Raw genomic sequence first — 144,179 nt, 5'->3', positions numbered from 1 at the left:
TTAGAGCATACACAGGTTAATGTAAGTGGAATGTCATTTTGGAGTATGACTTGAATGATTTTTAAATGTACCAATTCCAAATGCGAGTGCTTTACCAAAATCACCATCCATACTGACAATAAATTATTATGCAAGTAAACACTAAGTGTGACATTTTGAAGTTACTTAAAGATGGCAGGTTGGCTGGCAAAGACATTAATTACATTCATTTTGACCTCAGTAATAATGTGACAAGCAATTCACTTTCTTCAGTGTATTTTTTGCCCATTTGATAAAACAGAAGATAACGTTTTTAGCAGATTGTGATTCAGTTTACAAGGTTATGCTGATTATAATGCACAACACTGATTTCAAAATCAGACCTAACTTCCTCTATTCCTGCTCACTAATCTATGGCTCTGAGTAAATAAGTGCTGTGTGATTGAAATGATTAAAATAGGATTTAGACGAATATTTGATTGTAGTTAGATACCTGTGTCTCCAGAGGAAGTCTTTCTCCTGCTCAGTGATTTCTGACAGAGGGTCTCTGTTGCTCAGCTGTCTCAGCTGCTCTTTGTCACTCTCTGTCAAGGCGTGATCTCTGGCCACACGATTACTCTGGAACACAATGCAAAGAATATACTTTCAAACACTGCATGTCATTATAAACCTGACCCTGCATTGTATTGTGCAGATTACTCTGCATGTCCCTGGTCCCTGCCCACACATTCACTCTGGATTACAACACTCTACAACACTCACTACAAAAAATAAATTATTAATTTCTCCAACCATCAAAGGTTGTTAAAAACCAACAGGCCCATTGCCATCATTTTTGTATTACTCTCTATTATGGAAGATTTTTTGGTTACATGTTTCTTCTGGAATAAAACAGAACATGCATTTAAATATAGCTGTTGACATCAGCTGGCACTAAAGATCAGTCAAAATCATGGCAACTTCAGTAGCATTCTGTCATCTATTAGATTTCAGGCTTTACACAGATTTGCCTTTAAGGTTAACTTAGTCTTTAACCTAACCATGTCATACTATATACAGTATAGGAAAAAGCAAATTTCTTCAACTTCCACTCCTTATGCTCTGTAGATCTGCAAAACATTTAGGTCCCTCCCTTATAGTTAAACAAAAAAACTCACAAAGTAACACATCACAGTACAGATATGCAACCTGCTGGAACTGCAGGGTTTTACAGACAAAAGCATGGCTGTGCCAGGAAGCCATCTATGTTAAGATAAAGAAACCATCTCTCACTTCTCAGACACCATTTATTTCCAGCCTACAATGTTGTCCTGTCATCCCCTCCCAGGAAATCGAACCATTCACTCTTGGCCTCTTGTGACCTGAACGACTGTTGTTCTCTCCTGGACTCAGGTGACTCCACTGATACTAATGACGTTGGTCACAAGAGGGACGAGCAGTAACAAGAATCCCAGCCTGATTGAATACCTGGGACTTCCCACCAGTCTGTCAGAACTGCAGAAGCTTCTTGGATGAGAAGTGAAACGTCTTTAAGAATCTACAAACAAGTCCAGTTGCCCTTGATTCAACTCTCCTTGGACATCACAGTGCATTTTACAGCCGCCATAAACCTCTGTCTGTCTCACCGATGCCATCCAGCCATGCAGTTACTTTGAACTACAAATAGAGCACTGAATATCAACATTAGTGATCCATTAAGACCAATTATTGTTAGGGAAGCCTCTCAAACCACTCAAGTTACAAATAAAGGAACAAACCTAATACGCCACATTAAGCTAAGATCATTAATAAATCAACACTACCCTGCCTGGTTGTCTTGCATCACACAGTGTCTGATAGGCCTGTGTCAACATGCCACATTAAAACAGTATACATGATTAGGGCTGCTCTCCGAGAGTCATGTAAGTGAACAGGTCCAATCATCCATCAAAACCCCCCAGTCGACCTTTTTTTTTTTTTTTTTTTTTTTGGAAGTTGATTGTTTCTGGGTATTGCAATATGACAAAGACACAACACACATTCTCTTAGAAATGTGCTGAGAATATACAGCATTAAGAAATTGAAATGCCGAGTCTGAGTCAACTCTGGAAACTGTGAGTTGGGTACAGCCCTATACATGATGATAACATTATCTTGGTCGTCCCCCTATTGTCCTGTTTTCAAGGCTTCCCTGCACCATGATGATGTAATAATAAATCACAATAACACCACCATGAATATTTTAACATATCAGCACAGTATGATACAGTATGGTCTCCATTATTATGTGTATGAACTCTTTTCTCCAATGTGGAGCTATGAGATGCAGCAGTGAGTGTCCAACACACTGTAATGACACAATTTTGTTTAGCCAACTGTGTCCGTGCCATTTCAAAAGTCATAGTTCACAAGCTCACAGGAAACTTTAATATCACTTTAGTTGCAATTACATCATTTTGATCACGTTCCCTTGTGGATAAACAGCTTAACTTATGCTGTGAACATTAGGTACATTTTCACATGAAGAAGAACTCAAAATAAACCCAGAAATTACATAAGAAGAGTTTGGTCCCAAATTGGATATATCCACCATTTGAAAAAAAGGGCAACCTCCTCCTTCAAAACAAATTCTAGACTTTCTTCCCCGATGGGTAGTGTTGTTTTTGTATTGCTTTTTGCAAAATGGCTATAAAGCATTTAAAAAATATATATACTTTAGTTTAAGGTCAGATCTCCAAAAACTCCAGTAAACGTTGTGCTTAACTCAAACAGGGTCTTGTAACCAATCTCTACAAAGACAGGTTTAGTATTTTCAACAACAGCGCACAGTTAAGGGCACATAGTAGTACACATACTAAAAATGATGCGCCTACAGTTCAAGAGTGCAGGGGCTGAATTCGCCCTGCAGGCTTCCATTTGCCGATTGATGACCTAAATAACGGTGACCCCATAGCCCATAAAGCTACAATGCTCTGAATAAGCCAATCACATGTCAGATGTGACATACACATCATGAATAAGTGAACATGTTGTGTCACGCTCTTCCCATCTTCCCAACCGCACGTCAGATCATCCCATCAGAATTCAGGGTCTCATGCCATACATAATGTAGAAATCTGATACGAAGCAGCATCACAAACACTATCATGAATAACTGAACACACTGTCTTACACTGGTCCTATTATGTTGCATGAACAGTGTTGCGTAAACCCAGTCATGAAACTGAGTTACCAGTGACTAAGAGAAAGTAATTAACCCTCATTTTATTCAGTGAATAGTAATATTGGTAAGTTTATATTATAAGTTACCAAGCACCAAACACTTAAGTTATGCTCAGAGCCACATTTCTAATATGATGTACACACCAGAATATAAACTGGGTTTATAACCCAACTGATATTCTGATATTCTGCTGCCTTAATAAGTCATTAAGTCAAAGGAAGATGCCAGCTGTAGTTGTAAAGACAATGTGGAGCCAGGCACAGGCATAATGAGGAAGTTACCATATATGTTCATTTGTAGGACACATCCCCAAATTATTAATATTTCTAAATCTCACTATATTTATGGTAAGGTATGGTATATATATATATATATATATATATATATATACACACACATATATATATATATGGAATGGAAAATGGAAGCAACTGTTTCCATTTTTATCTGCGCTTTGACAAAATGCAAATCTCTTAACACTCATCCTAATATTGTGTGTAAATTACTGCTTTTTTAAAGCGATATATTTCAAAACACTGCACATTTTATAGTCCACCTTCCACTCAAGATTAAATTAAATGTAACCATAATGGCTGTGCACATTACATAGACAATCTTGTAAGTTACTTACTTACTTACTTTTTTTTTTTTTTTTGGGTCATCTCCAGAGATACAACCACATCTCACATTAGGATATCATAAATCACTGTCAGATTATCTCAGGCCACAAAGGAGTCTCATGAAAGGTAAAATTCATACAGCATCATGAAGGCCTTATATCATCTCACATTAGTCACTTGGTGCTGCACCACATGGCAGATTTATTATAGATCCCACCGTTTGATGTCTCTCTCTTGCTGGTCATAATTTAGTTTTTCTGTAACAGATGCCTACAGGTTAATGCCTTGCTGGCTTCAGGTCTCACTCATACAAAAGAATGTTTATCTAACCATGGCAAAGCTGGTTAAATACAGTTTAAGTATATAAATATATAAATAAAACTTAAAAAATGATAAATTATGACCCCACTGTCTCACTGTTTGCAGGTATCCTATTACAAACGGCATCAGTCTGCAAACATCCCTGAATTTTTTTTCTCTCTAGCAGATCCTGTCTCATTTTACCAGCTGGATAACGTCCCTTTATTTAAAAACAGTTCCAGCAGATATACACTTGCATGGATTTATTCTGTAATGAACTGCATGATACAGCTGGGCTGCAAAATGTGCGACGCTCAGCTGCGAGCTAATGTTGCAGCAACCAGTTAGTTTCTGAACTAAAAAAAAAAACAGCCATAAACTCACAGAAAATCACTACAATTCACGTACACCTTGCATTACTACTATACCAACCATATTCCAAAGGTATACCACACTGTCTTAAATGATTGTTTCATTTAATTTCAGCACTAGTCAACCTGCAGAGACCTGAAACATCCTTGGGATATGTAATCCATCACAGTGGATATCACATCTAGATTTATATTATTCAAAGTTACCTTATTTCTGCATGGTAATTCAATTTAATGCCTGCACTGAACTGAAACATCTAACTGGTGTGTTAGGTCAGCTCTGACATTCAGGACTTCGAAATTGGCAGCCAAATAGCACTGCATAATGCACTACACTGGAAAATGCCCTCAGGTTGGAAAATCAAAACAAGACAACCACCGACAAACAAACATGGACGTTTTGAAAGGGTGATGTGGATTTAGTTGCCTCTTCCCTTTTTGCTGGATTTGGAATGTTGTCAGACACTTCTAATGACAATGTGAACCTGTCAGAGGCAAAACTAAGCACTTTTAGTGGACATGATTTGATTGGCGAACTTGCCCTGTGTGATTACATTGCAGCCTGTTTCGCAGCTGCCAGTTGAGGCATTCTTGCTCAATAATGGACCAATTTTAAAAATGTTTGTCCTTATCAGTCATTTGGACCCCAAAAGGTGGTAAAATAGGGCCCAGTTTGAAAAATACTGGAATTAAGGGTTACAATTTTTTTCTGTTTTACTGGATTTATTCGATCAGCATCGTTGATTTGAATATATCATTTCAATAATTATAAATAGTTTGTAGCTTGTAATTTTTTGTGTAAAATGTCAGCTATATAATAATGGATAAATGAGTTCAACATCACTCCTTAAATTTCTACAGGCCTGTCTAAAGCCCCAAAAGTGGAATTATTGAGGGTTGACCCAGTGTTGGGCAGCAGAGTAAGAGATAAGCCTAGTGGTTAGTGGTTGACTTGGCCTGTGCTGTATGTAGGTAGTTACCTGTCCAGAGAGGTTGTAATTGAATCCCAGTTCCCTCGAGATGGTCCAGTTTGCATGATCCTCTATAGCGGACATATCTGGGTATTTGACTGGACTACTAAAGTGGTCAAACTCCAACTCCAGACAAGGAGTTTCCTATCCAAGAGAATAAACAGAGGAAGGTTTCACTGTTTAAGTTGGTACTATTTTCAAAATAAAATAAAGAGAAATAAAATAAAATAAAACAAAAAAAAAAAAATAGATGTAATAAAACACTTATAGTTTCCTAGTGAATACCATGCACTTTGTGTTGGCTTGGTCTTTGCTTCCTAAGAATCATTTAATGTATATGGAACAGTAGGATAAGGAGTGTTAACAGGAGGCTGCATGTGATGACAGTTTACCTTATTAGGGTTGGATCCAGTGACTCCTATGGGGTTAAGCAGGTCTTCAAGGCCGTGGGGAACAGACCAGAGGTTCAGGGCCATCTTATTGGCCACCAGGGTGTGAGTGTAGTCAAACAGGTTGACATTGCCCCAGGCCAGGGGACAGTGTTCCTACAGGGAGAGAAGGAAAAGGGAGAGAAACACAGATCTCTACTATTAGCTGATTAGACAATCCTAGTGAAAAAAATACAATTAATCAATAAATGAATGAGTTCAGTTCAGATTAAAGTTGTTAATACGTGTTAACATATGTAGAAGACAAAACAAGGCAAATACACAGCTCCATTTATCAGACTTGGTTTATCCATTAACTTTTGTCCACCTGTTTTTGTAAAATGGGAAATTATGGTTCTCGGTTCCAATAAACACATATCTGTGGCCACAGCAACAAATTGAATGAGATTTATTAATGTGCTTTTCTGTTGTACCACTATGTGTCACTTAGCAACTGTGCTCCTGTTAGTAGGCCTATATTCCTTGGCAGAAGAATTAAATTAATTACTCAATCATTTTAGATTTATAATAAATAATTTACTGAACATCTGCTTTACATCAATATAATCGTGCGTTACTACAATTTCATAAAACCAATAAGCTATGCAAGGCACTGCTGAGCCTCTTCAGCTAGTCTAAAATCACTGTAAAGCACAGATTCTCCTGGGCTATTGCTTACATAAAAAAACACCAAATAACAGAGCCAAGACAGAGAAACTGATTAGAGGCAACTGTACACGCCAAAATCTGCCTTTAAAGCCACTGCTGAGCTTTGTTTTCAACTTCATTAAGGTCTCCTCATATTGAGGACAGAACCTGAGAAGCACCAGCTCACACAAAAGAGACACGGTACACTACCATCAATTATTCTGAAAGAAATTACACTTGAAAAGCCATGACAGAAGACACATGAAACACCGCAGTGGACAACACAATATAGAATATAACATCAGTCACAAGGTAAAAAATTCACAAAAAAATGGTGTGGTGAGTTTAGCAATGTACACAGGAGGCTGGTGTGTGTGTGTGTGTTTGCCTAGGAAAGCCTATGGGGCAAACCTAAATATTCCTGTCTGACTGATATTTGGCAAAAACTGTTGTTTTTGCCAAATTTGTACTTTGTTCACAATTCATCTCAGCAGAAGCAGACAGACGCAACAGTTAATGGTCTTGTGGACCCTGGATTTAAAGGTTCTCATTGAAAACTGGAACCAGATCTGCAGAAAACCACTCAGACTCAAACAACTCAAGTTTTTTTAAGCTTTTTTATTTAATTAAGTCATTTATATTTTAGACTACTTTTTGGCATGTTTGCCTTTATTAGTTTACTGAAGGCAGGGATGTTGCAGTTACATAACATGTGCCTAAGACCGCTGAGCCACCAGGACGCCCCCAGATTTAAAGCTTCAAGTCTCTTCCCTCCCTGGTGGATACAGAGTGCCTTGAAAATTGCAGATAGAGCTTAAGACTTTATTTTTTTCCCCTCAGTGGAGGTTTTTATTCTTAGGGCTAGTACCTCCATTGTTTTCAGTGTCCTTTCCTAAAGCTTGTGAATGAATTCCAGCTGGTTCACGATTGTTCATGAACGACTGTTGTACCATCTTTCAACTGCAACTCGACACTTTAAACCCACTCCAGCTGACACTGTTAACATGTTGTTGAAGGAAATCCTCAGGTATAAACCTTTTAACAATTTAACAATCTGAACGAATCCTAGTCGCGCATGTTTAAGATAACATCTTGATCTTTAGGGTGAGTCTTTACTAAAGGGCAGCAGTGGAACCAGGTGACAAAGGGCAGCATGGGGAGGCAAAGTTACATGCAGACAGCCAGTCAAAATGCACCTATTTATAGGAGGCGCTGGCACAAAAGGGCCGCTGTAGAGAAGTGTTTATCTTTAATTCAGGTGGGGCACGAAAAAGCATCCGCTAACCTGACCTCACCCTGGCAGGCCACTGCAGGGGAGAATATGTAACTGACCCCAGGTGTCAGTTACGGTATCCATGCCCGGTATTCAGATACCACACACACACACACACACACACACACACACACACACACACACACAGACAAATGAATGTACAAATCCACACACACACACTCATAAATATACACCTCTTTCAGCTACTGGAGGGCAGATCAATCAGCCTGGGTGTCTGCTAACAGTATCAGGCCCAACTCATTTTCACACACACACTTTTACACACCAAGGTTATTAGGCATGCAGTAAGACATCTAGACAAGCCTCATTTCCACTACAAATGTGATGCAGTTATACACAAGAAGAAAAAAGCCTTTACCTTCTTTTAGACAAAGCAATATGTGACCAAACTGAGAATAATTATGGAGGTTATTTAGTATGCTGGGATGTTTTTCTTTTTGGTTGTTTGTTTTGTTCTTTAATGGGTGAATTATGGCTTATTTAAGTGATGGGCGTATATTTCTCAGATAAGGGAGAAGAGTCTGAGGTCTTGAAACCAACAGGTGTAGTTTTGGTTAAATCACAAATATACAAACCTAACTCTTAAGTTAAGTTTGTATATGTGTCCATAGTCAAAAGTCTCTGTATAAAAAGGTCATAACTCTACTGCAATAATCATTTGAATCAGAGTACTAATTAATCAGTCATTCATTTAATCATGTATTTTTACACAATTTCTGCTGCTTAGACATTTTCAATGCTATTTACTTCAAAAATATTTTTGTTCACACTAATTACATGAAATCAATCAAGTAAGTCTGGTTAGCTCAAAAAAAAAAAAAAAAAAAGATTAATACATGACATTAACTTCTATATTACTACTATATTATTGTGCAGAATGTGATGCTCACTGGTGATCACTAGCTACACACAGAAGACACACTGATAACTCCCGCAGTTAATAGTTGACAGACACTATTTGTGTGATGGTCCAAAATTGACTTGAGTACTGAGCTGAAGCTGGGAACCACACAAAACTGTTTTGACCTGACACTTACGATCTCTAGAATGCCTACAGCCACAGAGAACAACACATGCCTTGTTCACGTTAGTGAATAACACTTTCAGTTTTTCCTTCCTATTTTATTCATGAAATGACCTTCCTCTGTTCACTCTAGTTATGGTTCAGAGATGATCATCCTCCTTTTGAGCATGCTTTTCTCATGCTATCTAATCAATTCTTTCTCTGTTTATTCCAAACAAACAGCTGCTGCTGCTGCTGGAAACCTAAAACACACCACTTCCAGTGCAGAAGAAGATTTCTCCCTGGGAAAGAGGGACAACCTCAAGTGTTTAGAAAAACAAATTAAAAAGGTTATTGCTACATGGCATGCTCACAATGTTTTTAAATATATTCCATTACTCCACTGTCAAAGTCTGAAGTTCAAATACTGCAATATGATTTTGGAAGAGAAAAAAAAAACATTCAAATCAATGTCACAGTATCACTATGGCTTGCACAAAGAAAATATATATTAACTCCTGCTGACTTTAACTTAAGTTTCCTCTGTTGATTGCGTTTCTATTCTGTTTGCCACCACAGTGCCCATGACTGATTAGTAATTAAACAGAGCCAAAGACGATACCTAAGCTCTCATTCAACCTGGGCACATATACGGCATGTGCTCCATACTCCCTTTCGCTCTCTCTCTCTCTCTCTCTGTGTGTCTCTCTCTCTCTCTCTCTCTCTCTCTCTCTCTCTCACACACACACACACACACACACACACACACACACACACACACACTGCCCGCTCCTGCAGTGGATGGGTTAGCATGTCAGTGCTGAATTAAAGATAGAGATGTGTGAAGGTGATCTGCTCCGAGCCAACCTGCTGCTATCTTTAGGCTGTTTTAACTGCATTAATTTAACCGTCTGTCTGTCTGTCGGTGACATAGTACACCTAAATACCTTCGCTGGCCAGTTATCATTTCCATCTCACTGGCATAGCTTCAACTGAAACAGCAACACCATGATTCATGCAACACCATGCAATTGCTTTCATTAGATAACTAGGCTCTTAATTAAGAGTTTACAAAGTACAGAAGAAACTGCACCACTGCTGTTTAAGCATACAAAGCAGTTTTGCTGCGAGGCCAGTGCAACCAGCCTTCTCATAGTTCCGCAAGACTAGACTCAGATCACGACACTAGATATTTTCATGGCAGACAGGAAATGATGTGAGCTTCATAATTTGTGGAGGCACAACAGCCCACCACCTTACCTTCCTTTCACTGAGAAGTGATGGCTAAGGTTATCACTGGGCTGATAACAAACAAGAAAAATCATACTATGTGTCATGGCAAAGCCCACACATTTTATGCAAAATACATGCAAATCGCTTTGCAAAGCTTTTGGTATTCTTGAGTCTCTAGTAAAAACATATGACTATTTTCTTTGTTGTTGTTCCTGAGGCTACTTTTTTTTATTTAAAAGTATGCAAAGCCATATTACTTATTCAACTAAAACTTGCATTTCCAATGGTAACCCTCTGTGAAGCTATACGTATTTTTTTCTTTTGTCATTTTATTGAACTGTAGATGAAACTGCAATGTGTGACCTCCAAGATGACATCCCATCAGTCCCACCATTTTTTTTTTTTATTTAAGTAAAGTTAACAGTTTGGATCTCAGTGAGAAATTTCCTATTTTTGCATAGTTGTGCAAGACCAATTGCTTTTAGGCTGTCTGTGGCCTGTTTGAAAATATAACCGTGAACTCAGTGCTTCCTATCGTACCTCTTTGGCCCCCTTCCTGCCTTTGACAGAGCAGATGGAGAGGCACAGTCTTGCTGCGCGGGGGATGTCTGGGATGTACATGTCATAAGTGAGCCACTCATTCCACCTGTAGAGAGAGACAGACAGGAGATACAGAGAGAAAACATACCTGAGACACGGGCTTACACAGACAGGGAGAGACAAGAAGAACTGACTACTTCCATCCAGAAAGTGGATCTAGTGTCAACACACATCACTGGGTTTCCGAAGCTTCCTGATAAAATATTTAATACTCACAACAAATACACACACAGCCATTAAACAGAGCTGGCATATATTTTTAGCATCAGGATGTAGTCTAAAAAAGTAGCATGCAGATCACTGGGGACATAAAAAAGAAAAAAAAACAACAACAACAACAGATCCTTCAAGGCTGCTTTAACATAAAAGGCTGTCGACAAGACAATGTCCTACAAAGTTTTCATTTTACCTCTTCAAAAGTATAATAAAGGACAGAGATTTGAGAATTCACAGTAATATGTGTGTTTAGAGAGTTTAGTGCTAATAGAAATCGCTCCGATGTTAACTCAGCACTTGTCCATCACTGCTAGCCCAGTGAAAGGAAAGGGCCATTGCAGTGATAGCAAATGTCCTAAAGAGCCATTACACTGAATTACATGTTGTTATATAACTGGGACATGGCACTGAATTAAAAGGTGTATTAAAGGGGCACTGCAGTAAAATTAAAGGTGTTGCATTACAGGGATAATGTTGTAAATTAAAAAAGGTATCGTATTAAAGAGCGGTCATTTACCTGGGATTAGAGCAGGGGACTCTCTGTGTGTTGACATTATCACACATCTGCTCCCCACCGTGGTAGATGCCGGTCCTCACATAGATCTGCATGTAAGAAAGGATACAAAACAAAGACAAACTTGAGATGAAGAGCATGGCAACTGTCAGAATACCATGATACCTGAAAAATAAATCAATATCTAAGAGGTCTATAAGAGCTTCAACGCAAAAGGTTTTACACTGAGTTTTTGGGAGACTGGCCTGGTGGACTGTCCACTCCAGTTATTCAGTGAACACAAATAAGTGTTGATAGACAAACAGCAATACCTTGGTTCTAAGAAAATGAGAATGCATGGCAACTCTGAAGCTAAAGTGTTGCAGCCAAGTCTGAGAGTTTTATTTAGATTAGTTACACAAAAAATTATAAAAACAATTTTAAACTTTCAAGACCTTTTCTTGTGGAAACGTGTTGGAAATCTGGATTAGCATGACACTTTGAAAAGGACCTGAAGGTGTGATCAGAGACTGTGTGGCTAAAAATTACTCACCTGAAAGAGTATTAAAATAAAAATAAATTATACCCCACAAAAAAACTACGCCTAGGCCACATAATGAAATCACTGATAACTTTTTATCACTAAAAGTCATCTTTTACTTTCAATAACAATCACCCAATATCACGCAACATAGAAAATAGCAAAATGTTGCATGAAGCACAGCAGCAATGATATACTATGGACACAATGATGATTTTAGTTGTCATCATTTAAAGTTCCAACTGGAGCTGTGGTCAAATCAATCTGTTCACAAAGACTAAAACTAGAGTAAGACACTAAGAAAAGCAGTTCCTTTTCATTTTTTGGAAAAAAAAAAAAAAAGGATCTGCACCAATATGCCATTACAACACATAGTATTACTGTCTTCCATTTAAAACAACACTTAAATATCAATTGAAATCTTTTTGTTTAATGGGTAAACGGAGAAATACACCAAACTTTGGGAGATTGTTTCGCTGGTCAAAGCAATGTGTGTTCCCACCTTGTCTATGTCCCGTATGTTGACGTTGACATACGTGGCGCAGAGGACTCGTATCCGGAGAGTTCCATTGATGGTCCACAGCGATTTGGCGGCCGCCTCGCCATTCATATAGGCCGTTGCCGTGGAGATGCGGCGCGAGTATGATGGCATGACGAAGGTATCTATGGGCAACTGTGTGTACAGGCTGTCCTTAGCCATTAGCATCAGGTTAGGCATCCTGCCCAGCATGATGCAACTTCGAATATACTGCAGGGAGAGAGGGAGGAGGGAGGGAATGACAGAGAGGAAGATTTTTAAAAAGAAATACAAAGTCTGCACAGAGCTGCCAGTGTAGCCAGCGCAACCACATGATGGACTCAGTCTGTCTGATCACTTTCCAATAGCTGCTGAGTGAGTGCAGAGGAAACATGGCGTCTATCTCTTACACTGGTCTGCCTCATAGAGAATTTCTCCAGATGTGGACATGACTGCATCTCTGCACTGCCATCTTACCTTATACTGGCTGATGGGGTACTTCTCCAGCAGGTACTCATCACAGCCACAGACTTTGAGAATGTATTTGCCCTGGTATTCCTGAACACACATCTTCAGCTGCTCTGGGGACAGCAGCATGCTTCGTGTCTTCTTACGAATAGCCTCAGCAATAACCTTTAGGATGCAGATATACACAGAGATATTTTAGAAGCTGGTTTTACCAGCATGAGGATGGGATTAAAAAAAAAAAAAATGTGGGTCTTTCCTCATATAACAAATTTTTTTTCAGTATGTCTGAGACAGAGAGTGACTCAATTTCTAATTTCTGTCCTCAGACTGACAAAGTTTAATAAGCACTGCATTAGCAAGTTTGGCCGAACCAATCCATATCTTTTAGGAGCTAAGATTAGAAGTACATGTCAGGCAAAAGTTACTGATAACTGACTGATGTACTTAAATGGACTCTTAGTGATGGCATGTAATTTCCTTGCCCTGCACACACAAATTAATATTGGCATGAAGCTCGCAAGGCAGACTTGCTCCCCATTTAAACACCAAATGATTTTGTTCCTATGTGAATTATTGCAGATTTTAATATTTTTGCTCCCCTGTGACATTTCAGTATTTGCACGTCCACCTTACCTGTTCAGGCACAAAGTCGTGGTTGATCTTCAGAGTGTACTTCTGCTTGTCATTGTTAGGGGAAACAATCACCCAAATCACTACAATTATCTGACCTAACAACAGAGAGAGAGAGAGAGAGAGAGAGAGAGAGAGAGAGAGAGAGAGAGAGAGAGAGAGAGAGAGAGAGAGAGAGAGAGAGAGAGAGAGAGCAAGACAATGATATTGAGGCTTAGGGGGAAAGAATAAAAACAATAAATTTTTTACTTATGCAACAAAACACAAACAACCCAGAAACAATAGCCTCCCCCTTTTTCCTCTGGGGACTGTGGCTATGACGACAATCTCACTAAGTATTGTTTCTGAGACAAGGGTTTCACACTAATAGCACATGGATCAATTAATTGATGAGCAGATTGATTACAGCGGTCCCTTGCCAGTTTAAAGGCTGGCAGGCTGTTTTGCTCCAGTATTGAAGAGGCTTTAAGGCTCATGGCTTGTATTCTGTTTTCTTTTCAACATTTTGTATTTTAGTGCTTCGTGTTTTATTTTCTCAGAAATAAAAGGATTAAAAGCCGTCAGCCGAACAATTGTAAGAGGAAGTAATAAAGTAATTCCATTTTAGGTATAAAAAAAAAAGAAAACATCCCAGGAAGTAACATCCCTTTATGTTGAATTTCTTGTTTTAAGTTCGTCTTATACAAATACTGGAATAGCTTACGTAGACTGAAGCTGCCACTGACCTTTGTCCAATTTGCTGTAGATGTGTTTGGGTAGTTCCTGTGAGGACTCCACGTTGGGTGGGTAGACGTACAGCGCCCTGCTGTGGGGCCCATTGGCGTCTCTGAGTTCCACAGAGTCTTTGCAAACGTTCAGGATGTTTCTCCTGAAGTCCTGAACCTCAGGGTCTTTCACGAGGTCAAACTCACACACTGGCATACCAATCGCAAAACCTGACACAACACAGACAAAGCAGAATGTTTTTTTCCTTAACGTATTTTAAGGCAATTTTGAGTGGACCATTCAAATTTCTGCTATAATTATATGTTCTCTCTTTAGACTTTTTTTTAAATATACATCATATGGATATAAAATAACATTTGTACATATTGGATATAGACCAGTGTTACTTATAGCCAAGAGTATGTAGGTTTTCCTTCCAACCAAAATATACAGGTGATTTCGCTGATTAGTTACTTCCTCTCTGTTTCACCCTGTGCTAGTCAGTGAAATTTAGTGTTGGCAAGAAAACACCTTTTCCCCCTGTCTTTACTTGCAGCTATGGCCACTAAAGCTGATGTGCTGCTTCTCAGTCAATTTTGAGGTGTTTCTGATCCCTTTTCTCATTTCTATCTGACGGGGTATTTCACATGACACAACAGAAACAGATTAGATTATTACTTGAAGGAAGGGATTCTCAGTGTTGAAGAGAAGAGAAGAGAAGAGAAGAGAAGAAAAGAGAAGAGAAGTCCAGATGCTATTAGTAGAGAAAGTGGCCCAAGCCCTCACCGATCTCTCTGTTGAGAATCTTCTCCTCTCTGTTGCCAACTGGTTCAATGACCTTGAGGAAGGGCTGGAAGAGTCGGAGGTCACACAGTCTCCTGGTCTCATCATAGAACTCTTCCCGCTCTGCTTCCTGCACACAATGAAAGGGAGGCTGCATTCACACTATTTCACTTTCTTTTTAATTGGAAGGTGGGAAGGGAACAATCTCTAAAGGTGCTGCACCTGGCGTCTTTTCAGACAAAGGGGAATGTTTTTTCAAGTTGAGAAGTGCTGAACTTTTAATAAAAGCAAATAACATGCAGCACTTTTTTGCTTTTTTGTGAGCTGACCAATCACCACAAAGAGGGCTCGGGATATGCCTCAGCAGGAAGCAAACAGTTTACAATGACAACACCCAGAGAGAAAGTGGCAGCAAGTCAATATGGTAACACAGAGGGTGGCCTGGTTTTAAAATCAGTACAAAATGCACATGAGGCAACCTTTTTCTTTAAAAATAAAAATAAATAAATGAGCATCCCTACCTGTGTAACACTGACAAAGATGTAGGAAGTCTCCTCCTGTAGCAGATGGTGGAGTGGGTATTTCCTGGCCTCCTTGAACAGCTCATGCTTGATGGTGATGAGCGTGGCCTCACGGAGACACTCCAGGGTCAGGATCATCCCATTAGGCAGCAGACAGTCCACCAAGATCCTACAGCGATTATACCATTATTATATACTGTTGTTCACAACCTAATTACTTGCTGTATGTTCATTTGTGTTTTTAGTGTTACCCTCTATTTGTGTTTTCAGTGTTACATTCATATTCAATAAAGTTTAGCTAAATATAAACAGAAAATATGGTTCCATTTAGTCTGAGTTACTATACACTACACATACCACAGAGGTACATGTTGAATGAATTTTTTTGTAATATGACAATAAAATACATGATATTAAAATTTAAATATAATTTACTTGACACATCTAAGATGATAAAGATGTTTATTTCACTGAAAAAATCTATTTAAGACAGGAATTCTGCATAAAACTGAATTTTAAATAAAACTGCAATTTTACAGTGCCTGTGGAGCCTCATTCAGTGGTCATGTAAGCGTATTTACTGCACACAATTACAGGCTTACAGAGATAGACCTTTATTTTCCACGTCATGAAAACCTCCAAGGCAAGTTTAACATTAATACATTTAAGAAATAGGCTACTAACTTAGACCAAGCAGAAAATTACAAAAAAACACCCTTGTATAATTTTTGCTGATGAGAAGTAATAGAATAATTTAACAAACACTTTATGTATTTTTCACTACCTAATACAGGACCCCACAATGAGGATTTTTTTCCAAAATTAGATTTCCAAACAGGAAATTCCACATAAAAAAAAGACTAATTAGTAACACAGCAATTTAGCTGACTATGATTTCTGTGAGTGAGAAACCTATAGCAGGTGTACCTGCTTGCATAACAGTTTCTGGTTGGTTGCTCTGCCAAGAACTACAATCTGCCCTCAAGCGGCTTCATGAAAAACATGCGAATGACTGCACTGTCAAGAACTGATTCAACAAACAGAAAACGTATTCATCTCTGCTGTACTTTAATTTGGGTGGCAACTAATGGTCATTTTGGTCACAGTATATTTATATTTATATATCTATTTGTATCTTTTTTGATGACTCAATTAAATATTTTGTCTATAAAATCTTACACTCTTGTTATGACCTTCTTGTCACATGCCAATCACAATTTCCTAGAGCCCGAGATGAATCCTTAACACTGTTAAGTAAATTTGATTCTAAAAAAAAAAAAAGTCATTTATAGCAATACAAAAAGAGGTATGTGACATTTGTAAAGCTGTAACCAGCAAATATTTGGTAATTTCACTGGATAGATGACTGACAATTCATCAGCTATTGATAATTCAATAATTAGTAATTAATCATTTCAGAACTAAGCTCATGAATGGTCTACATCAGGCAAATGGTTTCTGTATGTAAGCCTTCAGAACATTTATGATTTATCTACTCTAGGCTTTTAACTGTCCTAATCATGTACATATACACATGGGAATATAAAAAAGCTATTAGAGTGCATTAGCATCCCAAAGAGAGTTCAGTGTGACGTACCTGGGAGGCATCAGGTGGATGCCCCACAGCTCCCCTGACGAAGGCCTGGGAGGCATCTTCCTCTCTGCAACCCAGCTCACTCACCGATCAGCTGCAGAGCACAACCTGAAACACAACACACTTACTTGTACTATCTGATGATAAACACTGAGGAAATCTAAAGCTGATATTTTGTGAGTCTGAAGGAAAATGTCACACTGCAGTGTATGTGTTGGAGATTTTGACTACAATACATGCTTTGTAATAATTTGCTTCAAAATGGAATAAAAAAAAAAACAACTAAGAAGTTCAAAATGTTCCAGAAGAAAATTACACAGAAAGCTTATTATTCTACTTAGAATCTGCATAACAGCATTTCCCTGAGAAGTTAGAAACATCAGCGGTTAAAACCATGACCTGATGTTTTTTTTTCTTTTTCTCTGTAAGATACATTTTGCAAACCTGGACTGTAGTGCCTTAATTTATTTTTTTTACATAATCAGCAAACGGTAGTTCAAATATAGAAAAAGTAGAGGAACACAGAAAGGCACCGTACACATCCTCAAAAATGTTAGGTGCTGCATGCACATAAATAAATTAAAATATTCTGATTGGTCATCTGTGCATGTGCAAGTTAAATTCCATCCCCAAAACAAGAAACAGATAGTGACATGAGGGTAAAACTACTTTATGCCAAATTAGGAGAGGACCTCTGGGGTCTTATAAGAAACACGGAGCACAGGTTGTTAAGTGTCTAGGAGGCAGTTTTACATCTTGACTTATGACAAATTGTCAGAGTTTCCCAACAGTCTACTGACAGATAATAAAAATAACTACACTCCATGATACAGATTGAGTCAGCCGGTTGTCACAGTGTATTCTGTAGTGCTGGATTTTGGATTATATATTCTATTTTCCAGGTTGGGGTCAGGCCATCTTGCTGGTTCCTTCTCAGAGATCAATCTCCTCAATCCCTTCAACAGTGCCACCACACAATCTTATACAAATTCCTGTACTTTAAATTTGCAATTCAGATTTTGGTAGGTATAATTCAGTAAAATTTGCAGTCACTAGTGATAACCTGGCATCACCTTTTGACAAGATTCTGGGGGGTAAGTCTGCCTTTGTGGGATAAACTGACAGACAGATGGACAAATGCTTTAAGTCCTTCCCTATGAGAGCTGTGTATGAGCCACCCATCCAGCTGATGGTGTCCATCTTTCTCTTCAGGTCCTACAGAACTGGGAAGGTCTGCCTATCCACTTGAGGCTTTGATACACTATATTTCCATTGCTGTGCATACAGTTTTGACTTGACTTGGCTTGGCTTGCTGAAATTTAACGCTAAATTTAAAGACAGAGTAGTTTGTGTCTTTTTGGGAGTTCAGACAGTTGAACTGCCTCACTGGTACATCACGTCATCCCATCTCCTCACCCCATCTCTCCAATCACTCTGCACTGTGCAACAGATAAAAAAAAAAAAGAAAAAAAATGCTGCGATATAGTTTACAGCAGTTTTCAAAGCACCAAAAGATATATGTTTCTGAGATGAAATGGCTTTTTTGGAAAACAAGGTTTTCTTTTCACTATGCAGTAACATTGATCTATAAGATCAAGTAGCATGTCATTTTCCTAAAACTGAGCAAATTCAGAACATTTGAATCCCAAGACACCCCTCTGTTTTATTGATTTATTTATTTATTGTTATTTATTGTTATTACATATTTTAAGCCTTTACACTAAATAAGGTGTGTCCACATGAAATGTAATTCATAACACTATAACACAATTTTTGTCTATATTGAGCAGCCTTGTCCTTACTTATATAGCCTACTATGTAAAAAATGCCTTAAAATGAAGCAGGAACCGAACCTAAACCTGAGCCCAAATGCATCTCACAGTGATCAGGGAAGGCCTTTTTGAACAAAGCAGGGAAAATTAAGATATGAATACAGACCTTCGCAACATGTGGTAGGACCTGCATTAACAGTTAGACTTGCATCTCCCAACACCCACAACCTCAAGAGGGACAAACAAATTCCTCTGTGCTGACCCACCGCAGAGCCTTCCAAGAGTTGCAACAGGGTCAGGATCAAGGTCAGGAATATTATTTAAGTTCTTGTAATCCAGTCATTTTCTCCAGAACTGAAACTTCTCCTGAAAGAACACTATTTACTGCTTGAATCTGTATTCACTGCTGGTCAACATTAGCTCACTGGACTTTCGGCCATGAAGCACTAGGAAATAAATGGGTCAAAGGTGACTCCAGTGGCACAACTCTTTTTAGATGGATGGTTCAGGCCCACCACTTAAACACAAAAACACCACAGTGACTCAATGGCAGATTGTGTCACAGTGATGGGAATGAACCTCATGTTAGTGTGGGATGTTGGGAAATTACAACATCACGTCTTAGAATGAACTTCAGCCGACTTATGGTCATAAACAGTTCCCAGGAATATTATCAGAATGAGAAGAAAAACAAGAATTGGTGTCAGCCATTGAGCCAATTCTCATCTCTCCAAGCCACACTTTAAACTACTTCTTCTTCTACATGTGCAAGGCTACTTGCAATGATTTAAACTATTTTAAACTATTTTACTTTTTTTTTTTTTTTTTAAATCAAAAATAGCAATTATAGTTGAATTATTGATAAATTAGGAGAAATAATCCTATCCCCTCAAACTGTGCTCTAGAGTCTGTTGATGTCTGGTGTTTCCTCACCTTGCTTGCGAGAACATTTCAGAACCTGCATCATTAAAGTAACCCATCACAACAAGAATGACTCACGCTGCTAAATGGTGAATCAATGCTGAGATCCGGCCTGTTGCTTACAATCTAACCTCAGCAGGTGCTTAGAAGATGACAGCAATTATGAGCACCAGTGTCCACCACTTGGACAGATACTCAGGCTTGTTTAGTCACACTGTGAGTCACACAACAAGTGTATGGAGTAACACACTGCCTGGAAGTATGCTATCAGTATGATTGTGTGTGTGTGTGTGTACGTGTGTGTGTGTGTGTGTGCGCGCGCGCGCGCGCACATGTCCTGCTGGATCTCCTACTACTGTACACTCACCAAGGCATTTGACACCAGGCAAACTGGGGAAAATATGACTAATCAGGAGGGTCACCCTCTTATGCTCACTCACACATGGAGATCAAAAGACCTTTGACTACATATGTCACCTGAAGTCCTCTAATTAGAGTATTTCAAACAAACCCATGGCTTCCGTCATTCTCAATTCAATTCAATTTTATTTGCATGGCATCAAACCATTACAAACGTTGTCTCAAGGAGCTTTACAGACAATGTATTTTGGGTTGTCCTTGACTGTCTGTGCTATAATCCATACAACTTTGGGAGGGTATATTGTTCTGTGAACCAAACTGAATATCATGCAAACCACGAGGTCATAATGTGATGGTGAAAAAGATGGTGAGAATAGATAGCACTCATCTCAGGCAATCCCTTTGTTTCAGCCTCTTATTTAGCCCTGTCCTCTGAAAGATAAAGGAAAGCTGCTGGTACCAACTAAAGCTAGAGTCCAAGTACTACCAGAGTGATCAAGAGGGGGATAGCATCACTTTGACAACAGTTTCTGACATTCATCCTGCATTTATGTGGAAACAGCAGCTCACCACCAACCAACACCTTGTTATGATTTTAAGGACATAATTGATACAAGAATGCAGGAAAATAATGGGAGTAAAGAGGAAAATGTGCAAACAAGAAAGAGACAGACACAGAGACAAAGAGAATAAAAGAAAAATGGCAACCGACTTGGAACATATCACCAGCTGAGCAGTGCCCTAATCTGTGACCCTGATCAGGATGCAGCTAACCTCACAGGGACAGAAGAGGAAGCTTCCTCACAACACAGGATGTGGGGAGTGGGGAAACACTGGACCACAAGCCTGCTTTGAATGCTGAAACCTTAACTACAGAACTTGGCTGCCAGTGACAGGTTGTAACATCAAAGGGAAGCTTGGTGGTGTGTATAACACAATCTCCGTGCGGTTAACAGAATGGTTGGCCAGCTGAACCACACTGCACAACAAAATGGTTTCACACATCAACTCTATCTCAAAAACCAACTGAAAAAAAAATGGTTGTTTTTTAGTGCTTTCATTTGGTCCATGAACCAGGCTTTGCTATATTAGCATGTCAACTACAGCAAAAAGAAATGAAGTGCCTTTGGTCTGCACAGTCACGAACGGCGTATGATTCAGAGGGACACTGAGGAATTTGTGATGCATACCTAAAAGAGAGGCTCTCCTATTTTGATGATGAGACAGTTCCACCCTTCATGTTTCAATCCATCTTCACGGGTGCAATGAATTTTGTATACGCTGAAAGTAAAGTAAAACAACATTATGATATGCACCCTACACCTGCAGAATGCACACTGTTTAGCGGCAAGCTGGCTGGGTGGTCGGCAATGACAGCTCAGTGATGTTAGCTACAATAACACCGTCGGTTCATAGGCAATTTTACACGACAGTCAGTTAATAAAGTTGTAATTAGCAAATGGATTCTACCGATTTTTAATTACAAACATCCCATGGCTGCTGGTGTTAACATTATCCACCAGTTTAGAACTGGTGAATGATAGCTAGCTTGCAAGCTCACTAGCTAACGGCTATGTGGTTAGCTTGTTATTCCTTGTCGGCTTGAAAGGGATGGCAAACCTATCTACACAAACAACATTCATGACAAGATTTTTACCAACTGAACGAAGCAAACGTCGCCGGACAGAGTAGCTGACCTTTTGTGCTGTGCAGTGAATCGGTTGAAGATGGTGATATGAGAGGCTCTCCAGCTAGCGCCGCAGGTAGCAGGCTAACTCGCCAGCCAGCCGACCCCTTCAGGTCCCAGCGCCCGGCTGCTGCTCCCCGGCGCCGGCTAGAGGAGCTTGTTTTTTTACCGTCCGCTGCTCTGCGTGCCAGCCAGCTCTGACAGGAACCGTTACTCCATAGCAACAAGAAATCCTCTCGCACCCCGCGCTTCCAATTTGTGCGCTTCAAAATAAAAAAATACAATCCCGCATGTCCAGTCGGAGGGTTTAAACTAGCCGACTCACTGGACAAGTTGTCCTCCTGCGACAATGCAGCCACGCTGTCTGGGGCGGACGCAACACACACACACACACACACACACACACACACACACACACACACACACACACACACACACACACACACACACTTTCTCCCTCACCCTATCCCTCTCTCACACCCTCTCTCGAATTCAAAAGTGCTTCATTGACATGACAAACAGGCATTTGTATTTCCAAAGCAGACATCACATTTAGGACAAGAAATCAGAATATATTCATATCCAGAATCACAATATATACAGGTGCGCTCTCTCTCTCTCTCTCTCTCTCTCTCTCTCTCTCTCTCTCTCTCTCTCTCTCTCTCAGTTCAGTTCAATTCAATTGGCTTAATTGGCATGGCGTTTTGGATGAACGATATTGCCAAAGCAAAACTTACATATATACCAATAAAATGTGTATACACCTAAAGGTAATAAAAATATATATATATATGCACATATACACCCAGTGGCCACTTTATTAGGCCCCCCAATCTGTGTAATGCAGTTCAATGCAACAGCTCTGCCACAAATTCTACCTTTTAAGAGAGTTTATAATGTTAAGTTTTTTGTTGACATTGTGGAGACTTTGTAAATTTAATTCTATGTTTATTACTGAGATTGTAGACGGCAGGGGTCTTGTAGTGGACTACATTATATTGAGAGGTGTTTCTATTTTTTGTCCTGCTTATTTATATACATGAGGGGTGTAGAATAGTAGAAATAGCTCTCAATAAAATGGAGTCCAGCACAACAGCAGCACTACCTATGAGCTCAGTGCCAAACATAGAGTTGAACGAACACCTCTGTTACTGTGACACAAAGAAAACCTGAGCATTATAGGCATCATAACAGTAAACTTTATGGCAGAACCTATTGTAGTGGATTGTGTTAGATTGTGCAGGTGGACCTAATAAAGTGGCCACTGAGCATACATGGAAGAAAAAAAAAATAGTAATAGTAACAACAACAACAACAATAACAATATATACTTAGACACAGAGAGGAAGTAATATATGGTAATATACAGTGAGGAAACACTATGCGAGAGCGAAAATAATAAAATAAAGAAAGAAAGAAAGAAAGAAAATTTTTAATTGATTTTTAAAACATGTCTTGCTTTGTGACATGCAGTAACATATTCCCTTGCCAGTTGTACTGTAGTGCTGTCTTGTATTTTGGGAGGATATTTTTGATGCTAGGATTCTCTCTCTCTCTCTCTCTCTCTCTCTCTCTCTCTCTCTCTCTCCCTGTCTGCCTGTCTCTTTCTCGCTCTCTTTCTTTCTTTCTTTCTCTCTATCACACACACACACACACACACACACACACACACACACACACGCACACGCACACGCACACGCACACACGCATATGCACACAGTCAAAGTGGAGGTTGTGTAATGGGGTGCTGCATTCCATATCATTTTAATCAAAAACATAGTTATGTGTCACAATATCACCAAGCAAACAGATTATCATTCCCTTATAGACACCAATAATAAATGCCTATGTGAGTTGTTGTTTTAGATAGGTATTTATTATGCTTACTGAAACTGTTTTGCAAACTACATCTGTTGCTATTTTGTATCGCAGATTTAGTTTTCTCATTACCCTGCCTAATTTTTTTTTTTTTTTTTTTTTTTTTTAATCCAAATGTGCATCTCAAGTTTTTTACACTGGACCGGCTGCTCTCCCCACTGCTCTGAGATGATGCAGAAATAGCCAGTAGCGTGTATGTGTGCGTATCACAGGTGTAACATATTAGTACAATGTGTCATGATTGCCACCCATGCAAATCAGCAGCGGTGGCATCGGAAATGGACTGTACCAACGAGTAGAGGGGGTGATGCAAAATCATCAGCGTCTTTATATCTAATTTTACGCTCTCTACCATATTCATAAACAATTAACCGGAGTAATCCACGACTTTCTCTTTGCCAAAAATGAATGAGTGAGTGCATATTTGGATTTTCACCCAGCTTGTGTTAACTCTCCCCTGGACGCCACCCCTCCGCTGACACACGCAGTGTCTGTCTGCCCGTACGGTCGGGGCTGTTCGCCTGCCTGGCCGCTTGGTTTTGGAGAGAAGTTGGCAAAGGGATGCGACTGCGATGATGGCGCTGCATCTGAAGAACAGAGATGCAGCGTACTACCAAAGTGCAGAGTACTGCAGAAATTACACTTCGCCGCCTGTCAGCTACAGTGACAGCAGCCATTATCTTGCCCGCTTACCAGGTAAGGAGAGCCTTTGCCATATAGGAGCTGCTGTCGGACTGTCAGGGCTCGCTAATGTGCAGGGATGGAGAAAATCTAGCCAGTGCAATAATGATGATTATACAGGAACTGGACAGAGCGGGAGGTTGAGACCGGCTAGTGTCAGCATCATCATCACCATCATCACCATCATCATAATGTCATCCAGAGAGGTGCTCCAGCAGCCACCCCTCTGTATAGGTTATGATAGGTGAGAGAACATCATTAATGCTAAGATGCAAACGCTGATTTGTCGAGATAATTGCAAAGGTCTCTTGCAAGAAAAGGGTGCATCATCTATAGATCCTGCTCCACAGAGGCTCCAGGTTTGAGCTGGTGTCTTAATTGTGATCTGATACAGCTTGAATAACATGTTAATGTTATCTCTCCTGAGTATGGCAGCCAAATCCAGCACTCCCTTGCCATAGATAGGTGAAGAAACAGGAATTGAATTGAATGGAATTGCCTCTGCTCTGCTCTGCTCTGCTCTGCTCCATCCCACTCTTGCTTTGCTCTGTCTGCACAGCTGATGGTGACATGTGGCGGTGAGACAGTCAGTGTGTCTTCATGGCACCTGCACAGGCACAGCTAAACTGGCTGTTCTGTTGGGTTTTGAGGGCTGAGGCCACCATGTGTCATGCATTTACAGCAGATGATCCAGATGATTTATGAGCTTGATCAAACCCTCTACTACCTCTGTCATTAGATGAGTGTGTCAGCTGCCATCTTCACTCAGATTTATGTGGTAATGAAATGATACTGTCTTAAATGTTTGCAAGTGAGAAGTGAATATATATCTGCTTGGTTTCAGTAAGAAATGCAGCTTTTCATTGACACTGCTGTGCGATTTGTCAATATTCTGTCAATACTCATATATGAGGCTAGATATTGAGTTGGACTATTGATATTGTAATATGGCATATGTATTGTCTTCTCCTGGTTTATTGGCTGCATTACACTAAAGAAATGCCTAACTTAGTAGTCAGTTCTAGCTGTTCTGTTTTTTGCCTCTACCTGCTTGGTCATTATATCCATGATAGCTTATCTTTATTTGTTTATCAAATCTCTTGTGTGTAAATATTTTATGAAACCATAAATAGTGATTCCTACTACATATTCACAATATCGATTTCAAGGTGCTCTGTCCAAGTTATTGTGATGCTTAATTTTGTCCACATGCTGTACTGAAAAAGTGTTATCATTATTAAAAAAAAGTATTATTATTATTATTATTTAAACAGAGTACCCATAGAGTGTGTTATTAGGTTGAGGGATGTGACCTGTACTGGCTCATTATTTCTTGGCTACTGGGTTTTTAATGGTGAGGAACAGAGAAGACATATAAAAAGCATCTTAATACCTTGGCCTTATGGCTAATTCACAGTCATTAAAGGGCAGCACACTGAATTTATTCATAACTGAAGTTATCCCTGTGGTCTGCAGTCTGATCAGTATTCACTCATTCAACCAGTGCCAAGAACTAGAGAGCCAACAATAGAGTCCTGGTGTTATAGAGATGTAAAAGCAGAAGCTGGGCTTCACTGTAATAGTTCGGTACTTAAGTGTTGAGTACAATAAGATGTATGTGGTCTTTGCTGCCTTCTGCACTCGTCCAGTGCCCAGTGAAGCAGATGGAATAAGTGCGGGAGGCATGAATGCTTCTCATTGCTCCATAATTGATGTGACACAACACAGCATGGCAAGAAAAACTCTGGAGAAAATGAACACTTGGCCTATTTATGATAGGAGAGACTCTCAGCGGAGGCCGGCAGATTAAGAGGTTGCAGGACAGGATCTTTTTGTGATATTGGTTCCAGAGCATGGCTGAAGAGCCACTGAGAAAAAAGTCAAATTAGAACAAAACACTTAGCTGTGCACTTGACTGGGATGTAAACAAGTGATTTCCACTTCTGAAGTACTTTAAAATAGTTTCAAGTATTTAAAAAAAAGTTTTCCCCTTGTGGTTTCAGCCTTTATTTTTGTCCAAGTCTGCTTGATTCATTTGAGCATATATATTAAAATATATAAAGGAAACAAGTGGGATGAATGCATTATTAATCTGCTGAAAATATCTGCCTTGTGCTTCAGAGCGGCATGAGGGCTAATTTTTCTTCTTGCAACATTGATTGTATACCTCCCTAAGCCTCAAAGGCAAAACAACAAAGTTTTTCTTGACTTTGCAGCATGGCCCTCCACTGTGAACCTGCAGTCGAAGTGCTGCAGAAGTGTAGCATTCCTTTGCAGGCCTGGGGATAAGTCTCTAAGGAGGAGGCTCTGTATCTAGAAGGAAAGGGAGGATAAGACTCTGACCTTGGCCTATCTAACGTCAGTACAAGCTCACATTAAAACTTTGGAAAGGTAACAGCAAAAAGTAGCAGATGAGTAATGGAAAGACACGAGTACATTTGTATTCTGACAGCTCTGTCCTGGTAATGTCAAAGGATGGCTAAAAGACTTTGAAGAATTTGTTTTCTGGGTAAAAAGCGTCCAGTGTTCAAATTCTGAGTTGAGCACATATGCTGTCTTTATTTAGGGGACAGAAGTGTGATTAATACTGGATTTTTTGGCTCTGCCGTGATGTTGGGAGCATCTTATCTGGCATCACATTATAGAGGGAATTATTTATGGGTGCTCTCTGCCATCACAGTGTAGATTTCATTAGAACTATTTGTTACCTGCAGAGTGTAACTATTAATGGATTTTGTAGCTGCTTCTTGGATCTCCAGTGAAAAATAGGGACTTGTTTTGCTTATCTAGTCTGTTACCTTAATGATGGGCTGAATCAAGGTCATAGGAAATGGTGGGCCATTAATGCAAGATGTCCACCTCCGCTTGAAACAGTGATACCGAAAGAACATCACAGTTTATTCTAATTTCCCTCAAGACAAAAACAAATGAATAAATTGTGCTTTGATCATAATAAAGTACCCAAAATAAGAGCAGTTTGGCCCCTGTGTCCTACAGAAGAACAAAAATTAGGCCCAAAACTGGGATGGACATGGACGCAGAATGTACCCACAAGCAATCAATGCTATGAAAAATATTTGGAAAGCAGTGTACTAAAGGACAGTTTTAGTCCCAGCTACAGTGCAGAGAGAGCAGACATTACGGGTGCAGCAATTGTAGATAGCATCTCTTGCAGCTGTGCCTCCACAGGGGTAAAAAATCATTTGGATGGAAAGTGCCAGGAGGTACATGGCCTGGAAAAAGTGATGTGATTTTCCTGTTGCTGTTTACCTTTTTAGTTTTATCAGTTTTGTTCAAAAAGCAAGTTTAGCGGTTTAGGCCTGAGAAGTTTGGAGTGCAAACAGGGGTCAGTGATACCAGGCAAGGTAAAGTTGTCATATTGTTGAAGGTGATGTTCTGGGTTATGTGGACACTGAGGGTGTACAACATAACCAGAACGAAGGTCAGGACTTAAATGCACTAGGACTCTAAGCCAGTACAACCAGGAAGTGATCTTGGGTTCCTTTAGCAGAGCTTAACAGAGGAAATTGAATGAAAGTAAGACTGGGACTGATGCTAGCCATGCTTAAATACACAACAGTCAGATGTCTGATACCAGCACCTGGTTTAGAGCCCCTAAAATGGTAGTTCAGCTGGTACAACTGGCACTTGGGCATGGCAGTGTTGTAAAAAACGACACGCAGACATTGGTTTCAACACAATTAAACTCATGAAACGACACCCTTTTAAAAGAGGAAAATTGTTGCAAATGCATAAAGATCCAGTGAGATATGGCAAAGCTATTCAAGCCAGGACAAAAAAGAAAGTGGGGATGTGTGGAAGGTGAAAGGCTTAACTGGAAAGAAATGTGAATGTGGCACAATTTTGCTATGTTTGGGAATACATCCATCATTTGAGCAACCACTGACGTGCTGCCCATCACTCCAAAACCTCAGCCGGTGGCCATGCACAGACCCCATGTGGCTTCTGTGTTCAGGTATGGCCGTGCTCACAAGTCATTCACCAAGTCAGGAAATCCGGTGGGATAACCGAGAGTTACAGAGCGTGACAGCAGCAAACGAGTAAAGGAAATGGAAATGAATTGTTTACCTGTTAAAATCATCGAAAAGGCTTTCTTTGTAAAGGGGAACAAGTCAAGAATGAGTTATTACCGAGTACAGAGGCCTGTGAAAAGAAAATACGAGCAGATACAGCCCGAGGTCCTCCAGCAACAGCCTCAGCTTGCCTTGCATGGTTCCTGGCATAATTCCAGTTGCACAGTTAAGTGTGTTATTTGCTGATACAATGTGGTTTCTGAACTTCACAGGCCATTTCAAATTATGAGGGTCAGATATCCCTTTACCCTAAAAGTGTTGTTGAAGCATGATTCCTGAACTTCTGTGTAGGCGTTTTCCAATTCAAAGTCAGTTTCCAGGGTTAATTTTATCCTTTCAACTGCTGGTGCCGATGATGGTTGCTGATACATGGCAAAGTTATTGGGTGAAATGTGAGAAGTGCATGTTTACTCTCGATGCTGTCCAAGACCAGGATACAATAGTCAGTGTGTCAGATCAGGAGTTCACAGTGGTATAAATTCTTTCCGTGTCTTGGCAAAGAGAGAGTTCACTCTGTAGTTTCCCCCCAGCCAATCAGCACATGCCCTTTTCACCACCTAACACGACATGCAGGCGATCGTGCTGAAGGAGCAAGTACACAGATCATAGGTTTTGTTACACAGAAGTCCCCAAAAATGTGACCACTCGGGGGGTCAGCTAATTGGTAATTATTGTTGCATGTCATCATTGTTCTTCCTGAAACTTCATATTCAAGCAGATGCTGGAAAGCTGTCAAGCACAATAAAACTGTGTCAAAATTGGGCTGATTTTGTGTAGTCTGACTTTGGTAAGTGTAGCGTTGGCAACTGTAAGTGTGATCACTGTTGAGAGCAGGTGTAGAGGATTTAAACCAGAATTTATTGGTGAGTCGGTCGGTTCATTGATGTCTTTCTCCTTTGACATTGTGTCGATGAAGTTTGAGTTTCTGCAAGTTGTTTTTTTGTTTTTCTATGGTGTCTGTGACTGGTCATGTTAACTACCTGGTTCTTCTTCTTCAGTTTAGTCCAAACGAACTGGAAATGTAAAACACGTTGCTTCTGCCACAGGGTTTTTCTCGAAGAGTTGCTCGGCATCAGGAGCTTAGAACAGCCGATGTAAAATCTGTGAAGAGCGGGTTATAGGATGAATCATTGTTGAGTTATGTGACGCCAGAGAGAAACATCACAGACATGTATCTATATGAACATGGCTCTGACTCTTTAATGTACTATACAGGAGACACAGGGGTCACTGCTGTTGAGATGAATAATCTCTCAGCGTCTCATCTTGCAGTTGGGAGCACTATAGTAAGGTCAGGCCCTTGCCTTGCATGCCTTTCTCCTGAGGTCACGCAGGCCAGGTGACAGACAGGCGGCCAGACAGACGGGACAGATAGACTGACAGCCAGCAGCAGTCGGAAACACAAACATCCCAGGGTGTTATTTTAGGTCCATGAATCACCGCTGTTGGGCGTCCAATCAGATTCCAGATGAGAGCTTCCAGCATAGTGAGTTTTGACACAGCTGTTGGCCTAGGACTGACCCAACAGTGTATGAAGAGGCAACTTATACACACTTTTCTCTCTCTCTCTCTGTCACAGAACACACTCACACACACAATGATCCTGTTTCTTGTTTGAAACTGAGCAGTTAAGCTACAAACACAACTATGATATTATTATTTCTATAATCTGTATCTTGCTCTCTTACTCAGTTTCCTATACACTGACACCTATGCTTACCATTTATGCACACACACACACACACACACACTCGCATAAACACACACATACTTATACAGTGTGCAGAATGAGTCTTGTCATGCGTTCAGACCTCCGGCGGTGATCTGTTCTGATCGGAGAAGCTCTAAGATTTTATTGTCACCGTCAGCAGTGGATGTGTGTGTATGTGTGTGTGTGTGTGTGTGTGTATATGTGCGTGTGTGTGTATGTAGTCTTCCGTATGCATGACTGCAGGCGTCGCAGGCCTAGCCTAATCTTTCTGATGCCCACTGGAGTGTGAAGCTCCTCTGTCCATGGGTATGCTTCCGTTCATCCTCCTCTCGCTTTACATCTCTGCCGCCTCGGGGCTCAGAGAAATGCCTCTTCTAATGTCACTGATCATTGGTTATTGTTCTTTCCTCTCACATTTTTTTAAAAGTTTGATTAAAATTCCTGTCAAGAGAATATGTCCATGTAAATCTGAAATACAAATGTGATGCATTTTTCTTTAGAAGCTTCTTCAACAACACATATTTGTATTGAAAATTATAGTGCAAATGGTAGTGGGAGCACAGGTAATCAAGGCAATCAAGGCAGTCAACCATAAAAGCAAAAGGGCAATGCTTCTAAAAAAGTAAAAACACAGAAAGGCTTTCAAATGTTAAGTGCCATTCCAAGGTCATGGTAAAGTTCATCATATGTTTGTACCTGCAGCTGTCTGTATCAACACTGTGAACACCTCATATGATATTCAAAGTCATGAATTGTATGTGTGTATATATAACTGTATATATAGATGGGAATATCATGTTACGGTGTATTGCAATAGAGCACAGTCAAGTAAAAATGTATCTGTAAAATGCGAAGTTATTGAGATCATACATACAAATGACAAAATAAATAAGAAGCAAATGTTAGTCATATTAACTCAGAATCCTATTTTTATTTGCTGGAGTATTTAATATCATGGTAATGTGCAGAGGAAGATGGGCGCTTATCTTGTTTCAGTTTCATTCATGTTATCACAGCCTCCTTCTGATGAGGAAGAACTGGACCTGGATTGCTCATTAACACTGTTTTGCTCCACTAAGATCTCAACAAATTGACCACCAGATATCAAAGTTAGCAAACTAAGAAGCCCCACACAAGTGTCTACCTAAAGTCAGACAACGTCCCTGCTTCATTGTCTCTCTGGAAGCCACGATAAATTGTTTCAATTGTTTAGCAAAACATAAATTGCTGATGAAGAGAGTCTGACATTGACATTGATATTGCTGATGTCATTAACAAACTCCAATACCAAAGTGAACAAAACAATTACTGAGCTAAGCTATTAATCACTTTGCAAAAAAACAAAAACAAAACATGAACAAGTTAGGTGAATGGGTGAGCTTCTATCTACCGAAAGACTTTCAAAACAGACTGAAACAGAATTATATTAACCAAATAACAAGTGATTATTAACTGTACTGTATCAATATTGCATGATGGAAGAAGGAAGTGTGATATGACGCTCTATCAGTCCCGCTCCTGCAGAGCCTGTGTGTTGGGAAGAGGTCTGATCTGTGCCCCTCCTCCTCCTCCTCCTAGGCCCGGAGACCATGTTGAAGCCTCCTCTGAGTCTCTTCAGCCATCCCCAGCAGCCCTTCCAGCACATGGACTCTCTGCACCAGCTGGGACCTCCGCCAATGGCGCCTACACAGCCCCTTGGCCCTCCACCTATGGCCCCTGCTCAGGCAATTGCACCCCCAACTATGGGTCATACCCAATCTATAGGGCCCCCTCCCATCACCGCCACCCACACCTTAGGCCCTCCACCCATCACTCCGGCACACAGCTTAGGCCCACATCCAATGGCTCCTGTTCAGCCTCTGGGGCCTCCACCTATGGCTCACACCTTGGGACCCCCACCTATTGACCCCACACAAGCACTGGGGCCCCCAACCATGGACCTCACGCAATCCTTGGGACCTCCACCTCTGACCCCTGCACAAGCACTTGCGCCCCCACCCGTAGTGGCCCCTGGTCCCAACCGATTCCCCCTCCCTCCCAGCCCACTATCCTCCCCTCCCGCTCCGGCCCCAGACCCCTCGCAGCTGCCCCCGAGGCACTCCAGACCGGCCCTCATCCCAGCCCCGATTTCCGGTCCCATCCCTGGTCCCCTCCCCGGTCCCCTCCCAGCTCAGGCGGCCCCGGCCAGCGAGCAGCAGCTGGACGAGGGCTCCCTGCTGGGCCTGGAGGAGCAGGACGGCTCTCTGGGGCTGGAGGAGCTATGCAAACCACTCTACTGTAAACTCTGCAATGTTACCCTCAACTCTGCTCAGCAGGCTCAGGCTCACTACCAGGTGAGCTGAAACAAACACACACACACACACACACACACACACACACACACACGCACAGCCAATTGGAATCAGAATCAGTAATACTTTATTGATCCCCAGGGAAAATTTGGTCAGTTGCTCAAAAGAGAAGAGTATAGAGTGAGTGAAATTATAAGAAATGCAAAAAGAAATAAGAGATATAAAAATATGTGCACTAGAAATCTGCAATATGTGCATGTGGTACTGCATGTGTATTAATCCTACTTGGTAATTAATTTGTAAAAAAGTATAAACATTATGTAGAAATATGTGCATCAATCCCACACAATTACTACGACAGTAAATACAGAGATAAGAAATTGAGAGTATGTAAAAAGTATACCTACATAAGTTTATATTATCATGCCTGTCCACACACAAACTGCCTGATAGTTTTTTGAATGGTTTCATGTATGTTTAGGTCAGCAGTCTATATAATGTCAATTATAATGACCAAGAGAGACTGGGTTATTGTCACATTGGAGGCCATTGTAAAATATCCAATAACCAGACTGAGATTAATTATGTTATATTATTGTATTTCTCCAATGGATTTTGGAATAATGAAACTAGGATTTTTTAACCGGCATATGCATGGTACAGGGAACGATCAGGGAATATATATATATGGACCCCTGTGTGCCAGTTGTTTAGAAACCCATACTCAACATTCAGAGTTCACAGATCATGTCTGTATCATTTTAATTAGCCTAGCTGTCAATTTGACATACAGGACTCAGTCATTTAATTAAGGGAAGAATCTGTGTTCCCCCAAGCAATATTCTGTCAGCGGTTGCTTTTGCATCAACTGATTTCTTTTTTTTTTTGAATGCAGCACGCAACAAAATGCTGACATGCAATTCATTGACTCAAATTTCAGTAGTGTGTGACCTCAATCTGTGCTCTCTATTCAAGCTGTATGGATTTGTGATGAAAGGAGGAGCACTCGCAGAACGTGACTACCATGCAGTATGTTGCATTTTTAAACGGCACATACAATAAGATGGCGTTACTGTTTTTAAAAGCACAATGTTGTAAGACTAATGAAACTTGAATGATTGCTTAATGCTGTCAGTAAATTATGTTGCATGGTTAACACGGCAGGCTTTTTTTTTTTTTTCACACATTGCTTGTTAGCTCAGTTAGCTCGGCACAGCAGACCTTGTGACTACGTTTGACTGACATTTTACCTGGCCGACTGGCTGACAGGGAAAGGTTGATGGTCACTGGAGACAGTCTAAAAGCACGCTCTTGCTTTCTGTCTCAGTGCCTCAATTAAGCAGAGTGAGTTAAGCCTGCGCTGCGGTCTGTGGTGCAACCAATACGCCACCCAACAAAGGCTTACATGGTTGACTTACATTGCAGGGACATAACTAGTATTTATCAAAACCCTTTAATTGCAACATGTAGCCTTTCTAATGCATTGTGCATACGCATATCATTAAGAGTAAATTAGCTGCCTTTCAACATACCCACTGACCATGATTGCTCACAGTGCTCATCATTAAAACATGCAGAATATTTTTTTCTCACTTTAAAAGACATAGAAGAAACACAGTGATTGTGGGTAATAATAATAATTTAAAAATTTTGCAGCCAAAATGGCACATTTGCTGTTTCTAGGTAGATAGATGGCAACATATACTTCAGGATTTCTGGATCTGGATCTTGGCATTTTCAACCACCAACATGTGAGGCTGCCTCGCTGGAGCTTCACACCACTTGACTGTTGTGTGTTGTACAGTACGCCTTTAGGCTTGGTCGACTTGCTCTTAAATCACTGTAAACCACGGCCTCTCACAGCTTATTGTTCTCCATATTATAATGGGAGCTGCTGGCTCATTATGAAGCAGAGCTGCTGGAGTCAAAGAACTGCATGCCAGTATTTATTGTCAAGTAGGTCATGCAAAGTAACCATTATTTAACCTGCTGGAATCAGTGTTTCTATTGTAATGCATTATGATACCAACCATAAGGAAGAGGGTAAGAAATTGCTTTTTTCCATATGGCATTTTTTGCCTTTGGATCTGATTTTTTTGTTGTTGTTGTTGTTGTTTGTTTTTTAATGGCCACTTTGGTTCTTTTAGAGGGCAGTTTTATGAAACAATATTGGCAAATAAACACTCAATTGGTGCCTAAAAGATTTGTTTTATTGTATACCGCACCATAAACCCAGAGGTAGAAAACGGTAGAGGGTTTGCTTACTGTTGGATTGTTTGTTTTTAATGATTATAGTTGTTTTATTTTTGATCTAGACACAGCGGTTTATGTGGGGTTGGTATTTCCTCCTACATCTGTCTACATGGTTACAGTATTTTTGACTTTTTCAGGCAGTGTAGTTTGTTGTTGTCTAGTTAAAGACCACTTCATTTTTCTCACCCAGAGAACCCTGTTAAAAAAAAAAAAAATCCATGGTCATATAGGCTTCCATCACACTTGCTGGGCCATAGGTGACAGTTGCCACACAGATGATAGTTATGTGAATGAGTTCAATGTGAAAATTATATTCTCTTTTTTTTTTGTCTACGCATTTTTAATTTCAAAGGTGTTTTATGAACTGTCAAGGGCATTTCTGCTCCGAGCCCAGTTACCTGCTAAGTGCTACAACAGATGGAAGCACTTGTAAAATAATTTTGCTGCAGAATTCACTGTGGGCCAATCAGATGCTTGTAACTACAAGATTTAGAAATAACATGTTGGATAGAACAACCCTCGATATCTGTCATCAATTCAAAATGTACATATTGCTTCTTTTTTATATTTTTGTCTTTATGCTCCTCATATCCTCTTCAATCTCCTTTCTCTCTCTCTCTCTCTCTCTCATTCTCTCTCCTCTCTCTCCCTCCCTCTGTCCAGGGGAAGAACCACAGTAAGAAGTTGAGAAATTTCTACGCCGGCAGTCAGCAGCCACCAGCCATCAGGATCCCAGAGGTCGCAGAAGTCGGCCAGACGGCCCTCAGCTCAGGACCCAAAGACAGCGACACAGGCAGACAGGTCAGGCCTGAACCCAGCACAGCATAGCGCAGCAGAGCAGGACAGAAACACCTTCGCTAGTGTCCGTTTCCATGTTTGAACTACTAAATGGTGCAGTGGTAGCTGAGGTGATGCCAAAGTGGCCATTCTGCTGATCGAGGTAGTAAGGAACTGCAGAGTCACTCCCTGTCGTCATTCGTCGACTAGAACCTTGTATTTTTAAAGAGCAGCCTACCTCACATCACCCCTGCCGAAGTAATCCCTCTATGCTCACTCTCTATGAAATCCTTCTTCCTGTTGCAGTAATTTTATTTTTTCCTATGCACTTGTTTTATCCGTGATCATCACTGGATCATTGTAAAGGCCTGGTCGTCTGCACTTTTGGCTGATTTTCGCTTTTGGTAATAGAGAAATCAAACGTGCTTTCTAAGGGGTTTCAGGAAGTCAAATTCAAGACCTTGTGGGACCCTTTTATTGCAAACTGGAGAGGCATTTAAGAGCGATATTAAAATACAAAGTAAGGAAGCAAAGTTGGCCAAACCAGTTTTTTTTTTTTTTTCCAGTCAGACTTGGCCTATAAAAGTTCTGATGCTATAAATGTGCAGCATAAGGAAAAGGGCAAGAAGAAATAAACTGTTGGAGGACAGGAAGTCCAGTTGTATTTAGCAAAGCAGATATGAAATCTTGCCATTGCATGGTGGAGAAATTCAGCCTTTTTTTTTCTAGGGGCACAGATACCCTGTTGAAGTGTTATTTTATAGGAGGTTGTTTATTTTATACACTTGGAGGTGCTTATTTTGCTCTCCCTCAAAAAAAAAAAAAATAATCTTGCAAGATAACTAAGCGTATAAGTGGCTCTTATTTTTTTCATTACTTTTGGATGTGTACCAAGTTAATATTTTCACTGTTTTGCTAAGGATTACAGCACATTATCAATCATTTTATTAATCAAGAACCGACTGTAAAATGTAGCAGCAGTGTGAGGGACTCCTTCCAGCACACATCTTCCCTATTTGGTCTATAATTTTTCTGTTCTCATACACCTCCCCCGCTCTGTCCAGGCGCTGTACAAGGGGGCTACCCGGGTGATTCTGGCCACAGAGAATGACTACTGCAAGCTGTGTGACGCCTCCTTCAGTTCACCAGCAGTGGCGCAGGCCCACTACCAGGGCAAGAACCACGCCAAGAAGCTTCGTCTCGCCGAGGCTCAGCACAACAATAACACCATGTAGGTTTGGGTGAAGAGCCTCGCTGCGGTGTGTCATCTCATTCAGCCGCATTCTGGCATTTGTGTCGCATTTGTGTCCAGAGGAGAACTGGCTGTTCTTTAGTAGTTAAAGTCCCTCTCCAGCCAGTTATTAAGCCCCTAAAAATAATCTGTGATCATCAATATTGATTATTTTTATTGTTTTCTATCCCTTACTACCATAAAAATGCGTAAATGTAACTCTAAATCTTGCCCTGATTAAAAATGGGCAGAGCTATGAATATGCAAATAGTCTCCCTACCTGCTGGCACAGCGGCTTGTAACCAGAGCTCTGTTCACAGATTTGTTTTCACATTTGCTTAGGCTACCCTGTATAAACAGTTCATCTTGGCTTTGTTAGCTGCAAGCCAAATATTTGATGGAACATGGAGTTATAGTCACTTTGAGCCCGTGTACGTTGTTCAAATCAGAGGTGGTAAACAAGTGAGAGCAAGCTGCTTCCTGGTAGCTAGCAGACACTTTGGTGTAGGAATGCTCCTTAATAGGAACCTATTTTTGTCCAAATAGCCAATAACATAACAGTAACAAATCATTACTGGCATAGAATTCAACACAGTAAGTTGTCTGTGTGGTAATTTTATGGTAATTTTATCAAACCCCGATGGCATGCTGGAAATAGGCTACACCACGCTAATATCACTACCTTATAAATGTAACTCAACCCCCAATTGGCAAATTTAAAGAGAACACACAAGAACAAGTCTCGTGTATGTACAGTAATTAATTATCGAGGTTTCAATGCAAATTAGATTGATGCAATAAAAATAGCCCACTCACAGTTTGGACTTGGTTTTTGGTCTTTGGTCTTAACCCTTAACTGAGGTGGTTTTGACTCGTTTCAGGGAGAGCAGTGAGGCAGCACCGCGAAGAAACAGGAAGGACGGCAGCGAGTACAGACTGGTGAAGAACCGCCGCAGCCCACAGCTACCTGCGTCCATGCCAGGTAAAAAAAAAAAAAAATTAAATTAAATTAAAACTGGTATGCCTGCCCTGTGTTTGTATGCCTCCACGAACCTGGCAGGTTGCAGTTACATCCATGTCTTATATAATATTTGTCATGAGGAGTTTTAAAGGATTTAATAAAAGGTATTAAGTATTTTATCCATATATTGACATGTATGATTGCAGTGAATAATTCCCAGGCTATTCCCAGGCTTCGTCACATGGTGCAACATTCATCACTTTAAGCTCAGTATCAGCAATGGGCTTGTGGTGGACGAGCAGAGGAACAGGTGTGTTCCCTGTCCTGTTGTCATCCAGGGAGAGGACGTGAGAAAAATCCAAGTTATGGCGCAGAATAAAGGCCAGAAAAGTGTTTTTGCAGACCATTAAGATGCCACAGTAACATCGATTTCATCATTTTGTCCTGTTTGACATTTGTGTGAAACTTTGTCATAATTAGTGTATGAAGTGTTGAGTTGTAGCCAGAAATGTGTTTTGTCAGGTGACAGTGCCCTTGACCTTTGACCTCTGAAATCCACCAAAATCTAATCAGTTCATCCTTGAGGCCAGTTGGACATTTGTGCCAAACTTGAAGCCGTTCCTGAGATATCAAGTTCACAAGAATGGGACAAACAGACAGACAGACAGACAGACACCTGAAAACACAGTGCCTCCAGCCGTGGCTGTCGCCAGCGTGGAGGCATAATGAGAATAAGTTAAAAGATTACACTCAATGGTAGCTCATTTACTGCTGTCTCGTTTACATTTCCCCCCAGCTATTCTGCAATTATTTTTTTTTTAAACTTGTTTTTCAAATGCAAACTTTACGGCATTAAAACTGAGCTTGGAATCAACTGCTGTCCCGGCTAATGTCGACAACCCGAAATAAAAAGATATGGCTGTGTTTGTCAGCCAGCTCGTCAGTCAGTTAGTAATGCTGACAGCAGCTGTGTGGTGTTGTATTGTGTTCGCTGCTATCATGGCAGTGGAAACATCAGTAGCAGACAGACAGACAGACTGACAACAGCACTCTGTCTCCTCTTTCAACACCTCCACATCCCTGGGGAATGACAGACACAAACAGAGTGTGCGGTAGAAAAGAGAAAGAGCAGAGCCGAGAGACATTCACCGCCGCCGACCCCCGCTGCAACGCTCTGCTCAGTTTTATGTGCAAAATTCAGCCGTCTTACCTGCCTACATTACAAATTGGAGCTGCAACAGCTGCCAACTGTAGCTTCATCCTATTTGCCCAGAAGACGCCCTGGTGTGGATGTATTGACGTTTGTGGGGAACCGTCCCAGAATACAGGATGTGATTAAATGAAACTCAAGAGTGACATGTAAAACTTTTTCCTAAACAGCAGCGAGGGAGCACTGGACTCTCTAATGATGGCCTCAAAATTCAAAGTTTATTCCTGCTACCATTCAAGGCCATCAGCGTACGAAACTGCCCGGTGCACCTTTAACCTTCCTGTGTGTGTCTGTGTCTGTGTGTGTGTGTGTGTGTGTGTGTGTGTGTGTGTCTGCACAAGCATGAGTGAAAATCGATCCAGCAGCCAGCGTCAGATCTTGTCCGGCTGACGTCATACGAGCATCTCTTTCTGTCTCTCGCTTTCTCTCCACGGACAAACACACTGAACATTATCCCAGTTCAAGATGAATCAGGATGAATCATACAGTAGAGCCAGCTCCCCTCTTTCTCTCTCTCTCTGTCTCTCTCTCGCTCTCTCTCTCTCTCTCTCACACACACACACACACACACCAAGACTCTCACTGTGCTGATTTAATCAGTTTTCTTGATGGACAAACCCCAAAATAGCTACGCTCTCTCTCCCGCTGCTGCCTTCTCACTGTCTTTTTATCTCTCGCTCTATCTCCTTCTCGCTTTTCTGCCATCTAGACACACACACTCACACACACACTCCCTTTCCCCCCAACAAGCAATGCTCTTCCCTAATGATCACGATCCCATTGTAAACCTACACGGCTCCTGTGTGCTTGTCCGTCTCTCTCTCTCTTTTCTGTATATGCTCTTACCCATATTTGCTCCTTCCATCCTACCTGTGCTTTTCATCTTTCTCTCCCTCACTTTAATCTTTGCTGACCATCGGTCCTGACTAAGGCTCCAAACAGGATTTCGCCTCCCATTGTCAGCATGGGGTAAATCTGGTGTAAATGGGGCTGAAAATCCCCCAAAGTGCCTCTAGTCTGACTCTGTCCTCTCTTGCCTCATTCTCCAGGGCCCTACTATAACCCCAGACCGAGGCAGCGTATACCAAGGGACTTAGCCATGTGTGTGACGCCCAGCGGACAGTTCTACTGCTCCATGTGCAACTGTGGAGCAGAGCAGGAGTCGGACTTCAGACTGCACCTGGAGAGCAAGCAGCACAAAGCTAAAGTGTCGGAGTTGAGATACCGCAACGAGATGGAGAACCTGGGCTACAGCTAAGAGACGTGAGAGGGGAGGGGGAGGAGAGGAGGAGGAGGAGAGGAGGAGGAGGAGTGGGAGAGGAAGTAAGAAAGCAAAGAGTGGAGAGCACAACAGCACAAGGCCAAAAGCACTGGCATGCAGATGCTGCCCTGTGATGGAGAGGTATATTTAGAGAGAGGAGACAGATGGGAGGAGAGCAGCCTGAATGGCCTCAGGATGTTGTTGCAATTCATTTGATGCGCAGGCCAAACATGCAAAACCTAATATCTGCCATAACGTTGCACCATATGAGGCTATTTATTAGGTTTATGGGATCGTTTGATCTGCATGTTACTCTTATTATGAAATTTGGACTGTAGAAGCTGCACTGGCCACCGTATGGACGCAGAGAGCACGGGCTATGCAGCAGAATGAATGGTGGGCTTTGACATGTGTTTTACCCATTTCCGAGACATTCGAGTAGATTTTTATGACAAAAACAAACTTTGGTATGTTTATTTTTACAGATATCTACATCCTCATGATAGAATAGAATCAGATCTTGACTTTATCATAAACAGCTGAAGCCAAGATCTCCTCCAAAGTTTTAAACGGGTTGCAATCTGAAGTAAATGCAAATGAATTGCAGCAACATTTAGTGCTTGAGAGCAAAGAGATGAAAGGAGGGTTGCGGTATCTTTATCCCTAAGATACAGAAATCAGCTGGAGCGCTAGGCGAGGAGGTGAAACTTGTGAGATCCATGAGTGAGGCAAGAAGGAGAGAAGGAGCACACGAGGAATAACAGTTACTCTACCAGTCAGTCTAGTCTGGGCTGAATAACGGAGCGAGAACAGGAGGAAACCGAGGGACAGGAAGGAGGAGAGGAATCGGTAGCAGGAGTAGAAAGGAGGAAAAATAGCAAAATGAAGGAAGCATGGAGAAAAAAACATTGCAGGTTAGTTTGAAATGTCTTTCCCCCGACACAGAACAATCTTCCTCCTCTCCTGAAAGTGATCTGTGGGTGAGAAGGTTTTGCAGGTGTTGTACAGGCCCCACAGCAGGGAGGGAAGGGCCACTTTTTTTTTACCACACAGCCAAGCGGGCTGCAACAGGGCCAGCACTGATTCATCATATTCATAACGTGACACAGTCCAATGAAATTGAAACCACTATGTGTCTCTCTGAGTGGAAAGCACAACCAGCGTGTCATCCGGTTGAAATGGAGTCCCATGAATAATCAGGAAGCCTTAGCCAGCCCTGATTGGCCCTGGGGTGGAAGCCAGACAAGCGAGTGGCTTTTTTGTACAAAAATCTCCGTCATCCCTCCGTCATTTTTTCCACATTTAAATTCTACATAAATACTATGTAAATATACTCAAACACATACATGTACATACAGTATGATTATATGCTATTGATTCTGTACTTAATGTTAGCCTATCTTGTAAATATGAATCATTTATTTAATATTTTATCAGGTATCTTGTATAAGGTGTGCACTGACTGAATGTCAGGACTGTATGTTTGTGCGTGGATTTTACCGTACACCTCCCGTATCTATTTGGTCTTTTTTTTTTTTGTTTGTTTGTTTGTTTATTGCTAAGCTAATTTTGGTGGAGAGAAGATGCAGTTTGAAGTTTGACCCATCACTTTGACGGATGCGTTTTGGTGCTTAAGGACGATGGTGTCGTTTTTATCCACATAAGAGTATATCTGAACCGCTGTCCTGCAAGCCGAGCCCCGCTGGAAGCTCGTGTTGGACGTCCATGGTGATGCGTGCAGCTGAAAGTATTTAAGCTTTAAATTAGATTGTAAATGAAAATGTGCAGAGCCTAATTTGTAATCGCAACACATATCATTTAATTCTCCCGAATGATCTTGATTTCCAAAAGGAGATAACCAGGTTCTGCCGTAGTGTGAAAAAACTACAGCAGAGTGACAACGCTGCTGTCAGGATTTACAAGCAAATCTGATTTTTTTTTTTTCTTGTTTTTAACCCTGCGAGACCCAGGTTTGGCTGTTCCACAGTGTTGAGCCTGCCATGAAGATTTAGATCTGTATCTGGGTTAAAAAAAAAAAAAAAACAAAAAAAAAAAACAAGTTTTTGTTGTTGTTTAAATGCAGTGTTTTTTTTTTTCCAGTCACAGGCACCCAGGTGTTGCGGTGCTGATGAGAGTGCAGCACACAGTGCAATCACAAGGCATTTGGAGTTCTACAATCATACTTTGAAATGGCCATAACTATGACATAGTGTGCCTTTAACACTGACTGTCATCTCTGCTGCTCTGGTCGATGACATTGACTGTGTCAGGGCTGCTTTAACTCGTCAGCAACGTCAAGATATTGATACGCTGAAACTCTTAAACTCGTGTCGTTTGCCAGACCTTTTTCAGCTTTCTCACCGCTAAACGGAGAACATAATTTCCGCCCCCCTCCCTCCAATAAGAAAAGATGCCGATGCTTCCCGTCTACAGTCGTATAGGCGTGAAGTTGGGAGTCGATGCACATGGGTGGTTCCGGTGTGCAGCACGACAGACCTGTGCTAAATTATAGCTCAGTACATCTCAAAGATTTGACAAAACATCCTGGTTACTGTCATGGCAACCAATGTTCTCTCTCTTTCCTGCAGCTGTTCAAGCGTGCAACTGAAAACCATTTTCCCCAATATTTTTACTTACTAAAAAAAGAGAGAAAAGAACAGGCTTTCTTTTTCACTACACATATGCCTAGCCCATTTTTGATTTTCCAAATGTTGCCCACGTCTCCAGTGAATGCACACACACACATACACACACACACACACACACACACATGCACACACACACACACACACACACACACACACACACACACACACACACACACACACACACACTTGTATAATTATTTTAATAACTCAAAGGAGTGATCAGGTCATGTAATTAGCTGTGTTGCTCAGTGAAACGAAGATGGCACCCTGGCTCTCTCTGTGGTTGGTTTAGGCAGCTGTTCGCATCTCACATTTGTCTCTAGAGCACAAGCACACACATGATCGCACACATGAGGACACTCTGGAGAACAGGCGCTCTGTATGGGGATTTTAGTGAGAGAGAGAGAGAGAGAGAGAGAGAGAAAACTGAGGAAATAAAAGGATAGGCGGTTCCATTAGCTCACTGTGCCATGCAGTTTAATCAGAGAAGAACAAAAGAGAGCTGATGAAAGGAGAGCTGTAACCAAAGCTGTAGGTAGGAAACAGCCACCGGAGGAGTCGCTCGCTGTAGACGGCAGCAGAAGTCTGTTAATATCCCTCATCCTCCAAGAAATACCAGCCCTTTGTCTAAATTGTAAGCATGATTTGAATTGGTTCCGCTGGAAGTCTAACCTTCCATTATGCTGACAAGCTGCTGGATTCAAAGCTACAGAGTCACACTCCAGTGCAGCTTCTGTCTAGTCCTTCACTCGCATGGAATAATGACCTGCAGAGGAATGGAGGACGCGGGGAGATCATGGGAAATTAACAGGCACGGCCCAAAGAGCTTAGGTGGTGGTTTTGATAACCTTACTCTGTTTCTGTTCAAGCAACGTGCAATGTGAGCCACCCGTCCTCGGAGTCGATATGGCAGCGTCTGAGGCAAATGAATTGTTTCTGTCCGGCGTTTTTCTGTGACGCCGCCGTGGCCGCCGTGTCAGTGGCTCTAGACTGGTTTTGCTACGGAAAAAAACAAAAACACAAGCTAGATCAGGACCGGCCAAGAGGCCCAGAGAGGATGAATGCAGTGTGAAATCTACATATATTTCTAATAAAGAAATATTTTATCATGTTTAGAATTTATGAGGCAAATGCTTCTTTCTTAGCTTGAAAGGGCTTGAAAGGGGAAAAAAGTCCATTGTAACCAAAAATAAACAAATAAATTAACAAATAAATAAAATAAATCTGGCAATGGGGTGAGATAATTTCCCATGCAGTTTTCCCTACTTAACTAATTATCTTGAAATAAGGCAAAGTACTCCATCAGCATCTTGATGACTTCAGGTTAAATTATCATTAAATTATCTCACCGCATTGGCAGATTTTACTCACTTGTTTTACGAAAAAATAAATATTTTTAGACTTGATACAGGATTAAATGACTTGTTAAGATGTTTCTAGTTTGCAGTGAAATCCTGTGTTTTCACTTACACTTTTTTTTTTTTGAGAGGTCAAAAGCTAAAAAAAAAAGAGAGAAAGAGAGAGAAACCACTGTGGAACCAGAGGCATTTTCTCTTAACATCCAGGCTTGAGAATTTAGTTGTGAGCATTTTTGTTTGCTCTGTGTTTACTGAGAAGGATATGAATGCAGTAATGCTGACACGACGTTGTTTTTTTTTTTTTGTTGTTATCTGGCCTAGTAAAACCGTTGAAATAATTAGAATACCCTCGGGTACTGTTTCTATTTGTTTTGATCTAGTTGTGTTTACATGTACTTGATTAGAGATTATACTGGTTAATAACTGTTTTATACTGCTAATTGTTCATTTCACTGTTATTAACCAATGCTGTTACCAGTGCGCTGACGTGCTTCAGCACAACACGGTATAAGTTGAACTCGCTTCATCGTTAACGACAAAACAAAGTGTTATTTATTGCACCGTATAACTTGTATCATATTTATTTTGTGCATGATAAGTAATGTCATAGTTAATAACCGCCGAAATGTTCCTACTGTTCAGAGAAAATCTGATGACGAAGGTGCTGTAATGAAAAAGTTTTCCTCAGTTTCTGAATGACTGAAAGGCTCGACAGGTCTGTACATTGTAAATCCACACCGGGACAATGGAGGGTGTCGTGATTTTTGCACTGAATATTTAAAGGGACACTGGTGTTTATAATGAAAATGATACTACCGTATATCCTTGGGTTAAAATGAAATCTTTGTTACAAATGTGCAGTATTTGCCTCTCTCAACGATTTTTATCCTAATGTTTACAGAGGGAGAAGATAAAGAACTTGGTGGGGATGTGTATCATATTTGTAAAGCTGTGTGTGTTTATCCATGCGTTGCACTGTTGGACTAAAGAGACCATGGTAGATGGGCAACACAGTGAGGTCAAGTTTAAACTAATTACCACCATAAGCTTTCAGGTCGGTCAAGCATGAAAGCTCGAGTGATTATCTTAGATGCCACTGGTCTGATTTTGAGGGAAGTTGCAGGGATGTCGAATCTGACCCAAGTCCCCATCGCGGCATCCTACAAATGTCCCACGATTGTTTCCATTGGGTAAATGACTCGCTACTTAAACTTTTATATATATATATGGTTTTGTTTTCTGTTCTGTTCACCTGTGTTGTGCTTGACCCATCAAACTTGGTTAGGTTTAGGTGTAGAGACAGTTAAGTTGTTCATCTAGTGGAAACACAAAGGGGGCAGGGTTACGCGTCCCACTCCTCCCAGATGTAACTCTGCCCCCTCCTCCAGGACGTAGCCATGGCCTTCTGTCTTCGCACTGTGCTTTATTGTTTAACATCATTACACTGACTGGCTTGATGAGGCCTCTAAAATTAACGTCACAATGAAAAGGCATTTTGAGAGCCTCTTTCCTCCTTTAATTTGATGTATTTCATGTGGAAACCAGATGTCGCGGGACAAAGAGACAACTTTCCAACATGTAAACCAATGGGAGATCAGTCATGGAGAGTCAGAAAAAAAATTCTAGTTTTAGTGAATCCATTGACATTTACTGAGAAGTAAGTGAATATCATAGCATAGACGCCGAACTAGTCCTTTTTCCCACTCCATTGTGACTTGAAATGTCAAACTTTAAAACATGCTGCACAAATTCAGCTGTCCCTACAAATTACACCGACTGGCCTGACGGGGGCGCTATCATGAAAGATTAAAATGTAAAACGATAACAGGATATCTCAAACACCCCTGATCCTATTTTGTTGAAAAGGGACGACATGTTTCACTCGTTATGTGAGCGCTTTGCACAGCAGCTGTAGTTTACATGCCGTCTCACCATTTAAAATTTCTCCCCTGCCTGGAATTCACCTGCATTTCGGTGCATGTCTAGTCGAGTTACATCAGCTTCTAATTTTCTCGCTCGATTACCCCGTAGAGGTGAACCTTGCCTCAGAGGAAAAGTCCATGTATCCTGGTCTTGTTTATTGAGTACAGGACGCCTCCCCACCCCCCACCCCACCCCACACACACACACCGTCAGGGGCCCCAAACCAGAACCTACGCCTACAGACTCAGACCTCAGCACACTCTCAGTGCCTCTGAACAATGTTGCCAATATACCACCGACTGACTGACTGATCGACTGACCGACCGACCGACCGACCGACTGACTGAATGGGTGCCTGGCTGATTGACTTTGGGGCTGTGTGTGTGTTTGTGTGTGTGTTTTTTTTCTGACAGTTGAATAAAAACACAGATGACATGAATAACCTGCGTTGAGCTGATGATTATTGCACTGAATGTGTGTCTCCTTGTGTTGTCGTCCACCGTGCAGCTTTCACAGCTCCGGGGGGAAATAACCGGTTGTGTTTGCTGTTATTGCTCCATATTTTTTTTAATAGTGTCAAAATGTACCGAAATTTTATGGCACCAACTGAATCACTTCAATACTATCAAATATCAAAAACTGCCATCGTACTGAAATTTGGTACCAATTGTCATTCAGTACTAAATCTCAGTCCCTAAGGAGTGAATCCCATCAGCGTCAGTGAACCAATAAGCATGCAGCATGATAGATAGATAGATAGATAGATAGATAGATAGATATACTTTATTGATCCCAACCAGGGAAATTCTGGACCCAGGATCTAGTAACGCTGGTTATTGGCTGTCTAACATTAACCCTATAAAGCCATTTGTATCATATATGATACACATTTTCAATTTCAGTTTAATCAATACTTGACCAAAATACTGTTGTATACCTTTGAACACTTCCCCTGTTCATCCTGGACCATACCATTGGCACTTCAAGTACATATCATATATCATACACCAGAAAGGTCGTGTAATAACATATTTTTTTCTTTTTCTTTTTTTTTATATATATTTTGTTATAGGACTAAATAAAGGGTTCAATTTAAAAAAAAATGGAATTTTCTGCCAATTCTTTCATAGTTCAGGCTTTATAGGGTTAACCATCATAGAGTGATGCAGGGATGATTTTATAACAAGATTTTATAAAATTGGTATCCCAAAAGGGTATCCTTAAGGACCCAGTGTTGAAGTCAAGGTATTGGTGCCGGTATCGACAATTTCTAAACGACACCCAGCCTTCAAATGAGCAAACAGTTCTTTAAAAATAAATTTGTTTGTGTGACATCTGAGCAGCATGAGAGAAGCATCCTCAAAATCTTTCTGGTCAGCTCTTTTCATTTGTTTCGTATCATTAAATGTGACTTAATCTTGATATACCCTGCTTTCCCTGGCACGGTGTTTCTTACCTAATTATCCCCCGGCACACTAGAGTTTTGTGGACTGGCCTTAGACGCCCCTTGCAGTCCCAAATGTTAGCAGAGTCAGCATCAAACAACAACCAAAAAAACACACATGGCCATCATTAGTTCAGTTTAATGAGCTTGTGATCATACTGGCTTCCTTCAAGCTAACCCCATCTGAACTTTGCCTATTTCTTGTACACACACACACACACACACACACACACACACACAAACTCTCAACCCATGTGCTATGCTTCGTTTTATGTTATTCGTCTTTGGGCATGTCTTCATTTTTGTGTTTCGTGTCTCACCCACATGTACCGAGGCACCAAAATGGCTGACAGCCCCTGCCCTCCTTCCCAGGCCTTCCCCACAGCTCCAGCCCCGTCCCTGCTGCAGGACTCTGGGTCAGATGTCAGCAGATGTTTAGACCTTTATAAGGAAGTGATGAACCCTGTGTGGAAACTTGGGATTTCCCTGAGGGGAAACACACACGCATGAATACACATAACCGCACACACACATACATTGAGAGAGAGCAGAGAGAGAGAGAGAAAGGGGGGGTGAGTATTTCTTGGCTTAATAAAATAGGCAGCTGTAGATTTCTAATCATGTCTCAGATGGCTTGGGAAAATCACCCTTTCTCTTTCGTTCCATTGTCATGAGCGCATGTTGGAGGTGTGGAGGGAGACGTGGGCTAGTATGAAGAAGGAAAGTTATTTCACCGACATGGAAAAATGTCCAACATAATCAGAGTAGTCCCAACAGATGCGGCTGATCGCTAAAAGACAGGAATATGCAGGAAGCGGGGCCCACAATTCATTCAACCTAAGACCTGTGTGTTTATGAAAACCCTCACCCCCCTCCACTACAAAAATTAGACCATTTAAAGTAGAGCAAGACTGATACATGATCTGCTCATCACAGATATATTGGTATCAGATTATATGTTGGCCACTATGCAAAAAAAATCACGTTGCAGTAAAAAGCCCTTCAGGTAATTTAAAGACAATGTTGTGATTAAACCAGCAGACGCCACTGTTTACACTCCTGTGTGTAGCAGTGGGTTTGCAGCGCATCACAGCTGAGCAGATGGTGCTGCAGCTTGTGTGCAGAAGTTAACAAGTTTATTGTTCAACTGTCAACTATCAAGCCCCAAACACATATGTTTATTGCAAATCATTTGGAGACGAAATTTGAGGCTGCAAGTGTGTGCTTTTATTTGTAAAAAAAAAAAAAAAAAAAAAAAAAAAAATTAAAAAATATTCCAGGTTGCAACTTTTTGAAGAACCCATGGTTGTACAGCATTACAGAGTTATCATGGCTTATAGCCCACATCACACCACTGCAAGAAACAGTATTTTCCTTCCTAAACACTATAACATGACATTAATTTTACATGAGTGGAGAGTATGGTTGGTGAATACTGTGAAATAGTTGATGCCCAGTGTCTACTAGAGACACACTGTGGCAGCATTAAAATGCTCTAATGGATAAAAGGGGTCAGTCATAATAATATTTGTGTGTCTCAGTACTGAATCAAAAAGGTTAATTAAGATAAATATTTTCTTGACTGAATATAAATCTCAGGTTACTGAACCCGAGTTCATGGTGCTCAACCACCCTTGTAATTTAGTGTCCTCTACTGGCCGTTAGGCAGTATGACGCACCGTGGGATTTTGTGAATGGGTCTATGGATTGATTCCATTGCTAGTTAGATGTTTATTGTATTGTTTTTAATTAGGGTGAAACTGATGAGGACGACCAAACACTTTTTTGTTTGTGCGTCTTTTGGTAAGGCTGTTAATCAGACACAATAATGCCATAACAGTATGCAAAAAGTGAAAAAAAAAAAAAAAAGTAAAATGAGATTACTGTAAGATAAGAATAATTTATTGTGTTGTCCATTACATTTACGGAAATAAAATTTGGTCTTTGGTATTCTGGCAACAGTAAAAAAAAAAGTAGGGTTAAAAGGCTGCAGAAATCAAGAAAGCACTGTGCTACTAAAGGCATTCGCTTTTTTTTTTTTTTTTTTTTTAACATTAGCTCTTACACCAGAAAACAACCATCACAAACGATTTCAGTGCTCTCACTGTATGAGGATAAACACGCAATCCATCCAGAGTGATTTCTGAGTGTGAGAGCTTCCATCAGATGCATATTTCAGAGGAAGCACTGCCTCCATGGCTGTGCTGGAGATCGGGGGATGAGAGGAGCAGGGGGATTAGTAAGAGTAAGAGCTGCAGGCAGTGTCGTGTGCGCCCGACAGTTTGGCGAGGCAGGCCCAGCAGAAACGCTGTCCACAGTGAGAGCATGTCATCATGTTACAGCCTCCGTCCTTCTGCAACGACACCACCACGCACACGTCAGCAAACTACACACATCTGTCTATAACACGACCTGTCAGCAATGAGTAGCAGTGTTTTTAAGTGAATTCTGTCATTGATAGCAGGCAACTTTGTAAGGTTATGATGTATGTTTGCATATTAGAGGTATAAGTATTGGGCTTAAAGTGATTTGCTACTCCATATGAGTGTAACAAATCGTCTGCATTCGACCTGTCTCCTCCTGTCTGAGTCAGCCTCTCCAAAATACAATCAAATTGATTTGGCCCACCACACAGTAAGAGTTCATGTTGCAACTCAAAGCTGAAAAAAAAAATTTTTTTTTGAATGATTCACAACACACATTCGTTGATTTCATGAGACACTGTTTTCCAGCCCTCTCGCTAACTGGTGGAACTACTTTTTTCTGTATTCATACGCAACAGCTCCCCTCAGCACTGCATGTTTGTTAACATGCCTGGCAGGTGACGCCGATGCATGGGGCTTCAGAAACAAAGCAGGTTCCATCAGTTTGCAAGCAAGAGGGTTGGAAAGAGTGCCGATACTGAATCCCAAACAAACGTGTGTTGTTGTGCATCCTAGTTTCAAACGTTTTTTTTTTTTTCCTTTTGGCTCACTGCTGGGCCAGGTCCACTTCATTCATTTTGAAGAACAGTCCCAGTAAACACTGGCTCTTGCAATAGGGAAGAAGTGGACAAGTCAAACTATTACACTCATGAAGTAGCAAGCACCAATATGAGTAAGAACCCAAACTATCATTTTAAAGAATATGTTTTTGTTACCATTAAATACAATGGTACCATTAAATACAATTTTACCATTACCATTAAATCCAACTTTATATCTACTGGATAAACACATGATAACATGAGACTACTCTAAAATGTGAAAAAGAAAAAAACACTGATATAAAAAGTTCACATTCATTGTATTCTGTTATTTAACATCAAAATTTGATCATTAGTTCAGTAACTTGATTCTAAGCATTTCATATCAGTTCATGTCAAAGTGAGACATTCATACTATTTATTTCTTTTCACAGTTGCATCAGTGGAATTTATAATCAATGCAATGAATGAGTCATTACACCCCTAGTGCATATACATGTGCTGTGTGTGTGTCTGTGTGTGTGTGTGTGCATTCGACTTGCCTCTATCTTGTAGAAGCAGCGAGGACAGTGTTTACTGTTGGTGGCCACCCAGTTCTCACTCAGACAGTCTGTGACCGTGGACCGCAGCCTGTGTCGGCCGTACCTGCTCTCCAACAAGCCCCGCCTCATCTTACTGCCGCGGGCGTAGTCGTCCCACAGAGCCATCAGGCCAGCTGAGAGAGAGAGAGAGAGAAAGAGAGAGTTTGGTGATATTAGTTTGCCAATAATGGTGTTTTATCAAATACCAAATATCAGCCAGCTATGTGATTCCAGCGCTCCCGTTCGATGTCAAATGTAAAATTCCCTGACTTTTCCATGATTTCCCAAAACTAAACTGCTGAATTTCCATGAACTACATAAAGATAACTTGCTGCTTGTCCCCTGACCAAAATTTGTTTGAACAAAAACTTCCTGATTTCTTTTGACTGCAGCTGACAAATTCCATGATGTTCTGTGACTTGACCTCGACGACATGTTTTTTCAAAGCTCTCGGACTTTCCCTGCCTGGAACAGGAACAGATTTTTCAAAACTCGATGACTTTCCAGAACTTCCATGACCCCCTGGGAACCCCGAGGTGCAGAGGTTCATTACTTACAGTCGGTAAAACCTGCAGTGATCACTATTGTCATTCATTTAATTATTCAGTAATGTTTTTGTCAAATGATGCATATATTAAATCAGAAATCAGGAATACCTTATTGATCCCTGAGGGGGAAAAAGGCCTGATGAACCCCAGGGTTTCCCTCATGCTGAATAAGTAGAGGGGTCCACCCTGCCTTAACCCCCTGAATTCTGTTTTTCCCTTACATTTCCCCTTATATTGTCCATGAAGAAATCTATCCGCATGCTGTTCAACCAACAAAGCATACACAGTGTACTGAGTAATGAAGCGGGACACAGATCACACACATGCAGCGGCCTCGCCTACCCTCCGTATCCGGTATGTCCACATAGCTTTCCTGTTGTGCTCCTTCTCCCTGTTTTTTCATGTTCTTGTTCCTCCATGCCTGGCAGTCATCCGCTCCATGGTAGGTCTTCCTGCACGCAACACAGAAGGCGAAGCCACACACCGAGCACAGCGCCGCCCTGCTGCCCGCCTCCAGGATGACAGCGCAACCACAGGAGCGCCGAGGACAGTAAACCACATCTGAGAGGAGAGGAGAGGAGAAATTCAGTGTAAAATTCCACGACTTCCAAGACTTTCCATGGCACTTTAATGAACTAATGATCATTTTTCATTCCTGATTTGTTACTGTTTAACAGGGGGATCAATGGGGTTTCCAATGGTTAGGCTTAAAACCACCTACTGTGATGCAATGAATGTGTGAAAAAAGTTGGAATATCTTACTGTAAAGTGACCCGTACTTAAATCTCCCTGATATTCCCTACAGAGAAAACATCAAGCTCCCTGACTTTCCCTGTGTGGATTAAACCTCCCTATACTCTGAGATGAGATGAGAAGATATAATTTGTAAAATTGTCATGCAACCCTCTGAACCAAGACAGGTAATACTATGTAAATGTATCTGTAGGCCTGCATGTGTGCATAGAGAGAGTTGTGGTACTGGATTTTTATACATATCATATAAGGTTTGCTATTGGGCATATGCAAAATGTTTTTCAAGATGTATGTTATTACTAATAACATACATGAAAGATGATGGGAAGAACTTGTTGATGTAAAATGTCTCTTGCAGAAATAACTAGGTAACAGTAAAAATGTACCTTATGAAATCACCTAAAAAATGTGTGTTTGAGGGAGGTGTTGTTGATTGTTAATATTTTTCGTCAGTTGCCAGTTATGGAGAAGACGCAGCAATATGCCATCCATTTTACAACCTGGCCAAACTGTCTCTCTGTATATCTCTTGTATTTTTTGTACATCTAAATACACAATCTGTGTCACATAAGAGAAAACACACCAGGCATGTGGTCCAGAGTCGACTGCAGCAGGAGGCGGTCATAGCGGCTGAACAGCTCCTCTCCTACCAGCCTCTTCACCTGTAAAAAGAGAGGAAGAGAAGGGGAGGAGAGTAAACACAGAGGTGGTAAGAAAAGAGAGCGGCCAGTTATTCTTAAGACAGATGCCAGAAATTTTGCTTGCAAATAAATACTGTTTTTGGAGGCCTGGCAAGAGTGATTTTTAACTATGCTGCAAATCAAGAGCTTGCTGGACAATATATCTGTCATCTTGAAGCCCCACAGTCATGACATTCAGAAAACAAACGATATATTGAGCAGAGAGACAGGCAGACGACACACCTGTGCAGGTGTAGGTGTGGCACTGCAGTCTGACTGAGGGCAGGAGACACTGCGGATATTGCCCTCCTCTATCTGGACTTTGCAGAACTGGGCCAGGCAGGGCTGGCAGTAGACGTGGTCACACTCACTCAGCTTCATACACTCCGAACCGGGCCAGGTCACAAAACACACACCGCAGTCGAAAAGCGTGGTGGAAAACACTTTCTGCTTCTGGGCTTCGTCGTAGACCAAGAGCTGGGACAGGAGGGTTTGTGCTCGGGTGGCTGGAAGACGAGAGAGTGCTCGGTCTTTCTCCTGACAAGAAATCTTAGGTGACAGAAGGTCTGGGAGAGAGGCAGCCTGGTCAGCCCCTGTTTGTCCACTTTGGCCTGATGAGACTGAGGAGTCTGCAGGAAGTGACAGAGACGGTGAAACATCCTCATCCTCATGTGGCTCTGAAACTGGAGGGCTCTGATCACTTGTGGATCCTGGCGCTTCACTGTGTTGCTCACTCTTCGTCTCTGAAACGGAGGAATTTTGTTTATCCTGGTCAGACTCGGAGTTTAGGCTGTTGTGTTCATCGGAGGGGAGCTCCAGCAGAGAGTGGATGTCCAGAAAGCTGAGGGCCTCTTCTCTGAGGAACTGCACCCAGGAGAAAAGCACCACAGTGCCTCCAGTGGCCTGGTACAGATCAACTAGATGAGCACTCAGTGTAGACAGCTATGGGAGAGAGAGAATCAACATATTTATTCAGCATCTTTCTCAGTGTCTCTCTGTTATTCAGTCCATTCCTAATTTACTTTATCCACCTTTTGCCACCTGTCAGGTATTTGCAAATGTTCATGGTTGACCTGTCAGGTAATATAATTGAGCAAATTAATAAAGCACACCCATGTTTACACCCACACACACACCTCTGTGCATACCTGTGTATGTGTTAGCCAGCTGCAGGTAAGAGTGAAGGAGGGAGGGGAGGAGGAGGGATAGTCCTCAGGGAGTTCAAAGGTCAGAAGCAGAGGTGGAAGAAATGATATCTCATACTGCCTCAGCCCGTCACCTGGGGGAAAACATCAACTTTAAGACACAACACGATCAAAGTTCATGACACAGTAAAAAAAAAAAATATTCATGTTTTAAAAGGGGGCTTATCTATCTTGTGCTGTTAAGGGACTGGATTAGTTAGAGTCCAGACCAGCTGCACAGGATTATCATCTCACTGTAACACGCAAGCATAAGAGTTAAACAGCAAGATAAAAAATTTCCAAAATTCTAAATGAAAATTACAAGTGAGACTTAAAATTTAGCAAAGCCACTTTTTATATGTTGCTCCCCAGGACCATTGGACTCTTCCTATTTCATTTTCAAATACAATTTCCAGTTTCAACACGTTTCGAGCCGACATCTTGTTTTAATATTAACAATTTAACCATTTAGATTTACTGTTTTCAAATTAGTTTACATACATTAAATACATTTTGAACATTGTAGCAGGCAACTGTTTTCAATCTGATTATTAGATTATTTATTAATTTCAAAACGTTTGGAGGGTAAACTCCAAATCAACAGTGTTCCTTCAAAGTCACTTAACATTTCTATTCATGGCACTGACATGGTAAATGTTTCATGTGATTTGGTGTTTTACCCTCTCTCAGAGCCACACAGAAGTCCTTTGGCAGCTCTACAGACACTCGGATTTCTCCGTCACACTTCGGCTCTTCCCGGACGAACTCGTCGGGACTAAAAATACTGTGAAGGACCAGCAGCTCATCTTCCTGCTCCTGCAGGTCCGCACTCATACCTCTGTCCTCTGCCCCAGAATAACCCTGCCTAGTCCTGAACCTCCCTCACGATGACTTGTTTTAACGAAACTGGTCTTCAGTGTCGGTTGATGCTTTGTTTTACAGCTGGAATTTACTTTCGTTTTGAAAGTCCACGTCTCGAGCTGCAGCTCTTTATGCCTTTTAAAAGAAAGCAGTCCACTTTGGTCCGTCGAAATGTCTCTGCGTGCTGTCCAATGCCAGTCTGTAATGACAGTCTGTGTTATAGTACTGCCTCTTCAGTCAGTGGACATCCCGCCTGTGTGCCACTGGCCTGATGCAAGACAGGGGACATGCAGAGCAACCACCGCCTGTAGAGTTGTTGTCATGACAAGGTAAAAACAAGCCGGGCAACTCCTCCCTGCATTAGTCACACCATGAACTCTGTGAGATAAACACAAGTGGCATGTGTGGCAGTGAATTGATCATATTTGTCTGTGAGTTAGGACAAACATGTATTTTTAAATTTGTTGCTGATTTGGGCCCAGTACTGAATTTTTTTCCCCCCAATTGTCCACAGTGGATGTAGGGAAATAAAAGTGGTGAAACTGAAATATATGAATAGTGTTTAAGCATTCTCTGCATGCGATTACTCTCAGTGAATTACATTGTTGTGATTCAAAGTGACTGAGGACCCCCAGGGTTTTGAGGTTATGCAGTTTGTATTTTTAATTGTTTATTATTCTGCTATGGTGGAGAGACACAGGAAACACAGGGAAGAGATGGCATGCAGCAAAGAACCCGGGCTGGAACTGAACCATACCAGTCTCAGCATGTGTGTATGCGTTCTACACAGTGGTGGTAAAAGTACTGTTACTTTTTACTGCAGTAGAAGTAGAAGTACGGCTGTAAAAATCTGATGACGTAAAAGTAAAAAGAAGTTCATTTAAAATGCACAGAGAGTCAAAGTGACTGAGTTACTTTTTCAAAATAGGGACTACAAACTACATTCTTTCAAAGGGGCATTACGCTAAACTTAAGTGAGGACTCTGTAGACTCAACTGACAAATGTCCACAGGGTTCTCTTCATAAGGCCAGCTCAGTGATATTACTCAGCTTTTTCCACATTCCAGTTGAGTCTAAATGGTCCTCGCTTCCATCCACCATCTGCAGTTTTTCACTGTGCAGCTTTTATTGTGAAATGTGTGGAAATGACAAAAAGTAGAACCAACAAAGCAGCCAGAGTCATCTTCTCATCTTTGCTGGCTGAGCTTTTATTGTGAAAGGTTCCACAATCTGTCATTTGTTCATTTGTCCCAAGTAATTCTCAAGCAAAAAAAAAAAAAATGCACTGTAGTAAAAAGTAAAATTACTGACTTTAAAAATACACAATAGATAGATAGATAGATACTTTATTCATCCCGAAGGAAATTCCCAGATCATCAATAAGCTCAAGTACAGTACCATGTGTAAATGTAATTAGTTACTTCCACCTGTGTGCAGTTTGCAGTTTTTAATATAGTCAGCTTCCTGTTTACACAGTGCAACAAATGTGATACATCATATTTGAGCTACAAAGTACAAAAATTTTAACATGCAAGAAACTGTTGATCCTCCAAACCAAGTGCAACCTTCCAGTACAAAACTGACTATTTACAGTATAAAAACATGATTTTGGTTAAAAACATTCAGTTGGACAAAACCTGTTAAAAAATTCTACAAGGCACTTGACCTTAGGTGACACACTGGCCCATCACAATAACTGTGGAGCTTTATTAAAGCCCTCTCACCAGATCAGGAACGATATTATTACACGACCAGTCGAAAAGAGAGTGGGCAGACAGGTGACAGCAGAAGTACCAACTTATAAATGAAGGGTGTTTTCAGGATGTGGAAAGAATGATGGGATGATCAATGTCTATAGTGTGAAACAGAAGTCCACAGTTGTAAATCTCAAATCATCCTGACTAAATTTGGGATATTAAAGTCAGCAATAGACAGTAAAATCAGTACCAGTTGTTCTCTTCGTTTGCCAGCTACATCACATTTGTGTTATTCTTACTCAGAACTTATTTGGTTCTACTTCAGCTGCATGTAATGAATGCATGAACAAGACATTTTTCAGGCAGGCGGGTTTCAGAAGGAAAGCCAATGGATCCAGTTGTATCGCCTGAATCCACAACCGCTGATCAATGTAAACGTTTCCAGACGTTATTTCTCAGAAAGAACCCTAAATGAGAGCAAACACGTCTGGCCTGAGAGGCTAGAGCTGTAGTTATTTTGATTTGAAGTTGTATCAGAATTTTGACCCTTTTTATTTTTAATTAAATTAACAGTATCCATGCAATTAATTAAGGCAATCGGTGGTTGTTGTAGTTAAGAAGTTCCTAGACATGTGAAGTCGTGGTTTATAAGAATCAGTCAGTTAGAACTGTAGGTTTCCTTCAGGTTGGGATGGCTTTCCGAGACCTTCTGTGCCGTGCCGTGCCATTCGGAGATCTTTTGTGCCGTGCTTCTCCGTGCCGTGCTCAAGGGCCTGGGGGTTCTTTGAGATTTCAACCTGGCACTCAGTTGGGTGCCAGGTTCCCTTGCTGAAGAGAAAGCAATGTGTCCATTGTTTATGGCAAATATAAGATATACATATAAGATTTAGGTAGGAACACACTCCAAAATCTAACCAGAACATGTACTCTATAAGGGGATCCTGCAACATGAGTATGAAGTGTCTACCATGTTTTGTTCTTATTTGGCTCATGTGAATGTGCCTACATACACACACACATGCACACACAAACAAACCAAGATGCCACTGTGACACCACAATGTCACTGTGTACCATGGTGGCGAGATATAATAAATTTTCTGTCTCAGCAGTGGTTTTCTGCAGCATCTAAGACCTCACAGAGACAGTACATATCATAAATTGAAAACACCATCAAGAAGTTATTGCACAGAGTCCCTTTAATAATAGCTTTTGGGGTGATGTTTCTGTTGGTTGTTTGGGGGCAGTGGTGGACAGTAATGAAGTACTTTTACTTGAAAACTGTCCTAAAGTTGTTGTTGTTGTTTTTTTTTTAACTCATTGCCTTTACTCTACTGCATTTCAAAGACAAAGACTTTGGACTCCACAATGTTTCTATGAAGGCTGTCGTTACTCGTTACTTTTAATCATAACTTTGAAGTCAGCTGCTATGATCCTTTTGTTGCGAAAATGTACTTTTGAATGCTTAAGTATTTTTAAAAGCAAATACTCCAGTACTTAAGCTCAAGTAAAACAGTGTGACTCAGCAACTTTCACTTGTAGTGGAGCAATGTTTGACTAGGAGTATCTATACTTTGACTCAATAATGGGGTTGTGCACTTTGTCCACCGCTGGTTGGGAGCTGATGTTGTTTGGGTTTGTTGGGCTTTTAGTGCTGGTTAGGGAGCTTGTGTTTCCCACCTGACACGCGAATGCACTCGTCCTTGTGCCGCTCCTCCCATGCCTGCAGCTTGCAGGCCGTGGAGCAGTAATACACCTGGTGGCAGCGGCTGCAGGCTGTCAGCACCACAGACACAGAGCGACCACACTGATAGCAGTACTTAAACAATGGCCTTCTGGGAAAGTCTCACACAGGCACACACACACACACACACACACACACACACACAAAAGTAAACAAGCTATTAAAGAGGCATTACACCCACAATACATCTGAAACGGATTATGTTTCAGCCTTCAGTGTAACTGAATCTCATAGAAAGAAGTCCATTGTGGTTTTAAATATCAATAATAGCAAAAATACTTGTGGTTTCAAAAAAGATGTGATAATGGTATTTAATGTATAAAATCTAAATCAGAGGCTTTATTTTTAGGAACACTATTCTTCCTTAAAGCTTTTGGCCTTGCTGTTTTTGAAATTACTTTATTAGGATGCATTTAATTTGGAAGTCAAATTGAATCTCCTGAACTCCAAGTAACTAAAGCAAACTGTTTTGGGAGAACGACTGAAAAAGAAAGCTAACTTTATTTCTCTTGGGAAGCCAAAAATAAGACTTATAAAGACCTTTTAATGGTACTGGAATTAATATAAGACTAATTTAAAAACATAAAAACTGAACATATGAAGGCCCAAAAATGATGATATGACATGATATCCAGCTGTGTTAAAGCTGATAATGAAAACAAAACACATTTGGCTTATTGCTATACAGCTGAATCTCTCAGCCAGAACGGCTTAGAATAAGGGCAACAGTTTGGATTTGTAAATCCTGCACTCACAAGTGCACAAGTTACAAGTGCAACAAATAATAAAACAAAAAGTAAAGAGGGACATTTAATTGTTTAAGTTTGTCTACAGGTGTATTTGTGCACATACAGTACGTATACATCCATACATACATATATATAATGTACAGTGTGCGTGCATGTGTATACATGTCTGTATTATGTACCTTTGTGTTTCTGTCACATGTGGTAGGGTTTTAGAGCCGGGGATCCCATCCTTTGGAGGAATGGCTCCTGCCCCCGTATACACAAAGCTGCCTGAACTGCTGGTACCTGTTGTGAACACACAGCGACAAAACCACACTCATGGACCTGTGTCATTATGTTTTATACCCATATTCACAAACAAACACAAACAAGAGCCAGATTATGTCACTTTCTTCAACACACACTCTGACAAACAGTAAAATGACATGCTCTCTCCCACACACAGGACACCCACAGTACGATGTCTCACACGAACTCAGACAGTACTGACTGTGCGGTTCCAGGTGCTGCTGTTTCTCTAGCCTCTCTCTCTCCCTTTGGACAGCAGCCTGCCTCAGCAGATCTCCCATCATGCTCAGCAGCCGACGCCGTGCATTGAATATTTCCCTTTCCCGCATGCTCAGAGCGTGGAAGGGAGTGTTGGCAATACGTGAGTCCTGGATGGACAGAAAGATAAAACAGACGTGAAAAATATAATGATTAAATGTCTTGAAACATTTTCTATGTTTCTCCATGTATATGCTTGTGTTCATGCAGATGTTCATGTAGTATATTTGTGTATAAGTGTGGCTATGATTACGCATGTAGGTTTATGTATATAGGCCTTCATTTATGCATTTTATACTTATGACCTCACGCTGAAGTACAAAAGTTGCACTCAAACTGTGGGTGATTTCAGGTTTCTCTAAATTCTCTTTAGATGTCTAAACAAGTTGGAATTACCTTACAAAATTGTCTGTATGTATCTTGATAGATGCATGTGCATGCCCATTGCATGTGCACTGATATATTTATGTATGTGTGTCCTTTATACACAGTATGTCTGTATGTTACCTGTTTGAAGGCATAGTGAGCGTAATCAACCACGGTGCCAAGAACCTCCCCCACCATAACTGGCATCAGCATGTCGGCACCAGCCTTAACTAACATATCCAACTGCAGAAAACACACACACACACACACACACAGAATGACACATTTATGACTTTACAGTTTTGACATACAGTATTACTTGACTTGTGCTGAAACACCCACCGACTTTTTTGCTACTGAATTATAGTACAGCTGCGAGCCAAATATTATCTTGCCCAAAGGCACCTGACAAAGGACAGTATTGGTCTCCATTTTTTCCTCATTTAAATAGAGGTTATTTGATTTAAACTGAATTCAGCTGCAGGTACCAAAAACCTAGGATCAGTTGTGTTGTTGGTAGAGAAATGATAGTAGGTGTTTCATGTTCTGAATGTGTGTTTAGTGACCGTAAATTTCCCCACCACATTATACACTTGGGACCCATAATACATTTTCATTCACATAAAGTATATGGTTTTTTGTTTGTGCATATGTGTGTGTGTGTGTGTGTGTGTGTGTGTGTGTGTGTCCGTGCGCCTGTACCAGCTTAGTTTTGTTGTGTGGATGTCCACCTGAGTGGTAGTTGATGTTGGCGAGGGCACAGAGGGCGCTGCCTACCCCGCGGCTCAGGGGGAGGTTGGGGTCTGCACCTCCTTTTAACAGCTCCTTTACAGCCTAAGTAGGGATATCCAAGACAGAAATTTTTTTTGTATGTGTGTAGTTGACATTAGGGTTAAGGTTAGAATGAGGTCTAGGTTAAGTTTAGAGTAAAGGTTTGGGTAAGACATGCGTGGGTTATGATTGAGATTGGGGAAAGGCTGTAGAAGGTTGTAAATAATGACTAGAAGTCAATATAATGTCCTCACAAAGACAGAAATACAAAAATGTGTGTGTGTGTGTGTGTGTGTGTATTACCAGGTCATTGCCACTAGCAATAGCCAGAGAAAGCGGAGAGTGTCCACTCCAGAGGAGGTCTGTGCTGGCTCCGTGAGACAGCAGGAGGGCTACCACCTCACTGGCATGCTGCAGTCCCAACATGCAGACACACAAGCAGGGCAGTCAGTTAAATAGATCCCACTGTGTTATGTGAAAACCTCTACATTTTTTTTTTTTTTTTTTTGCTTGAATTGAAACATTGCATGCTGCTTTACATACATGCTTCACAGCTTTGAAAAAAATAGCACACTGTTGTCAATCAGAAGGTAAAAGATGTTTCTCAGTTCTTTGGATTTCAATCCAGACCATTCATCCCATTTTAGAGATATGTAATACATATTTTCAGCCAAAGTATTCGTTTTAGATTTAGTAATTTCAAAGAAAAGAAAATAATTTTGTACAATGTACACAGTTAACCTGCATTCTTTGGCATTCTGTGACACAGTTTAAGTACAACCAATAATAAAAAATGTTATGGTGTGTGCAATATTCTGTCCATTTGAACAGTCACTTTATATCACGTTTCACAGGGGGATAGTATGTATGGATATATGGGCTTGTGTGTATGTGTGTACTCACAATGTAGTCACTGTCCCTCTGGCAGGCCACGTGCAGGGCTGTCCTGCCCCCCTCCACAGGGGCTTTGCTGGAGGGCAAGCTGAACGTGGTAGTGGGGCCCTGGGATTTCGGGGCCGCTCTCTTGTTGTTGCCCCGCATTACTTGCATCTCTGCTGCAATCTGTAGAGAGTGGCAGAGGTGTTGCCACAATACTAAAACATTTTCCTAACAGCCCAGGTATTGCAATGGTACTAACTAATAAGGACTCAACAGACAGGAAATAGACAATGAAGACAACAAAAAGACAAGAGCACACACACCTTATCCTGTTCATAGATCTCGTCCTGGTCGTTTGCCTGTGTGTCGGGGTCGCTGAGAGCATGCAGCAGGAGCTCTGTGATTCTGGGACCAGCTGGACCAGGCAACCCTGCAGCTATGTGCAGGGGGTACAGGCCTTTCTTCTGCAGGAAAACACACAAAACCAATGGATTTACGACCAGTGGAGAGGAGTTTGTGCAAGAAAGACAGGTGTACTAGTCCGTAACAAAAATAAGGCAACTAAAATTACTTTATTCCCAAGCTGATTTAAGTGCTTGTGGACGATGCATTTAAAGTCCATTAAAAAGTCTGTGTATGTGTGTGTGTGATTTACAGTAATAATTCAGCAGCACACTACGGTTAAGGTGTTGAACAGACAGCGACTCTTTTGGCTTCAAATAACTGCAGCTCTCTGTCTCATTAATGAAACCTAAAGAATGTAAGGTCATATAACGTTTATTTTAACTATCCACAGCCTTGCTATCTGTTTGACATGCTGATGTATGGGCTGAGCTGAGAAATATGGCCTATATGTTTGTGATGAGGCACTGGGCACTGCAGACAACCTGGGCATTTGACTTTTGACAAAACTCTTTATGAACACATGTTCCTTTGTGGAAATAATAACTAGCTTCACTAGCTCCACACCCCTTACTGTGCTTTCTTGGGTCAGGGTGCACAGAAGGTTTTGGGGGAGTTGTTTGTTACCTCAGGTGGGAGGGGGATGTCGGTGCGAGCTCCACACAGAACCAATCTTCGAACGGCTTCAGTGTCAGCGGCCTTGACTGCGAGAAACAGGACAGGCATGGGGACCCTGGATGCATTCGGGTCTGCTCCACGATCCAACAACAGCTTCAGAGTGTTCCAACGAGCACGGTGCCTACATACATGCAAATACACACACAGGTGGACACAATGACAAAACCAATATATACCTAAGAAATGTCTTAGATCAGATCTGAGCAGAGCAAAATGGAGCAGAACAGGAGAGTACAGAAAACAGCAGAACAGAGGACAAGACCGAGTTGGACTGGGTGGGACAAGGCAGGGCACTCACTCAATTTTCATGGCAGCCATTTTGCAGACAGTCTCCTGTGTGTCGGTGTGTTGGGGAATCCCTGTGCGACTCAGTCCTTCTGCCGAGCGCTGCATCGCTTCCTCTGTGACCAGGATGTGGAAGCTTTCCACGGAGTGGTTAGAGTCAAAGCTTGGAGTGAGGCTACCTTCCTCCGGTGTATGCTGGTGCTATCAGACATACAGACAGGCAGATGAGCAGACAGCAGAGTGTCTTCAAAGAGCTGCATGTTAGTCAAACCATGTATGACACGGGGACTTCTGTGCTCTATACCTGAGGGGTTCCTGCTGCTTTAGCTCCACCCTCCTTCCACGGCACACTGCCCAGTGGGATGTCACCGTCAAACACCTGAATGAAACGCTCCTCGCCTCCTCCCTCCACTCTCTCTATATCCTCTGTCTTATCTACATCCTCTTCTGCTGCTTCAGTCTCTTTACCTTCACCAAGCTCAATTTCAGTCTCCACCTTTCCTGTCTTAACTTCTCTCTCCTGCTCGATTTCCTCCATCTCTTGCACTTTTCCCCCTCTCTCTGGCTCCTTTTCCTCTCCTTCCTCCAGTTCACCATCTTCCTCATCTCTCTCATCCTCCTCTCCACGTTGAGAGTCTGCAGAGGTCTCTGGTCGATCCACTTTTCCCTCTCTCTCTGCCTCCTTTTCCTCCCCTTCCTCCTGTTCACCATCTTCCTCATCTCTCTCATCCTCCTCTCCACATTGAGAGTCTGCAGAGGTCTCTGGTCGATCCAGCAGATCACTGTGGAGGTCAGTGGAGAAGCCATGGTCGCTGTCATCAGACACCATGCTTCTGTGGCTTGCAATCTGTTCTGTGAGTTCTTCTGTTGTCCTGATAAGATACACTTAAGTTGATACATAAACTCCACATATCTAGACATGTTTTAGAAACACCATTCATTACTGGTGAAATATTCTACTGTAGTAAGTGCTAAATCTTTCCAAATTTCTTTCTTACAATTAAAAACTCAATTTCTCACGTTTTTTAATACATTAAACACAAATATTTAAGTGATGAACAATGTCCTAAAACCTTAAACCATATATTGAGATTGTATTGGCAGGCTCGTAGCCATTCATATTTGGCATTTAAAAAGCAGTTCATGTCATCAGTTCAAGTGTGAGAGATGCCAGCTGAATATTACAGCAAATATTACAGCAAATTAGAAGATGCTGTGTTTCTGCAGGACATTGACATTATGTGACAGAGGTAACAACAGCTACATCCCTACTGGTCAGAGAAGGGAGTCTGGTTGGTCTGGTTGCTCAGGGCTGTGTCACTGCTCTGAGGTCTGCTGTTAGCCCTGGTTGTGTCTGTACTGAAGTCCACTGCGCTGATATCAGGACTGCTGCCACATGTTGACTGAGCTTTCAAAGGCTGACAACACATTACAAGGTGAAGGGCAGAAAAATCATGACTGAATCAGGTGTTGCCATTGTACAAAGGCAAGTTTTAGATTTAGATTTATTAAATTTTATTATGCATATATACTGCTTAGAAGAAAGTGTGTGTGTAATTTTTGTATAAAAGGCATATAATATACTTGAAGATGCATTGAAGAAGCATTTATATCCTATAGAATCACATCTGTACCACTACTAGCCTTGCTCCACACTCCAAAAGAGTGTGCAAAATATTCTTTAAAATATGGCCTATATATAAACTTGATTCATTTAAAATACTCAGCCTGTACAGAAATATTTTATGTGTGAAGTAAATTTCTAGAGGTAGGTTTAACTTCTGATTTAGAGGGCAGGACTTAGAGGGCAGGTTGTAAGACCACTTATGTGCAGAGGGTCTGCATTAAGTAGAAGTCCTACCAGTGTTTCGGGTAGTGGTTCAAGTTGGATCTCCTCGGCTACAGTGGTGTGCAGAGACTGGATAGGGTAGTAGAGGACAAGACACACAGCCAGGGCGGACATGCCTTCACAATTCAACTTGTCAATATCGGCACCCCTGTCCAGCAACAGGTGTATTACATCATTGTGGCAGTTAACCTGACAGACAGAAATAACAGTCAGGAGGACAGGGAGACCGACATGTGGAGGTAAAGACACAAGATAGACATAAAAGTATAAAAACAGAGGCAGATGGAATGATAAATGTTAGTCAACATCAAAAAAAACATCTGAATAAATCATGGAGGTTGGTGTAGTGGTGACAGTTTTAAATTTTAAGTCGCTCTCTTAAAGGTACGCACATGAAATATTAGTTATGATTATCTTTTGCTCTCATGTCTTTATGTTAAACTACATATGAGGCAAGAACTTGTGGTCAACTGTTGGGACTTTGTGGGTCTAAAATATATTTAATTGTTAACAAATAATGCTGAAAGAAAAACTTAAAGAGTAAATGAATGAATATATAAATAGAACAAGTGAATGGCTGAAATGTATTACTGTGGCAGCGATGAGGGCAGTGTGTCCCCGTGTGTCTGCTACATCAGGGTGGACCAAGCCGGTGCGGAGGCTCTGGGAGACGGCCTGCCGCTCCCCCAGGGAGGCCTGCTGGATCAGCAGCTCCGAGCTGATTTCTAATGGGCCTTTAGTCCCAAAGCCGTCCCTGCTCAGGGACAGAACCGCAGCCACGTCCCAGCCCACACTGAGTGCCTGCAGTCTGAGAGAGGAGACACACACACTCAGACAGCATATTTACATGGAGATACAATCACACACATACATTAAAAACATACACCTTAGCACATACAATTGAGGCACGAAGGTCTGACTGTAGGAGAGCTTATTCATGCACACAAACTCACAGACAGACAATTTTATTGCAACAATTTCATGAGCTACATGAAATCTCATTATTTTTAATTGTGTGACATGAGTCAAGTTGGTATGCCTCCCTGTCTGTCTGGGTCCATGTCTTACAGGGACTGGACATATTTTTAGTAATTGGATGCCATAACATGTCTGTAGCTATTTCACAACTCTAATGCACTTTTCATGGCCAATATTTGTCGGTGTCTGTGTGAAGCAATTTGTTTCTTTTTTGTTTACTAATTGATTTGAATGTTCCAGACCTCCCTCTGGCCTCAGCTGCACTATCACTGGGGACTTAATTAGTTAGGGAAGTGTTTGAGTTATTTTTGTTTCAAGGCATAGCTGAATCCACAACAACTCACTTGACATCAAAACACTTGAAAAGAGGATTACATACTGTCCATGACATTTCCAAACCTATTAAGATACGTAATATTTAAGGGTGCATGAGTATGGATAACATTATAATACAAGGATACAAGGATACAAGGAAGTTTATTTGTCATTATACAACAGGTTGAATAATGAAATTAAAGTGTGGTTCCCTCTTGATCGTCATTATCCTGTTACTCTGCCTATGATAATGACTGTTAGTCTTGAAGATTATGAAAATAATGCTATCTTGCATGAACTTTTGGCATCTTACATCAACACTTTGACCATTTTCACTCATAACATGAAATTAAATGTTTCATTATTACTGATACATAAAAATTATTCCACTATTATTCATTTTAGAATCAAAATTTATGACATGCAAATTTTCACAACTTTTCCATGCCTGGGAAACACAAATTATGAATTAAATGACTTTTCCAGATTTTCCCACTCGTAGGGAACTCTGTAACAACAAGCTGCATTTGTGTGCATACAGCACATCTCTGTCTGTGTGTCTGACCTGTGTGTGTGTATGTGAGCCTGCATGCGGGGCAGCAGGGGCAGGGTGGACAGTGGGTCTCGGTCATAGCCTTGGTACAGACTAGAGTTGGGCTCCCACAGCTCGCCGTGGAAGTGCTGATCCAGCTCTTTTCTTCGGCCGGGGGGCAGCGGCAGGTGGTCGCCGTCTGTGGAGTAAATCTCCATGTCAGGAGGGAGGATAAAACCCTCGTCTGACTGCAGATCTCTGTAGGGGCTCAGCAGGGGGTCTGTTTCCACCTGAGGGGGGTTGATTAAGTGATACATTAACTGCCTTTTGGCTGATTGAATGAGTGAATGATTGGATCTATCTGTGAAAACAGAACAACATGTAAAAGGATATAAAACATTACTGTTAAGCTCTTTTTAGTCATGTTGAGGATGTTTTGTAATTTTTTCTGTTGTAAGGAGAATGTAGCAAAGGATAAGCCCTGCCAGGGGTGTTTTGTACGAATATCATGAGTTAGATTACTGAGCTAATTAACCTCAGAAAACTACTGAAAAGTGGCTATTTTGGTCCTCCATGCTATAACTGACTGCTAAAAACAGCCTGTAGCATGTCCCTATGATTTGTTATGAGTAAACTTGATAAATTCATGTAATTGATAATGATAGAGGAAGCTCACCTGAGACTGTGGAATATATTCTGTCTGAAGAGGAGAGGAGAGAAAAGGAGGACAAAAGGATTAAGGATCCTTGACAAATGTGCCAATATCTGACTCAGATCACCCTCAGTCATATCGAAAACACAATCTTGATGTATTTTTGTTTTCTAGCAATTCAAATATGTACTATTTTATATCACCTTGCTTCTGTCAGAACTAGAAACCACATTAATGTGTCTGGAACATGCCAACAGTGTCCAGACGTGGCTGAAGGTAAAGTTGTGTATGGCTAGTTGTAACTCAGCTTGTGGTTGATTTACTAAACACTATATATCTAAACGGTTATAAGGGGTCCTGAAAGTTTCAAGTGATTCAGACTTTACTTCCCAGAACATTTTGTATTTTGTTAATGTTATCCCGTAATGCCTTTTGGTCAGCAGTGTTTTATACAAGATGTATTCTTAGCTGAGTAAAAGGAACTTAATATCTTTTCACTGTAGTCTACAGCACAATAAAGCTCTCCACTGTGAAACCAGGTACAAATGAATACTTTAAAAAGCTTATTCTTGGTTGGAAGTAGTAGCTCGGCCTACGTTGCTCAGCATGTACCTGAGTCAGGGGGTCTCTGATGATTGCAGCTGAATCCATATAGGCAGCGTATTCAGGGAAGTTGTTCAGGCTAAACCCCCATTCTATGGAGGTGCAGAGCCTCAGCAGACGCTCCCTGTGCCACAGACCCACATCCTGACGTCCATCTGGGTAACTAACCACACCAGGACCAAACCTCTGATCAGCATGATACAGACCCTAGAGAGGGGAAGATACAAGTTCAGTGACTGGATCATCACTGCCATTCAACACATAAGCTGCCTTTTAGACCACCAGTGATGTATTTGTCCGACCATCCATCTGTCCATCCATCCAAATGAGAATATGAGAATATCCATAGACATCCATCCATCTAGTTTACCTGAAACATGGTCCCATCGGGGAGCAGCTGCAGTCCGTATCCCTCTTTCCTGTTGAGGTAGAACTTGCCTGTGAACTTGTGTCCTGTGGGCCAGCAGTGCACTCCTTCACCATGCCTGTAGTCTTTATAGAAGGAGCCCTTGTAGTACTAAATGATACACAGAGAAACAGAAACAGAGGGGGGAGAAAGTCAGCGGCGCTTTATCTCGCATAGGATAGGATGACAAATAAACTAAAAACTTGATTTGATTAGTTTGATATATGCTTTAGTAGCTTATTAGTTTAGTATTGTATGCAATTGTTTTCACACAGACATAGCAAACTAGCCTAGAAACTTTCTTGTGTGTGTGTTTCTGCAGAGGGGAAAGTTGCCAAAAACACAGCTGAACTGATCTGAGCGTAGAAAATGATGCTAATAAAGCTAACTTACAACACTCATTGCGCTGTCTGGCTCTATTCTTGCTCGTTTCTCTTTACCTCTCCGTTTGCCCAGGTGTATTTTCCTTTGCCGTGTTTCAAACCACTGACAAAGTCTCCCTCATATCTGGACCCGTCGGGCCACTCCTGCACGCCGAGGCCTTGCCGCTTCTCTTGCCCGAGATGAGCTCCTGTGTAGCCGCGGTGGAGTTTGCCTTCCCCCGGCCGCCCACCTGCCGCAACACCTGGACAGGTCGACAGCATTTTAACCGAGGCGTGTCCTCCCTACGAGTGACTACATCTATCACTACTGGTACACAAAATAAACGCACGAATGGCAGTGGTTTTGGGGGGAAGAAACCCGGAGCTGTCGGAGAGTAAGCTAACTTTTCAGTTTATCTTTACTCTCCTGTCAGTGCTGGTTGTCATGACAACGGTGGAATCAAGTGCGGGCGCAGCAGAGGAGCGCTATCACGCATGCGCTGAAGAACGAGCATTATTATTGTTAGGCGTTATTCTGTTGTTATCTGTTTCATTGTTGTGTTGAACGAACGAGTTGTAAGCGTATTTTGTATTGCTAAGTTAAAGGATTTTTTTTTGTCGTTTCAAAGCAATAAAACTTCGGCTGTAATAGCTGCAAGCCGTGTCTGTTTAAACAGGGTGAATCTCAGAGGAAAAGTTTCTTGCACTCCTAGGCAACGACAGAGAGAGAGAGAGAGAGAGAGAGAGAGAGAGAGAGAGAGAGAGAGAGAGAGAGAGAGAGAGAGAGAGAATGTGTATCTGAGAGAGATAGTGTATGTGTGTGTGTGTGTGTGAGAGAGAGAGAGAGACAGTGTGTGTGTGTGTGTGTGTGTGTGTGTGTGTGTACTTAGCAAAAAAAGGTGAAATAACTGAAAACATGTTTTATATTCTAGTGTCTTCAAAATAGCCACCCTTTGCTCTGATTACTGCTTTGCACACTCTTGGCATTCTCTCGATGAGCTTCAAGAGGTAGTCACCTGAAATGGTTTTCCAACAGTCTTGAAGGAGTTCCCAGAGGTGTTTAGCACTTGTTGGCCCCTTTGCCTTCACTCTGCGGTCCAGCTCACCCCAAACCATCTCGACTGGGTTCAGGTCCGGTGACTGTGGAGGCCAGGTCATCTGCCGCAGCACTCCATCACTCTCCTTCTTGGTCAAATAGCCCTTACACAGCCTGGAGGTGTGTTTGGGCTCATTGTCCTGTTGAAAAATAAATGATCGTCCAACTAAACGCAAACCGGATGGGATGGCATGTCGCTGCAGGATGCTGTGGTAGCCATGCTGGTTCAGTGTGCCTTCAATTTTGAATAAATCCCCAACAGTGTCACCAGCAAAACACCCCCACACCATCACACCTCCTCCTCCATGCTTCACAGTGGGAACCAGGCATGTGGAATCCATCCGTTCACCTTTTCTGCGTCTCACAAAGACACGGCGGTTGGAACCAAAGATCTCAAATTTGGACTCATCAGACCAAAGCACAGATTTCCACTGGTCTAATGTCCATTCCTTGTGTTTCTTGGCCCAAACAAATCTCTTCTGCTTGTTGCCTCTCCTTAGCAGTGGTTTCCTAGCAGCTATTTGACCATGAAGGCCTGATTGGCGCAGTCTCCTCTTAACAGTTGTTCTAGAGATGGGTCTGCTGCTAGAACTCTGTGTGGCATTTATCTGGTCTCTGATCTGAGCTGCTGTTAACTTGCGATTTCTGAGGCTGGTGACTCGGATGAACTTGTCCTCAGAAGCAGAGGTGACTCTTGGTCTTCCTTTCCTGGGTCGGTCCTCATGTGTGCCAGTTTCGTTGTAGCGCTTGATGGTTTTTGTGACTCCACTTGGGGACACATTTAAAGTTTTTGCAATTTTTCGGACTGACTGACCTTCATTTCTTAAAGTAATGATGGCCACTCGTTTTTCTTTAGTTAGCTGATTGGTTCTTGCCATAATATGAATTTTAACAGTTGTCCAATAGGGCTGTCGGCTGTGTAGTAACCTGACTTCTGCACAACACAACTGATGGTCCCAACCCCATTGATAAAGCAAGAAATTCCACTAATTAACCCTGATAAGGCACACCTGTGAAGTGAAAACCATTTCAGGTGACTACCTCTTGAAGCTCATCGAGAGAATGCCAAGAGTGTGCAAAGCAGTAATCAGAGCAAATGGTGGCTATTTTGAAGAAACTAGAATATAAAACATGTTTTCAGTTATTTCACCTTTTTTTGTTAAGTACATAACTCCACATGTGTTCATTCATAGTTTTGATTCCTTCAGTTAGAATCTACAATGTAAATAGTCATGAAAATAAAGAAAACGCATTGAATGAGAAGGTGTGTCCAAACTTTTGGCCTGTACTGTATATAATGTATTTATATGTCTGGTAGCTTATATGTACTGACTTCTTGAGAGAGAGAGAGAACTGCCTTGGTTGTTCAATCACAAATTTTACTTCCTCAGATGCAGATATAGAGTTTATAGATTTTGCAGTCAGTGATACACAGTAGTCACAGATCTGCCCATGGAGCTTACAGTGTAAGCAGTCATACAGTTCAACACTAAATCAGCAAAAACATTAATTCATGTACATATGGGTGCACGGGACAAACCTTATCAAATGGGGTCCATGGAGAAATTTGTGACTATTTAGGGGTGTACCATTCAAAGCCCTGGCCTTGACTTCAGCTGGAAGGCAATCTAAGATCATTAATTAAATATAAATAGGACTGAAAGTGGAGAGTAGGGCATTGTAAGTGAGCAGGATTATCCTTGTTGAGCATAAGTGCACCTCTATTTAGGACCAATGGAGCAGGACTGCACAAGTGTGTGTGTGTGTGTGTGTGTGTGCGTGTGTGTGTGTGTTCATATGTCACCTGACACTTTCCCTGTAAATGACACTGCTGCACTTAGTGTAAACATATCTTGGCTGTGCTCTGTGGAGGTGAGGTGCAGGGCGACGGTGCGGGGCAACAGGGATTAGTGGACTGCCACTTACCTGAGATCAAACAGCATCACAGGTAGCATTTTGACAGCCGTATAGACATTTATGGCTATTGCATATTGCTCCTCAAACAACTCTTCCCCCTCAGATACCCCAACCAGAGTCCTACTGACAAGCAAGGCCAACAAGAAATTGAACATGGAAGTTGTGTGGCTAATAATAAAATAGATACCAAAGCTTTCAAGCACCCTGAAGAGAGAGAAGTGGCTGCTTTTATGGCCTTGAAAAAGCATCATGGGACTTGAATGTTAATTTAATTTATAATCTAATGAATTTTATTATTATTTTTTTAATATTCTGTCCCACACAAGCCACAAACCATATTTACTCTATTAATAATAATAAAAAGCCTCATCACAAGATACCACTGATCACCTGTCCTGCTGGTTATCGCAGCATCAGGGGAAATCAAAAAAGAAACGCTATCTTAATATTAAGCTGTGCAAGTAAGGGGATACTTCCTATTGGGTCATTTTTTCCCAGCATCAGGATTAGGAGTTGGGAGCTATGTGCCTGATGTCAGTCATGAATGGATTTTCCAGAAATCTGAAATAACACTAAAGCATCTCACAATGTGGGAAGATCCATTTCCTGATTTTTGGTGCCACCAAAACAAAGCCAAACCATTGTCTGTGACTCGGCCCATGAGCAGTGATTCATCGGTCAGCTCTCACGATGAATTGACACCAACAACAAAAAAAAATGACCCCATGGGTGGACTTGACTCACACAGAGCAGGAAATTGGCAGAATGACTGGAAATACATCTCTTGACAGCTATTGACAAGGTTTTCTTTGGCTTCAAAAGGACCTCACATGTACCTGAAGCTTGCTGCCTCGTACCTGTGAGCACCTGCTGGTTTTCCCGTCTCGCACTTAATCACATGATAGAAATTTGTCTCCATGTCCTCTAAAGCCACTAAGAAAAGCTGATTAAATATTTAGTAGCCTTGCTTCACAGAATAGTTGTTGAGCTACCACTTAAGTCCACTATCTTTCTTTTAAAAAGCTGAATGCACAGACACTTTCACACGCATTGCAATATTTGTTTTAAATGCATTTATGCAATTAGACTGGGTCAGCACCATAACAATCAGATTGTATTGTGATAAATAAAATCATATTTTAAGCCTCCTCCATTAGGCTCTTCTATTCCCATTCAAATCCCTGCAGAACCTCAGCTCTGGATTTTATTCAACTATCGCTCAACCAATTGTTTTCTCAAGTGAAATCAAGTCTCGTATAGATTTCTCACTTCCTGTCTTTGCAAGTGAGTTATATCACCAATAGTCAAAACAAACTCTAAAATGAAAATTAGTTTGCTTTACCATGTCAATCTGACAGAGTCGTTTTTGACATCACAACACGTGAATCAACGTACTGTAGCTGTTCCTTCCATTCAAAAGCCCAATGCCTCATTATATCCTTTTAAAATTCAAAATGAAAATTTGTTTCCTTTCTATATTGTGTGTACAGTCTTTTCAGTAGGCAGCCAACAATGCACAAGCTAAAAGAATGCTTTGCAGCTATTAAAAGAGTGGGGAAAGTAGGGCATATTTGAGATATAACGTTACAGAAACCTCTAATATCCTTGGTGAGAGGAGGCTCACCCATTGTGTGTGCATCAGGTTGGAGCACAGCTTGTTCACTGGACACCTCTGTTCCAGGGAGCGATCATAATATCTCCTGTTCTTACACCGGCTGCTCTTGTTGCCTTGTCTATTGAACCCTTTTGGCCTTCTCCTCCATTTATTCATTAAGGGGCTTGGTTGAGTTTTTGCTGGTGGAGAATATCGAGTTACCGTTGTTCTGATGGGTCAATTTGATTTTACCATCATTCTTTCAACAAACTTTAAACCTAAGCCAACACATATGCTTGCTCACACGCAAACACCTAGACAACCATATCAGCCGACAGGCCTCACTTCTCAGTTGCTCATTTATCTGCCACATTTGGTGTGAATATGGAGTTTCAGGTTTGACTGAAGTCATTTTGAGATGAGACACCAAAGTTGATCCAGGGTGTCTGGCTATCAAAATAATGTTCCTTACATTGTTCTGATCGTGGTTAATGTCTTTGTGCAAAGAAAAAAGCTAAAACAGTCCAGTGTATCTGAATTTGTGGCTTCTCTGACATTATTTTTACCCTGATCCCATTCTACAAACATGGAAAATATTCAGGATTAAAAGAGATCACATCACATCAGTGATTCTGAAACAGACCAAACTAAACCACTTCATTCATTTATTTGTCAGTTGTTCAATTCAAGAACAAAAAAGTAAATACTCTATGTTAAAAACACTCTTCAAAATTACATAATGTGGAAAGTATATATAAACAGTAATCACAGAAAAAAGTGAAAATGGCGTAGCGGGGGTTCAGTGCTTACATACAATATATACATTAGTTTAGCGCGACTTTCCCGCACCCATTCTGTCTCCAAACATTTCTCAGAGGTCTTCCAACTTGTAACATTCGCATTTGTGAGGACTTAATACAAACACGGATAGGCAGGTTATACATAATGATAAAATAAAATGCTCCTAGTAGGTCAAAGATTATCTGCAGGGTGGGACACTTCACTTTTAATATATGAATGTGAATGAATAATATGAAAACAGAAACTGCAATTCATCGGCTGCTGTTATCACACTTGTTGCTCCGTGTGTCTTTAAAAGATGTAAATGACAATGTTGTTATGCCAAAGTTTTCCAAGAAGACAAATACTGCTTCCTGACCCGACTGAAATGAAAGTGAACTGCCCTGCAGCAAACGTGCACCATCGCTGAAAAGAGTATTAAAACAAAAGAGATGACTATGAGCTGAATTCCCTTCGGTTTTCCATTGCATCCTGAAAGTTGAGTGCACTGTGCTGAATGATATGAGATGAGGACATGCGTTGGGGTTTAGGGAGGTGTTAGTCGGGGGGGGAGGCAGGTTCCTCAGGCATTGCTCCTCTCATCGATAGTGAAAGTCTCCATGGGGCCTTTGCTCAGGGCCTTGATGTCCTCCAGGAGGCTGGTGGGGGTCACAATGTGAGACGACCCTGGAGTCAAAGAAAAACCATCATTAAAGCCATTTTCATCGTTACAGACAGTTCTCATAGTCAAACCAGTGTACCTCCCTTTTGCATTACTGCTTTGTCTCCAGCAGGGGGTGTGAAGCTCCAGGAAGGAAAATGAGCAGTGATTTTTTTTTTTTTTTTTTTTTTTGGAAAGACCCACTGAATTGATGTTTGGTAATACCGCATCACTTTTAGTAGTTTTTGAATGACAGAGATTTTGTCAAATCATCTCTGTTGCCAAATATATTAAAAAAAAAAAAAGAAACAGGGAAATTGGTTTTATTTGGTTACTGAGCAGACTAATTGTCCTAAATGATGAAAAAGCACAAAATAAGGCTTGAGAGTTTTATGTACAAAGAAACAAGATCCCAAAGCCTTATTTTGTGCCTTGTAATCATTTGGGACATTAAGTCTGTTAAATGTCCAAATATTATTTTTTCAGTCATCTAGAGATCTAGAAATCAAAAGAAGCGGGGAGTAGTGAACTGACCTTCCTAGCACTAAAAAAATGCTTTATATGCACAGACAAAGAGGTGGGTACATGTTTTATATCTGCATATACGTTCTCTAACCGCTAACACCCACCTATGATGACTTCACAGGATTTGACCGCCTGGGTGACCTCGTAGGCACAGCGCATCTCAGAGTGGCTGATCCCTCCGATGACGAAGATGATGAGACGTGAGCCGCTGCGGCGGTCGTCCTGAGAGCTGGCCTTGTGCTTCTGACGGGCACTGAGGAGCACAGGATGAAGAACAGAAAAAATGATGAGATAAAAATCCAAAGAGAAAGTAGAAGAGCAAATGTGTAAAAAGCTTTGATTACTGAAAAAGATATTACAAAACCTATCAGAGTGTGGTGATCTGAAGCATAATCTGCACACTTCAATCTCCTTTATAAAATGACTTTATTTATGACATTCTGATCTGCAGAGGGGCTGTCAGGGGAGATGAGGTCATGTTATAAAAGAAATCAAAGTATATAGGCTCTGCTTCACAATTCACAATACTGCTGAGACAAATAAACCAAGATGCTGTGCAAAGCAAAGAAAAAAAAAAAGACAGGAAGACACCCAGCTCTACATCACCATTCACACCACAAAATGATCCAAAGTAATAACAATAGTTGATAAAACCTCCTTAGATTGAATTAAAGATATATATTTTTTAATTCACATCATATTAATCATTCACTTTTGAATATTCTCTGCTATCCACATACATTAAATTTAAGACAGCTTAGTTTGAGAGGATTTTGGCTGAGGAAAGAAAAAAAAGAATATAAAGCAAGCAACACAGGAAATGGGGGCGGGGAAGTTTTTTTTTTTTTTTGGGCATGATTTAATTTCAATCAACAAAGGTCTGTAAGTCTTACATAAGAACCTGAGAGACAGCTCAACATGATTTGACATTATCAACACTGACGTAAGGTGTCGGCCTAATTTGGAGGTTTTTGAGGTCATTCTCAGACGGGGCAACAGGGAATATCTGAAATGAGATCTGGATGGCATGGTGGTGGATGGCTGTGTGCAGCTGTGGATCTCACAGAGCCACAGAGGTGACTCAGTATCACCCAGAGTGTATTAAACAGACTACTCAAAATGAACAGATTTGTTGTTGTTTTTTTTTTAGTTTTCACATGAGTATTTCTAAAAGCTGAGAGGCCAGCTTGTGTAACTGACTCAATAAGGTAATATGGGACAGTTATTGTCAGTGTCCACATTCATGACACACCCAGTGGAAGTGGGGCGTGAACTATAATATAGGACCCTGACCTCAAAAATCCTTACCTTCTGTCAAATCACGGCTCATGAAGTGGCATCGATTTGATTACAGTAAATGAAACCATTCGTAAGACGTACTGGAGCAGCTAAATTGTGTGTATATGGATGCATTTTCATGAGGAGCTTGACTTGTGATGTAAGCTGTCACATAATGATCTTTGCATTGAGGCTTTGAAGATCAGACAGTGACTACCGGCATGACACAAAATGACTTAATACAATAAATAGCCAGGTAAACAAAGGCAGTAGAGGAACCCATGTTGAACAGAGGGCACTGTAATGCACCAATACTGTAGCTATTAAATATACCACAGTTGTGTCAGTTTGATGGCTATTCTGTGTTGCTTTTTGATCTTTTATCATTTGTTGAAATCTACAAACTATCAGTGAGTAGTTTTATAATTAGACATCTAATTTCAAAGAGCTAGAATCAAAATAATCCCAAAAGATACTAAACAAGTCCGTACATTTCCTCCTGAGAGACTTCATCACAGCTTTCCTTGTCTGTATGTCAACGCAAAAGGCTAGAGTGCCTTGGCTTTAAAGAGTTAAGTATACTGCCTGAGATGATTGTTTCTCATTGACGAGCTCCCTGTAAGTGTTGTCTTTATAACTTAGATCACAGCAGCTCCTCACTAATGAAATCACCACGTTCAACACCAGAAACAGTGCAGTAACTCAAACTCAGCACTGGAGGGAGATCAGAGACTGACACTGTGTGTTTCTATGTGTGTGTGTGTGTGTGTGTGTGTGTGTGTGTGTGTGTGTGTGTGTGTGTGTGTGTGTGTGTGTGTGTGAGAGATACAGACATAAATAGGAACAGTACGTTTTCATCTTGTTCTACCATCATTTTTTTCTTTTTTCTAGCTGTACATACTCAACCCCGCTCAGGGCAGAATTATGTATTAGTTTATTAGGATCCCCATTAGTTGTTATCAAGCTCACAAATATTCTTCCTGGGCTTCACTGTTCACCATTAGTACTGAAACAAAATGCCTATTTATCATGCAGACCCGGGCCATTGAAGGTATTCAGCGGTAAATTTTAGATAATTACAGGAAGGTGGCTGTAACAGTCACTTCAGTACTGACATCTTCCCTGACAGGCCCAAAGTGTCCTGAGACTGTAATAATTTAAAAGCTCTCCTGGTACTCTAAGCAGGTGAAACCCAGTGTTGTGAATTAACTGCTTTATTTCCAGTGTCGTCACTGCTAAAACCCACCTGACAGCCCCGGAGCCGTTCCAGGCTGTAGGACACTCCGACTGATGCGGCCATTCCCTGGTGTCCAGCTTGTTCTCCACAGCATCCTGGACATGACAAATCACACACAACTTTATCATTCATATCCTTATCTTGGCATTTTCTCTATCTCCTACCAATACGAGGTTTGACTTTTCTTCTTTTTGCCGGCCGAAACATTATCAAGAGACACTTTCTGGAGCTTCTTCACTATCAATTGGAGGCCAAGTTTGAGGAAGCATCCTAATATTTACATTAGTTATATTTTGAACTGCAATAGACTGTTCACATGCTGGAATACCCAGAAAAAACATTCTGGGCACTGTTATTAAGTTTATAAAGTCAATCTCCTATTTGTCATTTACCAAGATCCAGAAAATGCTGCTTGAAGTTTTGACTCTTTGATATTTTACTTCAAGCTTTAGGAAGTAGCCTACTTGCACCTCTAGAGACTGCTGCAGCAACAACTAAAAGTTACTCAGATAGAGTGCATACCTCCGCCAACACTATGAAATTGTCAAAAATAAGCCAGTTCCATATGGATGGTCACCAAAAGTTAATCACAGCCACTGTCACAGTTATCAGTCCTTCCTTGGCTCAAGACCAAACTTTCCACCAAGGTTCATGCAAATCCATTCATAACTTTTTGAGGTGCCCCGCTAACAAACAAACAATCAGACAAATGGAAAGGGGTTAAAACATAACCCCTGCCCATATTTGCTGGCGGAGGTAATAAAGCTTAATTTCATTCTGTTTTGGAGTGGATTTTTACTTTAGGTTGGGGAACTCACCCTGTGCATCTATGGAGAAAGCCGAACCTATGATTGGCTAACTGCAAGAGCATCTTTAGTGACTACGAGATGCAACAGGTGAAGTGGAAACAGGGTTTGAGACCAGGCAACAATCTGCTGTCCAGCTCCTCTCAACCTGAGTGAAAATTTGTGGAGCTACCACAGACTTTTGCTCCTTCTTTGTCCAAACTGACTGAATTTGCTCCGTGGCCACCAGCCATCTCCTCTTGTGATTATACTAGGCTTTATGTAGAAAATTTGCCAACAATTTCCAAGCAGCTATGCCACGGAATATAGAGATTTGAGAAACAGCGAATTGAAGAGTCTGAATTTGTACTTTTACATCCAAAGGTCATTTGAGCAAATCTCTCTCAGTTCCTTATCCCTTTTCTGAGAAGTGGACTGAACAGCAGATTATTATGGTTTATGGTATTAAGTATCTTTTCTTTTTACTTCCGTCTTGTTTACTGGCTCCCGCAAACTTACCTGAATCAAAAGAAAGAGCCAGAGGCAAACTTCATCAAGAGAAAAAGTGAAAAGCTGAATTAGAAAACTGTGTGCCTAATCTGTCTATTTTTACCGCATAACCCTTAACAAGGCCACAGCTGACCCGGACATATTACCTCTGTTGAGACACTGAACTGCATCTCACCTTACTCTTTTAACCTCTCACGTGGAAAAAAACATTTAACAAACAATAAAAAAAAACATTTGAGGTGTAGTGAGCTGAAACACTACATCAAACAAACAAGCTGGACGTGACGTTAATGGCTTTGCCCCAGGGATCGACACACAAGATTCACGTGTTGCAGTATCGCGCTTTAAAGAAGCTATAACGCTGCCTCACATCATGGGATACCCCAGCACAGCGCAGAAAAACACACTCACACTTATCTGATACTAGCTATCAGATGGCCTGAATCTGATAACCTCCTTTTGTGGTGCTTTCACAGTCTCACACCAACTTTTTCTCACAGCTGCCATTTGGAGGGGGGGTATGGTAGCACAGTGACCTACATCGAGCTATGTGTTGAAATGTGCATGAATCTTTACCCGTTTCCCGGAAACTCCTTTTTTTCCTCAGCCCTATCCTACATCCTATCTAAACCCACTTAGCACCACTGCTTCCTGTTTGCTCCGAAATCCTTTGATTTGGAGTAATGGGATCTAACTCATTAAGACACGCTTAGCTCCCAAAGCTTCCTGTGATGCTGCGAGGCAAAAACTGCAAATCCAGCCAGTAATCTGAGTTTCAGCTGATCGCTCTTTACCAAAACAATTCATTTCCAAGAAGTATTTCGAACACTGGGAATGGAAAACGTTTGAGATTTAGAGATATGAGTGACACATATTTGGGGTAAGAAAGATTTGTGGGTGAAAACTTGGCTTGTTCCCATGCTATTTGATGATGTTTTTTGATGGAGGATATAAGTTCATCTGCATCCTCAAATCTTAGCTCTGATCTCATTTGACTCACAATGTCTGCTAAGGTTTTATTTGATATTTTTTCTTTTGTGTTTTTGCTTCACATTTCCTTGCTTCCTCATATTTGATTCTCTGTACATTTCTTTTATTGTTCTCTAATGTTTTTATTGTTCCTGGAACACCCTGGCTAATTGTTAGTCTGTATAATGAAGATAAATGTAAGGGTAACCTCCTCCCACTGACCTCCATCACATCTTTGATGACAGGAGTCCACCGGGAAAGGTTGTACTTCTCCTCATGGGAACGATCCCGTCTGTTCGGCTTACGAGAGAAGAAACTGGGCTAGAAACAGAAAGAAAGAAAACAGTGACCAGGATCCAGCTGATGCCTGGTTAAAATGACAAGGCTTGTCTGGGGAGAGAGTTAGGACAGGGAGGTTTACTGACTGAGCTGCAGTTTGACACACAGAACTGGGATGGCATTCACACAGGGACAACAAATTAAATCATAGCTATAAGCTCTTTATACTTGTCATCCTATGTTGTTTAAAGTCATTGCTGCAATCTGTCTATGAAGAATATTATAAAATAAAATCAATTAATGCCCCCCTCCTTTACCGTTGAGATGATAGGGACCCCCAGCTCTTTCCAGTTCTCAATATACTCGCGTTCATCTTCAATCTTTACGTGCTGAATTAGTTTGCTCAAGTTCTCCTCGGTTGTTCCTGTTCACAAAACACACACACACACACGCACACACAAATAGAAACACACAACCAGACAATAACGTGTTAACATTCAAAGAAGACCATTTCTTTTAGTATAATTTAAATCTTATGCAGTGACTGCCTCAATGAATTTCAGAGTGACTCTTCAAATGTTGGTTGGTACCTTTAAGTCCCAATGAAGGAAACTCGAACTTGCATTACCTTCTGGAAACAGTGCATCTCTAATGACGACGTCATGCTGCACTACTTGGCATAATTACAAATTTCAACTAATAAAACCTTCATCAATTCTAGAACAATCTCTCTCCTCTAGCCATCCCTTCAAACAGATCTGTTTCTCTCTCTGACTGATTTCTTACTGGTTATAACTTATGAATGATCCCTTCCTGCATCATGTCCCACCCCAACATCCTGTTTCAACAGAAAATACACAACAGGGCTTTCGTAAAAGTCAGATAGTCTGCAGTCTGAAAAGGTTTAGGAGACCTGAAACTTGACAGTGTGCAGTCAAAGTTTACTGAAAGCAGGAAGAGATGTACCGCTGAGGCTGAAGATGTAGAGCAGTACGGCTCTGATCTTGTCGTGGATGCTGTAGGGGTGCAGCAGCACCGGAAGAAGGGTCCTCATGGGGTCCTTCACCTTCACCCCGTCCACGTCCGAGCCCACCGCCAGGTCCTACACAGGAACAACAGTTTTACTGGTAACAGAGCCTGTCTGAGGCCAGACTGAATGATGCCTTAATTACAAATAGCGCAAGCAAACCAGCCCTAATGTCAAATGGATAACCTCCAGATAGACAGAATATTTCACAACTTGATAGATTTCTTGAACATTTGTCTCTTGCTGCTTGAAAAGTATGCTTCTGAGTTGCTCCTAATCTTAATGTTCAAAGAAAAACAGGATAAAAAACAAGAGTCATGCAACAGTCATATGGAGTAAATAGTCATACTATCAATTCAGTTTCAAGTGTCTCTGATATAAAACATGCCAGTAAACTTCAACTGTGCACCAGCATGGGAATGCTGCCATAAACACCGACTTAACAATGTCAACAAACATGCAAAATGCAGCAAGTTTTATCAGCGGGTAATTACTTAGATGTAGAAGCTACACAATATTTCTTTAACTCTACAGTAAATATGCAGGTCTCAGAACATTATAAGGTTAGCACTCCCTGTTGACAGTTATCCAAGCTCCATTACTCAGGTTAACTTTCAAGTAAAACTTGCCCAACAATATGGAGGGTGCGGCAGTGTAAGCTCATGGTACTTTCATGCTTAGAAGGTTGCCCACAAGGTGGCGCTCCTCTTAACCTGGGAGGCAGCGCTGCCTTACAGTCAGCAGTGGGGGTAAAAAACACAAAAAGCACTGGTATGATGGCTTTGAAATAAAAAAAAAATGTTGAAAGTGTTTTCTCTGTTAAAAAGAAATTCTCCTTTCTCCTGCTGAAGCCCCAAGCAAGTCAGAGGTCAGGTTTAAGTTACAGAGCGGCCTCGCTGGAGCTGGTAATGGATCCAGTGTCTTGCTCAAGGACACTTCAGCAGGATGGAAGTGGCTGACATGAGAATGTTCCTGGTAAAGAAATGGGGCTTTCCGACTGAACAACATTCTTCCTGCTAACCACTGAGGTGCTCGTGCTAGAGGAAGTGCTAAATGAGTCTTGTTCTTGTTCCACCAAAACAGACCTGTTCAGCTTTGCAGAGTTTCTCCACATTCTTCTGGAAATAGTTCATGCAGTCCTCGGTCAAGTTCAGATGAACCGTTTTCTAGGGTTCACATAGAGAGACAGAACAATGAGAACAGCAGTTTATGTTTGCAATATGTCAAACCTCCACAAAGGAAAGTGAAAAAAATCATTCAAGAGCAAACACAACAATGGCAAAACACTTGTGAAAAAAAAAAAAAAAACAACGCTTGTGTTTTTGGAAAATTTGATTATCATCAGAAAAGCAAACACCCTGGTAAGAAAATGTGAGGGACAGAAAAAGAGCAAAGCAATGAAATGCTGCTAATAAACTGGTATATTCACTATATAGTGGTTTCAAATTATTTCCCTGAAAACTGACGACGCTAGTTATAAAGGAGGTCAGAGATGGTGATTTTCCATTCTGACTGACTTCCATGAGATGATGTAAAGTCAGCTCCACCTGATACAAGGCCTTGGAGGCATCACACCCAACCAGGTGCATAACAACCACCACAATGATCACCGTGCACTAAGATTTGTTTTATTATTAGACTAATAGCAGCAGCCTGGCCCTGTATTATTAATATTTGGCACTGAAAAGCTGCACTTCACTCACGGAGGGAAAAAGGCTGATAGAAATCTAAACTAATGTTTTTACATAAAAGAAACACCTTCCAGACCTTTGAGTTTCCACACTCAGTCAAAATTTAATGATCACATGGATCTACATACCTGAGCCACCTGTTTACGGAATAACGGCATCTTCTTCATCAGCTGGGATAAACCACTAATCGTGATCTGGAAATAATGGAATAATTTTACATTTAAAAAGAGGATGTACAATAGGAAGTAATGAATGGAAGCAATCAGATGCTCATGGACGGACGAAATGGTGGATTATGAGCAACAAAACTTGATAATAACACCAAGCAGTGATCATTATCAATGTCAGTACTAAAATATTGGCTTCATATAGCAGGAAATATATAAGAAGAAAGCGCTGGACTGTACCTTTCCATCTGGCTCTTTCTTGTTTGCAGATATTTCCTTTACCAGCTTGCGGATTTGTCTATTGTCAAGAAATAAAAACATGACACAAAACAATTAAGAATTGCAGTTGTCCAAAGATTAATACAGATATGACAAAATTGCACAACATTTTATTCATATTTGACAGGGCATCTATTAAATATGTTGAATCAGAATAAAATGGACTTTTTAAAAGAAGGGACAGAGACAAGATCAACTAAATTATAACTCAGAACATATTCTACAATTTGGCTTTGGGTGTAGCAACAAACAATTCTCGAAAAATCATCGAGTGTAGAGTTTAACGCAAAACACGTATGAAAAAAACTCAAATCCCACCTCAGTTGACTGATACTTACTCTGAGACTTCGGCGATGTGCATGTGTCTCAGTTTGACCCAAAGCATGTCCTCCTCATTCAGCAAGGCCTCCTTCTCTGAGCCATCCTTAGACTTGTACCTGAACACAATAGACAGACAGACGGTTAGGGTTAGAAAGAATTTGTCGGCTGTGCGAGCATGAAGAAACGGTGCAGCAAGGTTGCTTTTTTCCTCATGGGCATGAGCTTGCATTACTTGTAGGTGTCGCTCTCAATGGCGATGAGGTCGTAGGCCATGGCCTGGTAGGTCAGTTCGTGGAGGATGGGGCTGACGGGGTCAAAGCCTCTCTCTAGTATCAGCAGCTGGGCCTGGGTCTTTCCCTGGGTCAGCGGATTAAAACACAACAACAATGAGTATTGCATAACACCAGTAACATTAAGAAGTTTTACCATCTTTAAGTAAAAACATGCAAAATGATGAAGCCGATTTTTTTTTCCAGGGACTTCTTGTATGTTTCCAGCGCTAAAACCATGTTCATTCTGTCAATTTCCTTCAGGAGACAAGCAGCTCACCTTTTTCTTGCCACTGTCATCCATCTCATAATATTTGGATAGCTTCTCATCCACCAGCTCTGCCAGGCACTTGGCATTCTCCATGTTGGTGTCCCTAATGAGGATACATGGTTAGCCGCAGGTTAGTAAAGAAATCAAAACTGCACTGATAATAGTGTTAACATACAATAATGTTGTTTTTGAAACCAATGCACTAAGACAGATTGGTGCATTATCTGATATTCAAACCATGCAACAATACGCAAAATCAGTGCATTCGAGATTTCCATTTCAAAGAGAAGACCAAATGCTAAAGCTGAAAGAAAATCAAAATGTATTTCACAAGTAAAATCGTACAAATATTAAGCAATGCTGAGACCATCCAGCATGTAGCCATTCACAAATCAGGATTTTCAATACTCATTAAATATAATCATTTAAACCGTATATTTACTCAACCATAGCCATAAGCATTATAAAGAAACCACCAGATTGCATATCTGAGTATGTCAGATACGCTACATGACAAAAAGTATGTAGACGCCTGAAGACCACATCCATATACCCACACTTGAGGGCTGATTTTCACAGCTTGAGCTAGCCCTCTTTATTCCAGTGAATTCTTAATGCTACAGCATAGAATAAAGAATTGTGTATTTCCAACTTTGTGGCAACACTTTACGGAGGATCCTTTTCTGTTTCAGCACGACAACTGCCCTGTGAGCAAAGTGAGGTCCATGAAGAAATGGATTACTGTGTCTGGTGAGGAAGACCTTGACTGGTCTACACAGAGGTCAGCCCTGAAAGCCAGAGGAGTGGAGGCTATTATAGCATCAAATGGGGAGGGGGGCGGGGCATATGTGGATGTAGTGTTCAGGTGTCCATATACCTTTGGCGATGTAGTGTATCTGAGTGTGCAACATATTCAGACATCAAACTGACTTTCAGTGTTCTGCAACACTTGAGAAAAACAACATATATATTGATCATTTTTGCCTTAGGAATAGATAAGGGATGGTGTGATGGTGAGACACAAGCCAGATTCTGTTTCCCTTAGCCCAAAGGCAGGCAACTATGTGCCATGGAGAGCCGAGAGTCTGCAGATTTTCATTTCAACCAAAAACTCCACCAGGTGATTCAACTGATAATCTCACTTTCACGTAGAGAGGAAGAACTAAGCAGTGAAATCACGTGGTGTAGTTTTTGGTTGGAATGAAAACCCGCAGACTCTCAGCTCTCCATGGCACATGGTTGCCTAGCCCTGCCTTAGGCCAATTAATGTTCATCGCATGAAACTGGAAAAAAAATTATTCAGGTCTATTAATGGTGTTCACACGGAAAAAACAGGTCAAATGCATCAAAAATAAAAATAAAAACATGCTTATGTTGCCAGGCACACACTTCTTCATTCTACCACTCAACAATTTTGCTCCAAGCAATGGCAGATAATCATTTTGGTCTCAGTTAGATAACTCAGACACCAAATCTTCTCTGGCTTACTTCTTATATCTGACCCCTGGGTACTCATCCAGTGTGGCGCAGAGCGTGACAAGCTGGTCTGCAAGTGTCTCCAGTGTCTTTCTTTTGTCCTGGCTGTGTGGACTGTAGATGCTCCGGAAAGCCCCCGGATTATCACAGGTGAACACCTGAGAGGGAGTGGAGTCAAGACACCGGTGTAAAATGCACTACTTTGATTCAAGGAAATATCACCATTTAAATGCCTCAGCTGATACTCTTCTCCAGAAAGCAAACAATGGAATGAGTGACCATCTATGAATCACTGTGACTGCATGTAGGAAAAAAAAAACATGTCAGCAGCACATGGCTCAACAACACAATAATCAGTTGTTTTGAAATGACTCAGATTCATTAGATAGCTCTTTGGAATTAGCTATCTTGTCTGTGCAAATAGCATCTCGAGGCCCATAATGCCACAGAGATTGTTGTCAAAAGATAAACACAGTCTGAAAAAAAGTCACACTTCTACTATTTATATTTACTATTTCACCACTTTAACATCTTATTTTACTTATTAGTCATTTCTAGGCTGCACTGTCTCTCCTTATCCTTTTGTTGCATGGGCTCAATTCATTGTCTACCTACCTACTCAAAGCCTAGGTTACTGCATCTACTGCTGCATCTCATTCATAATTCACAAGATTTATTCTCTCATACAATTTTCCACTCAATAATTCAAATCACTGACATTGTAACTGAAGAACTTGAAAAATAAGCAGTTTAGACTGTTATAAAATCTTAACATATCAGGTAATCCTCAAGCCTTTTCTTTTGCAAAATAATGACAGCCTCACAATGCTAAGGAGTCCACAGTTTCAATTAGGAAGTCACTGGATAATGTACGGCTTGTAACACCATTACATCATGCAGAGCTCAGACCAGCCAACACCCTTCTCAGTACACTGCAGATCTCTCCGCAGTCCAAGTCATCTCAGCTTAAACTACTTCACTGTTACAAGCACAACTTTAAGTGATGCATTTGATCCATCTGCATTTAAGAGCACACTTTGGCCAATAAAGATAATAAAATTTAAAGGTTCCTCCACCATACAGTCTGGATTAAAAAAGGAAAATAGTAAATTACTTAAGAAAAAACACTTACTTGTGCCTCTTGTGGCAAAAAGGATATGCTTATTTCTTTACAGACACGTATGTGCTTGGCACAGTAAAGCTTCATGTTGTTGAACAGGTCATCAGGGCAGTCTATGGGAAGAAAAGTTTGTATATTAACTGTCAAACAAAATTGGCACAATATTTCTGTCATGTTAGTTAATGGCTCTTTCTAACATGTGAGTTCCCATAAATCATTCACACAAAAAACAGTTCACTTTCTAGTCCACCTGGCTGACTGGATTACCAGGTTATAGTGCTGTTTTCCCAGAGTCAAAAGGTGATTTATAATTTACTTACAGTCGGTGAAGTAAACATAGGCTGCTTTGTACTTGGGCTTCAGCTTGAAGTCAGCAATAAAGGCATCCACACACTACGAGAAAATTTAACATGTCAGAAAAACTTCTGAATCAGGCAAATAATAATAACAGTAATAATCATAAACAAAATTTAAAAATAAAATATCATCTGTGCAACAAAACCAATTCTACCAAAGTTAAATGAAAATATTTGAGTGAACCTTTGCAGTAGGTGTCATGAGGTAGATGGCCTTCATTTCTGGAACAGGCTCTCTGCTTTTGTACAGGTCCTCCACAACTGAGAGAAAACATGTTCATGTAAACAGAGCTGCAGCTGACAGGAGACGACACCATTTTAAGAGATTACTGGTACTATGATTGTGCAAGCCCTGAAACGATTTCAAAATGCTCAGTTTTGCTATCCGAGATTCATTGTTCATTACCACTGAGCTTCCTCAAAAAAAAAAAAAAAAATCAACATTTCTGCAATCCTCTAGTTTGCAGTCACCAACGCTTGTGATTTGACTTTTTGGTTTCAAATGGTGTTTTTGGTCCTGCATTATGAGGCCCTGTTGTGGCGTGTGGCGGTCATTATCACACAGCATTGCCTACTTGTTATTTTCTCTGACATCAGGTCGGACATCTTGCAGCATGATGAGAACAGTTTGGTGGTGAAGGGGTCCAGAATCAAAATCTGTGAAAAAGAGGATAGAGGTCTCTTGCCAAATCACACAAAAACAACTTTCACTTATTAGCTGGCAGGGCCACTGCTAGGGAAGTGCCATGTGTAAAGATCTATTTTCCAGAGGTGGAAGTAACTAATTACACTAACTCACATTACTGTAACTGAGTACATTTTTGTGCACTTGTGCTTTTTGGAGTATCTTTTAAAGTACTTTTTTTTTTTTTTTTTTTTGCTTGAGTGTTGAACTTCACCATATTTAAAATCTTATCCATCACAGAGAACAAATGATCAATGACAGATTGTGGAACCTTTCACAGTAAAAGCTCAGTCAGCAAAGACGAGAAGAGGAACCTGCTTCTGCTTTGTTGGTTCTACTTTTTGTCATTTCCACATTTCACAATAAAAGCTGCATGATGAAAAACTCCAGATGGTCGATGGAGGTGAAGACCATTTAGACTCAACTGGCAAAAAAAACTGTGAAATAAATGTGGAAAAGTATTAGTGAGCTGGCCTGACAATGAGAACCATGTAGACTCAACCACCTTATTACGTGCTTAGTCAGCATTGGTCAGTTGAGTCTACAGAGTGCTCACTTCTGTCAACCTTCGACAATTTTGTGCAATGCCCCTTTAAAAGAATGTAGTTTGATTCTCCTCCTACATGGAAAAGATCACAGCTAACACAGTTTCTGTTTGGAACAAGGCACTTTAACATCCAAAGCATTTTAAATGAGACACTTTTTACTTTTACTTCAGTAGATTTTAAAAGCTGTACTTCTACTTCTGCTTAAGTAAAATATCAGCAAAGCAGTGGTAGGTACTTCACTCTTGGGCCCCAGTGTGAGAAATTACATTACAAACCCCGGTCACATTGCATGCATGAAGTCAAATCAGATGACAGGATTTGTTACTGAGGAGAATGTACACATTTTAAGTCGTGATCTGTTTTGACTACTTTGAAGGCGGTCCTACCTTCCATGCTTCAGACTTTCTGCAATCGGCAATGATTGTGTCTTTTAATCCTGCAAGAGAGGAAATGTGGCATAACTGAACTCTACTTTAACTGGTTATTTAAGCATTTAATTGTGCAATCATTTATACATATAGGACTGTGTATACACGCTCAGTGGCCACTTTAGTAGGTCCACCTGTACAATCTAATGCAGTTCAGTGTAACAGCTGCCATATATTCTACCTTTTAACAAAGTTTATAATGTTCAGTTTTTGTTGACATTGTGGAGACAATGGTGTAAATTTATTTGTATGTTCATTACTGAGGTTGCATTTTGCAGAGGTCTTGTACTGGACTACCTTATATTGAAAGGTGTTTCTAACTTTTTGTCCTCCCTATTTATATACAATGAGGGGGACAGAATTGTGGAAACACCTCTCAATAAAATGCAGTCGAACAGCACCACAAACTATGAGCTCAATGTTAAACATACAACTGAATGAACACCTCTATTACTGTGACACCTGACACCAGAAAACCTGAGCATTATAAGCATCATAACAGTAAACTTTAAGGCAGAACAGTTGCATTAGATTGCACTAGATTGTGCAGGTGGACCTAATAAAGTGGCTACTGAGTTTATATGGTGTAGACAGGCAGATTTTTTTTTTTTTTTTTTAACATATGCTCAATTTCCTATTTCTGCACTTAATGTAAAATTTTGCCAGATGTTCAATGTACGATTACTGAACATGCAATAATAATGCACATATTACATATTTCATGCAGCAGCTAAGCAAGGAAGAGTATTTTTTCCACTCTGTCTAAAACTTTTCTGCTTTCCTATCAGCTTCAACAAGAGTGTGTAAGCTTCGGCAGGTCTGTCAGGTGTGTGCTGGTTAGTTTTGCAGCTGTACTGGTTAGCTGGGTTAGTTATTACACTGGTAGAACCACAGACTGATGCTTGTTTTGGCTGGCGGACAGCGAGGTGGGGCACCGGGCGGCGCACAGAGCGACTTCACCGCAGCGGCTCCTGCCAACAACAAGACAAGCAGCAGGCTGTGTCGGTGCCCTGTTTTAATAACTAAAGTGTCTGGGTGCTGTCTGCTTTCTCCTCATCCTCCTCAGGTCGACTTTACAAACTTCCGCTGCAGAAAACTGTGGAGTCTAACTTCAATGACTGGCGCTCCGTGAGCCAAAGTGCCACGAAACAGCCGTGAAGAGCTACAAAACCCATCGCAAGTGCATGGAGACATGGTGAGAGTTTTACACGGAAAAAAACAACAACAAATATTCCACTGAGCGGAATCAACTTACTTTGCCAAACTACTCTTTTCAGCCCGTGGTCTAAACCAGTTGCCATCTTGTTTCTTTTCCACTGCGCCTCTTCCTGTCCCGTGTCCTCCGCCTTCTGCGTCATCAGCGTCAGCAAGGACGCGACGGACGTTGTAGTTTTTAATACCAGAGGCTTTTTTTTTTCTTCCCTGAGGGGATGATCAATTACATCTAATACTGACATTATAAAGGCACAAATCTATAAGAAAAAGTGCCTTCAAAATTATTATCATTTTTAAGCGCCACATGTAGCCTATAAATAAGTGCTTTAATATGTGCATCAATCCATTAATATGTGCATTAAAGTGGTAAATTTGGGAGACGAAAACTCGGATATTCTATGAGATTAACGTGGTAAATTTACAGGAAAAAAAGTCACAAATGTATGAAAAAAAAAGGAAATTCTGAGATCATGAAGTCCCAAATCTATGAAAAAATGTGCCTTCAATTTATTTTTTAAAAGTGTAATATTTATAAATAGGTGCATTAATATGTGCATTGATCCTACAAAATATTCCAAGAATTTTCCCATAATTTCCGACATTAAAGTGGTAAATTTGTCAGACGAGATCTCAGATATTCTATGAGATTAACGTGGTAAATTTACAGCAAATTTATTAAAAAAAAAAAAAAAAAAAAAAAAAAAAAAAAATTCTGAGATTATAAAATCACAAGTCTATGACAAAAGGTGCCTTCAAATATCAAAAATCAAAAAAAATTTTAAAGTGCAATATGTATAAATAAGTGCATTAATATGTGCAGTGATCCTACAAAATATGCCCAGAATTTCCCCAGAATTTCCCCTCATAATTTCCGAGAATAAAGTGGTAAATTTGGCAGAAGAAATCTCTGATATTCTATGAGATTAACTAAATCTTATAGGAAAAAACTCAAAAATTTATGAAAAAAATCGAAAATTCTGAGATTATAAAGTCACAAATCTATGAGGAAAAAACTTGGAAAAACAGTTTTTCTTTTACTTTTTTTTTTGGGTCAAGGAACCACATCACTTTGTTGAATCCAATAGATGGTTCTTGGTTCCTCGACCACAAAAAGTTCAAGGAGTAAGTAAATTTTTGACTTAATCTCAGACTTTTCAATCTTATTTTTAATTTGTGAGTCTTTTTCGTGAAAATTAATCACGTTAATCTCATATGGGAAAATTCTGGGACTATTTTGTAGGATTAATGAACATATCAAAGCACCTATTTATAGATATATCACTTTTTTTAAACAAATTTTGATGGCACATTTTTTTTTTCTTATTTCTTTTTCTATTTCTTATTAAAATTCCTCTCTTGACAATTTGACTGAGCCCATCTCCCCTCAGGAATCAGTAAAGTTTATCTGACTGTGATTCTAATTTGCATGATGAAATATAAGTTACAGGAAAAGACAGAACAAAGGGAACTTCCTAAGAAGTTCCCTTTCTTCTGGTTCCTAGGAAACTTTCCCCTGCGCCCAGCAGACACTGTTTCACCTCTCATCTCTGCATTCAGTTTTGTCCTGCCCACAAACCTGAATATACAACACACAATACATCTGTAGCCGAGAGCTTTTCTCTGCTCCTGTTACCCCGCACCTGCCTCCAGGTAGTCTACATCCTCATGTCCGGCTGTGATTGGACAATGGCCGTCAGTGGGCGGAGCCACATGCAGGTATTTCAACCTACAGATAACCCAAATATGTGGAAGAAAAGGTAAAACAGGCCAGGACCAAAAGCACTGTCTATTTTATTAATTTTGTTTTTTGTTTTTTTTGGGGAAAAAAAATCTAACAGCAGCAGCCAGGTGTGAGAAAACAGCAAAAGGATAATTTCAAGAGACTGGAGAGAGGATGGACAGCATGAAGTGGCTGATGGTTTTTGCCCTGCTGGGTATGGGCACTCAGGTAAGGTAAAACACTGCAGTTTGTCACGAAGGATAATATATAGGCATGAGTATGAAAAAAAAAAAAAAGAAAGAAAAGAAAAAAGAAAAGAGGACACATTTGACTGTACAAAAAACTAAAAATACAATTTTTTTGAATAACATTTGTTTGCATTGCTAATTTATTTCAATTCATTTACACTTTCAGACTGCAGCTCAATCAGGTACGTTCCCGTTTTGCATGGAAACTATGACTACAGCTGTTTTGTGATTTGTGTGAAAAATTTTTATGTTTTGCGTGGAAAACAGTGTCATCTCCCTCTCTTTCATCTTTTTGCCGTCAGGTATCACAGTAACTGTCTTTTCGGCCACATCTAAAACCTTGATCTTGAGATGGACCCCGTTCCCCGGAGCCAGCTCGTACAGGGTCACCGCCACCCCGAGAAACAGCCCCAGCAGCTCCGCCGTTTTCTTCCTGTTCGGCCCCAACACGGTGCTGGGCTCCATCGGCCCGCTGGAGCCGAACCTGCAGTACGACATCACGGTGGAGGCTCTGAACGGGGCGGGGGACGTGCTGTCAGACGCAGCCGCCCAGTCCTCCACAGGTGAGTCACAGCGTCAGGATCACACACCACTCGCTGCTGTTCAGCTGGTGTTTTGGGGATAATGGGATGACGGAAATAGACCGGGCTTTAATTGGAGAGAGGTAACCAATCACAGGTCTAGTGGCTTTATTAACACTGTAATGTAACTTTCAGCTGTTACTGTAAAGACAAGGGTCACATGTGGGTCTTTTTCTTCTTTTTTTTTTTTTTTTATATAACTTATACCTTTTACAAAGTTTATAATGTTTAGTTTTTGCTCACATTGTGAAGAATGTGTAAATTCAATTCGATGTTTATTACTGAGGTTGTAGTTTCCAGAGGTCTTGTACTGGACTACATTATATTGAGAGGTGTTTCTGATTTTTTGTCCTCCTTATTTATATAAAATGAGGGGGACAGAATAGTGGAAACAGCTCTCAATAAAATGCAGTCCAGTACAACAGCAGCACTAACTATGAGCTCAGTGTCAAACACAGAAGTGAATGAACACCTCTGTTACTGTGACAAACAGAAAACCTGAGCATTACAGGCAGCAGAAAAATAAACTTTATGGCACAACAGTTGGATTGGATTGGATTAGATTGTGCAGGTGGACATAATAAAGTGGTCACTGAGTGTATATGGTGTATATAAAACTTTGGACCTTTTTTTCCCCTTATGGGTCGTTTTGGTATGCAGGTTAAAATAGATTAACTGTAGCAGCTTGTTCATTCTTAGGCAAGTACGGGTTATTAAAGGTGCATTTCCCAAGTTAATGGCACTCAGTTTGCTCATATTCACTCAACAAGACATTCAGCAGATAAAATGTTTTCCCTGAACTCTAAAGGCCTTGTTAATAACTTGATTCCCAAGCTGTAGTGTGCTGATAATATCTTTTCATCCATCTTCATAAATATCCCTGGCTGTGGCTTTAGGGTTAGTCAGCTCAACTGAAATACAACTCCAGTTCACTGCAACTTTGCTGTAATGGAGATCTGTGGGAGATCACTGGGTCAACTGGGTTTGTGTCATCATTTGTAGCGTCCCACATAGTTTGATGGCACAGGAACAGTCACAGGTTCACTGGAAATCTGTAACTTAATTCCAGCTCTAACTATCTATGTATCCTAATTTGATTATGTGTGTTTTAGCTCCTGATACGATAGCACCCATTACGGCAGTGAAGCCAAAGGACAGCACCACCCTGATAGTGGAGTTCACCGAAGCGCCCGGTGCCACTCACTACATCATACGCACAGAGAACAACTATGGTTTTTTCCGTGAGGAGCAGGTGAATTCCTCCCCCGCTGAGATCGGCTCCCTCACACCTTACACTGACTACACTATCAGCATCTTGGCTGCCAACGGTGTCAGCCGCAGCCAGCCATCCACACCCATGGAGGCAAAGACAGGTACTGTTGTCCCTCCTAGTCTTTCAGTTTGGTCATTTTTGCCTTACTATAAAGATATCCCATTAAGTATTCACAGGTAGGGAAAAAAACATAAATGATTTACTGGAAAAAGAAAAAAAAAACTTTGGACGGTATGTACTAATGTGTGATCCCCCCTTTGGGATAAACTGAGTATCTTTCTCGTCACTCCCATTCCCCTGCAGAAGTCACTTGATCCACCTTATTATCTCATAAGAAAGCTGGTGCAGATAATTGAAGGTACATACACATCTTCAGGTTAAAACCAGTTTCAGTGTCTCTGTAAATCCAGGCTTATGAACCTAAGACATGCACTCAGAGCCCCCAGGGGCCTCTCGTGTGTCAGAGGTAACTAAACCTGACCCCTCTATATGAAACACAAAGAGTCGACCTCATCCTGAAAACACAGCAGACCTGAAAATCTGATACACACAGGCCGCCAACATGCCACAAGCAGTTTCACCATTTTGTGCTCTTTGGTGTTATTTATCTATGGAGAGACGTTACTTCCTCCTTTTTTGAGTAGACTATTTTATCATGTTACATACTAAATCAGGAATAATCTTTTACTTAACAAAAACATTTGGATAAGCATCAATAGTAAAAGCAATGAAAATAGGTTAGAAATATAATAGTGAGGCATGGACATAAAAATAAGTCATGAGATTAATGAAAGAAGACTAGATGGCAAAGACTTGATTGTCTCTTGTTTTTAGAGTAAAACTGGACTGTAGCTGTAACTGGAGCGTCTTATTTCTGCTCATGAAATCACAATCAAACTAATTTGTAGCACTGTAAATAACAAAAAAAAACAAAAAAAAATTCTGGGACATGCAAAATATTTTAGAGATGTACTGTATTTTACATTATACATGCATTTGCACGTGTAAAGTAAGGACCAGTTTTTCATTGAAGATCAGCAACAAAGCAACAACAATAAATACAATGTAAAAGGATTAGATGCATAAAAGCCAAGACATACTGAAATCTCAGACAAAGCAGAAAAACAGACCAGAATATACTCAAAATACATAAATAAAACAGAAATACAAGAACAAACAAATAACTAACAAAAAAGAAAGAAAAAAAAAAACACAACCCAATCCAAGACAAATCCTGGATATTATAGGGTCTTCTGTGGCTGCTAGCTACATTATTAGTGAAGACTGGGCCACCTTGGACTAAGAGGTTTGCCCTTTTTGTCAAGAGAAGCAACAAACACTCAGTTGTATTGTGACATGGAAGTATTTTTTATGCTTCCTTTTCCTTTTCATCTTCATCTGTTATTTCCTGTCTGGGATCTCCAGTCTTCACATTAAACATTAAAAGTATGTAACATCAAATTTGTTATCTTCTGCCCCTTAGTTTTGCCTCCTGTCCATCTCACCGCCTCATCTCCCAGCAACGACAGCATCATCGTGTCCTGGGACCCCGTGGACAACGCTGTCCTCTACTCTGTGTCCCTGTACAAGATAAACTCCACCAACAAGATCACGCTGAACACCACAGACACCACTCTGACCGTCACTGACCTGGATGCCGGCTCGCTCTACATCATCAGCGGCTACGCCTGGGATGTCGAGGGCCGGCAGGGAGAGCGCAGCATTTACATCAACCAGAGGACACGTAAGGAGGGACAGGGGCTCCTATATGCACCGTTCACATCAGAATACATATATAAGAATAGTTTTGTTTGCATTTCTATGTTGTGCCAGCTTCTATATTCACAGATCTTTATAATTGTATGATATATGAGCCATAAAAAGATACAGAAAACCAGTTTCTGTGCTTAAAATATTGTACTGTACACACAAACATATATAAGATCCATCCTAAGCTCTTTAATCTTTTCAGAAGAGCATTTTTTACATGTTCCCCCTTTTTTGTGTTTTCCCCGTTTTTGACTTTTTAGTGTGCATATGCTTATGGGGGTAATTTCCATTTTTGATGGATAATTTGGTGTGTCCTTTGGGTTCCCACAGGACCTCCCTCTCCAGTGGCTCTCAGTGCACTTGTGGTGCTGGACGGTGAGGTGGGGGAGCTGCTTGTGTCCTGGGAGCTCGATCAGAACATCAGTGGTACCATTCAGTACCTCGTGATGAGCGACGGAAACCTCCAGTGTAACACCACATCCAAAAACTGCACCATCTCCCCCGTGGCCTGTGGGGAGACTCGCACCATCCAGGTGACGGCCGTGAATGAGGCCGGACCCGGCCACCCATCCAGTCCCCTGGTGTTCGTCACCTGTGAGTAACAACAGAGCCTTCAGATCACAGCAAGCCGATATTATCACCTAATGTAGTGTTGCTAACCCTAACCCTGTGTGCAGAGTTAAAAGTAAACTTCCTATCAACTTATCATCAACTTAGTGTCAATTTAGTACCTAAACCAAACCCTAAGCCTGACACAACTCATACAAAGGTGGCGAGTAGAGTATGTACTTGGACAAGCATCATCAAGCAAGACCCTTTTATGCCTTTTCCTCCTGCCTGACGTCAGCTGCAGCCCAGAGCCCGACCCCTCACACCTGTGTGAATAATAAACCTGCATAATCTGAGCCTGATAAGGAGCTTGAGATCCAGATTGAGAATTGTAAATTGTTTTTTGGCTCGTTTTCTTTGTTTTTTTTAATGTGTTTATTCAGTGTAGGCAAGTGCGAGGGAATCTCTGTTTAGTTTTCTTCAAAGTTTTCTTGGTGGTCATCTCCAACTTTCCTTGTAGAATAATAATACACTTTGTTGGTGGAAAAGGAATATCTGTGAAACTCATCTAACACCAAGTTGATATTCAGTCGAATATTAACATTGTACAGTCTAAAGTAGTGCACCCATATCATCTGTGTTGATTTATGTCTGAGACAGTAGAAATCAACACCACAACAGTATTTAGATCCCTCCACACTGTCAGAGTTAATTTAATACTTAATGGCAGTTTTGAGCCTCCCATCAGCACTCCACTGAAAACCAGATTTGACAGGTACTTGATGAGGAGCTGAGACACCTTCATCATCAGACAAGCATAGATTCAGTCCAGTCGTTTGTTTTGGCTACACACAAACACAAGGGGAGAATTAGACACCGCAGTGTTATGACTGTAAATGATTAACTGCCCGGCACAGGCACAGACACTCGATCCAGACTTAAACTGTAAAGTGCAAAAAAAAAAAAAAAAAAAAATCTTAATCTTGACAAGTAATTTGGTCTCCCTTTTGGTCTCCCATCCCACATGTTTCCAGTGTAGCTTAACTTTCAGGGATTTTCTGAGAACAAGTAAAATATATAGAAACAAGGCAACATATTCAAACATATCCAACATATACAAAATTCAGAATACGATTTCATTAGAAGAGATTAAAGAGAGGAGATTAAAAGAGATTTCAGCACCTAATATGAGATGAAATCACTTGTTAAGAGGGATTTTTTTCCAGTGTAGAAGGAGAGTCCAGGAAGCAGAGACCTGGTGTGAGTGAGATAAGCACAGACAAGGTCAAAAACAGACTAGAGCCCGTGTCAAATTAACTTAAGCACTGTGTGAAATACAGTGCATGATAACATGACACACATGGCAACACTATCAGTGCCTATAATGTGACAGTGACTGACCGCCCAACTGTCTTGTGCTGTCAGTCCCCTGCCCGCCAGAGGCTTTAGATCTGACAGAGACGGCAGAAAACTGCACGCTGACATGGAACCTCGTGCCTCACGCTGACAATTACACGGCCTACATCAAGATGGACGACGGCATCGAGGAGACGTGCAACACCACCGGCAACAGCTGCAACTTCCACTGCCAGTGCGGCTACACGTACCAGCTGTCTGTGTTCGCTTACAACGAGGCCGGCCGCAGTCCGCCGGGAGAGATCTTCAACCACACCACCTGTAAGCAAGGGCGGAAATAACTCATTACATTTACTCACATCACGTCTTCCTTAAACGCTCTTCACTACATGTCAGCTGTGAGGTGACAAACTGCAGTGACAGTCACTTAGGAAAGAAGTGAATAGTATGATCAAATTTTTCAATTACAAAAATCTTTTTTGATCTCTGCTGTCTTATAATGTTGCATGGTAAACATCTCATGTGTCACTGCTCTCTATTGTAAAAAGTAATCAAGTAATTTTTACGCTTGAGTATATTTTAAATCACCTGCTTTTTACCTAAGTAGATTTTTTTAGATCAGGACTTGTACAATCTCACACATTTTGATCAAAACCCATTCATTCACATCTCGCTGTGTGTATTTACCCCCCCGTGTCCTTCAGTGCCTTGCTGTCCGGAGGATGTGTCCATCTCTCTGGTGAGCACGGAGACCCTGGAGATCATGTGGGCGGCCGCTCGCGGGGCGGAGCTGTACGAGACCCGGGCTGCGGACAACTCAGAGGTCATCCTGTGTAACGACACGGCGCCCGTGTGCGCCCTCTCTGATCTCACATGTGACAGCTCCTACACCGTGGTGGTGACTCCCTGCAACGACATCAGAGGCTGCAACCGCGCCTGCCAGCCTCACACCAGAGACACTGGTAGATACACAAAAAAATAACATATGCAAAAAAATCAGGCCTTATCAATGGAGCAATTCGTAAACACAGTATTATGCTTATATTTAAACAATACCATACATAGACCACATTCAACAAAATTAAATTCAAGATAAAGTAATTAAGGAACAAGAGGTATAAGCAAATAGGTAAATATGTAAATGCATATGTGAGCTCACCACATTCATGTATTTTTAGTAAATCATGTGAATCATGGGCAACTAGGGGCTCTGAAAAGTCAAAGAACATCCAAACACTGCATGAAAAAACATCAACATGTAATAATAAATAATGTCAAGTGGACCTAAAATGTACAGTTATTAAAATATTTTCTATTCAAAAAGAAACTATTGATTACCACAACACATACATGGTCATAACAGCCTGTCCAGGCCAATGGGAGGAGTTGACTCAAGCTGAATAATAATACTTGGAGCTCCATGGGTGAATAGCAGCTCCGTCTACTGTCCAAAGACATGCAGGATTAAAGTACTCATATATGGTAACATGCACAAGCACAATAAGTGTCATCATAAATATCTCAACGAAAATGAATCAGGTCAACTGGACATATATTAGTTATATGTATCCAGCTGACCTGATTCAACTTCCTTGAGATGCCTATGACCTGGATGAATGAGAAAATACATAAACATATGTCGTCATAAATAGTTCAAAGTATATTGCAACCCATTATACTTGAAAATAGCCTGACTTAAGTTGCTTCTGGTCATGACAGTGTTTTGTCAGTCTTGTGAACACCTCAGTGGTATGAGTATATTACATGAAGCCCATGTTGTGATTCTCCCGTTTCCTACCAGCTCCCTGTGCGCCTGTGGATCTGATGGTGACTCAGAAAAACGAGTCCTGCGTCACTGTGAGCTGGACAGCAAGCAACCGCGCTGCCACGTACACTGTGAGCGCCGTGGGAGGGGACGGCAGGCGCACCTGCACCACCGACACAAACAGCTGTGACATCGCCGACCTTCCCTGTGGCTCCACCTATGAGGTCGTTGTCATAGCGGCCAACAACGTTAGCCAGAGCTTACCCAGCTTCTCGGTTCCCCTGGAAACAGGTGAGCGGTCACAGGTTTGGACTGATTCACACTATTAACACAAATAACTCTCACAAAGTACTCCTTTTTAACATTTTTGCTGCACGTGATAACAGATCTCATACACCGCTCTAATACATATTTGCAAGACAGCATTAAAAGGCCACATGGAGTCCATATCATTCATTTTAATACATTCTGAACACTGAAACACTCTGAAGAACCCTTAAAATTAAGACTTTCTTGCATCTGTCTCATCTTGCTGGTAGAATTATGTATTTGTTTCATGAGACAAAACCTTGGCCTAAAAAAAAAAAATCCTCAAAACGCTGTCAAAAGCTTTATACATGCAAAAGAAGGCAAAGAAGCTAAAACAGATTCATTTCACTATAACTGTGCATCACGCTATAGAAAAGTCATTTTGATGCCACGTCCTTCCATCCATCGTCTTCCCTCACAGCGCCGTGTTGCCCAGTAAGCCTCACAGTCGACCAGGTGACTCAGGCCATGTCCAACGTCACATGGTCTGACGCCAGAGGGGCGGAGTCGTACATCACCTCGCTGACGTCGTCACGCGGTCACGCCCGCTGCCACACCCGGGACTCCCACTGCCTCATGGGATGCATCACCTGTGGCACCAACTACACCGTCACCATGGAGGCGTTCAGCCGCACGGGGCACAAGTCCAACTGCACCTACCAGGGCTTCTCATCCAGTGAGTGAGGACGTCACCTGGATACTGAGTTTTCCTGTCTCTCTTCACGACACAATAAAACCAAAATGCCCACAATACAGTCTAAAATAAATTAGGTTTTACAAAGATGAATCTTGGAAATTATGAAGGCTTTCATAAAGTTTCATAAAGTCTATCCATCTGAGCAAATATACAGGAATCACAGAAGGCAGAGGCCACACAATTTTTATAGACCTTTTTGCTTGTTTTCAGTGCCTTTAGGGAGATCACTGTAGTTAATACTTCATTAGTTAATACTTGACAAACATTATTGGTTCAAAATACTGACTATTCATGGATGGAGACACTCATATTATTGCATTTTTTTTTCTCCAAATAATGCAGTAGAGCACATCCTCCAAAGTAAGGTGCAACCAGTCCAAAGTTGTAATATTTTGTACAATTCCTTCTATATAAAATACTTATTTAAGGTTATTTCAGCAACATATTTCAGCAGTTTGTCGTCTTCATGATGCCATGACAATGAAAATGATTTAGGACCTTAAACAGAGACACGTGTCATCACCATAACTGGTGATGTCACATGTTCTGCCACCAATGATTCTTGATACTTTTCTAAAGCAAAGTCAATGATACAAACAAAGATACACAAGTCAGATTAATGCGTTGGCCTGTCATTTTCCAGCCATGAGAAGTGGGTCTTCGAAACATGCTGGGTAATACGACTGGTTTAGATGTTCCAGGTTGACGCGGGGTGGGGTGGTGTCACAGTGGGGTGACAATGCCTCTCCACATCCATCTCCTCACCCATGGCTCTCTCCCTCACAGGTGCCTGCTGTCCGTCAGGCGTCAGGCTGTACCGGATGGCCAACAACTCGCTGCGGGTGTACTGGCGCTTGTCCAGCAACATCCACACCTACACAGTGGAGCTGGTGGGCAGCAATGCGAACTACACCTGCAGCCCGCTGCCGGGGGAAAACAGCTGTGATGTGTCCGACGTCCTGTGTGGGGACGTCTATCATGTAGTGGTGGCCCCGCTCACGCAAGAGGGCCACATGGTCCAGTTCTGCCCCCAGAGGGTGTACTCAGGTACTCAGGACAGATATTTCATAGTATTTCATAATAATATCAGTGTATAACACACAAATAATGCTGCATACAACATGTTTGTGCTTTCACAAGTTGTTGCAAATCATTTATCTACCTCCATGAAGGACCATAATTTACTTAATTTCATTGGGTATAAAACATAGGGAAGATAAATCATAAAGAGGATACATAATGAATGAGAATATTTCTACTTAACTTTTAATTCTTTTAATTCTTTGTCTCTTTTTTCAGTCAATTGCGCGGGGAATAATGTTGGCATGGGTGAGTATATTGTCATTCTCAAGTTTCAGTTTGTGCAAATGGCCATAATATACACATATTAGTTGCAGCTGAAATCGATGAAATCGCCTAACAGTGGCACTATCAGCGTTCTGTGGTAGTAAACCTTTTTAAGTGCATTGCATTAAGGAATGTGACAGATGGATGTAGGACGGGCTTTCTAACATCACTTCAACCTGTTTTTCTCCAGTGTTATACAGAGGAAAGAGAAGTGTGGACTAGCGTCTGGTGAGTACAGATACTGCAGTCGTTGTATCTGAGCAGAAATGGAAATTGACAATGGAGCAGTGAATGAGAATCACTGTGACTGATTGTTATGTGCAGATAAAGTAACAAAATCCAAAATCATATCAAATCCAAATCATATCATATCATATCAGTCTCTGAGGGATCAATGGGACCTTTGATTTCTCTCTCAGAAAATAAGTTTTAATTTGTTTTTTCACTTAATAAAAATGAATCTGATTTGTCTGATATAAAATTTAGACACTCAAAACAGAAACTCAAACTTCATTCTGCCTCATGGTAATGGTTTTAAAGAAAACCAACAAAGGTCTTTTATATATATAATTCCTAATGCATTTGAAAATATTCTGTTGTTATAGCGTCTTACACAAAGTTACTGAGTTGAATTTAGCTACTTTGCATGTTGCTCATTATTCATATAACTTACCATCGTGTCAGTGCCAATCTAATGTGCTCATATAGTTTGGAGGACTCGCTCTGGAGCCATGTTAGCTCTGTGAGTGGACATCAATACATGTGAAGCATTTATTCAGCACTATTCAGTTTTACAGTTCTCCTCTGTAACGCTGTAGGTCTTTGTCTCCCCCTGCTGGTCACCACAAGACATTGCACTCCACTTTAATCTGGTGATGTATCATCTCACCTGCAAAAGAGCGAGATTATTCTGCACGGAGAGCATCTTGATATTAAATGCAGTTTCTCAAATGTTTTAAAACTGAAAAATATTTGACCCATATGCACAAAAAAGATCGACTGAACTAAATTCGTCTTGTCTTCACAGCCTCCAGACCTGCAACTTCACAACAGACACAAGTTAGCTCAACCCTCTTCATCCTCCTCTGCCTCCTACATCATCCCTGCTAGTCTGAAAGGAGGCCAGCCTGATCATTAAACAGATGAACAAATAAGAACATGAAACAAAGCTGCTAAAGTGATGGCCATGATATATAGGTGATGTAATACCAGATGCAACAAAATTAACATGATAACATGTGGTGTGAATAAGAAATCCTTTAAAATTTGTTTGAAATGTTGAAAAATTGCCACAGAAGGATGTCTGTCATGGCCAAGTCGCTCCTGTGCCCTCAACAACAATGATCAAGCACTTAAACATGACAAAGACAAGCTTGTGGCAAACAATATGAGTGTAAAAATATTGACCTACAGACTATGAGAAGAGTTTGTCGTGGTTTGGATTCAGCAAATGTAAAAACGATCATAAACAGATTTAATAAACAGGAAAAAACACCAGTGCACATATGACTTAGCTTTGCACTTCAAATGGATCAAAAATTAACTAGTTTGTTTAATTGGCAGAAATTTTAAATTATGAAAAGGATTTTAAGTGTAAGACGTGCCTGGAAAGACATTCCAAGGAATATTATGTAACTTTTTGCCCTTTAATTAAACAATTCCTAATTGGACCTTTGACCAAATTATAACTGAAATTGAAATCAAATGATGTAGCTCTTGCCCCTAAGTATGAAGCCTCTTGGGAAGACGTGGCAGACGCTGATGTGTGCTTGTCACCTTGTCATGTGTCACCTGGTTTGATTTTTTTCAGTGTGTCGCGTCACCTGTTCTCAGGATGTATAGAAGCTGTTTGGAGTATGCACTGGCTTGTCAACCTGATGCATATTTCTATCAATAAAGCATTTCCCCAGCATTATTTTTGTGTTTTATTGTTTGTGTCAAGTCTGAAAACAAAGAGAAAATCACATTCTTAAATGTTTTGTGTGTGCTTGTATGTGATTACAAATGTTGTCTCTCATCATCAGATAGAGCTCAGTAAGGGCTTTCCAAAAATATAGCCAAACTGTCACTGATATCTCATTCATACCAAATGCCCAATACACTGAATATTCCCACAGAAAGAGGTGATACACACTACTTGAACTTATACTCTATTGCATATGTCCAGAGAGAGATGTTATACTTTATCTGTCTTTGCTCTAAAGTACATGTCAAGGGGGGTTATTAATAAAGCTTGAGTTGCCGGTTCTAATTCCTGGACCGATTAAACTCTTGATAAAGCTGTGAAAAAAGGGGTGGAAAATTAGTTACCCAATCATAGTGAATCTCTCCAGTAACAGGCGGTTCAAACTGTTTCAGGCAGGTTTTCGGTTGTTTCATGGCACTGAAACTCAGCTGTGGGAAGAGTACTACAAACTGCTACTCCAGTGGGAGTACTGTTACTTTGCTGACTTCAGTAGAAGTAGAAGTACTGCTGTAAAAATCTACTGCAGTAAAAGTCAAAAGTCACTCATTTAAAATGTACCGGCAGTAAAAGTGACTGAGCTCCATTTTACAAACAGTAACTGTGTTAGCTGTGATCTTTTCCATGCAGTTACAAAAGTAAAGGAGTAAAGTAAAGGAGGAAAGAACATGCTGCAAACCAGATTCTTTTAAAGGGGCATTACGCTAAACTGACAAAAGTTGATAAAAGTGAGAACCCTGTAGACTCAACTGACAAATGTGGAATAAGCACATAATATGATGAGTCCACTTTGAGCACGTTTACATGCACACCATATTCCTGTATTCGGAATATCTGCAATATTTCAGTTGCGCACGCGTCATGTAAACATGCACCGAACCCGATTAAGGTCATATTCCAGTTGGAGAAAATTCCGAATAAGCCCCCTGTCATATGCTTGTTCTAACCAGAATATTGTGCCATGTAAACACTTTAATCGGAAAATGCCCCGTACCGGAATATTCAGTCACGACTGCACACGCTTGATTCACAATGAATCCTGGGGCGTCTTTGTTGCTATGGTTACTGCAAGCGGGGAGAACGACATGGCGAAAAGCAGCAAGAGCCAGCATTTTTGGAGGGAGGAGGAGACGGCAGTCTGCCTTCAGCTAATGAAAGACTTAAATATCATGGAGTATATCGATGCAGAAAACACTGAAATAGCGTCAGCTTCTTCTTCTTCTTCTGTATGTCCGGCAGACCAGACGCCTATAAGCGAATTGCTGCCCCCCGCAGGTTGAATGTTGCATTACATAAGAGAGTGGAATACGCCAAAACACGGGAATATGCCAAGTAACATGTAAACGGAATATTCCAGTTGCTGCAGCGCATATAAACACCTTATTCAGAATTTTACCTTAACCAGAATATTGACCCAAATCGGAATATGGTGTGCGTGTAAACGTAGTCATTGAGCCCACGCTTCCATTGACCATCTGGAGGTTTTCATTGTTCAGCTTTTATTGTGAAATGTGGAAATGACAAAAAGTAGTACCAACAAAGCAGAGGCACATTCTAGTTTTGCTGACTGAGCTTTTATTGTGAAAGGTTCCACAATCTGTCATTGATCATTTGTTCTCTGTAATCGATGTCATTTAAAATGTAGTGAAGTACAAAACTCAGGCAAAAATGTTCTTGAGTAAAGGTAAAGCTGCTGACTGAAAAAAAAAATACTCAAAAAAGCACAAATACACAAAAAGCAACTCAATTACAGTGACATGAGTAAATGTAATTAGTTACTGCCACCTCTGATGAAACTGCACTCTTAAAGGTGGCAAATGATGTACTGCTTTCCTCAGATTCTGACCCGCTCTCAGTTTGAGCCTTTCCTCTAACACAGTCAGTCACAACATACACTGGCTTTCCTGTTTGTTAGAATTCACACTGTTTCTCACAACACCATCGTCTCTCAGCGCCTCAGCATTAAGACATTTTGAGTTCAGTTTAGTTTTTTTAAGATTAACTTTTTTGTTATGTCTGCTTTATTCAACAATGACAGGAGAGACAGACAGGGGGGAGAGAGGGTAGATGATGTGCAGCAAAGGGCCTGAGCCAGAATCAATATGTGGTACGCGCTCTATCAGGATGCCACTTAGACGGCCTCCCTTGGTGTTAACTTTGCCATACCAAAAGGTGCAAAGGTGTTGTTGTTCTCAGTTTGCATGCTGGTGGTGAATTAAGCTGTCATTTCTACTGCTATCATGTTGACAATCAAATCTCCACACTGATTAAGTCAAACAACCAAGCACAACAACAAGTGCTCTTCTGCACTCAAAAAATGGATTTAAATAAATGTCTTGCCTCACAGTCCTGGAAAAATAGAAATGTTATGGTTTTGGTTTTTCTTAGGTATGGCTTTTGGTCATGCATTCATCCTGACGAGACTTGATTACTACAGTGTCCTGTTTTCTCCCCAGTGTTAAAACTCCAGTTCTCTGGTGTTAAACAACCCTCAGCTTGTGCAAATATGCTGCTGGCTGAGTAACAACTAAAACCAGACAATGCGATGATCTCACGAGCATTCTGATCTCACCCGCCTTCACTGGCTCCCAGTTGAAGCCAGATCCAACTTTCAAATTCCTTTTTTACTGCATTAATTGTAGGCCTGCCCCATGATGTTTATCTGACCCCCTATCATCCCTTATGTATCCCATCATGCCCTACAGTTGCAGGACACGAGTTAAGTTGCTGTCTCAAGAATTTTTAGATTGAGACTGAGAACGTACAATATGTATTTCTGATGCCGTTTGAGCAGCTATAGCCCGTGTAGCTGGGGAAGGACACAGCCTCTCCTCTCGCCTTCCCAGTAACACAGGAACTGGCCACTGAGAGCTTTCTATAGGGCCGTCTGTCAGCCCGTCTGCCTCCTGTCCTGTGACTGTATGTCGACTGTCTTTTTGACTTTTGGCCACATGTCAGATGCAGTGCTTCTACCTGGCAGACTCAAGTTCCTTCTTCCAGTCATTTATATGGTTCTGCCCTAAACTCCCATTTCCCTGCCGCACCCTGTTTCCCTCTGTCTTATCAGCTTTGTTATTTCATCATAACTGCCCGTGTTGTGGTCAGTTTTATTATTTGTGCTGCCGTCTCTGGAAATGGACCCAAGATTGCCTCCATTTTCCTTGTAAGGTTTTCTGGAGAGTTCCTCCTTGTCTTACTTATGCTGGTAGGCCCATCTCGGTTGTGTGTTTTATTTTGTTCGTACACTACATTTCATCATTTCATCATTGTGTTTTAATTACTTAGATCTCGTTCATCTTTGTAAAGTCTTGTGAGACAGGCTTTTGTAATGAAGGGCTGCATGCATAAACATGAATTGAGTCGGAGAAATAGCCGCTGAGGTGAAGCATTACAATAGGATAACTGCTCAATTGGCCATGAAAATTATTATGGCTATTGTTATTCCAGTCCTAGTGTATAACTGCTTTTTTCTATTAAATAAGTGACTATCTAGTGCAGGCATTTTCACAGGGCACCCATCCAAAAAGCAGGTGCTGCCCTGCCCCTTTTTCACAGCGCAAGTTTCAGTTGGCTTAGTTCCCTGCTCATACAATAGGGGTGGCTCTGGTATTATCCTCAAAACACTGTAAACAGTATAGGTTATCAATAATGATACTGTGGTGGATTTCCATGGGGAATAAATGGCATTCACCGCTAATACTTTGAACATGACTCAGCGACAGAGGTGGCATTTCATGGCGACACAGAGATCTTGCGTATCTCCCCACCCAAATGTGGATGTTCGTCAGGGCTTATGTAACGTCCCACCTGAGGAATGGACAAGTGATGTGAAATTAAAAAAAAAATATATATAAAAAAAATTATATAACATTTCTGGCCATGACAAACAGTAAAATATGGCACCGCTTTCCATAATTTCATATAGTTTTGTTATGTGACAGACACACAAATATGCACACAGTAAAGTAAGAGCTTTTTTTTTTTTTTTTTTTTTTTAAATTTGGAAAGCATTTCTTGTCCTCTTCACCATGTATAAGAGAAGATGGGAAAATTAAAAACTGAGATATGAGATTAATCTCATAAGTTTTTACTTCAAAATTTGAGTTTCAATCTTATCTCAATGTCTTTTTTTTTTGGGTCAGAATTTGAGATTAAAGTCTGAATTCTGACATATTTCCCAAAATTCTGACCTCAATCTCAGAATGATGATTTTTTTTTTCTCTGATTTTTCTCAAAAATATTATTATCATTATTATTTGGCCATAATCCTTCTCCATACAGGTATAATTTTTCTGAGCACTGAAATAATTTGTCTATGGCACATACTGGCAAATAAACTACCAGTCTGCCCCACTAAGATCTGCTTTATTTTATTTTATGATAACCTTAAAAAAATGAGACATATGATGAAAACCAGTTTTTTGAAAAGCCAGGATGCACAGGAGACTCATCCAGCCAAATGCCATCATGAATTGTCTGTAATGGCCCACAGGAGACTCACATTCATATGTGAATAAAAGACAGCTGAGTGAAACTGACTCATTTTTAATTTCATGGGTGTTGTATCAGCTTTATTATATTATGTTAATTTCTGATCCTGCCACACACCTTTTTCTTCTTTTTTTCCTCCACCTGCATTTGTGAATTTCCTGCACAAGAAATTCAGGAAAAAGAGCGGCTGGTATTAGACAGGGAACTGACATAAGTTGAATCAAAACTAAAGTTAGGAGTGCATTGCTTTAGCTCTTTAGTGTACCAATCCCCAATGTGCCCCATTTTTTTCACCTGCTGCTGACAAATGAATCTCCCATGAGGCTTTATCAAGTGTATCTCCTTTGATCTGATCTCATCCTCTCAGTCTAAGCTGGAAAAGATGCTTTGTCACAGGATAATGAGTAACCCGATCATAAGCCTCTCACATTTTATTTTTCTACTTTCCTTCAAAGTGTGCATGGTGTGACAAAAAATAAAAGCTATAAACAGTTTTTTTTATGTATTTGGAATTACTTTAAGGACAGTTTAAATTTGGACTCCATATGTAGGAGCTTTGTTTCAGAGATTTCAGTGAATCAGTGGATTATGCCTTGAGGCAGGGCTGGTGAGACGTAGAACAGGAAAAGGGGGGTGGATGATTGTGGGTTTGTTAGCTGGAACCTCCCATTACAGATATTGTCACTGAATTAAGCCCCTAAGTCCCAGGAGTAATTTCTGACACCTTAAACTCCACCCACCCATCCTTACTGTTAACGCTGATCAGACCCACAACCTCCTGAACTACAGTGATGTTTCGGATTAACCTGTTCCCTGAACACATCACCCAAATAACAGCCCACCTGGTATCAGACGGACGGCTGGCCCTCTCCCAGCGGGTCGGAGCTGTACCGACAGTCCAGACACTGATGGGACGACACGTGCACGTGGTTTGAAACAGCACACACAGCTTTTCAGAAACAACAAGGCATCTTAATTTATGACAGCCACTTCTTGTGCTGTAAAACAACATGACTTTGTGCCTGAAGCAACCCAGTGACAGACTCTATAAAGGCTAATATCTAGACTGTAGACTATATAAAAATGCTGTTACACACAGCACTTTGAAAAGATTTCATTACAAGGGTTGACTTACACTGAGCTTGTGTTATATTGTTATAGCTGTAAATATGAGCTTCTGCATAATTTCTTCCACTTACTGTCTGCCACAAAACATTATCAACATGGAACAGGACTGAGTTGTATCGTGCGTTTTTCTTTACTTGCCTGCTTGCTTGTTTTTGGTGGATTTTCTTTCTTTCTTCTTCTTCTTCTTTTTTGCTTTAATTAAAGAAAATACATTTGACTATTTGGATGTAAGTGTGCTGTCTAGTGCATGCTCGTACACTGACAAGTTGCTTGTCATACAGAGTCATTTAGCCCCATAATCAGTCTTGTAATCTTGTATTACTGTAATCTTGCTAAAACATCTGCAGATGGGGTGATGACTGCACCCGCTTCGTCGACTTTCTAAAGGCAAAATGTCTACCTTGAAGTACGACAAAACGAGGCGAATCGCTCTACTATGTGTCAGTTTCCAGATTATTTCCTCCAGTGAGGTTTTAATTCTCAATACAAGACTAAATGATTTGTTTGATGACTATTTTCTGCAGTCCACAGAATGTCTCCCTGCTCATCAGCTTCAGTTGTTCAGCCTAAATTGGTTTAACTAATTTGAAAGTACAGAGCTCCATCTCTTGGAGATATATGCTGCAGTTATAAGTGAACAGCAAAAAATAAACTTCATTATTCCTCCACCAAATCTTTGCTCACTCTTTGCACACCATTTAAGTTATTGACTCTGCTTGAATTTTAAAATGTTCAACTAGAGCACCTGCATCCAAATCTTTGATGCTATCTAAAGTTCTTTCAAAATATAAGCTAAAAGTGGGTTTTTTTTTTTTTTTGGACCCTATTAAAACCATTCACTTTTGGTGATTTTCAGTTGGTTCACTTGAAAATTTTCAGCTCTTATAACCTCTTCATACTTTAAGCTGGAAACACCATTCAACCTTTAAAATACTCAGCTTCCTTCATAAATCATTTACTAATTTCATTTTTCTCATATCTTTTGTACTTTTTGAGTTATTCAATTTTATTTAAACTTCTTCTACAATGGGTGTCTATGGATGAAATGTTCAGCTCCAGCACTTTTTGAATGTTAACTACTCTTTCATATTTTCAGCTACAAACTTCATTCAAACTTTTAACCAGTCAGGACAAGTCGGTCTTTACCAATCGTAAACAATTTTTTGATATCTTTTATCCTTTTCGAGAAATCATAGTTTGAGTGTCATGCAGAGCTTAGGGACTGTAATGGTTGTGTGTTGTGTCCACTCTAGCTTCACCATACATGACACTAGCACAGCAATTTTACAGCAATTTACAATTTAACCGTCATTTCTCTGTTAAAACTCCAACAGTTTCAAACAAATACACACATATTTACTATAAAAACAGCCATTTTACAGACCTCACTGTCCCCCTGTCTGTTCAGTCCATCTGCCGGGGAAAAATGTTGACATTTTACATTTCTGCAAATCAAGGATATGTTAACATGAGCACATTTTCAATTGTCGTAGCATAAATGGAGCGACAAATGCCACATTAGTAAGAAGATGGATTGGAGGCGTTTCCCTCTACAGACTGCTCTTCAATTCCCATGTCAAGTGAGAGTTTTGTCCATTTTTAGCTAGTGTTTTCTAATATTAGCTAGCTAATATTAGAAAACATTCAGGTCTTGCTAATATTAGGTATTGCAGTAGCTAACATGTCCTAATGTTAACCATGACCTTTTTCTAACCTTGACTTTGACAACCAACCCTTTCCTAACCATAACCAAGTAGTTTGGGTGGCAAATGAAGATACTGAAGCAAAAGAAGCTGTATAAAGTAACTAACGAGCTAACGGGAGCTAATGTTTGCACATATGTGAATACTGACAGTCATTGATGAAGGCTTCACCACACATTGGCTATAAGTTTAGTGTTAATGTTGATAAGCAATGTATTTTTGAAACATTGTTGGTCTGCATAAATGTAAAATGGAGAATTTTGCTACTATGTTCTATTACTATATTATTACTGTTTTGTCTCATTTCATTGTATTACACAATGACAATAAAGGCTTCTATTTCTATTATTTAAGGACATTAAATAGTTTAAGCTTCAAATATTCAAACTACTAGGCTGCTGCTGCTTCAGTTACTTTATACTGCTTGAGATATTTCAGTTACTGTTTCAGCTACTTCAAATACTGGCTTCTTCAGCTACTGCCAAAGTACTTCATCTTCTGTTTTAGCTACTTTAAGAACTACCTTAAGTTGATACTGCCTCAGTGTCTTTAAATTCTGCTTCAACTACTACTGTAATCACATCAAATACTGCTTAAAATACTTCTACTTCATTTATTGCTTTTATCTTCAACCCTGTCAACTGCTACTTCATTTAGTACTAGCTAAAATACTTCAACGCCCTCTGCTATTACATGCAGTATTTGTTAATAAAGTGCTTGAAGCTGTGGTGAGCACACCCAGCTTTTCTTCAGTAAACTGTGATATCAGTGATGCGTTGCATCATAAGACGCTCAGTGACTGTGACCTGTAATATTGTCTAAGGCAGGACAGTATCACAGCTACATAAAAATACAATGAAATATCAAGGCGTTCACACCACTTGTCCTTATTCACCGTGCTTCAAAATTGTCCTTTTGTTTATGCAGGGCAGCTTGAGTTTCCTGGCCGAGGTTTATGGGGCGTATCCACTTTCATGTTGACTTCCTTCTTTCTGATACACAGCGAGGACCTCGGAGGTGATAGCCCTTTATTCTCTGGTGATAAAAGATCCTTTTCAGCCCAGCATGTAGCCTACATAAAGCCTGCTGAGGGATTACATTTTTTTCTAAAAGGAAATTAAATGAGTTTTACTTTTCATCAACACCCATTTTCAGCTGTGCTCAAATTTTCATAGTAACAAAAGCAACTAGTCTGCAAGACACGCAGCGTGCTGTATGTATGACATATATTGTCAGTATGGCTTGTTTAGATGGAGTCCCAATTCCCAAGTTTGCATTCTTGCGTTGGGTTTCAGCGGCACCTGTCTCCTTTGCTGAGCCCCTCCCTTTCCTTTTTCTCCTTGGTTCAGGTCATTCACTGTGTTCCCATGTATTGTTACTATGATGAAAAAAAAGTGGCAAAACAGGAACAGGGCTAATAAGTTAATTTATAGCATGCTCTCTCATTTTGATATTACAGTTACAGTACCCTGTAACTAGGAACAGGGAGGGGGATGGGTGGTGGGGATGGGAGATGGGTGTCGTAACACCTTCACAGATTTAGGCATGTTGGATTCTGGGTTGGGTCAGCAGTTAGACTAATGTAAAGACTGTGCGGTGGTTGGATTGTGTTTATGGGTCAGGAAGCTTTATGTAAAATCTGAGCCCTGGATACACAAGGTGTGACAGAGATTACGACAATGCTGTGATAAGATCAATGTTGGTCAGACAGCTGATGTTCAAACTGAACCACTGATGCTTTTAAGTGGATCATCTGATATTTTCCCCTAGGGGCCTCTTGTCCATGACATCCCTTGGCTTTTCATTGATCGATCAGTCTGGCTCATCAAGGGACAGTTCTCTATTTACCATTTGTTAGTTGACAATTTGGTCAGCACGTTTTTGTCAGTTTCTCCTTGTTCCCATTCAGGATCTGTTATATACTGTAGGGCCTTAACAAGATTACCACATCTTACTCATACAATATATACAAGGACATCCCCATCATGATATCAGTCTTATGTCAAAACCTTTTGAAATCCCTAGATTAATGATAACAGACCAAGCAAAGTGCTAACTAGTGGTTGAAACCAGTTGAAATAATGAAAATACTCTCATACATATACATTATACATTACACATTACTTCAGGGTAACACATGCAACTAACCCTTAACGATTACATGAACAATCTTTTTAAGAATGGGTGTCCTGGGTGTTTGAGGATAGATGGCTGAATTCATTCCAAGACCTTCAGCGATCTCGTATAAAACACCAAAATGTATGATATTGGCTCATGATGGATGCTGCATATTCAGTCTGGAACTATTGTGTTCAAAAAAACTTTCTGAAAATGCGCTCATACCAATTCACGGGGATTTAAAGTAACACAGTAAGACAGTGGTGCTGCTTGATGTAGAGAGCTATGAAGAAGGGAAAATTTATATCCAAGCAGCGCAGCTTTGAGATATATGGTACTTCACTTGAGTATTTCCATTTTGTGATGTTTATGCTTTTACTGCTCTACATTTCAGAAGGAAAAATACTCAATTACATGATGTCTGTTTTTTCTAGATACTTTGAAGAATAAGGATTTACATGAAAAATCACAAAAACCCATAAAATACGATGCATTTTTAATAGTTTAAATTATATAGAGCAGTTAGAGACATATCATTAAAACACTTCTTACAGGCTAAAGCATCAATAACATCACACTCTGAAATGAATGAATCATTCTTCACAAGGACTACTTTTTCTTTTCACGTTTAATAATGGGTTAATTATGCACTTTACAATACAATTTTGACCTTGGGACTTAGCATTTCTCCATTATGTTATTGACTTTATTTCTTAAGAAAAGGATCTTAATATGTAATATTGATACTGAATCTTATGACAGTCAGAAAACTGTTAAAAAGGCTAACTACTAAAAAAATAGATGTATCCAATGCATACTATGCATAGAAAGCTATTCCATAGAACAACTGCATTCAAACCTGCATATACAGTAGGAAATTAACAATGCAGAGAGTGTCCATTACAGTGGTAATACTATACAGAGTACTGCACACTCACCAAGTTTGATCAATGGTGAGCCAAAAGTGAGTTGATGGAGGTTATGCAAACTTACATAAATGGCGTGAGAAAGAGGGAAAGAGAGAGAGAGAGAGAGAAAGAGAGAGAGAGAGAGAGAGAGAGAGAGAGAGAGAGAGAGAGAGAGAGAGAGAGAGAGAGAGAGAGAGAGAGACCCCTGCTTTCCATCCACGACTTACGAGAAATCCACCAGACTCTCTGTCATCTGTCCCATCCCTCCCTCTTCCCTCCCTCTGCTGTGGTCCCAGGGCAGGTCTGAGCGCCTGGGGCTGTTGGTGGGAGAGCCTGTCCCCATTTGGGGCCAACTGATTGGTTCCCACGCCACAGGAGTACCTGCGCCATACCTCAAAAGAATCCAGAACACCTTTTGTATTTGACTCCCTTGTATAGGAAACTAATTGTAATCCCACAGTCAATGTCAAAGATGGGATTGTTAGGAGCAATAGGGTTTTCTTTAGCACTGGTTTCTCTAACACAGGTAAATATTTTTTTTTTTCCAGGCAAAAAGCTGCAAAGTTGATGGATTACAAGTGTTAGAACATTGTTGTAATTAAACTGTTTTCTTTCTTTTTTTATTCATTTATTTGCAGATAACATACATTAAAGCAAAAGGTAAGTCAACCAAAGCTTCAGAGTTTGGAAAGAGAGTCCATATGTGTGGTGTTGTTTGGGACAACGCATTTTAGCTAAATACATAAATGAAATAAAACTATTGCACTATTGTCTTGACAGCCACACTGGAATTAAGAATTGATTAATTAAGACATGAATAAGTTACAGAAATAATAGCAGCTACCAAATCTTTGTGTTGTTGGGTGTTTCTCTTATGCTGTTTACTCAACTATAACTTTCATATTTCTTTCCCCCCTTCTTACATCAAATCTATTTTTTCAATGTCAACGTCTCCTCTTTGCCTTTCAGATTGTAGAATCCTGTCAGTAACAGCAGAAGGGGCGTCGGCAGTTCTGGTAAAATGGGATTCAAATATAAGCGCAACAAACTTTATGCTGGACCTTCGGGTGGTAAATTCTACAGACACTGCGCCTGTTGTAGCGTCAACGACAGGATCCCACAGAGAGAAAGTGGTCCAGGGTCTGACACCAGGCACTCACTATGATGTGACCCTCAAAGTCTTCAGTTTTTACCACGTGGTGTGTCAGGACAGATACAAGGCCTCCACAGGTAAATCAGACCCTAAACTAACCGCAGTATCCCTGTAAAACCCTTACACGGATTTATTGTGTATTGTGAGCTTATATTATTTACCTTGTACGTCTATATTGTGCTGCTTTTAGTCTCCTGCGGTATTACACGGTACTCATATGATATTCCTGTAGTGGTTATTACATCATATTAAGAGGTCATTATGTTTATTTTTCCCTTGGCGACAATGCAACGTGAAATCGACGTTATTTGATAGTGTGCCGCTTTTCTAATGTGGCACTGACATCGACAAAAATGCGTTTAAATCGCCTCGTTAAATGTGTAATTGAAGTTAAATTACACCATTCGTGCAGTAGGGTACTCCAGAAATGTGTTATTTACGCACGGAATTTATAGGCTGCACGTGCGCCTTTACGCACGGGCAGCTTATCGAGTTCCGCCGCAGGACACTTGGCCAGCATCCTCAAAGACGTTTCCCTGACTGATCTTCCCTCCTCAGTCCCTGATGCATCTCGGATATCCCACTTCGAGGCACTGTCGAGCACTGCACTCGAGGTGGAATGGGTGCCAGTGCCCTCGGCGGAGCACTACTACCTAGTGGTGGAGAATGATGACACGGGAGAAAAGCTGAATCTCACCTTCAGTGGCACTAGCACCGTGGTGGAAAACCTCTCGCCCAACACCAAATACCACCTGTGTGTCATAACGGCCAACGAGGCCGGCCTGGGAAGGAAAAGCAGAGTGAGGACCCTCCTTACATGTGAGTGATCTTTTTCCCTCTGTTTGGAGCTCAGTTATCTGTATGTGCGGTGACATTATGGAGTCAGTCGACTAAACTGTAAAGGTATAGCAAAGTCCCTACATAGAGATGGCGTTTTGACATTAAAACCCGCCTACAGAACACTTCCAAATCTCTAAAATGAGCAAGAATTGACAACTGCAAAGATATTATTCAATTATGAGGTCAGTGTCATAAAAGAGTGATCAAAGCATATTAAAAACAGTTGAGGACACTGGCCTTAAAGGCTCCTTTGCTGTGACTTTCAGATATGCCTTTGGGCAACTTTTGCAGTATTCACTATAATAGTGACAAAAACTACAAGATAGAATTCGCAAGTTATTGTATGTGTACTTCTACTTTGCCATCTCTATTTGCTGCCCGTTTTATATGTCTGCATTTCAGCAAGACTTGTATTTGAAACTTTGAAACTCACCACAGTATGTCTGGAAGACTAATGTATTATGTTACCCAGTTAATGAAACTAAAATCTGATGAAGGTGAGTTATGTCTAGATTAATGCTTACAGCAAAATATATTTCATACAAAAACCTTACCAAGCTCCTGCTGAAACACAGAACTGAATCAGTGTAATACCTGTCTTACAAAATATTTTGTCAATCTGTACGCTCCAAAAAACATGATGCATGTAGGCTGTTGTGTAGTAAGTATTTACAGTGCAGGGCAATTATGAAAAGTCCAGGTTGTAAAAGTGACATGTGATTATCTCTTTAGTTTTGCCAGTTTAGATTGAAAAACTGATATAAAAATGTTTCTAAAACTGCAGGTGTTGTTTTCAAGGACCTCAGCTTCAAGTTTAAGAGCAGTGTTATAAGATCCTATAATAGCCATATTGTTTTGCGATAACTGAACCTGCATGTTTCTTCATCTACCATCAATGGTACTATAACATAATCCCAGTGTGAATTCTTAAATTGAGTTGCATTCACCTTTAACTTTGGTCCCTATAGACATCTCTGATTAAACTGACCTTAAGAATAACATCCGATTAGTATAATCGAAATTATGCAGCCATGTGATTTCAAAAACTGAATGGTATTCCTGTCTAACTGAACCCCATCTCTTTCTCTAGTGATGCCGCCGCCACAGAATCTCACAGCGAGGCAGATAGACCGGCAGACAGTGAGGGTGACATGGCGGCCTGTGGAAGATGTCATGATGTTCAAAGTGATCATCAGAGACCTAGATGAGCCAGAGATCCAAGTGTTTGCAGCAAACGTTTCGGACACCAAGCTGGATTTTCGGGGCATCCTCCCGTGTTCTACATATCTGATATCAGTGTCCTCGTTCAATGAACTCCTGCAGCTTGGCGAGCCCTCACAACTCAACTACACCAGCCACCGTGAGTCGGCAGGGCCAAGCCAATATCAATAACTTGGTGATTAGAATCTAGGTCAGCTATTCACTCTCAGGCGTTCCTTTCAGACATGCAGAACATAATCCTCAGGGGGAAAGGATCCGGGTGCCCTGACAACCTACTTGTTGTCAGCTCTGTTGCACAAACATAAATCTAAAAAAAAAAGTGTAAATTTGGGGCAATTATGTTGGCCCTTTCAGAAGAAAACCCTCAAAGATAAACCATAATGTCCCATAATGTAATTTGTACTCCATCAGTGTTTATTTAAGACTCTTGAATGTTTTGTACAGCCACTCCACAGCTTAATCAGCTCTTTGAGTGGACAAACAACCCTCCAGTCAACTGTCAGGGATGAACACTGAGGAATTTGCTGTGTTGACAACTGTTTTGAGATAATCAAATTTTTTGATGAAAGTGGAGGCATCTATGTGGGTTATATACAGCTGGTTTGTATCTGGTTTTATCAAACTAAGTTTAAAAAATCCTGTTTACATTGTCTAAAATGTGACCTTTGAATCACTTTTCTGATGTTGTCAGATTTTGCATATGATGCACCCACTACATTATATGTCTTTTTGCACCTTGTGGTTAGGATATCAAAGATGAAATCCAGTTTACATTCGTTTTGACAGTCTGTTTCTTCATGACAGAAGCCATTTTGGCAGATATTAGACAAACCTTCTTATCAGTGCGGTTTGTGAAATATTATGATCACGTTACCTTGAAATGAAACTTGTTGTGTTTTCACCATGCGCTGTATTGCTTTCAGCACTGAGCCCTGTCATGTCCGTGTCGGTGGAGTACACCTGCAGCAGCAGCGCTGTGGTGGTGTCATGGTCTCCTGCGCATGGGGCAGACTCCTACCGGGCCGTGGCAATGGGCAACAACGGCATCCCGCTGTCCTGTACCAGCCAGAGCACCAGCTGCCAGATCACCGGACTGGGCTGCGGCCAGAGCTACACGGTGCACGTAGTAACCATGTCGGAGAGCTGCGAGAACACCGCCGTGACCAACACTACCATCTTCCAGACTGGTGAGATGCAAAAAAACAAAAAACAAAAACAAAATATATGGATGCGTTCAGACTTTCAGGAGCTGAGTTTTCTTTGTAGTTTAAATACTGAAAAGCAACAGAATGCTGGCTACAACCAGCATGATCCTGAATTATTCACAAATTAATTGCCATTTTTGTTTACCTTTTGAGCTGAATTGATTGTAAAGTGAGAGGAGGCATTCAAATGAATTATATAAAATGTTAAGTTGCAGAGAGAAACAGGGAGACATGAGGATATAGACACGTTTACCCCTCTGGGACGACAGTGCATTCATTTGTTAACCTTAACCTCAAGCCACGCTGTACACACTGTCTGCCCTCATGCCAATACCACAGCTGAGTCTATAGGATATGTGATTGGGCTCCTGTGCGCTGAAGGGGAAATTACACAGCAAAATGAATACACTAAGGACTTCTTGTAGTGCCTTTGGGTCGTACTGTTGTTACTGCTTGTACTTATGCACCAAAAGTGTACACCAAATGCCATATGACAACACAAAAAACAATTCCGTTATCAAATCATGAGCTGCTCCTCGGTGGGCCTTACAATGGGGCTACACATACTGAGCACGGATGTAAAGGAGCTTCGGGCAACACATTTGTAAGACATCACACACTTATAGCCTTAAAATAGGGAAGATTCAACGTCTCACTCTGCTCAAAGAGGAAAAGCAAACAAAAGAAAAATACCCAAAAATAGTGACAAAATGGATTCAAAAGAAACTGAGCTAAGCTTTTGACCCGTCCGAAAGACAACAAAGTGGCATTGAGGTGCATTCAGATTTTGTCTAAACAATTTTATTGCTCCATCTTTGTATTCCATTTGTCTCCTGCTTCTCACATGTCGCCACACTCTCCCTTGGGGCCACATTGTGTTGTATCACTAAGTTGTTGTGACATGATTGAGGCTAAAGATGTCAAGTGTACAGCCATTCAAGACTTGTGGGAAAACCTAGAACAACTCATCACAGAGAGATTAAACCTTAGTTTAGCCAAAAAGCCCCCCACCCTAAAACAGGGAAAACTAACCATTGTTAGACAGCTTTTGAAAAAGTTTTAAATAATACAGAGGGCTCTGAATGGGATTTTTAGGTCCTTTGCTTCAGTTGATTCGGTAGCTGTTTTCTAGAGGCATCCCCTCATTTAAAATTACATGACATTACGATACAATATACACTGTATTCTTCAAAGATTTCAAAGTTAAGGATTTTAATATGCATCTTGAAGAGCTTTTAGTCAGATTAAGGATACTCAAGCTTATAACCATAGGTAGCCAGCTGGGAAAAACCTGCTCAACCTTACTCGAAGCTCACATCCTCATTGATTTAGGGTAAAGATTGCCACGTCATAATCATCACCAGCCATTTGGGAATAGTTTGTTTACTGGCCCTTTGTTCATTTTTTGCTCCACATCTGAATTCACACGTTCATTTGAGTGTATCTCAAGGTGTCTCTTTGAAAACTGGGTCTCCTATTGAGCTCCACTGTCTATATCATATTGTGTTGTGCTCTGCCTACTAAGAATGAGCTTGTGTTTGTGTAAAACCTGAAACCTCTTACAGTGAAAAGCAACTCTGAGGTGTAATCTTCAATATCTGGGCGTTTTAACCTGGAAAGGGATTTGTGATGCTTTGCTTTGATGTTGTTGTTTGCCCTCATTTTCTTTTTTATCTTCTTTTGCCCCGGGGCTGTCTGTCTGTCTGTCTGTCTGTCTATCTATCTATAGGCTATGTCTATAACATTTGTACAAGAATTGCTAGAATTCCCTCTGTGAGAACAGTAAAGCTCCCAACCCTAAAAATCTGTCAGCTCTGGTGCATTTGATGAGAGATTTGATTAAATTGTCAAGGAACAGCAAATTTATAGATTCAGTCTTTATTATATATATATTTTTTTATCTTCCTCCAAGGTCCCTGTTCTCCTGCGAATCTAACTGCATACCGAGAATGTGCCAGCAATGTCATCATCTTGGGATGGGAGCACAGCAATCTTACAGATCATTACATCGCCAAGGCGGTAGACTCCCAGGTACAACTGGTGTCATTTTAAATGCAACACCGTCTGCAGTTTCAGTTGTCTCCTTTAAGACTTTGATGTTACAGTTTTATCTTGAAGGAATGTGTTTCCAAGACCTTGCTGAAGGCTGATGTATTTGAGTTCTCTGTTCCCAGGGAGAGGTTCAGGAGTGTTTGTCAGTGGACAACTCCTGTTTCTTCACAAACACAATGTGTGGACGCCGCTACACCTTCACAGTCCAGTCTTTTGGCGAGAAGTGCGACAGCGAGATTAGCAGTCCCATCTACATTCGCACAGGTGCAACCACTTGTCCACATCTGTAACAACATCTTTATTTCTATACATAACTATACCCATACCTGTTCCTCTATGTGTATTTGTACTGTATATCTATCCATATCTACATCTCTGTATTTATATCTGCACCTGAATCTATACATATAACTGTCTATATCCAAATCGACATCAGTATCTACAGTATATTATATCCATGTCTATATGCGGAGGTATATTTTTATCTGAACATATAGATAATTTAATGTCATCTACATCTATATCATTAGGTAAATCTGTATGCAAAGCCATTTGTACATTAATCTGTCTCTGTCTAGTTATACAGACCTTTATCTATACAGCTATACCTACATCTGTGCATGGAAACAGTGAATCAGACAGATGTAGTATTTTCTTGGGTGGGCTTACAGGGCTTATGTAGTGCTATGAAGTCATGCAATAGCCCCCTCTAGTGGTAAATTCATGTATGTCTTGACTTTTTTTGTCATCACTTAGATACAGTATATCTGACAAATGTGATGCAACTGCTCTAAAATGACACGATCAAGGACCTTTGTCATATCACAGCATGATGAATATGATTGCCATTGCTATTCCAAACTATATTTCTTTTTCATCTCACCTTATATCACCTGCTTTAGCATGTTTCAATTTTAATTACACAAGTCGAGGATTCACAAAACAAAACAGGACTAAGCTTGATCCTTGGGTTTGCTTGCCTGCTTCCAGCCCCCTGCATTGCGCGGAACGTGTTGACCTCAATCGACTGCAATTCAAGTCGCCTAACCAGCAAATGGGACGCCGCCGATGGTGCGCTAAACTACACCATGGAGGCCTGGGGCAACCGGGGCAACGGCAGCCGCTACAGGTGCAACTCGCAGACCACCAGCTGTGCCATAGATGGAGTGCACTGTGGAGAGCATCTGTCCATCTACATCATAGCCTCTGACGAAGAATGCCACAGCACCATGGCACTGGGGGAGGTGGCAGACTCAGGTGAGGAAAATCTGCCTCAACTAACTGTAGAGCACAGTGATCATGGAGGGTGGCCGTGGAGAAAGTAAGTAAAGTGTCAGCAGGGTTACGCATATATATGGCTTAGCCCGTATAATGAGCCAATGTTGGCCTGACGGGAAATTTTTGATTTCCCTTTACATGATTCTCTGGCAATGTGATGCAGCTTCCAGAGCGACGTGAAGCAGTCTGTAACATCTGCAATAAAAGCATATTTTATTTTATTGTTGTGCCAGAGTTTCTAGGCCATCAACCTCTTGAACTTGCATTTTCACTTAAATTTCTCCTTAAGTGCTGTAGCCTTAAAGTAAAAAAAAAAGACAAAAAGACAAGACACCATTATTTTATGGCTGCATCATTACTTCAGCAGGACATGTGTGTTTTTCTGTAAATACTGAGATATTTAGAATTTAAAATAAAGTTCTGTGGGTTTGAACAAAACTCGGCTGTGCAGCAATGGCAGACCCACTCGTGGTAAATAGATTGGAAACTGCTAATGTGATGCATTAGTCATACCATTTGAGTTGATAACTGATATATAGCTGTTATTTGAGACATAATAGACTAGACAGGGAGTAATAGTAGTCATTATTCCTGCATATGGCATATATTGACCAACAGATATTTGAGTTTTGTTTGTTCACATATGAAATACAAAGGAATCCAGCTTAAAGAATAAACCTTAACAAAAATAAACTGGGCCTTGATTAGATTTTTTAACTTCTCCTCCTGTCTCCACACACTTTAAATTAGAGCTGCTAAGAGCCCGAAGAAAATTTCGTTATTTTGGGTTTCATTGGAGCAATTTGGTGTTTTATTAGCTGAATAAAAGTCCTTGACTTGTCCTCTCTGTCCACCTGCAGCCCCGTGTGCTCCTCAGAACGTCTCAGCATCCATGAACTGCGGTGCGGACTCCATCACGGTGAACTGGAATCTCACCAATGGTGCAGTCTTCTACATGGCCACAGCGGTTGACAGTGATGGAGTCAGTCACACCTGTAACTCCATGGAGCTATCCTGTCAGATCCATGGCCTGAAGTGCGGCACCATCTATACAGTGTCCGTCATGGCCTCCAACTTCAGATGCAACAGCTCCGTGAGCGCAGCCGTCCTTGTGGAGACAGGTAATATGATGCTTTTCTTCATTTTGCAATGTGGCAAAATGTAATATCCAAATTACAGGAGCTGTAATATGTTTTGATGAACGGAAAATGTGTGACAAAATAAAATTATTAGTGAAGTGTTGAGGTGCTACAACAATGCCCCAGCCTACAAATCATATTCTCCAGAATTAAGCAAACATGTTACTTTAGTACACACTGCAGCATAATCACATCATCATCATTTTAATATTGTTTCAGTGAAAATGAAATAACTGGATTCAAAATAAAATTGGCACTAGAGCAATCACAATGTATGACAAATATATGGCAAAATAATCACAATGTTTTTTTTTCTTCCCATATTGTTAAATCCTATTGGGGAAATAAGTTAGCACTATGGCCACATGTGTCCATTGTCCATTGTCCATGTGTGTGCTATAACATTATGGATTATTTCAGATGTTTTCAGAGGCCAATCTGTCTTTTTGAGATTAATATATTGCTTTTACCAAACATGCTCCATGCTTGAGAAGTACCAATTAGACCAGACAGGACAAATTACTGCAAAAATGTATTCAGTGTGCAGTGGTTTCTGTCTAGTGGTGGATTTTTCAAACCAGGGGTATGACTTTTCCTTTGACCAAAGGATTTTAAATTTTGTGACACACAGTTACTCCAGTATTCCTGTTTGCTTCATATGGAGATTCTCATGTTACTCTATTTTTTCTCATTTGTCTGCTTTGTTGTCCATAATCATCATTACTGGTAGTTTTAATAGCAATAGAAATCGTATTGCTAGCAGTTGCAGCCATAAGCAGCGGCATCTTCACCGGTGGCTTACTAACCACTCCTTCATCTCACCTCAGCTGCCTGCCCTCCGGATAACATTGTTACGTCCCTGGACTGTGACGACAATGAAGCGATGGTTGCATGGCAGAGCCAGCCCCACATGTCATCCTTCACTGCCACCATCATAGATACAAATGGGGGCCTCCTCAGTTGCAGCACCACTGAAAACAGCTGCAAAATTGCCAATTTGAAATGTGGCGAGCTCTACACCGTGTCTGTCCTCTACCATGATGGCATGTGCCCCAGCGTGCCCTCCACGGCCATCTACATGGACTCTGGTAGGAAAAAATACCCAACCATAAATTGCAAATATGTTCTCTATGCATTGCATGCATAATCTGGAATAGATGAGTTGATCTGCCAATACTCTTACTGCACAAGTGAGTGTTGGGTTGTGTTGTTAGCATGATCTGCATGGTCTTGAAATATCTGTGCTCCACTGGTCTGCTAATCCAGGATACTGTATTTGTGTCTTTCCATTCACCCCTGTAGTGTGGGAAAACAGTTCTTTATATAACACTTGTAGCATTTTTATGTGGACAAAACAGATTATGCCAGTACAAAAAACGAGGCTTGGTATCCATTTTTTGAGGAAATTAAATGGCTCTCTTCTTTGTATGTTTCTATTTTAATTGGAAAGTAGATCCGACAGGTAATATTTGGTTTGTGTGCTAAAAGTTTTGGAGTGAATGGAGAGATAGAATTATAGCATTCTGGGTTAGCGGACCAGTGCAGTGCACATAGTGAGGTATGTCGCCACCATGTGGACACCCAGGTAACAATATAGTCCAGTTCAATTTTATTTTAAGTTGCAGTGAAGTTTATTTAATCACATGCCCTGAACTTTGAATTTAGATCTGTTGGGCAGGACCAACCCAATCCATCCACTGAGAATATTTTCTGCCATTGACATTTAATCAGGAAGGCCACACATTATTTAAGATTTTTACTATGTAAGAACCGCCAAATGCAACATGATAATATAACATATTGAAACTCTTTGTCATCACTCTATCTATCCTTGAATACTAACAAGAAATTTATGAAGGTCTGCAAACAGCATTAGTAGTCCATTGAAAGAATATGCCCACCTTATAAAACACAAAAACATGGAGGAAAGCTTAATCCAATCTAGTGCTAAATGTAAATCCCCAACAAGTCTCACCAATTTATTAAGTATAAGTAAGTATAAGTATTTTGTCTTAATTGACTTTGATCGTCTAGGATTCTTACCTATATAGTGGTATTTGCTCCTGTATGCCAGTATAACACATCCACCAAGTTTGGCCCGTCAAGTCCTTCTCTGTTGTGAGAACGGTAGCTTCACCAGGTGTGTGGTGCGCCAAAATGCACAAAGTAGGCACAGACTGGAGAACAACATCATTTTTAGTGGCGACACAAAGCTGACAAATTTGTTTTGCAGGATGCACAACACAATTGGTGTAGTTTCACTTTCATTGCTGGTTTCAGTCCCCTAGCTTCCAAAATGGCAATGCTGTTTTCTGTGATTGTGGGAGAAGTTTTCCTTTTGCGGCTTTCTGCCAGAAAGGCCTTTTATAGGTCAGGGTTAGGGTTAGGGTCAGACAGCAAACAAACCTGTCCCACTTATGTTTTCTGCAGTAGCATTATGTCACCTTGTAGGTTGAAAATAGGAATGCAGCGCCACTGCATGGTGATACAGGGGCAGTGCTATGGCACAGAATAGTTGGGCAAAAGCCACTAGACACTGAGCTGTCACTTTAATCCATGTCTGTGAATCAGCTCCTTGTCTTTCTAAACATGGTGGTGTGTCAGCAACCAACAGATGGACCTTGTGGAGCTCAATACTTTTACTGCAAATCTCTAGTCAATACCATGTTTAAGCTGTTATAATCAAATCAAAGTCAACTCATCCCTGTGAAACCAACCTTTATTCTTCTGTTTCCAGTTCCATGCGGACCAGCCAACGTGTACTATGACTTGGATTGTATGACGGGTGAACTGACTCTTGACTGGAATGCGACTACGCTCGGTGATGGATACACCGCCATCATCACAGACGCCAACGATGACAAGCTACGCTTTACCTCCATGGAGCCCTCAGCTGTCATCAGCACACTGGAATGTGGACGGGAGTACACAGTGGAGGTGGTGTCCAACAGTGGAGACTGTGTCAGTCTCCCCAGTCCCAGCATTAACTTCCAGCAAGGTGAGAAAGCACTGACTGCCAGTTGTTTTTTCTCTGACACCAGCCACCATACTGGGTGGTAGCCGGGAAAGGAATCCCCTTGGAGAAAAATTGTTTTGTTAGGTTTCTTGATAACACGAGTCACTGTATGCAAATTATGATCGAACTAGGATAACTAGACATTACAATTAAAACAGCAATCCTACACATTTCCTTGTTGCTCTTCCAGAAAATGTCATAAAAGTTAATGCAAAATTGCCCCAGAAGTGAAAACCGTTTCGATCTGACTACCAAAAAAATGTGGAACAAGCACAGAATTTACTGATTTACTGATACTAATTTTGGTAGCCTGAGCCCCTTGGTGGTCCCAGACCCTATTGTGGAAACCACCTAACTACTGTAGTGTGTGAGTATTTTATGTACTTAAGCAGTATAGCACCTAACATCCTAGTTCCATGCTATCATACTAGTGAACATTAAAGATGATCACATGGGTACCAAATATTGTTTTGTCTGTAAGGAGGACATTTCTGAGGGACAATTTCCACTGACGTCCATTAAATTTGGTCACTTTCATTCCCTTGTATCTGCAGCAGTTACTGCTACTAGTCAGCAGATGGTGCAAATTCCTCTAGGAGTAAAGTCAAGGATAGGCCCTAGACAGATTAGGTCTTATTGATTTTTGTGTGATGTTATCAGCTTAGTGTAGATGTTGGAAACATTCGAAATTGTGATTTTACAATTAATATTAATATTAATATATTAATATATTATTATTATTTTCTATTAGTTTCTGCTCTTTCATTCATCACTTGGACACAAGAGGTTGTGAGCATGTTTTAATTTGTTTTACAATTAACCAAACTAAGTGGGTGAGTAAAGTCACCTATGTTTACTGTCATTTTAAATAATGATTCAACAGTACTTTATCAGTTTAGGAGAATAAAGAGTTTTCTGGAATTGACTTTGGCCAGCAGGATGATATTATGGACATATGTTGCCATTTAACAAATGTGTGTGTTTCGTCAGTATTGGCCCTCAAAGATGTTCTGAGCTGATCTTAGGTTTTGTCCTCCCTCAGTGCCGTGTGTGCCCACTAATTTGGTGGCAGAGAGAACGTGCGGTGAGAGCTATGTGGAAGTTACATGGCAAGCAAGCCGAGGTGCCAGATACTATAACGCCACTGCTGTGGGAAGTGGCGGCGTTCGCACGTGCAGGACCAATATGACGACATGCAGGCTTGAGGATACAATGTGTGGCGAGGTGTACAACGTCAGCGTGTCTGCAGGGGATGAAGTTTGCACCAACATTGAGAGCACTTCTGTGCTGTTCCACACAGGTAAAGATGGGCAGAAATCAACGAATAGAGTTCAGTTATTCTTCATCTAAAAAAAAGTTTTTCACTACATCCTTTCAGAGCTCTAAACTTGAAATCATAGCGCTCCCCTCTGCTGTGTCTTTCCCCTGCAGTGCCCTGCCCTCCCTCACAGCTGGTTGCCTCAGTAGACTGTAGCAGTAACTCTGCCACACTAACATGGGCCAGCAGCCCCAACGCAGTTCACTACTCTGCCAAGGCAGTGGGCGCAGACGGACACAATGTGAGCTGTGACAGACAGGTGAGCCTGGGCTGCCAGCTGGAAGGTCTGCGCTGCGGCCAGGAGTACACCTTCACCGTGTCAGCCTCAGACGGCAGCTGTAACAGTCCTGACAGCCAGCCGGTCACTCAAGCCACTGGTGAGAGCGCTTAAGACCTTTCATTCACCCCCTGTCTTGCTTTATTGTCCTCCTCTTGCTCCATTCTTAAACCACTTTTCCTCTCTTTGCATACTTCTTCCTTGTCCTCCTGTGTCATATCTCATTCACTTATTTTGCATCCGTGATTCCTCATGAAACAAGCACAAATGTAAACAATGGTGCAATGCTCACATTAAGGCTTTTATACTTCTGCGCTGATGTGTGTGCCGGTGTTTTCCGGTACACTGATCAACTAATCGGAAAGAGTGACCTTGGGTCAAGGTTCTTATTGTTAATGAGAACTGACAAAATAGTGAAAACTAGGTGTGAAAAAGCATTTTCGTTAACTGAAATAAAAATGAAAGGAGGCTTTACAAAAGAATGATAATTAACCTTACAAAAAACTTACTTATAAAACTAAAATAAACTAAAATTACTGAGAAAAAATGTCTTAATTTTTGTTTATAGCAGTTTATCTGGTTCTTCATCTGTCATGATTGAATACCTTTTTAAAATGGCATGATCTTCGTTTTTTCGTTTCTTTTTGAATCTCGCCCCTGACAAATACTCCATATTACAAAAAAGACTAAAACTAACAGACACTAAACTAAAACTAAGCATTGTCAAAAACTAAAAACTAAACTAATTAACACACCTGCTTTAAAAACGAATTAAAACTAAACTGAAACTGAAAACAAAAAGTAATCATGTTCCTTGCCTCCAGTAATAAACTGAAATGTCTCTAAAGATGGCGGACAGAGTTTGATTTCCAGATCACAAGATGGGGGACAGAGCATCAAAAGAAGAATAGGATAAAATAAGGGGCAGGGATCAAGCTTTGTTCTTCTTAAACCTTCACTCCTCTCCTTCCCCTTCTTCCTGGTTACACCCCAAGACAACAAAATATCACTCCTCCTGCCCCAGTTTTCCTCCTCATTTGCTCCAAACTCCGAACCCAGTCTTTGTGTCCACCCATAACTCCTCTTCCTGCTTCCTTTTCCTGCAGTCTCACTCAAGTGTTTCGTCTGTTGGAAGTACAATGTAAAAGTAATAAAATACTTCTGCACAACTTGTCCCCAAAAATGTCTTGGAGCAGGTGTGTTGGAGAAAAAACACATAGGTAATCAAGAGAAATCCCACATACCTTCTCTTTTCCGGATTGAAAAGTTGTCTCCTACACTGAGGTTCTAGCTGCATGTTGACACAGTGTGCAGGGTTTTTTTTCCTCCATAGAAAGTGTCATTATTATTTGACATGTGCCTATCATAGCTTGATTACTGTCCATGCTTCTTAAAGGTGAGATGACTGGACAGTTAATAGGGAGAAGAAAAACACTCTGCATCCACTACTATGTTTATCTCACATTTCATCATTTTCCCCTGACGCTAATTTTCTCCCATTGAATTTAACCCATGATCCTCCTGCCAGCTCCCTGCGTCCCTGAAAGTGTGGTCAACACCATGGACTGCAGCAGTGACACACTAACTATCAGCTGGGAGCAGGGACCCATCCCACTGAACTACAGCGCCTCCGCCGTGTCCTCGACTGGCACTTTACTCTGCGTCACAGAGGACTCTCAGTGTGATCTGTCTGGTTTGCCATGTGGAGAGCAGTACAGCGTGACAGTCAAAGCAGTCAGCAGCACATGTGAAGGGCCCAGTAGTGCACCTGAGACTGTTTACTCAGGTAAGTCTACCAGTAAACTCGATCGAGAGCAGATATCAGGTGTTTTGGCCTTCACAGGACACAGTTTCATGTCATGGTAAAATTGTTCTCCTTTCTTTCTTTCCTCTCCACCATTTCTCTCAGTTCCTTGTGTTCCTGCTAACGTCCAAGGGGCTCTGGAGTGTTCCTCTAACATGTTGCAGGCCTCCTGGGGTGCCACGGCTGGAGCAATGTACCATATCGCCACACTGAGCGGGTCTGGAGACTTCTCCACGTCCTGTCGTTCAGACACTGACAGATGCCACATCAGCAGCCTGCAGTGCGCTCAGGAGTATACGCTCACTGTTATGGCTCTTAATGACGCGTGCAACAGCTCCATGAGCGCTGGGGTCTCTGTAATAACTGGTAAATATGGCTGTTTTTTGTTAGCAGCCTCAAAGTGAGGGCTATTTGCATGCACAGATGTGGGCCAACATTAAAAAGAAGCAGAAATTTGGGTACCTATGTGTTAATTTAGGAAAGTGAATTCTCCATAATTTCATTGCTGCCTCACTCTGTTCTGTGGTTAAGCAGATGCTGACTTTCGATATTTTTCCCTGGTTGATTCAATGTTGTGTTACATCAGTTGGATGGTAGTGACAACATTTATTAGAATGGAAATGGCATGGATTACTGTTGTAAATATTATTTTAATTTCAAACACTCTTGCACTTTTTTACCTTTAGCAGTGCAGATGTTTTTTTTTTTTTTTTTTTTTCTACTTGCGTGCATATGTATAAATTTAACTCTTCCAACTTTTCTTTTATGTTTCTGTGGTTCTGTTGCCATTTTTTTAATTTTTCAAATTTATAAATACAATAAAAAATCTAATCTTAATTATTAGAGTTTTTAAATTAAAATATGAATACAGTCATGATACTCAGCATGTTTTATGCCCTCCACTAACATCGCTCCCTCTCCGCTGCAGCACCATGTGACCCTGCGAACGTGAACGCTGTCCTTGACTGCGACTCAGACGTAGTAACAGTGAGCTGGGAGGCCAGCGCCGGAGCTGTGAGTTACACCGTTGTGGCCCAGGCTGAAGGCCAGGATCACATCGCTTCCTGTGAATCCACTAGCACTTCCTGTGAGCTGAACCAGCTGCAGTGTGGGGAAATGTACAATGTCACCGTGCTGGCAGGGGATGGGACCTGCAACAGCACCATGCTCGCCAAGACCACTATCAAGACAGGTAAAGACACAGTCAACTTTCCTTTCAACTGATGTGTGGACTCTTAGCGGGGGCCATTTTGTGTTTGCATTTGGTTTATTTCGTTTGGTGGACACAAAATGGTAAATCACACTGATACCTGAAATTTCTGGTTGCTGCTGAGTATTGTTAAAATGTCCATTGGCTTAAGGTGGACCATGCAAAATTGCAAAAGGGTGACTTAAGTGAAGACTGTGGATAAGCATGCAATTTGATGAGTCTACATGGTTCTCATCATCTCACTGATTTGAGACTAAATGATCTTAAATCAACGCTCTGCAATTTGCATACTTTAAAGACCCCCTCCGGTCAAAATGTATATGTTCATGTCCGCTTAAATGTCCCCTATACTGACTTGTATCTGTGCAAAGTTTGTCAGTAGAGACGTGTTTTGTGGAGGTGTGTGTGCATGCCCCTAAAATCTGAGATTCAGACATTCAGGTGAGCGAGAACATCACAAATCCGATAGTCAATCACTGACAGGCTGCTGCTTTGTATATCATCAGCAGCAGCTCCGCAGGTCACTAGTGTTTTATTTGGGAAAAAAAAAGCAACAAGACCAACTCAAAATGGCTGCTTCATATGAACAATATTAGTGCAACTAAGAGATTCACTGCAAAAAATATGTCTTTTCATGGTTAGATTATCAAAATGGTACAACTTTCACAAGTGTCACTTCGGGACCTTCTGGTTGTGATGTAGCACAGTGTTTTATTTTTTATTTTAAAAAATCAGCAAGATGAACGATATTAGTGTAACTAAGAGATTTGCTGAAAAAATACAATTTTGCTTGGATAGATTATAAAATATGATACAAGTTACAAACTGGTGTGCTAACAGGTACAGGGATGGGCAGGGGCTGTTTGCAGATTAATAAATCTGTGCATACTTAACCCTTTAGGCGCCGGAGTTTTTTTCCCGCGGCTTCTCCCGCGTCTGCCACGACAACCGCGGTTGTTTTCATCCCTGCTACATTCACCCATATTTGCGGTGTTATGAGCCCCCCCTGCCACCTCGACCACGTCCCCTGCTTGGCGTTCGCAGAATGCTTCCACCCCGGCCACGCTGAGGTGAAGCATCCGCTATACAATGTGCTGATTGTGGACTATGGCGCTTGCTTGTGCTTGTTGCAATTTTGCGACTTTGGCGCTTAAAGGGTTAATGAGTGCAAGGTTGCACTCATGAAGTAGTTATATCTAAGCTGTTTTAAGGCATGAAGGCATATTTTTAAAGGAAAAAAACACTTCCAGATATGTAATATTGATGAACAGAGATGAGTTTTTAGGGTTTGAATCAGTGGCTGGAGGGGGACTTTAATTTTTGAAAAAGGGCATTAGTATATTTTAATGCTGCAACATATCATTCCATCATTAGATTTTCTTAACTTGGGTCCCTAAGCCTTAAAAATTTAACAATTACTGCTGCTGCTAAAAGAAAACAAAGAACAAGCAGCCTCTTAGAGATCTTGGGAGATTCATGGAGGTTTGGAGGGGCCATGAGCTTGTCGTTCGTGTATATAAAGTGTGTATTACAAAGAAAACACCCAGAAGATTACTCTGACTGGCAGCTGAGCAGTGTGTGTTGTTCCTGCCCCCAGCCCCCTGCGCTCCAGTGATCCAGAGCCACTCTCTGGACTGTGCCACCAACCACGCCTTGGTCTCCTGGGCTGAGGATGAGGATGCCGTCCGTTTCATTGTCCACGCTGAATCCAACCACGGACACTCCACGTCTTGTTCTTCTTCCACCAACAACAGCTGTGTCCTCTCTGATCTGCGGTGTGGACAGACCTACACCGCCTACGCCGCTGCGCAGGGAGAGAAGTGCCTCAGCGAACGCAGCAGCACCTTTGAGATCGTCACAGGTATGTTTTGAGTTAAGAGTAGATAATGCTAAATTTATTGAAGAAATTTATTGAAATTTATTTATTGAAGTTTTTCCCCTGCAATTTTCATGTTAAATTCCTCTTCTAATGTTACAATGTGTCAGTGTAATTATGTTGTCTATTTCTAATGTATGATACAGTGCCTGTCTCATAGTGGAGATGTTTTTTTCCCTGTTTTTATATTATTTATTAATTCTGTATGCATGTATGCTCTTATCCTACCAGATGATTTACAGTATATAAAAGTATCCTCATATTTATGCACTTGAATTGTTGTGTTGATGCTGACATACAGGAAATAACATAAATCGGTGTGTGTATGCTTGTGAATTTGTGTGTGTGTGTGTGTGTGTGTGTGTGTGTGTGTGTTTGTTTGAGAGTGTGAGTGTGTTTACATATAGTATATGATTGGATGGATCCACATGTGTGTCGATGCATTTGCGTCCATGTCTTGCATGCATTTGCATCTATTGTGTGCATCTATTAATGTATGAGCTTGTGCTATACTTATGTATACTATACCAATGCCCTCAATCGTATAGACAAATGAAGAAGGTTTTACAAAGTGAGCGCGCGTTGTCATTTTTTTTAGTGGCTTAGGACTTGATTTTGTGTAGGATTGTAGTGGACAGGAATCAGATAAGAGTTAGGGATTTAGGAATATGTGCAGCCAGTGAGAGCCCTTACAAGTACAATAACATGAACCTATGTGTGTGTGTGTGTGTGTGTGTGTGTGTGTGTGTGTGTATACACTCATCTTTCCCTCAGCCCCCTGTACCCCCGCCAACGTGGAGTCCAGATACATCTGTCAGACCGGCATGGGCATGCTGAGCTGGGATGATGCCCTGGGCAGAGAGCGTTTCTACGTCACCGTCGACTCTGGAGACCACATGGAAACCTGCAGCACCACGGAGACCTTCTGCTCCTTCAACTCGCTGCTCTGCGGCCGTGTCTACAACGTGGACGTGTACTCCCTGGCCGCACACTGCAACAGCAGCCGGCCAGGCACAGCACAAATCAGGACAGGTAGGGCTTGGAAGACAGACAGCAGGGTGTGTGTGCATGTGTGTCCATGTGTGTGTATGGAGGAGGGTTAAGTCAAAAGATGAGAGAAGGTGTAAACTAAAAGTTTGGTGAGGTGTGACTTTCAGATGGAGATTATTTCAAGGCAAAAAAGACCCAGTATATATATATATATATATATATATATATATATAAAAAATTCTCATAAAGACATTAATTTATGCATGTTTTCCTCTGCATTTTTTCATCTGCTAAAACTTACTCCATATGACAAATTAAAGGTGCCTGATGTAGTTTTCAATGGTTTTCTTTACATTCACAGTTTCTCACCAAAATCAGTTGTGTTTATTCTTGAGATCTAATAAATGTACTGAACGGATTTCCTCCCTCAAGAGACATTCACAAAGCCTTATTTTGAAATATTCTGCAGGTTGCATTGTTTGCATGGGCATGTGTAATATGTCACCCCCCTCGCTCATGGCATGCTGAAGGTACATTTGACCTTTAGTATCGTATCTGCAGGAGGTGTACATTAGTCCAACTGCTTGGCAACAGAGTGATTCATGTATTTGTTTGTGCATGCACTCTCCACAGTAAAGGTCACACGGCTAACAAAGACGCTCTTCAAAATTTCATCAAAACCATTCTAGCTGTTTTTCCTTTTTTTCCCCCTTTTTTTTCTTTTCTTAAACAGCTTTACATACATAAATAGTATTGGTATAAGAAAATAAGTAACAACACAATAAGACAGGTCACATATACTTTGACCCCATATAATTCATTTTAATGTGTAAGTATGTCTACTTTGCAAGCAAGGATATATTTCCCCAGCTCCTTTAGAGAAACATTGCCTTGAATCAACTGATGTGGTTTGAATGATACGTTTAGGTTCAGGATTTCTCCTATTTCTTTTTTAACCTTCTCCCAACAAACACTACCAAAAGATGTGAGAAAAGTCCTCCCAACAGACAGAACTGAAGTTATTATCAAATTAGGATATCACTGTTGGTAAAAAATCTATTTCTCAATTTCCAACTAAATCCTTTTCAAGTTGGACTACTTAAGCATTTATGCCAAGACCATCGTACAAACTTTTATCGACTGTTGTAACAATGTTTGGTTATATGTGTTGTCATTCCCTGTCTGCCGTGTGCTTTTACCCCGGACACACATCGCTCTCTTTGTTTTCCCATCAGCCCCCTGTGCCCCTCAGGAGGTCAGTGCCTCCCTGGTGTGTGAGAATAACACGGCGGCAGTGAGCTGGCAAGCGAGTCCTGGTGCAGCGGAGTACAGCGTGTCGGCGCTGGGCAGAGACGGTGACACCAAACGCTGCACAACAAACTCCACTGGTTGTCACCTGTCACACTTGCACTGTCACCAGACCTACGAGATCACCGTCACCCCCTTTTATGAAACCTGCCAGGGCGTCGACAGCACCACGTTCATCTTCGTTGCAGGTGAGGAAGATCAAGATCAGAGAAAGGGGTGCTTTGTTTTAATGATCTGGAGTTTGAGCCTCGATATTTTCCAACCCGTTCTAGGACAGTCAGATCCGAGAAGGAAGGCATGTTCATTCTGAATGTATTTAACTCAGAGTATTCACTGTTAGTAACTTAATTACATGTGAGAAACAGTATTTTTTCAAAGGATTTTTCAATTGATTTCCATTGAAATTTCAAAATTTGACTTTGACTCAAAATCTAAAGCTTACTGGACTCAAATCTTCTTATCTTTTTGAAAGTGCACTGATATGCATCTTTTATCAACTGACTACAGGTATTCAATCCTGAGTTGATGAAGGTGAGAAATTCATTTTAAGAATACTTGTCTTTATCAGTTTTACCAGTTTGTTTTTGCATAAAACTGGGACTAAAATACAGTTGGTTATGTTTTATAGATGCTGAATTTAATTCCACTTAAATGATATCCTCCTGTGTACATACTATAGAATAAATTGATTTACCCATCACTGAATAGTCAGTACTCAGTATATGAGGCGTCATCAATTGCACATACAATTTCTTTGTAGGAACAATGCACATATTTCTACATAATGCACATACAAATTGTGCACATATTTTTATATTTTTTCTTATTTCTTCTTCTGTTTTTTATAATTGCAGTTATGCTTATATATATATTCTTCTCTTGAGAATTTGAGCAACTGCAACTGACCCATTTTCAGGAAAGTGTTTCTGATTCGGATTCTGATGTGTTCAGCCTGTGAATGGGCACATACACAGGAAGTGGTCTCACTACCCGCGTCACAGAAACCTTCTCTGATTGCTCACCCTTTCTTGTCTTGCTGTCCCCTCCCAGGCCCCTGCCCTCCGACAGAACTTCAGGTGTCCCTGCAGTGTGATGGTAATGTGGGCTTCGTATCCTGGACCCCTGCCCTGGCAGCAGAGCGCTACGTGGCCACAGCCATAGCTCCCGAGGACGATGACCATTTCCACACCTGTGAGACCAACGGCACGAGCTGCTCCTTCTCAGACCTGCACTGTTTCGAGAACAACACCATCACGGTGGTCACCATAGAGAGGGGCTGCCAGAGTGAGCCCAGCGTCCCTGCCTACCTCAAATCAGGTCAGAGAAAAGAAACATCAGCGTCCTTGGTAAAATGTTAAAAAGTTTATAAAAGGGACTGCAGTGCTTATTTACATTTACATACAGTTTGTTAGCTATTTATGAAGACATCTTTAAATCTCTAATCCTGATAATAGCAAATGGCTAATAAATTACAAACAAAGGCAATCAAAAACATTTAATTACATTTTTAGCAGTCAAAATATATCAAATAAATGTTTATATTAATTGCATGCATCCACATGTGATTAACACTGTTAATCACACTTATGTAAACACTCATCAAACCTATAGTAAACAATATAGGAAATTTGCTAATTCTTATATTTAGTAATAATTCATCATTGTTTTATAACAATAACCCACAGTTTATTAATGACCATTATTATCAAGTGTTAGCACAGTGGATTGACTGGATTATTATTATGTACATGTAAATTTGCAAAATTATGTGTCATTAAGGGTTTTTAAATGCAAAATTTTGAAAATGATCATATTTAACCCCTGTCTCTTTTACTCTCTGTCTGGAAATAGAATGAGAAAATTTAAAAAAATATATAGTGTTGGGAGCTGTGATCCAGTGTGTGGATATTTGTCTCCTCCTATTTCCATGTGTATCTTTATCCTGCACCTGGGCACAAAAGAATGGATTTGATTTACTTTCCACTGTCTCTCCGTCTGTCTCTCAGCCATCTGCCCGCCCATCGGTGTGACTGCAGAGACGGTTTGTGAGAACAACGACATCATGGTAAGCTGGAATCGGAGTCCGGAGAGCGGCGTTACCTACTTTGTGCATACCCAGGACGAGAGCGGGGCTACTGCCACCTATACCACCAGCGAGACGTCCTACGTGATCACGGGGCTGCAGTGCGGCAAGACGTTTAACATCACGCTCGCCGCCGAGGACCCGGTGTGCCTGAGCGCCCTCAGTCAGACGGTGGAGATAAAAACAGGTTAATATCCAGGCATAACACTGCCCTCATTAATGTCACACACAATTCAACTCTCGTCATTTATCAGCTAACAGTACTTAGTAGAACCCATTCAAAAGCTGATTTGAATTATTTTAAAGTAGGTCCGCACACAGAATCCTGCTCATTTAAATGTTTATTACACAAACAGTCATCATCATGTATGAAACTTGCAGTGTTAGTGTAGATCTGGCATTATGTGTCTGTATAAAGTTTGTGATTTGCAATTTATTGGAGGTTTTTTTTTTTTTTTTTTTTTTCATAGCAGCAACAAAGACAAAACAATTTAACAGCTTCCAACAAAACAACTGAGAGGCAGTTGGTGATGAGTAGGAAAATCACTGTATTCAGCATAATTGAGAAGACGAAAAAAAGATGTATATAAATGAGATGAACAAAATGAAATATCATTATGTTTATCATTATAATTATATTCTTAACAGTTGTATAGGTTATATGTTTGGATGTTGCTGGTGTAGCCTGCATGCCACCCTTCCATCACTATTTGCCTAAAAGCAACACTATTATGTTGCTTTTAGGTATTGTATGTGTTCTGTCATGTGAAATTGCTTTTTTTGTGAAACTAACTGTGCTGCTGTCTTGACCGGGACATCCTGGAAGAACAGATCTTGTATCTCAGTACGACCCTCCTGGCTTAATAGAGGATTTAAAAAAATACAGGGGAACCTCTCTGTGTGCACATAAATCTGATTTTGTATAATTCTCAGAGTAAAACACATGATGACTTGTTCAATCTCTCTCCCTGCCAGCTCCGTGCCCACCTACCAGCCTGAATGCAACGGCCGACTGTGGCACCAACAAAGGCACACTGGTCTGGGAGCACAGCGCCGGTGCCACCGAATACAACGCTACGGTGACCGGTGTTCATGGCCACACGGTTTCCTGTTCCTCCAACGGCACTTCCTGCAGTGTGAGGCTGGACTGTGGACGCCGCTACACAGCCGTCGTGGTGGCTTCCTCTGCCACGTGCGACAGCATCACGCCCGCCACCGTGACGTTTGACTCAGGTAAATGATCAGAAAGGGGATTGGTGAACGGTGAATGGAGAAGAGATTAGGGAGAACACAATATCATTTCAGTTATTGTTTTTTTTAAAGTCAAGCTTTAATATTTATTTCTGAACTACAGTGTTTTTTCAGACCTAGTTTTATTTTTTAGTTTAGTTTCAGTGAACTGTAAAACCTTGTCCCGCACCCCTGACATCCTCTTAGATGCAGAATATTGGCACAATAGCGTGCTGCTCCAAAAAATGTATTGTGGGTAACACATACGTTTTGACCTCAGTTGGTCTTTGTCAGGTCTGTTACTGTTGTGCAGATATTCTTGCACCAGCACCAGTTTGGATGTGTGCATGTTTTTTTTTTTTCTAAGTATAATTGTTTATGTTTTGAAGCTGAAATCTGTGTGGGTGAAAGATATGATCAATAAGGTGTCCTCCTCTCCTGTCCCCTGCCACAGCTCCCTGTCTGCCTGAAGGCGTGGCAGCGGATCTGGACTGCAGTGCCAACTCCTTCACGGTGCGGTGGATAGAGAGCCAAGGGGTCAGCTCTTATACGGCCGTTGCCATTGGCAGCGATGGCTCCAATGCGACCTGTGATACCGCCACCACATCCTGCACCATCGAGAACCTGCGATGCGGCCTCAACTACAGCATCGCTGTCCTTCCCTCGTCCATCGACTGTGGCACCATCGAGGGCTCCGACTACCACCTGCAGTCAGGTATCATCAAAAGTTCAAATAAAGCTGAGCTGTTGCACTCGTTTCATTGAACTTCATTTAATCAAATTCTTACTACAAGGGACAGAGAATGACTGCTGAAACATGCTTTTTAGTGTGATCAGTCAAGGAAGGGATAATTTACAAATTGCTGTAACTCCAGCCATTCTGAAACATATTTTATTGAAAAATGTGGATTAAATATGAAGTTAAATTTAAGTGTAGTTTTATAGTATAACACCTCCCATTTGCTGTCAATATGGTTAGTGTGCACAGTGTGGAGGATTTACCAGCATCCACAGATGTTACCTGAAATGGACGTCCAAATAGCCTGGGGTGTTTTTATTCCAACTATATTTTAATGTGTTTTGCATCTGTCTCTTGTCCATAATGTTGTAAAATATGTGCAAATAGGGTCAAAGCGTTCTTTCTATTTGCTTTTGTCAGAGTCCTGTGAAGGTGCCTTTGCAATAAATGCAATAAACCTCTCCTGTCTTTGGTCTTTCATGTCAGACAGACCATATCCTTTATCAAATCTTCTGCTGTAAAAGACAATGGAGATACAACTCCTCACAGGTGTTTACTCATCATTTTCACTTTCCTATCCAACTTTCCATTGTCAGCTCCATGTAAACCCGAGGACCCAGTGATTAATCTGGAGTGCAGCACCAACATGATGATGGTGACGTGGAGTAACCCAGGCCCAGACCAGACTTATGTTGTGTCGGCACAGGACAGAGGGGGGCAGATCACCAACTGTAACTCCGCCAACACCAGCTGCTCCTTCAGCCAGCTGAGCTGTGGGCAGAGCTACACTGTGAGCGTGGTCGGCGTGACGGAGCTGTGCCGCAGCGAGCCCACATCCGTCACTGATGTGCTCACAGGTACTGATAATAACATAATGGGTAATGTACAGTCAGTCAGTATCATAAAATATGCCTTAACAGGGTGATAGAAGCCCTCAACACAAAGTGGAAAACTGGAATGTTGGAAAAAGTATCAATATTTCTAGCCTTGGTCAGGGGATAATCTGCAGTAACCAAGAAATTCCAAGATAATCTGTTTTTACCACAAGGTGCCGCCAGTTACTGCTGTGAGAAATCAGTAAATTCAACTGGACTTACAGATTAATGACACAAGGTTCAAAACAGTGAATGCATTCATGATGAGAATTATGGGATGCAACTGAGCCGTGTAATAAACATTTGCTTTTCTGGCAAATTTGAAGGTATTAATGAATTTTGCGCCAAAATGACATTTGCAATAAACTTCACCTCACCTCTCTCTCTCCCCCCACCAGCTCCATGTGTTCCCACCCATGTCACAGCAGACGTGAATTGCAACACCGGCATCGCACTGGTTACGTGGGATTCAGCAAGTGGCGCCACAGAGTATACTGTCTATGCCCAGGGCAGCGGCGGGCACAATGTTAGCTCTATCAGCTCGGACACCGTCTACAGTTTCTCTGAGCTGGCATGCGGACAGGACTACACCATCACAGTGGTGGGAAAGCACGACACCTGCACTGGCCCCGTCAGCCAGCCCGCCAATGCCACCACAGGTACGAAAACACAGTCTTATGAACCGCCAATTAGAACAGGGATTTTGCCCTTGGGAGAGAAAAGCCAATTGTGTGAACACTGGAACATTAAAAAATTACCAGTCAATAATTGGCAGAGAAAAGATAAATAATTATTAGCATTCTTTTAATTACAAGAAAACTGTATTTATAATAAAATTATTGTCAGCCCACGTTGAAAACCACTGACCTAGATGATAGCCTTGTGTCTGTTAGAGGGGATGTTAGCTTTCCATGTGTTTCAAAAGGTTCAAGGCCCTGAAACGCCACAGAAGGACAACGCAGAGGAAGCTAAACAGTTACAGGAGACATGATGATAATCATTTATTCCAGTAAACCCAGCCTTGTGCACAGTCAAATCATTTTACAAAACAGCTTTCACAGCCATGATAACAGATCTGCTGGGAACAGTCATTCAGACCAAAAAACAAGTTTTTAGACAACAGTAATTTATAGAATCATTTTGAATTGGAATACGTCACCTGGTTTACCTTAAGCAGCTAAAAAGCAAATCAACATTAAAGTATCAGCTTAAAATGTACATGCTAAATAAATGATTGTGCACTTATGGCGAGACCGATGTTTTATTTATTATGTTTTTACTATTATGCTTATCTTTTATATATACATGTGTGTATTTCAATGGTTTATAGGGCATTACAGACTGCAGGAGTATGCATGTGGTGACATGATCATAATTTTTTTATGTGATGTGGTGAATTTTTATTGCTGACCTAAAGGGGATCTTATAATGAACAACAAACAATAAACACAATAGAGTTACTCAGTATACCGCACAAACTACAGTAAACATGACTCCTATTTTCTGTCTGTCTGTCTGCTCGGCTCTTTCCCTCTCTGCCTCTGCTCCTCTGTCTCCAGTTCCCTGTCCCCACACCGGCCTGATGACCTCGCTGGACTGCAGCACCAACACGGTTCTGGTGTCCTGGATGCCCGGCAGTGGCATCTTATCCTACTCCGCCAGTGCCAATGCCTTGGACATCACAGATAACCCGACCTGCAGCACCAACGGCTCTGCCTGTAACATCAGCTCCCTGCACTGCGGGGAGAGGTACAGGGTGACCGTCAGCGGACAGGGACGCAACTGCCCCAGTCCTGCCGTGGATTTTGAGATCATCACCACAGGTAATGCATAGGCCTACAGTTTGTCTGGTGGGCTCTATATGGCGGTGTTGTGTTTTAATGTTTGAGGGGTTTTGTTTAAAATAAATCAGATACACTGAGGTGTAAGGCAAGGTGAGCTAGATGTTGAAATCAGCATCATCAAAGCATTTAAGGTAGCAAAAACGAATGAGAACTGATGCATAAAAAAAGTTAGAATCAACTAATAGTAGAAAGCAAAGACAAAAAAATCGGATATGAGTAGAATGCATATGAGTAAGAAGAGGCAAATATGAAATTGAACACAATTAAAAACGTTATCAAAAATGTTTTTAAAGAAATGTTGCCCTTTGCAAGTGTGCAGAGACTGCGTTTTGAATTCAATAAAGATAACTGGCCAGTTTTTTTGGGGTGTGTTTTACAAGGTGATTATCTCATTTTACCATGTACATTTTGAATGATCTGGCCAACTATCCTGTGTCTGTCTCTGTCAGCGCCCTGTGCCCCTGCCAGCCTGGAGGTCGAGTCGTCCTGCCAGTCAAACAACATCTCGGTGTCTTGGCAGGCCTCGATGCGCTCACAAAGCTACCGGGCCGTGGCTATGAACCGACACGGGCTCAAATTGTCCTGTGACAGCGCCACCACCGCCTGCCAGATATCCAGTCTGCAGTGTGGACAGACGTACGAGGTCTACGCGATCGGCATAGATGAAAACTGCGAGGGAGCCAAGAGTGACATTCGTATTGTTCAAACAGGTGGGTGCTGAGAGTTATTCATCCAAAATGACACTCGTACGTACACTTTAAATTATATCTTCTGTTAGATCAGCTCAGTTACATGATAAATTCTGCAACTTTTCATTTTTATTATCTACATTTTAAAGATGTAGTTGACATTCTTATCTTTATGCAGTTGCCATATTCTACACACACAAGGCTAGTGCTGGACGATACGGACAAAAACAAATATCACAATATCTTTGACCGAATACTTTGATTTTGATATTGTGGTGATATTGTGGGCATGACTGCTGATGCTTTCATAGGATATTTACACACAAGAAAGTTTGATAAATAATCATCAGAAATGTGGATATGATGATCAAGCGGGTAGAGGAAATTAGCAGAACAACTAAAATAGTCTAGTAAATTCATAAATTTGCATCTTTTTACTGTGATGCAACCCTATGCTATATCATGGTGTTACTTTATCCAAATTCTCAGACGATATCAATATATTGATATATTGCCCAGCCGTATTATTAATGGTATTTTCCATCATAATAGTTCTACTAGACATAGTCGATATATAAAGAAGCCTACAACAATATGTTAGTAAAATGTATAACTATTGAGCCATGTAACAATGACAACAATACTCCAGTTACTGCTAAGTATTTGGAATCAAATGTAGAGATTAGTTTAAAGCATTTAGAGCGTTATGTTTTGCAAGTGCTCTACACTGCCCCCTATGGCCAAAAGCCTGTACTGCACTCTTTTTTCTGTCAGGTTTTATTATCATAATTATTATTATTATTATTATTATAGACATTAATTATTTATGTAACTGTCTTCTTCGGTTTAATGTTCTGTTTTGTGTGTCTGTCCAGCTCCCTGTGTGCCACACGCCGTACAGAACCACCTGGACTGCCTGGCTGGTGTCCTCAATGTGACCTGGCAGCACAGCGGTCACAGAGACCACTTCCACGCCACCGTTTGGAGCAGCGAGGATCCCACGATCTCACATGTCTGCGATACAAGCGAGTTTTACTGCGAGATACCCAACCTGCAGTGTGGTCTGACCTACAGCGTTGAGGTGGACGCCCACGACCTGAAGTGCAACAACTCCCACAGCGCCACAGAGCACGTCACCACAGGTATGGAGCGCTCCACTTCATTTCTGTTTAACATTCTTAATGATTCCATTCTAATTGATTCACACTGATCTGCATATCAGTTTTCATGTTTATCTTTTTTACTTTTTTGTTGTAAAGTTTGATGTGCCAAAAACACTTTGCTACACACTTATTACTGGACCTCATGTTAAACTGATTAGATTCACTAATCAATTCATTAATCAAAGCCACATGCGGGTAAGCAGAGTGTGCCTACCTTTTCCTCTGGCTGTGTTGAATATTTGCAGAATACTAGCATGCATGTCATATGAAATACATAGGACAATAGCATTTGGTACAGTGGGAGATGTTTCTTATTCTGCTAATTTCTCTTTCCCTACTTCTTTTTTCGCCACCGACCCGACCCCAATCTCTCCTCCCACCATCCTTTTCCTTCATGTTCTCCTTCTTCCTCTCAGCTCCTTGTCCTCCAGAGTCCTTCCTCACGACCGTAGACTGTGCCACCAATGTCATCTCGGTATCCTGGAACGACAGCATG

General features: G+C 40.9%; 6 protein-coding genes across 11 annotated transcripts in view; 2 read left to right on the top strand and 4 right to left on the bottom strand.

Annotated features, from left to right (window-relative positions):
- The window catches only part of LOC115357738 (phosphatidylinositol-4,5-bisphosphate 3-kinase, catalytic subunit alpha), a 37,722-nt gene extending 15,552 nt beyond the window's left edge, over positions 1-22,170 (bottom strand). For both annotated transcript variants that reach the window (XM_030049386.1, XM_030049387.1), the window contains exons 1-14: positions 21,868-22,170; positions 21,361-21,451; positions 17,121-17,225; positions 15,524-15,692; positions 15,006-15,132; positions 14,240-14,449; positions 13,518-13,612; positions 12,894-13,049; positions 12,402-12,647; positions 11,383-11,468; positions 10,590-10,695; positions 5,836-5,988; positions 5,453-5,587; positions 473-597 (exon numbers count right to left, since the gene is read on the bottom strand). In XM_030049386.1, the coding sequence (XP_029905246.1) occupies positions 473-597; positions 5,453-5,587; positions 5,836-5,988; positions 10,590-10,695; positions 11,383-11,468; positions 12,402-12,647; positions 12,894-13,049; positions 13,518-13,612; positions 14,240-14,449; positions 15,006-15,132; positions 15,524-15,692; positions 17,121-17,176 (1,664 nt within the window). In that variant the 5' untranslated portion in view covers positions 17,177-17,225; positions 21,361-21,451; positions 21,868-22,170. The remainder of the gene's footprint in view (positions 1-472; positions 598-5,452; positions 5,588-5,835; positions 5,989-10,589; positions 10,696-11,382; positions 11,469-12,401; positions 12,648-12,893; positions 13,050-13,517; positions 13,613-14,239; positions 14,450-15,005; positions 15,133-15,523; positions 15,693-17,120; positions 17,226-21,360; positions 21,452-21,867) is intronic.
- A 2,137-nt stretch (positions 22,171-24,307) lies between these two features.
- zmat3 (zinc finger, matrin-type 3) lies at positions 24,308-42,207 on the top strand. 2 transcript variants are annotated; one of them, XM_030049824.1, is made up of 6 exons: positions 24,308-24,431; positions 31,800-32,554; positions 35,429-35,566; positions 36,607-36,773; positions 37,655-37,755; positions 39,994-42,207. In XM_030049824.1, exons 1-6 carry the CDS (start codon positions 24,308-24,310, stop codon positions 40,200-40,202), a joined length of 1,494 nt encoding a protein of 497 aa, XP_029905684.1. In that variant the 3' UTR covers positions 40,203-42,207. The 2 variants fall into 2 exon arrangements, with proteins under 2 accessions (XP_029905684.1, XP_029905685.1); XM_030049825.1 differs by lacking the exon at positions 24,308-24,431 and adding an exon at positions 24,619-24,660.
- Positions 42,208-49,464: 7,257 nt separating this feature from the next.
- On the bottom strand, positions 49,465-55,131 carry LOC115358084 (E3 ubiquitin-protein ligase RNF14-like). The gene is made up of 7 exons (XM_030049895.1): positions 54,970-55,131; positions 54,254-54,384; positions 53,349-54,047; positions 53,009-53,087; positions 52,015-52,233; positions 51,086-51,258; positions 49,465-49,931 (listed from the first exon to the last, which is right to left on the bottom strand). Exons 1-7 carry the CDS (start codon positions 55,121-55,123, stop codon positions 49,815-49,817), a joined length of 1,572 nt encoding a protein of 523 aa, XP_029905755.1. The 5' UTR covers positions 55,124-55,131; the 3' UTR covers positions 49,465-49,814.
- A 1,409-nt stretch (positions 55,132-56,540) lies between these two features.
- On the bottom strand, positions 56,541-69,323 carry ankmy1 (ankyrin repeat and MYND domain containing 1). 3 transcript variants are annotated; one of them, XM_030049795.1, is made up of 20 exons: positions 69,042-69,323; positions 68,566-68,712; positions 68,205-68,402; positions 67,617-67,640; positions 66,974-67,230; positions 65,707-65,923; positions 65,128-65,304; positions 64,539-64,684; positions 63,571-64,138; positions 63,280-63,467; positions 62,931-63,102; positions 62,225-62,365; positions 61,926-62,084; positions 61,326-61,433; positions 60,954-61,085; positions 60,393-60,494; positions 59,830-59,995; positions 59,519-59,624; positions 58,527-58,681; positions 56,541-57,675 (listed from the first exon to the last, which is right to left on the bottom strand). In XM_030049795.1, exons 1-20 carry the CDS (start codon positions 69,243-69,245, stop codon positions 57,506-57,508), a joined length of 3,537 nt encoding a protein of 1,178 aa, XP_029905655.1. In that variant the 5' UTR covers positions 69,246-69,323; the 3' UTR covers positions 56,541-57,505. The 3 variants fall into 3 exon arrangements, with proteins under 3 accessions (XP_029905655.1, XP_029905657.1, XP_029905656.1); XM_030049797.1 differs by lacking the exon at positions 69,042-69,323 and adding an exon at positions 68,995-69,021; XM_030049796.1 differs by lacking the exon at positions 67,617-67,640.
- Positions 69,324-74,220: 4,897 nt separating this feature from the next.
- stxbp3 (syntaxin binding protein 3) lies at positions 74,221-90,585 on the bottom strand. The gene is made up of 19 exons (XM_030049933.1): positions 90,488-90,585; positions 89,191-89,240; positions 88,147-88,228; positions 87,756-87,832; positions 87,536-87,608; positions 87,228-87,328; positions 86,108-86,253; positions 84,629-84,722; positions 84,312-84,436; positions 84,097-84,195; positions 83,720-83,777; positions 83,441-83,506; positions 82,707-82,787; positions 81,561-81,696; positions 80,912-81,018; positions 80,538-80,636; positions 78,061-78,146; positions 75,641-75,789; positions 74,221-75,037 (listed from the first exon to the last, which is right to left on the bottom strand). Exons 1-19 carry the CDS (start codon positions 90,531-90,533, stop codon positions 74,934-74,936), a joined length of 1,779 nt encoding a protein of 592 aa, XP_029905793.1. The 5' UTR covers positions 90,534-90,585; the 3' UTR covers positions 74,221-74,933.
- LOC115358108 (fibronectin type III domain-containing protein 7-like) lies at positions 90,217-103,589 on the top strand. Of its 2 annotated transcripts, none has more exons than XM_030049932.1 (16): positions 90,217-90,427; positions 91,974-92,163; positions 92,289-92,395; positions 92,582-92,597; positions 92,718-92,978; positions 94,109-94,369; positions 95,753-96,013; positions 96,370-96,633; positions 98,014-98,265; positions 98,649-98,906; positions 99,746-100,000; positions 100,440-100,694; positions 101,502-101,762; positions 102,015-102,044; positions 102,253-102,290; positions 103,090-103,589. In XM_030049932.1, the coding sequence occupies exons 3-15, from the start codon at positions 92,342-92,344 to the stop codon at positions 102,282-102,284; spliced, it is 2,460 nt and encodes an 819-aa protein (XP_029905792.1). In that variant the 5' UTR covers positions 90,217-90,427; positions 91,974-92,163; positions 92,289-92,341; the 3' UTR covers positions 102,285-102,290; positions 103,090-103,589. The 2 variants fall into 2 exon arrangements, with proteins under 2 accessions (XP_029905792.1, XP_029905791.1); XM_030049931.1 differs by having other exon boundaries at positions 91,971-92,163.
- Positions 103,590-144,179: the final 40,590 nt, after the last annotated feature.

This window comes from Myripristis murdjan, chromosome 4, assembly GCF_902150065.1.
Source record: "Myripristis murdjan chromosome 4, fMyrMur1.1, whole genome shotgun sequence".
Taxonomy (NCBI): domain Eukaryota; kingdom Metazoa; phylum Chordata; class Actinopteri; order Holocentriformes; family Holocentridae; genus Myripristis; species Myripristis murdjan.
This window is presented reverse-complemented; position numbering and strand designations above follow the sequence as displayed.

What these genes read in the sequence shown, in the direction of transcription:
- stxbp3 (XM_030049933.1), bottom strand. Translation starts at nt 90,533, where the DNA reads ATGGCAACTGGTTTAGACCACGGGCTGAAAAGAGTAGTTTGGCAAA. An exon ending in GATGTCAGAGAAAATAACAA is followed by an intron (nt 87,833 to 88,146) that starts GTAGGCAATGCT and finishes GTTTTCTCTCAG; the next exon opens with TTGTGGAGGACCTGTACAAA. An exon ending in ATGACAGTGGCAAGAAAAAG is followed by an intron (nt 84,437 to 84,628) that starts GTGAGCTGCTTG and finishes CCGCTGACCCAG; the next exon opens with GGAAAGACCCAGGCCCAGCT.
- LOC115358084 (XM_030049895.1), bottom strand. Translation starts at nt 55,123, where the DNA reads ATGAGTGCGGACCTGCAGGAGCAGGAAGATGAGCTGCTGGTCCTTCAC. An exon ending in GCTGGCTAACACATACACAG is followed by an intron (nt 54,048 to 54,253) that starts GTATGCACAGAG and finishes TCTCTCCCATAG; the next exon opens with CTGTCTACACTGAGTGCTCA. An exon ending in GGACATACCGGATACGGAGG is followed by an intron (nt 51,259 to 52,014) that starts GTAGGCGAGGCC and finishes TCTCTCTCTCAG; the next exon opens with CTGGCCTGATGGCTCTGTGG.
- LOC115358108 (XM_030049932.1), top strand. Translation starts at nt 92,342, where the DNA reads ATGGACAGCATGAAGTGGCTGATGGTTTTTGCCCTGCTGGGTATGGGC. An exon ending in TTACATCAACCAGAGGACAC is followed by an intron (nt 96,014 to 96,369) that starts GTAAGGAGGGAC and finishes GGGTTCCCACAG; the next exon opens with GACCTCCCTCTCCAGTGGCT. An exon ending in TCCCCTGGTGTTCGTCACCT is followed by an intron (nt 96,634 to 98,013) that starts GTGAGTAACAAC and finishes TTGTGCTGTCAG; the next exon opens with TCCCCTGCCCGCCAGAGGCT.
- ankmy1 (XM_030049795.1), bottom strand. Translation starts at nt 69,245, where the DNA reads ATGCTGTCGACCTGTCCAGGTGTTGCGGCAGGTGGGCGGCCGGGGGAA. An exon ending in AGAGGGACAGTGACTACATT is followed by an intron (nt 61,434 to 61,925) that starts GTGAGTACACAC and finishes TTGGGACTGCAG; the next exon opens with CATGCCAGTGAGGTGGTAGC. An exon ending in CGAGTGCATTCGCGTGTCAG is followed by an intron (nt 57,676 to 58,526) that starts GTGGGAAACACA and finishes CTTTCTCTTCAG; the next exon opens with CAAGGGAACCTGGCACCCAA.
- zmat3 (XM_030049824.1), top strand. Translation starts at nt 24,308, where the DNA reads ATGATGGCGCTGCATCTGAAGAACAGAGATGCAGCGTACTACCAAAGT. An exon ending in TTATCTTGCCCGCTTACCAG is followed by an intron (nt 24,432 to 31,799) that starts GTAAGGAGAGCC and finishes TCCTCCTCCTAG; the next exon opens with GCCCGGAGACCATGTTGAAG. An exon ending in CAGCACAACAATAACACCAT is followed by an intron (nt 36,774 to 37,654) that starts GTAGGTTTGGGT and finishes GACTCGTTTCAG; the next exon opens with GGAGAGCAGTGAGGCAGCAC.